At 38.8% G+C, this 125,774-nt stretch overlaps 2 protein-coding genes and 1 pseudogene across 7 annotated transcripts; 1 reads left to right on the top strand and 2 right to left on the bottom strand.

The window, feature by feature from the left end:
* The first annotated feature begins 11,403 nt into the window (after positions 1–11,403).
* Positions 11,404–58,500, top strand: Usp50 (ubiquitin specific peptidase 50). Its single transcript, XM_074065931.1, has 7 exons — positions 11,404–11,456; positions 13,402–13,596; positions 13,855–14,050; positions 16,188–16,394; positions 17,955–18,097; positions 22,559–22,691; positions 58,309–58,500. The coding sequence occupies exons 1-7, from the start codon at positions 11,404–11,406 to the stop codon at positions 58,498–58,500; spliced, it is 1,119 nt and encodes a 372-aa protein (XP_073922032.1).
* On the bottom strand, positions 50,500–123,532 carry Usp8 (ubiquitin specific peptidase 8). 6 transcript variants are annotated; one of them, XM_020185401.2, is made up of 20 exons: positions 123,376–123,532; positions 110,360–110,515; positions 108,718–108,862; positions 103,705–103,790; positions 97,769–97,931; positions 95,596–95,638; positions 93,408–93,552; positions 90,947–91,109; positions 88,721–88,865; positions 88,212–88,435; positions 83,543–84,124; positions 70,015–70,095; positions 69,302–69,564; positions 66,366–66,578; positions 65,444–65,654; positions 63,414–63,650; positions 62,524–62,666; positions 60,504–60,636; positions 52,519–52,678; positions 50,500–51,253 (listed from the first exon to the last, which is right to left on the bottom strand). In XM_020185401.2, exons 2-20 carry the CDS (start codon positions 110,461–110,463, stop codon positions 51,240–51,242), a joined length of 3,255 nt encoding a protein of 1,084 aa, XP_020040990.1. In that variant the 5' UTR covers positions 110,464–110,515; positions 123,376–123,532; the 3' UTR covers positions 50,500–51,239. The 6 variants fall into 6 exon arrangements, with proteins under 6 accessions (XP_020040990.1, XP_020040991.1, XP_073922030.1 ...); XM_074065929.1 differs by lacking the exons at positions 50,500–51,253; positions 52,519–52,678 and adding exons at positions 57,527–60,189; positions 115,065–116,637 and having other exon boundaries at positions 123,376–123,520; XM_020185402.2 differs by lacking the exon at positions 52,519–52,678.
* Positions 75,135–81,690, bottom strand: LOC141420807 (small ribosomal subunit protein uS13-like; annotated as a pseudogene).
* Positions 123,533–125,774: the final 2,242 nt, after the last annotated feature.

The following is a 125,774-nucleotide window of genomic DNA, read 5'->3' as shown; positions in this document are numbered from 1 at the left end:
TAACTCAAAATGGATCAAGGATCTTAATATCAGACCCCAAACTCTTAAGCTGATACAAGAAAGAGTAGGAAATACTCTGGAGTTAGTAGGTATAGGTAAGAACTTTCTCAATGAAACTCCAGCAGCACAGCAACTAAGAGATAGCATAGATAAATGGGACCTCATAAAACTAAAAAGCTTCTGTTCAAGAATAGAGGATCCAGATATGAAGCCACACAACTATAAGCAACTTATCTTTGACAAAGGAGCTAAAAATATACGATGGAGAAATAGCAGCCTCTTCAACAAAAACTGCTGGGAAAACTGGTTAGCAGTCTGCAAAAAACTGAAACTAGATCCATGTATATCACCCTATACCAAGATTAACTCAAAATGGATCAAGGATCTTAATATCAGACCCCAAACTCTTAAGTTGATACAAGAAAGAGTAGGAAATACTCTGGAGTTAGCAGGTATAGGTAAGAACTTTCTCAATGAAACCCCAGCAGCACAGCAACTAAGAGATAGCATAGATAAATGGGACCTCATAAAACTAAAAAGCTTCTGTTCATCAAAAGAAATGGTCTCTAAACTGAAGAGAACACCCACAGAGTGGGAGAAAATATTTGCCAACTATACATCAGACAAAGGACTGATAACCAGAATATACAGGGAACTTAAAAAACTAAATTCTCCCAAAACTAATGAACCAATAAAGAAATGGGCATGTGAACTAAACAGAACTTTCTCAAAAGAAGAAATTCAAATGGCCAGAAAACACATGAAAAAATGCTCACCATCTCTAGCAATAAAGGAAATGCAAATTAAAACCACACTAAGATTCCACCTCACCCCTGTTAGAATAGCCATCATCAGCAACACCACCAACAACAGGTGTTGGCGAGGATGCGGGGAAAAAGGAACCCTCTTACACTGTTGGTGGGAATGTAGACTAGTACAACCACTCTGGAAAAAAATTTGGAGGCTACTTAAAAAGCAGGACATCGATCTACCATTTGATCCAGCAATACCACTCTTGGGGATATACCCAAAAGACTGTTACTCCAGAGGCACCTGCACATCCATGTTTATTGCGGCACTATTCACAATAGCCAAGTTATGGAAACAGCCAAGATGCCCCACCACTGACGAATGGATTAAGAAAATGTGGTATCTATACACAATGGAATTTTATGCAGCCATGAAGAAGAACGAAATGTTATCATTCGCTGGTAAATGGATGGAATTGGAGAACATCATTCTGAGTGAGGTTAGCCTGGCTCAAAAGACCAAAAATCGTATGTTCTCCCTCATATGTGGACATTAGATCAAGGGCAAACACAACAAGGGGATTGGACTTTGAGCACATGATAAAAGCGAGAGCACACAAGGGAGGGGTGAGGATAGGTAAGACACCTAAAAAACTAGCTAGCATTTGTTGCCCTTAATGCAGAGAAACTAAAGCAGATACCTTAAAGCAACTGAGGCCAATAGGAAAAGGGGACCAGGAACTAGAGAAAAGGTGAGATCAAAAAGAATTAACCTAGAAGGTAACACCCACGCACAGGAAATCAATGTGAGTCAATGCCCTGTATAGCTATCCTTATCTCAACCAGCAAAACCTCTTGATCCTTCCTATTATTGCTTATACTCTCTCTACAACAAAATTAGAGATAAGGGCAAAATAGTTTCTGCTGGGTATTGAGGGGGGGAGTGGGAGGGGGTGGAGTGGGTGGTAAGGGAGGGGGTGGGGGCAGGGGGGAGAAATAAACCAAGCCTTGTATGCACATATGAATAATAAAAGAAAAATAAAAAAAAATATATAAAAACTAAAAATTAAGGAAACTAAAAGAATACTAAGTAAGAAGCCTTAAGAATCTTAAAAAAAAAAAAAAAAAAAAGCTTCTGTTCATCAAAAGAAATGGTCTCTAAACTGAAGAGAACACCCACAGAGTGGGAGAAAATATTTGCCAATTATACATCAAAGGACTGATAACCAGAATATACAGGAAACTTAAAAAACTAAATTCTCCTAAAACTAATGAACCAATAAAGAAATGGGCAAGTGAACTAAACAGAACTTTCTCAAAAGAAGAAATTCAAATGGCCAGAAAACACATGAAAAAATGCTCACCATCTCTAGCAATAAAGGAAATGCAAATTAAAACCACACTAAGATTCCACCTCACCCCTGTTAGAATAGCCATCATCAGCAACACCACCAACAACAGGTGTTGGCGAGGATGCGGGGAAAAAGGAACACTCTTACACTGTTGGTGGGAATGTAGACTAGTACAACCACTCTGGAAAAAAATTTGGAGGCTACTTAAAAAGCTGGACATCGATCTACCATTTGATCCAGCAATACCACTCTTGGGGATATACCCAAAAGACTGTTACTCCAGAGGCACCTGCACACCCATGCTTATTGCGGCACTATTCACAATAGCCAAGTTATGGAAACAGCCAAGATGCCCCAGCACTGACGAATGGATTAAGAAAATGTGGTATCTATACACAATGGAATTTTATGCAGCCATGAAGAAGAACGAAATGTTACCATTCGCTGGTAAATGGATGGAATTGGAGAACATCATTCTGAGTGAGGTTAGCCTGGCTCAAAAGACCAAAAATCGTATGTTCTCCCTCATATGTGGACATTAGATCAAGGGCAAACACAACAAGGGGATTGGACTATGAGCACATGATAAAAGCGAGAGCACACAAGGGAGGGGTGAAGATAGGTAAGACACCTAAAAAACTAGCTAGCATTTGTTGCCCTTAATGCAGAGAAACTAAAGCAGATACCTTAAAGCAACTGAGGCCAATAGGAAAAGGGGAACAGGAACTAGAGAAAAGGTGAGATCAAAAAGAATTAACCTAGAAGGTAACACCCACGCACAGGAAATCAATGTGAGTCAATGCCCTGTATAGCTATCCTTATCTCAACCAGCAAAACCCCTTGTTCCTTCCTATTATTGCTTATACTCTCTCTACAACAAAATTAGAGATAAGGGCAAAATAGTTTCTGCTGGGTATTGAGGGGGGGGAGAGGGAGGGGGCGGAGTGGGTGGTAAGGGAGGGGGTGGGGGCAGGGGGGAGAAATGAACCAAGCCTTGTATGCACATATGAATAATAAAAGAAAAATGAAAAAAAAAAAAAAACTGCACTCAGTATTAGGTACTTAGTCAATTCTTACATTAGGATAATTTACTGACTTTCTGATTTCTAAGGTATTAGATTTTTAAAATTCTTATTTTACTTTTGAATTATCAAAAATAAAATATAATTTTATTTTTATAAAAAAATTCAATATATTAATTTGTAATTAATCTTGACCCTTGACTATGTGTCTTTGTTATTGTTCTATGAAACAAAAAGAAGTGGCACAGGGCTGGTGACTCAAGTGGTAGAATTCCTGCCTAGCAAGCATGAGGCCCTGAGTTCAAACCCCAGTACTGCCAGAAAAAAAGATAAATGCATATAAAGCACTTGTGCTATATATCCAGATATTATCACAAGGAAAAGCATTTACACAGTGTAAGTTACAAGCATAGGTGATCACTTTTTTATGATCATGTCTTTTGTTTATTGTTTGGGGGTTTTGATGGTAGTTACTGATTTTTTTGTTTTTTGTGGTGCTGGGAATGGAACCCAGGTTCTCACACGTGAGGCAAGCCCTTTACCACTGAGCTACATCCCCAGCCCTGTGGATCATTTCCATTTGAAAAGGTGCCTAGCAGACAAACCTCACATGAGTATTCAGCAGAAGACTTCATAGTACCTGGGGCTAACACTCAAATTTGAGCCTCCAAGCAAAAACAAATTTTGGACAACTTGACTCTTAACACCAATAGCATGTTAGCACCCATTTTTATAATGAAATTAGTGGTGATATTAAAAACTGATTTTCTTGATAGTGTCCAGTTGAAAGGTCTGCACAATTAGCATTTTCCAAATGTATAATTTAACAATTGAAAAAGTGTGCTTATAGGATTTCAAATTCTACATGGAGTTGACCTTTAGGACACTACCATTTGTCTGATTTTGGCTCTTCTCAAGAATATTCACAACTATCTTAAAATGCTATTAAAATATTCCTTCCCTTACAAAACTATAGTAATCAAGATCTATGTTATAGTGATAGACATACACATCAGTAAAGTAGAAATAAGAGTACAGAAACATCCTCCTAATTAAAGTCATTGATTTTCAGTGAAGCTGAAACAATCAAGATGAGAACAATGAAGAAAGAATAGTTTTCTCAAACAACTCTGGGACAACAGGATAGCCACATGCAAAAGAATGAAATTGGAGCTTTTCACTGTATCTAAAAGTTAAAGTAGATTTTTTTAAACAACTAAATGTGAGAGCTAAAGTTACAAAAAGCTAATAAAAAAGCTAGAGTAAATCTTTTTGATCTTGGATTAGGAAATAGATTCTTTTAATGTGACACTAGCAGCACAAAAAGCCACAGGAAAAGATTGGCAACTCAAACTTCATCAGAATTGAAAGCATTTGTGCTTCAGAGTACACTCTTAGCAATGGAAAGATAACACATGAATGGGAGGAAGTTCAAATTCTTGGAAACAGTCTGTATGTGAAAAGACTTGGATAAAGAAATACGACTCGGTCAAAAGCCCCAATCTTAAGAACGGGCTAAGGATCTGAATGATCTTTTCATTTGTGTTGAACATGTGTAAATCCATCCACTGGACTGTGACAGCACTGATAACAATGGGGCTTTCAGTTCTGTAGCAGCTGTATTTTATAATACCCATATGCAGTGAATTGCAAAATGGAGGTGGATAGATTTGGGCTTTCATTCTTACTCTGCCACTTATTCCATGAGTGACTTTGGCTCATTAGGCAACTCTCTCTAACATTATTTATATTCTGGTGGTGGTGTGAAAGTGCCATGATTGAAGTACTGAGGATTCAATAGAGTTCCTCAACTATTAGGTTCTTTGGTAACATCTTTCCTTGGCCATTCCAGTGAAGACAGAAGGACATGGGGACTAGAAAACACTCTGAGAGTGAAGAAAAATAAGCAAATAGAAAAACAGAATTGTGAGTAGTAATAAATGCTTTGAAGAAAGTGTGATGAGGGCTAGATGGGAGACGGTATAGTGTGATTCAGACAGGGCTAGACAGAAAAGCCAGAGGAAGAAACTGAGTAAGACCTAAATACAGAGAAATGAACTATCAAAGATCTAGGAGTGTTACCAGCAGAGGGAAGATTCATAATACAGTAGATAATAAGCACACTTATTATCTATCATGAATTGAGCCTGCACCACCATGTTAACTATTTGACATGCATTTTCCCATTAAACTGTGGGTGATGCTAGGAATTGAAGCCAGGATCTCATGGATGCTAAGCTGGCACTCTACCACAGAGCTACACTCCCAGCCATCCCATTAAATTTTTGCAACAATTTTATTAAATCCCATTTTACAGAAAAGATGTCCAGTAGTTTAATTATTTTCCTATAGTAATATGTCAAAGGGGTGAGGTGCAGTGTGATGTAGAAAAAAATATATTTTTTCTACATCAATTGGTAGGTATACCTACCAATTGTGTCATATGTTCAGTGTGTGTATGTATATGTGGCATACATACTGACAGCATTAAAATACATTAAGAGCACATATTTATAATCAGATTTTTATCTACAAAAGAATTTTTATCTTGTAGCTTCATCCATGAGTGTACATCAAAGTGTGTAAGTCTACCACGTATTCATCTCAACATTAGAAGACACTTTTAGGTTATTCTTTAAGAGTCAAACTAAGAAACGGGATTAAGGATGTAGGTCAGTGGTAGAGCACTTGCCTAGCGTGTAGGAGGTCCTGGCTTCTATCTCTAGCTCTGAAAAAAAAAGAAAAACTATGATTATGGGTGTAAGAAGTAGCCACAAGCATCAAATGTGAAACAAGCATCAAAGAATCCATGCAGTCATGCAAGTGCTCAGTCATATACAAGTGCCTGGATAAGAGGTAGGAAGTACTGGAAGCACAGAATAGATCCAAGGAGTCAATACCTTGTAAACTGTATGGGAATAAAGACCTGTATTTTGTTGTTAATAAAGTTTGTATCATTATACACCTAGCACAATGACTGGCACAAAGTAGATACACAGTATTTTCTTGATCATAGAATAATAGAAGTTTCAGAATGAAAGAACCAGAAGGAAGGAAGGAAACAAAATTCATTGAATGCCACATTTTAGTGTGATAAAAAAGTGAGACTGGCATCAGAATTCTCACTTGTATACCATCTTGGAAGCAGCAAGAAAACAAAGGGAGGCGTTTGAACCCAGCTATTAGAAGGCTTTCTCAGGCATTTACTATTCAGGCTTGTTTTTGATTGTTTTTTGCAGAACTGGGGTTTGAACTCAGGCCCTTGCACTTTGTATGCAGGCGCTCTACCACTTGAGCCACACTCCCAGCTAGCCTCTTTTGCTTTAGGTATTTATCTGCTAGCTTCTTGCATTTTTGTCTGGTTGGGCCTGGACTGCAATCTTCCTATCTGCACTTCCTCCATAGCTGGAATAACAGGTGTGCACCACCACACCCAACTTCTTACTGGTTGAGATAGGGTCTAAGGAACTTTTTGCCTGGGCTAGCCTCAAACCATGATCCTCCCAATCTCTGCTCCTGAGTAGCTAGGATAACAGGCACAAGCCACCAATGCCCCGCCTCTTTTTTTTTTTTTTTTCTGTACTGAGGATTAAACTCAAAACCTCAAGCTTGCCCCATGCTTTTTGTTGGAAAACATTAAGGATATAGTCAAGCAAAAAGAAAAAAAGGAATATGAGATAGAAAATACACAGGTGTGCAACTGTTTGCAAAAAAAGTAAGGCAGAGTAAAATTTTTTTGGATTCAGGGAAAAGCACAGAGCTTAAAAAACAAATAGATTGGGAAAAACAATATCCCTTCAAACCTCAGACTCAAATAGATAACATGGGTTGCTTTTTAGATTTGTTGAAATACTTAAATGTAAACAGAAGAATATAAAGACGGTGACTCAGGAGGTAGAGTAGAGTACCTGCCTAGCAAGCATGAAGCCCTAGTTCAAACTCAAGCAATTCCCCACCTCAAAAAAATTAGCAATTTAGTCTAAAACCCATGAGGTGAGGCCATGTTGGGAGGCAGCAGTGATCTGGCATGGGGTGTCTGGGCAAAGCGGATAAGAAAGTTCAAGAGAGTTTCTGTGTGTTTGTGTGTAGGTGGTGGCCAGAGATAGCAGATCAGTGACATGCATGACATGGACCAAATAAGGAAGTATATTGAGGATAATGCAGTTCAGGTGTCTCACTGTTCGAGATGAGGTTGTAAACATGGAAAGGGAAAAACTGGAGTCAATTCTGAAAGGCTTAGAATTGGGATTCTTACTGTGGAATCATGATTCTCAAAATGCAGAGGTACACGTGGGTGTGGATGCTCTTTTTACGGAGACAGCCTGGGAGCCAGTAATGACACAAAGACACCCAGCAAACAGATCTTGGTTTCTAAATAGTGTTCATTAAGGGGAGCCAGGGCTGCTGGAGAACTGGCTGGCTTCAGAACTGGAGCAAGGGTGTTATAAGCTGTGTGTGGAACACCTTGCTGTGCCAAAAGGTAGGGAGTGGTCAGAATGATGGGGACCCGTCCAGTGAACACAGGCAGCCTGAAGGGTCTCCTGCAGGCTAATCTTGGGACAACTTGAATTCAAAAATTAATAATAGGGCTGGAGACATGGTTCCTGTGATAGAGTACCTGCCTAGCAAGCATGAAGCCAAGTTCAAACCCCAATTCTACCAAAAAAAAAAAAAAAAACTGACTTAATAACTGAGCCGGAAGAGATTTCATGAGTTCCTACTGATTAAAATAATAAATAAGGAAAGGAGAAAACTTCTGATGAGCACAGTCAGAGTAACGATATTAGAAAAATCCAGCCAAGAAACAACATTTAATGTTGAAAGAAGTATGTGAACGTTTAATGGGAACAGACCATTTATGTAGTCTCAAAGTCCTCCCTGCAAAATACTTATCGATTGCAAAAAGGAAGACTACAGTGAAGAGACCTGGCAACTCCACTTTATCCATTATCCTAGTTAAAATCACCAGTGTTAGGAAAAATTAAAATTATGTCCCACCCGATACAATGCAGTAGTGAAGAACACAGTATCACTTCTGTGATTTCTTTTTTGTTGGGACTAGAATTTGAACTCAAGGCTTCACACTTGCAAAGCAGGTGCTCTGCCATTTGAGCCCCGCCTCCAGTCCATTTTGCTCTGGTTATTTTGGAGATAAGATCTCTGGAACTAGTTGCCTAGGCTGGCCACAAACCTTGATCTTCCTGATGTCAGTCTCCCAAGTAGCTAGGATTACAGTTGTGAGCCATCTGGTGCCTGGCTACTTCTATGATATTCTTACTACAATGTACAATGTGAGTCTAATCCTGAGGAAACATCAGGCAAAATCAAACTGAGGGGTATTTTTCCAAATGATTAGCCAGTACTCTTCAAGAAAAGTGTCATTTTCATGAAAATCAAAGAAACACATAGAACTGTTCAGGTCAGAGCTTAAAGAGACATGAAAACTAAATGCAGCATGAAATCCCATGTGTGGGACTGGGGGTGTAGTGTAGCTCAGTGGTAGGTCCTTGCCTAGCATGTGCCAGGCCCTGGGTTCCATCCCAGCACTGCAGAAAGAAAGAAGAGAAAGGGGAGTGGTGGAATCTTGATTAGGAGAAACCAAAGGACAGGACAGCTTCACTGCAGAGCAGCAGTTAGAGGATTCAAGTCCAGCAGAACCTCCACAGAGGTGACTTCAAAAGACACCACTGCAAATACACCATAAATATCAGATTGCTGCAAGAGTCTATGGCCATCCTACCCTGAGCTCACCCAATCTACTCTGGTCTCAGAAGCTAAGCAAGGCCAGGCCTGGTTAGTGCTTGGATGGGAGATAGCTGCAAGAGGGCGTTTACTTCATCACTTCCCCTCCCTTCCTTCCTGCTGTCATCTGTGTTCTATGAAACAGTACAAAACAGGCTGTATCTACGATGGAAATATCAAATAGCTGCAAGAGAAGGTATGGCTGATGCCAAGATCCTTTATCCAATTCTTATTAGCAGCACTGGGGTTTGAAATAAGGCCCTCTGCTTGGGATTGCAGACATGAACCACCATGCCCAGCTCAAAGAACAATTATTCTTTGGCTTTGTATGAATGAGTATATGTATTGCCTGCCTGTCTGCCTGCCTGACTTCTTTCCTTCCTTCCTTCCTTTCTTCCTTCCTTCCTCCTCCCTCCTTCTTTCCTTCTGTCCTTCTTCCCTCCTTCTCTCCCTCACTCCTTCCTTCCATCCTTCTCTCCTATTTGGACTTAAGTGGAGGTGCATACCTGGGGTGTTTTGGGCTAACCAATAATATATCCTAGAGAATCCATACTAGCAAATATATCTACTACACTCTTAATATTTAAAGTTGTACACACTCTCAAGCTTACATAAGAGTTGCAAGAACAGTACAAGAACATACCTCCATTCAGATTCATCAATTGCTGACATCTGGTGGCATTTGCTTTATCTCTTCCCCTTCCCTTCCTTCCGTGCCTCTGCTTCCTGAACCACTAGGTTGCATATACCATGTACATTTACCCCCTAAAAACTGAAGTGTTTCCTAAGATGCTCAGTACAGTTTTATCAAATTCACAAGATTCAAATTTGAGATAAAATTACTCATCCGCCATCCATATTAATGGAGTCAAATTCCATACATTGTTCCAGCAATGTCTTTTGATGGAAAGTTTTTTTCTGATCCAGGATCCAATTCAGGATTGAGCATTGCATTCAATTGTTTTTCTTCTTTGGTAGGTTTTTTTTTTTAAATATGTATCTTTCCTGACATTTTTTTAGAAACATTTCAGTCTTTTATTGCCTCCTTCATTTTTTCAAGTGCAGAATTGAAACAAGGCAAATTGGACGGGCCCTAGAGCTCTTTGCCTGCTCCCCTCAGATGCTTAGCTGGCTCAGCAGATCTGAATTAGCTCAGAGGAAGAACAGATTTGGCACCAGCTTGGAGCTCCAGGGCTCAGTTTGATCTCCGGACCTTACATTGGCCAGGCAGGTGCTCTATAACTTAAGCCATGCCCCGGCCCTTTTTGCTTTAGTTATTTTTTCAGATAGAGTCTTGTGTTTTTTCCCAGGGTAACCTCAGACTGTGATCCTCCTACTTGTAGCCTCCAATGTATCTGGGATGACAGGCACATACCACCACACCTTGATCTTTGTTGATTGAGATGGGGTCTTGCTAACTTTTTGCTTGGGCTGGCCTGAAACCACGATCCACCTGATCTCTACCTCCTGAGTACCTGGGATTACAGGTGTGAGCCACCATGGCTAGCCATGCTAACTCAAGCACATGCTTTCACAAGCGTATGGTTTACATACTCTCTGGCCTCATTCTTGCATAGAGCTTTCTGAGGTGGGATTTCCAAGTGCTTTCTTGAGGGTTTGTTCGGAGGTTCTAGCTGGGGAGCACAGGCTGCTTATATACCCTTGACCAAAGAATGGTTCTCTATCAGGGAAGGTTGTTCTCTTCAACCAAGCATACAGCTTTGAGAGGGACATACATGGAACAGTGAGGGAGAAAGGAGACACCTGCCTAGCCAACTAGATCAGCCAAACCAACCCTGTGATCAGAGGGGTGACAGATGTCCCAGCCCAAATGCTGTCTTGTGCACAGGGCTCTGTGATGAATTTGAGAGCTCAGAAGATCACGTGTAATCAGCAACTTCTCACCTTGTAAATCCTTCTATAATAGACCTGTATGGCACTAGTAGTGTGTCCATGTCCCCTGTCCCCTCCCTGCTTGCTAATTGAAGACCAAAGAGGGAAATACTCCATGCTATCCCAGTGCAATGTGTTTGGGAAGCATCAAAATCCAACTGCCTCCCTCCCCAGAAGGGAAGAACATTCCCTGAGGGTTCCTGGGAGTGATACAGTCCCAGGATACTAACTCAGAGGCACAATGAGTGATACTGAGTGATACTAACTCACAGGCACAATGTGTGTGTGCATGAGTGTGAGTGTGTAATTACACATACACATGGGAAACTGAGTGATGGAGGAAGACGGGTTATATGTGCAGTTCCCTCTCTGAAATCTTTTAAAAGCGTTTCAAACAAGGAAGTAACAGTATCTCCTGGCAACGCACTAGAATCTTGAAAAGGATTATGACACAGGGAAAATCCAAGTTGGAATGGTGTCTCGAATCAAGTGATAATCAGTCTGCAGCTACGGAAAAGGGGGAAGAGCATACAAATTGTTTAAAACAAACAAAAAGGGCCAGCATAACAGTCTTGGAGAAATGAAGTTAAAAGAATTAGACATAGCTCCTGAATAGAAGCGAAAGTCACACGTAGTCCCGTTAAAATGACTTCTCATCGGACTTTCCCTGCAGACGACTTTGGTATCTACTATGTCCTGTGAGCCTCTATCTATTACCACTTTCTAGATAAGTTCAGGTGGGGGGTATCTTGGGGATCTCAGGAGAAATACAGACATGTCACATTTGGAAGGGATCCCCAAGATTTGACCCATGAGAGGTTCCCAAAGGGAAGATATTGCCTAACCTCTAAGCAGTAGATACATGTACTTCCTAAAGAGTGACAGCCCAGGGTCTCTATGACATAGGTAAGACTGAAAATGACCACCCGTGTGACAGCAAGCACTTTGCCAATGGGTATAACTGTGAGTAGAGGTACTGAGATGAGGTGGCTGTCACATGTCAACTTTACATATAGTACATGAGAGAAAGACCGTGAAGGACAAAGATGCAATCATACAGATTGTAAGGAACTGCTCCTTGTGGGATAGGAGGATCCTTGGGAGCCCTACGGGTTGGTTCTTCTCTGTGCAGTGACCCAGTCACACAAACACTCCAACTAGATATCCTAGATCAAGTGCTTTAAAAAAATTTAAATCTACCATTTGTTGGCTATGGAATCAGTGCCAAGTACCTTGCATGTTACCTGCATAACTCTCTATGAGACACTATGGAGGGTGGGATTGGACCCAGGAACTCATGTATGCAAAGCATGTACTCTACCACTAATCTCTACCCCTAGCTCATTATTTCTATTTTTATTTATTTATTTGTTTGTTTTTGGTGGTACTGGGGTTTGAACTCAGGGCCTCACACTTGCTAGGAAGGTACTCTACCATTTGAGCCACTCTGCCAGCCCTTTTCTGTGATGGGTTTTTTAAGATAGGATTTCGAGAAATATTTGCCCCAGCTGGCTTTGAACCATAATCCTCTTGATTTCTGCCTCCTGAGTAGCTAGGATTACAGCCATGAGCCACCAGCACCCAGCTCATTATTTTTATTTTAGAGATGAGAAGCAGGCATAAAAATCCCATATCATATGTACAGCTGGTAAGTGGCATAGCATTTAAACTCAGACCTTCATTTTAATGGTCTATACCTTTATGTGCATATGTATGTATGTATGTATGTATGTGCATCTTAGATATGTATAAAACATATGTATTTGCAGTCTTTCTACATGTATGTATATGTTTACATATGCTCTGTATATGTCATCTACGCATGGATATACATTATATACATTCTTAACATACGACATATTGATCCAAATAACTTGATGGATAGGTAATAGGTAGGTAGATAGTAGATAGACTTTTCTTTTTCTACATACCACACACCTCCTCCTTGGTATATTACTATGGGTAAAAGTAAACCACTGAAATGTGACATCTCGTCTGCAAGATGAAATTTTAAAGGAATTATTCCTACCCCATATAATTTTTTGCAAAAATTTAATGGGAAAATGCATGTTCAGTACTTAACATAGTGCCAGACTAAACACAGGATAGCTATTATCTAGTGCTATTCTTACTACCGATAGTAATTTAATTGCCCAGAAAAAAGGGAAAACTTTGGTTTTTAGTAAGAAAGTTTGAATTTTGGGGCCAACTAAGACTAGGACTCTGAAAGGCCAATATTCAGTTCTTCTTAGTTTTAGGAAGAAATTTTATCTGTCTTATTTGGCTTCAGATATTTATTCAGAATTATGGATCTAAGTAGTGCAATTTTAGTCTCCAAACTCAAGTCCTTTGTCTTTGGTAGGGATTATGTTTGAGGGAAAACCTGTGAGAACTCTTCTTGCCAGGCTTGGTGGTATGGGGCTGTAATCCCAGCACTCAGGAGGCTGAGGCAGGATTATAATTAGTTCAAGGAGACCCTGGGAGACCTTGCCTCAAAAGAACCACAAAAAAAAAAAAGACAAAAAGAAAGAAGAGAAAGATCTCTTTTTATTTCATGGGGCTGAGAGGAGCCTGCTGCCATTTGCATGTATTTTGTTCCCTCCAAATGCTTTCTTTCTCTCTGTCCCCATGGCACCAATACAGTGCAGAGTGCACAGATTACTATGACACCCTTCCAGCTACTGAGGCCAATAAGAGCCAGCCACACCCACAGGGTGTGACTGGTCTGCGGAACCTGGGCAACACGTGCTACATGAACGCCATCCTGCAGTGTCTCTGCAGCATCTCCCCACTGGTGGAGTACTTCCTCACTGGAAAGTACATCACCGCCCTTCAAAAGTAAGACCCCAAGCTTCCCTGAGCTCAGCCCCCACCCCAGGGTCCAGGTGAGGGAGGGAAGGAACCCTCTGGAGCCCCTGTGAGGGACTGACTGAGACCATAGAGGCCACAGCTGCCCAGCTCATCTGGGGTGAGTGCTGTGGGCTGGCCAAGCAAGGAATGGGCAAAGCGCTGTCTGGACTGGTTCTCCATGCCGGAGGCATCAGGTCCCTTCTTTCCACAAACCCAGCCACAAATGTGCACCTTCCTTCTTCCAAGGGACTGCAGCGAGGTGGCCACGACTTTTGCTTACCTGATGACAGACATGTGGCTTGGGGACTCAGACTGTGTCTCACCAGAAATATTTCGGTCAGCTCTTGGCAACCTCTACCCAATGTTTATGAAAAAGACACAGCAAGACGCCCAGGAATTCTTAATTTATGTCCTCAGTGAACTTCATGAAGCTCTGAAAAAGGTAAGGGGAATTCATGACCCTTGACATAGAGTACGTTCCGCTTGTCAGCGACTCCCGTGTTTCCTTTCATGAGTTTAGTCCATGTTGCCTGCCCTGTGCCAAACACTGGGCTCCCGGGCTGGGGTCCTGAGAACAACATTCACATTCCTGTGGGAAAGTGTAACTGCGTTTACCAGACCCCATCCACAGGCTAGCTTCAACAGGTCCTCGTGTTCAGTTAGTGTCTGGGACTGACTTCCAGAAAGCTCACTTGGCATTTCCAGTGGACAGCCAGGTGTGGAACCACTAATCTAGCTCTCTTTGCAAATGAAAGCTGCATAGACTAGCTTTTAAAAGTGGAAGTCATACCCCCTCCCCCTCATTCCTCATGGAAAATAATGTATATAACTTTGCAATTTTGAATTTTCATGGTGTCTACAAATCCATGAAAATATTAAGCTCAGAGACAAACCTGTACCCTGTAACGTTTAATCTTCCTACAAAACATGGCCTCCCTGAGCCCAATTGGATTCGGGGACACAGGATTACACTGTAGAGGTGGCCTTTGGCTGCCCCACACTCTCTGAAGACATGCCCTTGACTTGATGCCATGTCCTCATGCCAATGTTACCTCATCCACACACAATACCCAGGATGTCGATAGTACAAAGGTCACACACAGTAGCCATTAACTGTTCTCCCTGTGTCATCTTCAGTTCCATTTTTAGTAATAACCAACTCTTCCAGGCAGCACTTTCCTTACTCAGAGGAGAGGGCGGGGATCAGTAAAAATCACTCAGGTCCTCATCTGCAGTCAATCTGAAATTTGGGGCATTAAACTACCGTCAGGTGGAAGGCTTTACGGCAGAGTGTGATCAAGAAGCAAATGACTATGGAATGGAGAGCACGGCTGTTTAGAGCTAATGTGTCTTCACTGAGAACTCAGGTGCGCTCTGGAAATACAAGCTCTGAATAGGAGCAGAATTCAAACCAGGTAGCAAGACCCCTACGTCAGGCTGCCTTAGGAATTTAAGACTTGCTCTTTCTTCTCCTGCTCTTCCTCCTTCAGTATGGGGCTTGAACTCAGGGCTTTGTGCTTGCTAGGCAGGTGCTCTACCACTTGAACCATGCCCATAGCCCTTCTTTTCTTTTTATTTAGTGTCTCAAAAAACAAACTGTATTCACTTCCATTCTTTTGCCATTAATAGAAAACAAGAAAGCAAAAATATCTTTTATGTTTACAAAGATAAAGAGCCTCTACCCAGAGATCAAAACCGCTAATGACAACAGGAAAACAAAAGCACTCTCCTTCACATCTCAAGCTGACCCTTGTCACCTTAGACAAAGTCTTAGTCCAACACCCAGTCACCCTACACCAAGGGTCAAGTGCCCACATTCAACAGGACATGGGAGCCAGACACCTACTTATTAAAACCAAACCAAACCAAGATTCATTTCAGGTACAACATTGTAACTTTTCAAAAGTTTATCTCTTTTTAAAAAATATTTTCTATAAATCAAAGAAGGGCTTAGGAGGTGAGGAAAGATTGGCTCTCTTTATTTTACCTCTAGATGAGTTTTCCTGGCCTAATGTCGGACCGATAGCTGACTTACCCTTTTTTTCAGGAAAAGCGTAGCTCCCAGAGCTGGGTGTGGCAATTCATATCTGTAATCCCAGCTTCTTGGGAGGCAAATACAGGAGGATCTTGAGTTCAAGGCCAGCCTGGACAAAGGTAGCAGTAAGACCCTGTCTCAAAACAACAAAAAAAAGAAGGGCTGAGGATGAAGCTCAGCGGTAGAGAACTTGCCTACATGTACACAGCCCTGGGTCCAGTCCTTAAGCACTGGGAAAAGAAAAAAAAGCTCCAAGGCCTTATATCACATTGTCATAGTCTATCAGCCCATGGTCCATGGTTATGTGTTCCACCAGAGCCAGGGTGTCATCACTCCTCAGTTCTACCTGAAGGTGGAAATAACTGGATTATCAGAAATCATGCATGATATACACACTCAAGAAGATCTTAGTCTATTGTTTGAATGCAAAACTAAGTGGTTTTGGGTAGAAATGTATCATTCTGATAGAAAAAAGATGTCATTCTAATCAAAATGTTTCCTGATAAGCATTAGTTGATTTGGGGGAATTTGTTCTTCGACTCAGTACCTTCGAAGGTCGTATGAGAAAAGATCGACCCAAAGATGCTGCAGGAAGACTATTGCCAATGAGACGTCCATCATCACCCGGCTGTTCGAAGGGCAGCTCAACTATGGCATCATGTGCTTGAAGTGTGAGAACTGCACCTATAAGAACGAAGTTTTCACTGTCCTCTCCCTCTCCATTCCATCTAAATATGAATGCTCCCTTCAGGTAGGCATTCCTTACTGCTGGACTTTCCTTTTGAGTCAGGGCCTCACTGTACTGCCCAGGCTGGTCTGAGACACCTTAGCTCATGAGATCTTCCTGTCTCACCCTCCTGAGTAGCTGGAACTGTAGGTATGAACTACCCCACAGGGCCTACTCCTGGATACTTTTGTCTTGCTTTACTCTCAGTCCTGGATTTTTTTCAAGGCTGTTTCTTATATTTTTAGGAGAGGGCTGCTTTTTTACTTAAAAATAAATAAAGGAAGAAAGCCCATGATGACAGCATTTTTTTGAAAAAACAACATATTGATCAAAAGTTACTGGAAATTTAGTTGGATTTCTAAACATATTACAAACCCAGGCCTCACTATAAAATTACAAGTATGGATGGGTGTTCATCCAGTCTCTTGAGACAGTATGGTGCATACAGATAAGTTGTCACTTCTTACAAACACTTTATGACCTCTCATCCCAGTGGTCTGTAGCTTCAGATTGGAAACTAGATATAAAAGATTCTGGCTGGGTGCCCTTGGCTTGTACCTATAATCCTAGCTACACCAGAGGACAGAGATCAGGAGAACTGAGGTTCAAAGCCAGCCCAGACAAATAGTTCCTCAGACCCTATCTCATTACCTGTGGCTCACGCCTGGAATCCTAGCTACTCAGGAGGCAGAGGTCAGGAGGATCGTGGTTCAAAGTCAGCTCGGGCAAAAAGTTCTCAAGAACTTATCTCGAAAAAACCCATCACAAAAAAAAGGGTTAGTGTAGTGAAGTGGCTCAAGGTGTAGGCCCTAAGTGCAAACTCTAGTACCACCAAAAAGAGAAAATACCCAATGCAAGAAAGGGGTGGCTTGACAGGGTGGCTCAAGTGGTAAAATGCCTATCCTGAGTTCAAACCCCAGTATTGCCAGAAAAAAAAAAAAAACCCAATTCTGACTTTTACCCTTGGACGCCTAGATTGTGGACTAAAGCTGTAGAGTGTGTTGGGTAGAGAGAGAGAATCTAATGCCTCAGTTTATTTACTTCTCTAATTTCTTACCATGATGCTAAGAGTTCATCTGTAAGTGGGGACATGGGGTGGAGTGGGTGTTAGTAGACAGTAGGAAGCAGTGAGTTAGGAGCAAACAGGGTAGGGATCAACACATTCCCTTACAGAATTACATGCACTTACATTTTCTTCCTAAATTACTTCTCCTGCCAAAAGTTCTCCCATACTAGAGTTGGAGAACAGAATCTGATTACTTACTCAGAACTGGGGTTTGTCCTCAGATCAAAAGGCAAGTGATTGCCAACATGGTGGCTCAAGACTGTAATCCTAGCTACTTGGCAGGTGGAAATTGGGAAGATTGTGGTTTTAGGAGAGCCTGGGCAAAAAAATCGAGAACCTGTCCTAAAAATAATTAAAGCAAAAACAGCTGGGAGCATGACTCAAGTAGTAGAGCGCCTGCCTGGAAAGTGCAAGGCCTTGAGTTCAAACCCCAGTACTATCAGAGTTCTAATGTAAACAGGGACCCTAGGTTGTAGTTGATCTAGTTTGGTCACCAAATGCTTTTTCTTCCTCAACAGGACTGTCTCCAATGTTTCTTTCAACAAGACACATTGACCTGGAACAACCAAATCCATTGTTCTTTTTGTGCAACCAAGCAAGAAACGTCTGTGAGGGCCAGTATTTCCAAGGCACCCAAAATAATTATTTTTCACTTGAAAAGGTATGAATTTTGGCACTTTGTGAGTAGATATTTTTGAACAGCTTTATTGAGATGTAATTGATAGGCCAAGTCACCCACTTAAAGTGTGTGTGATTCTGGGGCTGTGGAGTAGACCCAGCTCAGTCACAGGACTTGCGTGAACCATGCCAGGGACCCTGGGTCTGATCATCAGCACCATATAAACAAAGTGAACAATTCACTGGTATTTGTGTTGTTTCCTTTGATGGTTCTGGGGTTGAACTCAGGACCTTGGGCTTGTTAGGCAAGCGCTCTACCACTTGAGCCACACTGCCAGTCCTTTTTGCTCGTGCTTTATGCCTGGGCTGGCTTAAAGCAGCCCACCTAGCTGGGTTGGCCTTGAACCACAATCCTCCTGATCGTCTCCTGAGTAGCTAGGATTATAGGCTGGAGCTACTTGGCCTGGCTCAATGGTATTTGGTATGTTATTAATTTTAAAAATTGTAATCAAAAATATCTCTCTATATATCTCATACTATTTGCCATTGGGGGCAATTGTTTGTGGTACTGGGATTTGAACTCAGGGCTTTGTATTTACTAGGTAGGCACTCTACTGCTCACACCCTTTTTGCTCTGGTTATTTGGGAAACAGGGTCTTGCTTTTTGCCCAGGCCATCCTGGACCACAATCCTATTTTAGGCTTCCTGACATCGCTAGGATGACAAGCAAATGGCAGCACCATGTCCAGCTTTTATCCATTGTGATGGAGTCTCACAAACTTTTTACTGGGAGTGGCCTGGAACCGCCATCGTCCCAATCTCAGCCTGCAGGGTAGCTTGGGATGGCAGGTGCACGCCACTACACCCAAGTCATTGTGGGCAATCCTAAGTGTATAATTCATTGGTATTATGTTCACAATGTTATCCAAAACCACCACACGTTTCCAAACTTTTTATCACTCCAAACAGAAACTCTAACCGTTAAGCGGTAACTCACATTTCTCATTCCCTAGTCCCAGGTCCCCCCAGTCTGCTGTTTTCTGAATTTGTCTGTTCTAGGACTTCACATAGGGGGAATCATTCAGTTCAGCCATATTTCATTGTACACAGTTTGCTGTCTGATGCGGGGTTATGGGGCTCTTTCCATAGCTTAGCTGCTGTGAATTGCTATGGTGAACACTGGCTTAAAAGTGGCACAGTCCTGCTTTCAGTCCTCTAGGTGTATCCCCGGTCACAGGGTAACTGCCATGGTTCACCAAAGTAACTGCACCATTTTATATTCCTGTGGGCAAACTATCAGGGTTTTCTTTTCTCTGTCTCCTCACCAACACTTGTTATTTTCCATTTTGTTGTTGTTTTTATGTAACAGCCATCCTAAAGAGAGGTCAGGGGTCTGTCATTGAGGTTTTGATCTGCACTTACCTAATGACTAATGGTGTTGGCAGCTTTTTACAAGCTTATGGTTCATTTGTCTATCTTGTGGAAAAGAGCGTTTATTGGAACCACATGTGGTGGGTAGATTGAAAAGGAGGAGACATGGTTTTACAAGACATATTTCCTGTCAATCTGGGGACAATGCAATGATTCTTAGAATGTATTTCAGTGAAGTTTCTTCAGAGAAACAAAAATAGATGACTAAATATCTAGTGAACTCTTCAGAGTAAGTTGGAATGAAAACTTTGCAGAAAAAGGAGCATGGAAGAATGAACGTTCAAGAATGAGTTTCTGGCAGAGAAGAGGGAGAGGGGATCACACATGCAAAGGCATGTTGGTGTGTGTGTCACATAAATGTGAGGCTGGCACAAGATGGGGGATGATGAGGCTCTGGGCAGGTACCAGTTCTGTCTACTTTGTTGGAGTCCTCAGGCTATAAAGTGGTTTTAAATTCCCAGTCTGAAAATTCCCACTTTGTCGATTTGGATGCTCTTCAAACTGTGTTATTTGCCTTTTTGTTTTTGTGTTTCTGGGGATCAAATTCAGGGTCTTGTGCATGGTAGGCAAGTGCTCTACCACTGAGCTGTACTCCCAGCCCCCTGGGTTTTGCCTTTTAGTATGCCTTGTTATTTTTTTCTTGGTAGTCAGTCATAATGTACCATGCAGAAGACACTTCTGGAAATAAATCTTGAGTGATGTAGTGCTCTGGGGAAAGAGGATGAAGTGGTTTCACCTCTGTAGGCCTGTGACTAGGTCATTTTCACTTAGTATGTCTGTGCCTCTGGGCTGTGAACTTCACAAGTGCCTCTCAGCTTTTTCTCCCCAGTAGGGGGCAGTATGACTCCAGTGCTCAGGAACTGGGTATTTCTCTCCCCAGGTCAGCCAGGCTCTGATAAAACCCTAACAGGGTAGTCTCTGGTTAACTGGTTTCTCCAGGAGCCACCCTCATTAAGGTAAGTGCTACTGGCACATTTAAAAATGGTTCCTTCCCCCTCTCACTGCTGGAAGGATGAGGAGATTTTCTTTGGTATTTACAGTGAGAACCAGCTTAGGCTTCTGGAGGGCAAAACTACAAAAGTAGGGGTCCCCCCCTGTGACAGGGCCCCCCCTGCGACTGTGTCCCTTGGAGATTTTAGTGCTCAGACGTGTCTACACTGAACCTCCAGCCTGGCTCCCTGAGGATTCTACCCAGCATTTCTGCTGTGGTAAATTGTGAGTCTCTGTATTTGCTGGTGTGTCTCTACTCTAGCGACAGCAACTGTCCTGTGACCTCACTCCTACAGAAGTTAAGAAGAATTGAGTTTTCAGCTTATTCAGAGTTCTTTGCATGTGGAATTATAAACCAGAAACCTCTCGTTGTTGCTTTTGGTATTCCAGTTGTTCAGAATTGGCCAATGGGAGCCCCTTAAGCCAGCTCCTATGACCCATTAGTCTGTTTGAACTTATTAAAATATACATACATACATAAAATGTGTTCTTTTAGGTGCACACATCTAGGATCTTTGACGGATGCATAGTGTCATGTACCCATTACAACAAACGTATAGACTATTCCATCACCCCAAAACTCTCTTATGATCCTTTATCATCACCTCCTTCCTCTACCCCACACCCAGGAAATGATTGATTTCCATCTCTATAGTTTTGCCTTTTCTAGAATGTTCTGAGCCATACCTCACGAGCCTTTTGAGTTTGGCTCCTTTCACTCAGCACTGTGCTTTTGAGATGAGCCCGTGTTGTTGCAAGTATTTGCAGACCCTTCATTTTTATGGCAGTGGATTATTTGCCTTTTTCCATTAAGCAGGTGATAAGTTAAGCAGGACAGTTAAGTTGTTCGCAGTTTTTGGCAGTTGTGAGTAAGGCTGGTATACACTGCAGCATACAGGGTTTTGTGGCCATAAATCTTCAGTTCTCTTGGGCGGACACCCACGTATGGGATGCCTTTCATTTTTGTGACTGTTTCTTGCTTTGGAGCACAAGAATGAGTGAGTTCATCTAGTCATTTCCCTGCCTCAGACCTAAACTGGCTATTTCTTCCTGAAATAAACATGATTATTGTTTTTAAAAAGTGATTCTGATATGAACCCAGATTTGGGAACTTCTGATGAGATAACAGTTCAGAATGTGAAAGATTTTGACAGACTTTTTTAATAGTAATTTTATTTTATCATTTTTACATTACTTAATGTGTATACATTATTGGGCTGCATTCCCCTCCCCCCCACCCCCGCTGCCCCCCACCCCCGCCGCCCCCCACCCCCACCCCTGCCTCCTCCAGGGAGAACTGTTGCACCCTCTTGTTCTCTGATTTTGTTGAAGAAAAAACATGTAAGATAAAAAGAAAAACACAGTGTTTTGCTAATTTGCAATGAGGATAGCTATGCAGGGAGATTCCTTGTGTTGTTTCCATGCATATGTATATTACAACCCACACTGGTTCACTCGACCTCAGAGCTTGAAGCCAGGGCACTGCCAAGATGGGCAGCAGCTGAGCCCACTTGGTCGGATGATTGGTCTCGGTGGAGCGCAGTCTGGGGCGTTCAGTGGGATTTCTATTCACCACCCCCACCAGCCTGCTCTTGCCCCTTTTTTTGTCCCCATTGGACTCAGTGTCTCCCCCTTTGACTCGTGCCCCTGACCCGTACCAGTCTCAGCTTAGCTGAGGCTTATGGGGGTGGCATTACTAAAGCCGGGTGTCAGTGGCTTGTGCCTGTAATCTTAGCTACTTGCAAAGCTGAGATCAGGAAGGTCACTGTTTGAGGCCAGCCCAGGCAAATAGTTCAAGAGACCCCACCTTGAAAATAAGCAGAGCAAAATGGACTGGAAGTGTGGCTCAAGCAGTAGCTCGCCTGCTTTTCAACCTCATAGTCATGAGTTCAAACCCCAGTCCTACCAAAAAATAAATGCTAAATAAATAAATATACTTCGATAAGAAGTCATTTATGCACAGGCCTGTACCAGGTCATTTTTCCAAGAAACTACTTCTAGCCATACTTGGAATTTGTCAAGGTAATGTGGACTTCATTCAGCAAAGCTTACTTCAAACATCATACATTTATTTTTTCTTCAGGTTCGACATTCAGGGTACAACGAAAAGGAAGCTGAGAACAGATATCCATTACCCACTCACTAACCTGGACCTCACTCCTTACATCTGTCCAATTTTCCGGAAACACCCTAAATACAACCTCTGTGCAGTGGTGGTGAGTAAAATGGCCAGACTACCAAGAGTAATGCAATTTTAAAGAAAGCTCTGGAATTACCTTCTGAATTTCCTACTCCTTTTGTCTCTCCCTGACTTCTCCTCCTTCTATACCTTCCTTTTTTTTGGGTGCTACTGGGATTTGAACTCAAGGCCTCGTGCTTGCTCAGCAGGTACTCTGCCACTTAACCCCCTCCCCCTTAAAAACCAAATGTACAACCTGGAAATGTCCTGTTTTGACTCAGAACAGTAAAGCAGTAAAAGAATAAAGTGTTCTGTTCACTGCATCCTCACCTTCCCTCCACTGTGGAGTAACTGGGTAGTTACTTCACATCTAGGGACACTGCAAATTGTGCTCCCAGAGGTAGATGTCAGTCAGTAGCTCTGTGATGCATGAGCACGAACCACTCTGAGGCCAAAATCCAAAAGCACTAGCTACCTCACCATCACAAGTCACCTTCATTTTTTTCACTTCAAGCCATAACGTTTTTCATTCCAATTTATCATGCCCTGCAATGCGGCAGGTTTTCCTTCTTGCTCCTATTTGGGGATCTGCAATGGCGTCTTCCTCTCCATCAATCCCAAATGTAGATTTAATGTGAATTTTAATAATGCAAGAACTACCTTCACCAGATTTTACTATTTTAACTGCTCACGAATAGGTGTTTCTGCTTTAAGAAAACTCAAATGACAAAAAAAAGAATTTATATTTAAAATGTAATTATGTGCATTAATGAAAAGCTGCATATTTGTATAAGAGGAGTTACCCCAAGCCTCTGATAAACTCTTAGTCCTTTTAGTATTTAAATTACTGTCACCTAACAGTTGATTTGGAAAGAGATGTACAAGCTGGGTGTAGTGACCCATGGCTGTGCTCTCAGCTACCTAAGAGACCACAGGTAAGAGGATTGTAATCTGAAGCTCCCAAAACACAATATCCTAACCTGAAAAATAACAAAAGCAAAAAAGGGCTGGGATGTGGCTAAAGTGGCAGAGCATTTGCCTAGCAAGTACAAGACCCTGAGTTCACGCCCTAGTACCACAAAAAAGATAAATGTTTAGAATCTGTGATTAGAATTAAACACCTGCTGGACACCCATGCCTCACAACAGTGATCTTAGCTACTTGGGAGGCTGAGATCAGGAAGATCGCTGTTCGAGGCCAGCAAATAGTTGTTCTTCTTTTTTTTTTAATTTGTATTTTATTCATATATGCATACAATGTTTGGGTCATTTCTTAGCAAACAGTTCTTGAGACCCCATCTCCAAAACAACCAGAGAAAAATGGACTGGAGGTGTGGCTCAAGCAGGAGAGTGCTTGGTTTGCAAGTGTAAAGTACTGAGTTCAAACCCCAGTCCCACAAAAAAGAAGAAGGAAAAAAGAAAGAACTAAACAGCTTTGAAACTAGGGTGCATGGCAAGAAGAACCACCTGGAGCTCTGGGACTGTGGGCGTGGAGCACAGGAAGGCCAGAGCAGCCATGCTTCCTGTTGGAAATCTAGGCTCTCGGGCCCTACACAGACCTGCTGCTGCCACATGCATTTCAGCCAGGTCCCCAGGTGACCCGTGTGATAGTCACTGAAGTCTCATTGAGACCAGGAGAGAAGGATTCCCTGCATGCTCTTAAAAAAGACTTATGCAGCCTTTCCCTGAACCCTTATTTTTTTTCTGTACTGGGATTTGAACTCGGGGCTGTGCACTTACCAGGCAGATGCTCTCCCTCTTGAGCTACTTCATCAGCTCCCCCTGAGTCCTTGAAGAGCATCCTGCCTTCCAGGGAGGCATTTGCAGATTCTTGTTTCATTTCACTCACAGATACAGCAAGTCGGTGCTTGCTGTGTGGAACCAACTGTTCTACACACTTCATAGGTAATCATTCACCCTGTAGTAGACACTGGGAGGAAAGGCCCTTCTTTTAAATCCGCATTTGACAGAATGGGGGACAGGCATGCACAAATGAAATGATTTGCCCCAAGTCATACCACATACAGAGTACGGATCTCAGATCCCACAGGCGGGCTCCAACTCAGTACTACGTCATGGTGTGACGTCGGTCCTGCACGCGGAGCCCACATCTGCTGTCCTCCTGGTAGTTTTTCTCATGTTTCTTCACTCCTCCCTCTGAAGCAGCAACGGTAATATGCACCCGTAGGGTTTTGTTTTTGTTTTGCAGTGCTGGGGATTGAACCAGGCCCTTGCGTGTGGTAGGCTAGTGCTCTACCACTGAGCTACACCGCACTCCTGCAGCAATAATATGTGACTCTATGACTAACGCTTGTCCATGTATGTAGCAGAGCAGACACCTTGTTTTCTTAAACAAACATTTGAAAATAGCTATCATACACTCACAATATTTTGTCCTTTCAACTCTCTTGAATGATCTATTTCTGGAAAGACTAAAATTATGGAATATTTCAGGCACAGCAAACTGGACAGAAGAATCACTTCCATCCTTTCACCCTATGTTAAGAACCAAAATTTTGTAGACAAATTGTGTATCTGTCTTTGTGTGCCTTTAATGACTCTCCTCTTCTTTTTCCCTTCCCAATGCTACCATTTACTGAATTCTGTATCTTTTGAACTTTTTTCCCCCTTTTTCGTGGTACTGGGATTTGAACTCAGGGCCTTGGACTTGCTAGGCAGGTGCCCAGCCTCTATTTTTAATTTTCTTGAGGAACCTCTGTACTGTTTTCCATAATAACTATATTAATTTGTATTCCAACCAAGTGTGTACAAGGGTCCCCTTTCCTACACATCCTCACTAACACTTTGATCTTTTTGACAACGTCCATTCTAACAATGAGGTGATAGTCGTGGATTTATTCCCATTTCTCTGATGTACCTACTGGTCTTCTTTTGAGAAATGTCTACTCATTTGAAAATTTATTATTTATTAACGTATTATTATTCATTTGTTTTCTTTCTTCAGAGTTGTGTTCCTTATATATTTTGGATATTAACCCTTTATCAGATACATGGTTTGCAAATATTTTCTCCCACGTGGTGTTTTGGGATTTTTTTGGGCACTACTGGGGTTTGAACTCAGGGCCTCATGCTTGCTAGGCAGGCACTCTACCACTTGAGCCACTCCACCAGCCCTTTTTGTGTTAGGTTTTTGCGAGATAGGGTCTCACAAATTATGTGCCTGGACTGGCCTCAAACTGAGATCCTCCTGATCTCTGCCTCCTGAGTAGCTAGGATTTCGGGTGTGAAACACTGGTGCCTGGCCAACACCTGATAGTTCTTTTGTTTACTTTGTTCATGGTTTTCTTTGCTGTGCACAACCTTCTAAGTTTGATGACATTCCCTTTAATTGTCTATTTTTGCTTTCGTTTCCTGTGCTTTCACAGTTACACCTGTAAAATCATTGCTTGGACTGATGCTGATCTTCTCCTGTGCTGTCTCTGGGAAGTTCTAGTTTGGGGTCTTCTATTTAACCCTTTAATCCGTTTCAAGTTGATTTGTGGACATAGTGTGAGATTTTTTAAAATCCCATTTAACTCTTCTGGGCGTGGGGACTCTGTTTCCCTAGCACCATTTGTTGAGGACATTGTCCTCTCCTCCTTGCTGGTCCCCCAAGGGATCACATACTGGAGACTTGGGCCCCAGTGGAAGGTTTTTTTTTTTTCAGTACTGGGGTTTGAACTCAGGGCCTTCACCTTGAGCCACTCCACCAGCCCTATTTTTGTGATGGGTTTTTTCAAAGATAGGTCTCCTAAACTATTTTCCTGGGCTGGCTTCGAACCGTGATCCTCCTGATCTCTGCCTCCTGAGTTGCTAGGATTACAGGCGATAGTCACCAGGGCCCAGCTATGAAAGAGTTTTGAGATGGTGGAAACTTTCAGAGGCAGGGCCTAGTGGGTGATGATTAGATCGTGGGGTACCACCTCCACCTCAGAAGGGGTGAATGCCCCTGTTGTGTCCTGTGGGAGCAATTTAGGGTCCATGTGACAATTAGTTCTCACGAGAATGGGTAGCTACAACCCAAGGCCACCCCATGCACTCGGCTCCCTCTGCATGTGGCCAGTTCCATTTCTGCTTCTCCACAATGCTGACACAGCCAAGAGACCCTCACCAGAATGAGGTGCCATACTGTTTGGATCCTCCAGTCACCAAAATTGTGAGCCGAATGAATGTTTTACTTTAGAAGTCACTCAGCCTCACTCAATCTCAGCTTCTTCATTACAGCTACACAAAAGCAGACTAAGACAGTGCTCTTGGCACTTTGTGTTGAACATCATTTGATTGTAGACACATGGATTTATTTCTTTCCGGCTCTATTCTGTTCCATTGCCTGACATGTCTGTTTTCTTGCCAGTACCATCCGTTTTTAAGCATTCTAATAGCTTTATGGTATGTTTTGAAATCAGGGAGTATGGTGTCTCCAGCTTTTTGCTCAAGATTGTTTTGGCCGTTCACAGTTTTTGTGGTTCCACATATGTACTTTGTAGTCTCTGTTTCATTTATTTCTGCTCTGCTCTTTACTTTCTTCTGCTAATTTTAGACTTAATTTGGTTTTTGTTTTTGCATTACTAGGATTTGAACTCAGGGCTTTGCACCAGGTGCTCTACTGGTTGAGCCATGTCTCCAGTCCTTTTCTCTCTGGTTAGTTTGGAGCTAGGGTCTCAAACCACAATCCTCCTAATCTCAGCCTCCCAAGTAGCTAGGATTATGGTGCCTGGTGCCTGGCTGTTGTTCTTTTTCTAGTTCATTGAGATGTCTTATTAGATTGAGAGTCTCCATTTTGACACAGGTGTTTATTGCTACAATTTTTTTCTCTTAGAACTGCTTTTGATGCTTCCCAACTTTGGATGTGCTGTGTTTTCATTTGTTTCCCTCAAGGTATTTTTTTGAATTCCTTTTTGATGTCTTCTTTGACTCATGATTATTCAAGAGCAAATAATTTAATTTCCATGTATTTGCAAATGTTCCAGATTTCTCATGCTTGTGATTTCTAGTTTCATGCCATTGTGATTGAAAACGAAGACACCTGATGTAATTTGAGGTGTGTTGTTTTGTAACCTGTCATGTAACCTGTCCTGGCAGATGCTTTGTGTGCTCTTCAGGAGAACGTGTGTTCTGCTGCTGTTGGATGGAATGTCCCGAATATGTCTGTTAGGTCCATGTGACCTGAAATATTGTTCAGGTGTCAGGTTTCTTTGATTCTTTTAAAATGTAAAAATGTGTTTATTCACAATCATTGAGAAGTTATCATTCCTTCAGAAAATTCTTTATGAACAAAATGTCATTACCCCAAATCAAAAATAGTCTTTACAAACACTGGCCAGGCACTATTCACAATAGCCAAGTTATGAAAACAGCCAAGATGCCCCACCACTGACGAATGGATTAAGAAAATGTGGTATCTATACACAATGGAATTTTATGAAGCCATGAAGAAGAATGAAATGTTATCATTCGCTGGTAAATGGATGGAATTGGAGAACATCATTCTGAGTGAGGTTAGCCTGGCCCAAAAGACCAAAAATTGTATGTTCTCCCTCATATGCGGACATTAGATCAAGGGCAAACACAACAAGGGGATTGGACTTTGAGCACATGATAAAAGTGAGAGCACACAAGGGAGGGGTGAGGATAGGTAAGACACCTAAAAAATTAGCTAGCATTTGTTGCCCTCAACGCAGAGAAACTAAAGCAGATACCTTAAAAGCAACTGAGGCCAATAGGAAAAGGGGACCAGGAACTAGAGAAAAGGTTAGATCAAAAAGAATTAACCTAGAAGGTAACACACAGACACAGGAAATTAATGTGAATCAACTCCCTGTATAGCTATCCTTATCTCAACCAGCAAAAAACCCTTGTTCCTTCCTATTATTGCTTATACTCTCTCTTCAACAAAATTAGAAATAAGGGCAAAATAGTTTCTGCTGGGTATTGAGGGGTTTGGGGGGAAAGGGAGGGGCGGAGTGGGTGGTAAGTGGGAGGTGGGGGCAGGGAGGAGAAATGACCTAAGCCTTGTATGCACATATCAATAATAAAACAATAAAAAAAAATTTAAAAAAAAATTAAAAAACACTGTCCAGGGCTGTATCTCAGTGGTAGAACACTTACCTAGCACATGGGAGCCTGTACACCCCCCCAAAAAAGACAAAACCATTCACACAAGCAATGCGAACATAGAGAACCCTTACGTAGTAGCTACAACTGAAATTGTATAAAGACAGACATAAATCATAACATTATCTAATGTATTGTATTTGTTAAATTACATAATTATATAAGTATAAATTATGTATGTACTATAATATATATTAAAGTGTCACATGTCTATGAGATAAAAAGGACACAAAATTACAGATGTCGCTGCTGAGTAATTGCAGTATTGAAAGGGCCACATGATATTTTTGGAAATAAAGCGAGAGCACAAATTACCAGTTATTGTGGACCTTCCTATATTTTTTTGAACATGTACTGTCACTGTTGCAAGAATCAGAAAAGAAAATCACACTAAAACCTATTTGCTTACTTAAAATCATACTCAATCCTCAGCAAAATGAAGGAAGAAATTTAGAGTGCTTTGTATCCCTGGATTTTTATATTGATAGAGAAACTTGAGAGAAAAGAAAAGGTAACTGTTGGCGGATGTGGTGTCACACCTGTGGTCCCAGCATGAACAGCCCTGGTAACATGGCAAGATCCCATCTCATCTCAAAAGGAGAGGGAGAGGGAGCTTGAAAGCAGTTCTCACAAAATATAGTTCTATATTGAGATTCTCAGTTCCATCCATCACAGCACCTTGTAGTACAAGGCCAAGGGAGGCATAGTGAAATCAACAGAGCCATTCATACAAGAAAAGTTTTTACTTGCTTTCTTGCTTTGAAATACCCATTACCTTTGTATTTTTTCCTTTCTTAAATCATTCGGAGAATATGCTTTGTGTAAAACCTTTATAAGATCGATCATTCATTGGAAATATAAAATTTAAAAAAACATTAGCTGGGGACAATGGCTTAAGCCTGTAATCCAGCTACTTTGAAGGTAGAGATGGAGATGGGTCTGGTTAAAGGCCTGGTAAAAATTTCACAAGAGCTCATCTTGACAATGGTTGGGCATGGTGTCACCCATCTCCTGTCATTCCCAGCTACATGGGGAAGCACAAATAGGAGACTCATAGTCCATGCCAGCCTGGGCAAAAAGCAAGACCCCCGTCTCCAAAAATGGCAGAGCAAAAAGTGCTGGAGATGTGGCTCAAGTGGTAGAGTGCCTGCCTAGCAAGTGTGAGGCCCTGAGTTCAAACCCCACCAAAATAATAATACTAATATTAATAGTAATTATGACACCTAAAGTTTAATGTATCAATTAAGTCAAGGTAGTGGCATAAAAAAAAAAGAAATGGAAAAACCTGAATATATATATTTTCTTAAATATTTTTAGTTATTACCAAAAGTGTCCAAAGGCTGCAGATGCAGTCCTCATCACACTAGGATATGCGCTAAGGGTAGAGAGAAAGTGACGCCTCAGCATTTCTTAGGCTCATCCACAGAAATCTATTGTACTTATTATTAGACAATAAAATTTAAAATGCCAAAAGTGTACGTAATGCTGAGAAAGGGAACAAGCCCGGCCGTCCTTCCTCTCATTCTCTTCATGTCTGCTGAGAAGCCACAAAACTTCCTTTTATATTTGCACAGTTAGATAATGCTGTGGGCTTAAAAAAAAGCATTCAAAGTAAAATTAAGTTTTTTAAATGTGAAAACCTAGAAGAGTAAACAGACATACAATAGAGAAGACTTAAAATGTTTAATCAATAAAATGACAACCACTACCTTGACCTTGAAAAGCAGAAGGCAGATGATAAAACTGCACTTAATTCTGAATTAATTCAGATGTAGGCTATCATTCCGACCCTTTTTTTCTCTTTTTTTCGTGGGACTGGAGTTTGAACTCAGTACTTCACACTTGCAGAGCTGACGCTCTACCACTTGAGCCACTCCTCCAGCGCGTTTTGCTCTGGTGGTTTTTGAGATGGGGGGCTGGCGAACTATTTGCCTGGGCTGGCCTTTCGATCCTCCTGAGCTCAGCCTCCCAAGTAGCTAGGACTACAGGTGGGAGCCATTGGCACCTGGCCCTGACTCCTTTCTAATGAAATAAGCACTTATGACACAGTTTCTCATCTCCCTAGCACACCATTTATATGTTCTAGTTGACTTTTAACATTTGGTCACAACCTACAAACGGGATCATACAGTTTTGCACTATTGATTCTGTGGATCTTGCAATCCAGGCAGTTCTGTGGAATGCCAGAATCAGGTAGTTGTAATACAGGATTCACAAACCCACAGTGCAGCCCAGAGAATGTCGTCCCTCCTCTGTTCTGGAACATTCTCTCACTGGAAGTATTCGATCATTTCTTCTCCATCTTCCCACTCTAGATCTAAAGATGTGCTGTTGTCATTTCCACTGGTTGATTTAGTTTGGGTCATGAGGCCACAGTATTTCTGTCTTTGGTGTCAGTATTGTGCATGAGATTCTACTTAGAAACACTTCCCACTGTGACTTTATATTTCCCCAACAAGATTCAAAGTTGTCTTCTGGGTCCTAATGTCTGGTATTGGCCGTTGCTGGAAGGAGGGTAGAGCGGTGCAATCTTGCCTTTATTGCTCCAAAAGCTTTTACTGCGTTGCACCCTGCAATATTTAACACTGCTGCTTCTGTCCTAACTTCTTTTATGAGTAACTATGAATTCTCTTATCAAGACCTGTCTTGCAGCAATAGAATCACAGAGCCTCCCTTGTAATTGAGCAGTTTTTCCTTCTGAGACATTGTGATGGCTCCGCCCCTTCATCACTCCTACTACATTCCCAAACTCTGCAGTTACAAGATCTTCTCTTGAACATGTTCTAAAACGTGATCCTCCACCATCTCCTGCTCATTAGCAGAGCCCAGCTGCAGTGCCCACTGCTTAGGAGCTCCAGGAGGGCCCACGTTAGCCAGGACTGGCCAGAACTCAGGGCCAAGGCAGCCATCACTCTAGTGGCCTGAGAGTTCATACCCAGGCTTCTCCTTGGCTTTGCAGTCTAGATGACCTATCTGCCCGTTGTTGAAAGTGGGGTAGTGGGGCACTGAAGTTCCTTACTATCATCATCATTGTGGTCCATTTCTCCCCTCGTATCATTTCATAATGGCTTTGTGCATTTCAGTGTTCCCATGTTAGATACATGTACATTTGTAAAAATTGTTACACCATAGCCAGGCGCTGGTGGCTCATGCCTGTAATTGTAGCTACTTGGGAGGCAGAGATCAGGAGCCAGCCCAAGCAAATAGCTTGTGAGATTCTACCTTGAAAATACCCAACACAAAAAGGGCTGGCAGAGTGGTTCAAGTGAACCACTTGAACCTAGCAAGCTGAAGCCCTGAGTTCAAACTCCGGTACTGTCAATCTTGACAATTGACTTTTACCTTTCTCTTTCCATCAGTGCTGGGATGGAACTCAGGGCCTAGCACTTGCAGGCCTGGCAAGTGCTCTACCATGGACCTACATCCCAGCCCTTGGTTTTTTGAGGCAAGGTCTTGCTATGTCACCCAGGCTGGCCTTGAACTCACTCTAGGCCACACTAGCATGGAACTCTTGATCCTCCTGCCTCAGCCCCCTGAGCATTGTGTACTCTGTCTTTTGACCAGAGAATTTAACACATTTATATTAACATATTTACATTAGTTATTGATATGTAAGGACCTGCTGTTATCTGGTTTTTTTTTTTGGCAGGGCTGAGGTTTCAACTCAGGGCTTCATGCTTGCTAGGTAGGGTCTCTCAAACTATTTGCCCAGGGCCGGCTTCAAGCCATGATTCTCCTGATAGATCTCTGCCTCCCACCCAGCTAGAAGTAGAGGCATGAGTCATTGGCATTCAGCTGCTGTTATCATTTTTATAGTTTGTTTTCTGGTTGTTTTGTGAATGTTTGTTTCTTCCTTTCTTGCAATCTTCCTTCTGGTTGATGGTTTTTCTGTGGTGGCCTGCTTTCAATCCTTTCTTTGTATGGTTGGTGTCCCTATGAGATGTTTTTCCTTTGTGGTTACCATGAGGCTTACATAGAATGTCTTTTATTTATATCAGGCGATTGAAAGCTGATAACAGCTTCACTTTAATTATACATAAAAACTACACTTTTATTCTTCCAACACACATTTTTTGATTTTGATGTCAAATTTATATCTTTTTGTAATTTGACACATTAGCATCAGTATATCCATTTTAACTGTGTCTAGAAATCCATTACATAGATATCTATGGGTTGCTAGGTTGTGTCAAATATTTTTCTTTTGTACAGTTTTGTACATTGTATTATTATGTGCTAACACATGACATTTGTTTTCGTAAATGTTAGTGTATGGGGGTGTGTCTCCTAGACCATAGTTAGGGAGAGATGGTCCTAAATCTCCCCTTTAATCTATTAATGTAGCAAATAACATCTATTGATATACTACTTGATATTTTTTAACACGTTTTAAAATTTTTTCTATCTAGTTTAATAATTAAGAGATTAACCTACAGTTTTCTTTCTCATACTGTCCTTTTCTGTTAGGGAATCAGCCTAATTCTAGCCTCAGAAATGAGTTGGCTATTTTATTCTCTGGCAGAGCTTGAATAAGATAAAATAATCTGTTTCTTGAAAGTCTAGTAGAATTAAACAGGAAAATCATCTGGCCCTGGAACTATTTTTTGTTGGTGGGTGGATTTAAAAATAATGACTGAAATTGAGCATAGTGGTATATGTCTGTAATCCTAGCTACTGGGGAGGGGAAGATTGGGACGATACATTGTTGGAGGCTGGCTTGGGCAAAAAAGTTAGCAAAAGCCCATCTCACCCACTAAGCCAGTGTGAGAGCATACTCCTGTCATCCCAGCTTCCTAGGAGGTGTAAGTAGGCCCTGCTTCCTACAGTTTTCAGAACCTTCCCAAATAGCACTACCAGCTGGGACCAAGCACTCAACACATGAGCCTATGGGGGATATTTCATATTTGGACCATAATATTGGTGAATAGAAAAGCTACTGGTTTTGTATGTTGATTTTGTGTGTGGGGTCGGGGTGGGGGGTACTGGAGTTTGAACTCAGGGCCTTGCACTTGCTAAACAGGCATTCTACCACTTGAGCCACTCCCCTGGCCTTGTATGTTGATTTTGTACCTTGCTACTTTGCTGATTTATCTGTCCTGTGAGTCTCTTGGTGGAGTTTTCAGGGTCTTCTAAGCATAGAATTACATCATCTGTAAGCAGGGATAATTTGTCTTCTTTCTTTCTTATTTGTATACCTTTTCTTTCTCTTGCCTGATTGCTTTGGCTAAAATTTCAAGCCCTGTATATTTGTGTGTGTGTGTGTGTAGTGCTGGGTTTTGAACTCAGGGCCTACACCTTGAGCCACTCCATCAGCCTTTTTTGTGAAGGATTTTTCAAGATAGGGTCTCACAAACTATTTGCCCGGGCTGGCTTTGAAATCCTCCTTATCTTTGCCTCCTGAGTAGCTAGGATTACAGGCGTGAGCCATCAGTGCCTGGCTTCAAGCACTGTATTGAATGAGAGTGGTGAGAGTAGACACCTTTGTTTTGTTCCTGATTTTAGAGGAAACACTTTCAATTTTTCCCCATTCAGTATGATGTTGGCTACAGGTTTGTCACACATGAACTTTATTACATTGAGTTTTGTCATGAAGGGTTGATATTTTATCAAAGGCTTTTTCAGCATCTGTTGAGATGATTTATGATTTTATCTTTGATTCTGTTTGTGAGTATATTACATTTATTGATTTGCATATGTTGAAACATCCTTGCATCACTGGCATGAAACTAACTTGCTATGGTTTATGATCTCTTTATTGTGTTGCTGAATTTGGTTTGCTAGTATTTTACTGACAATTTTTTTCATTGATGTTCATCAAGAATATGGTCTATAGTTTTTGGGGTTTTTTTGTAGCGTCCTTCCAGGTGTTAGTAACAGGATAATGTTGGCCTCAGAGACTAAATTTCTTCCCTTTCAGTTCTGAGAATCATTGCTGTTAGTTCTTTAAAAATTTGGAAAATATAGCAGTGAAGCCATGCTGTCGTGGGGCTTGTCTTCCTTGGGAGTCCTTTTTTTTTTTTTAAGAATATATTATTTTATTGTTTTAAATTGAATACATAGAATTTATAGGCTTTTAAAATTCTCGTGGATATGAACTACATTATTGTAAATTTTACTTTTATCATGTTTGCTGTTTCATTTTGCTAACTGTGATATAGATACTAATATAATACTACTACATCACCAATGACCACAGTGATTTTGTTTCAATTCTGTGTTCTTCCCCCTATAAAAGGATATCATAAAGAAATGCACACAAATTTGAATCTAATTTAAAAAAAAAAGCAAATCATTAGGAAATCTTGGGGAGGGAGTGTGGTTGGACATCTGGTACACCACAGGACTCAAGACTGGTATAGCAGGTCATTGTGTGCAAGAACTGCCTGCCAAGTTCTTGGGAGACTTTTGTTAGTGACTTAGTCTCATTACTTTCATTGGTTTATTCAGGTTTCTATATACTTTTGATTAAATTTTGGTGGGTCATTGGTCCAGAAATTTTTGTTTCTTCTAAATTTTCCAGTTTGTTAGTAAGTAGTTTTTCAAAATAATTTCCAATGATCCTTTGTATTTCTGTGGTATCAGTTGTATTACTGCCTTTTTCACCTCTAATTTTATCTGTTTGGATCTTCTCTCTCTTTTCTTGGTTAGTTTAAAGTTTTGTCAATTTTGTTGATCTTTTCAAAGGATGACCTCTTTGTTTTAGTGATCTTTGTATTTTGATTTTTTGTCTCCATTTCACTTACTGCTGTTCTGATCTTTTTGTTTCCTTCTACTAACCTCGGGCTTGGCTTATTATACTTTTGAAAGTCCTTAAGATGCATCATTAGTTGTTATTTGAAGTCTTTCCATTTTTTTTATGGTGCTGAGGTTTATACTCAGTACATGCTAGGCGTGTGCTCTATCACTTGACTCACACCTCCAGCCCTTTTGATTTTAGGTTATTTTTCAGAGGGTATCATGCTTTTAAATTTTTTTTTTTGCCTGATCTAGCCTTGGACTATGATTCTCCTGCCTATGCCCTCCACATGGCTGGGATTGTAGGTGTGTACAACCACACCTGGCTGTGTGAGGGTCTTACCAACTTTTTTCCTGGGCTGGCCTCAACCCACAATACTCCTGATCTCTACCTCCTAAGTAGCTGGGATTATAAATATGAGCCACCAACCAGGCTGTCTTTCTACTTTTTTTTTTAATGTAGACACTACTACAAATTTTCCTCTTAGTACTTCTTTTGCTGCCTCCCCTAGGTTTTGTAATACTGATTTTTCATTTCAAGAATTTAAAATTTTTCCCTTCTGACTTTCTCAGTGGCCCCACTGTTCATTCACAAGTATATTGTTCAGTCTCCATGTTTGTATGACTCCTTTTTTAATTCTTTTATATTATATTATTATTGTACTGGGGGTACACTGTAACATTTACAAAAGTTCTTACAATATATCATAGTCGAATTAAACTCCTCCATCATTCTCCTTTATCTTCCCTCCCTGTATGACTTCTAAAGTTTCTTTTTTCATTGACTACTAGTTTCATTCTACTGTGATCAGAAAAGATAGAAAATGTAATTTCAGTTGATTTAAGGTTTGTTTTGTGCCATAACATACACCGTATTCTAGAGAAACTTCCATGTGCCAATTAAAGGAATGTGATCTGTTGCTGTGGGTGAACTGTTCTGTAAATAGTCTGTTAAACCCACTTAATCTGTTGTGTGGTTTTAATTCTGATACTTTATTTTTCTTGTCTGGACAATCTGTAATTGAGAGTGGGATATTAAAATCCATCATTATTATTTTATTAATAATTTAATCATTGTTATTATTTCACCCTTTATATCTAATAGGAATTTAAGGTTTGTTTTATAAAATTGGGTGCTCCACACCTGGAGCACATAGATTTATAATTGCTATATCTTCTTGATGAATAGATACTTTGATCATTATGTAGTCACCTTTTTTGTCTCTTATGGTCTATTTTTTCAGGTATAAATTTAGTGATATTTGCTGTCTTTAGGATTCCATTCACTTGGAATATCATTTTCTATTTCATGTTCCATCTGTGTGTCTTTACAAGTGTGGTGAGTTTCTTGTAGACAGCATATCATTGGGTTTTTTTTTTTTTTTTTTAGATCCACTCAGCCAGTATGTGTATTTCAGTAGGAGGATTTAGTCCCTTTACATTCAAGGTTATTATCGAGGTGCAGACTTCTGCCTGTCATTTTGCAGGGTTTTTTTTCTGTTTTGTTTTGAATATTCTTTGATCTTTTCTATATCTCATTCATTTTTGTGGGTTGATGGTTTACTGTATTGATATTGTTTGATTCTTTTTAAAATAAAAATATCATTATTCATCTTTTTGCAGTACATGGGGTTTGAACTCAGGACCTCACTTTTTTTTATCACTTGATCCATTCTGGCAGCCCCATTGTTTGATGCTTTTAATTTTTATTAGTATATGTTAATTGTGCAAAGTGAGATGTTTTATTGTGATATTTTCATAAGTGCATATAATGTACTTTGATCATATTTACTCCTATATTATTTCCAAGCCCCCTTTGTTTTCTGTCTTGAAAAAATTTTAATGAATTTCATTATGACCTTTTTATATGTGCATACAATGTACTTCTATCATTTTCTCCTTTACCCTCTTTTCCCCTTCTCAGTTCCTCTGAATTTCCCCCATATTGTCCCACTTTTATGTTTGTCTTCTTTTTCAGATCTATATTCTGCATATGAGAGAAATGTATTTGTCTTTCTGAGTCTGGTTTATTTTCTTAACATGATAGTCTCCAGTTTCATCAATTTTCCTAAAAATGACATAATTTCATTCTTTTTTATGGCAGAATAATATCACTATCATTATATATAACCACATTTCCTTTATCCATTCATCTGTTGATGGGCACCTATGCTGATTCCATAATTTGGCTATTGTGAATAGTGCTGCAATAAACATGTGTGCAGATGTCTCCACTGTATGGTGACTTACATTCCTTTGGATATGTGCTCAGGAGTGGTATGGTGAGATTATATGGTAGCTCTATTTTTAGTTTTTTGAGGAACCTCCATACTGATTTCCATAGTGGTTTCACTAGTTTGCATTCCCACCAACAGTGTGTAAGGCCCACATCCTCACCAGCATTTTTAATTTTTTGTTTTCTTAATGATTACCATTCTGACTGGGGTGAGACAGAATCTCAATAATGTTTTGACTTGTATTTCCATTATGGCTAGGGATGTTAAACACTTCTTCTTATATTTACTAGCCATTTTTCTCCTTTAAAAAACTGTTCACCCATTTATTTTATTTTTTAATAGATCAAACCTCACCCAAGATTAAAAAAAAAACCTGGGCCCATCAAAAGACACTGTTAAGTATCTCCACAGGGGACTCTTGCTCAGCCATGAACAGGAGTGAGGCTCTGACAATGTGGAGGGACCCTGAGGACATTGTGCTTAGTGAGAGAGAATCAGACACAAAAAGCCCCATAGTCTGTGACTCCACTGATAGGAAATGTCCAGAACAGATGAATCCAGAGACAGGAAATAGACTCATGGGTGCTGGGTGGAATGAAGTATGACTGCCTAGGGAAAAGGGCTTTTGGGGGGAGTGATAGAAATATTCTGAAACTGGACTGTGGTGATACTGCACAACTTAGTAAATTTGTTAAAATCGACAAACATTAGTTCCCACTTACTCCTGTCTGCCCTTCCAGGGACATTCTTGCTACCAGGAGAAAATGTATCCTGTGTGTTAGCAAAAGATGAGAATAGTGAGTTCATGTGGGCAGCTGGGACCCTGGTGCACAGACAGAAGGTTGGGGGCCCAGAAATCCTGGTGAGGCCCACCTTGGTCACTAAGGGCCTAACAAGGGTAATTGACTACAGACTTCCTGAGCCTTGGGGCTCCCCAGAGGGGAAGCATCCCCACCTCTCTGGCTTCAGTGTTCACAGGATCTAGTGTTGGACTCAAGGCCTCTTTCTGGCTTCCACCCCAGCTCTCCTTGGGTCCTCTAGGCTGCCTTGCTTACTCAGAGTTGATGGGACTGAGTTCTCTTTTCTGAGCCCTACTCTAAGGAAATGATGCCCATCACCTCTGCAAGAAGCTTTTAGGCTGACTTATGTTCCCCAAAGTCTCATATTCAGGTGTTCACCCTGGCATCTCAGAATCTACTGTGTGGGTCTTTAAAGAAGACATTTAAGGTCCAATGAGGGCATTAGAAATAAGCCAGTCTCCCTGGTGTCCTGACAAGAAGAGAAGATCAGGTCCTCAGAGAAGCTCAGTCTCAGATAATTGTTCCCCTCTCAAGATACCACCTGGCTATAGTGCTCCTGAGATATAGGGAGCAATAAAATGGATTTCTTCTCCAATGCTGGCCTGTCATTCAGAAGGAGTTGCTCTCACACTGAATCTCTGCACAGGATTTACGACCTGTGGTAGATGTCAGTTTGTCCTGTGGCTGGGACTGTCAGAGCAGCCTGGCTTATCTTATGGATGTGGCTTTGGCTACCCTTCTTTTTCTACCTCTTTTGGAGCCAGGGATGGTGTGGGCTCTTTCCTGCTTCCTGCTGGGTGGCCTTTCTGTCCTCCCCCCCCCCCAGTCTTTCCAGCTGTCCTGTTGACTGTTTCATGATTCCCAATCCTTTCCCTCTGTCTTTGTTCATATCCTGCTTTGTCTTCCTAATTTCATTTAATCATGTATCTGTATTCTCTTGGATCTCATTGTGCTTTTTTAAAAAAAATACTCTTTTGCAGTCTTTTTCAGGCATTTTGCTACTCCAGTTTCCCCCCCCCTGGAATCTGTTACAAGAGAGTATGATTTTGGGAGCTGCCAAATTGCCTTTTTTGATGTTTCCTGTGTTCTTACATTGAGATTTGTCAATCTGATGGATTGTCTATCTCTATGACTTTTATGAGAAGAACTTTTAGCAAGGAGCTTTCTGCTGAAGATGTGTCTTGGGGTACCAGTTTGATATGCACTGTTGGCTTTATTTCTAGATGGGCACCATGGTGTGGACTCCCTATCACTTCTTTGGCTATGATTAGTGAGTGTGGGCACAGTGCACACCATTTCAGAAGTGGAGAGACCATGGTCTCTGCAGGTCATGGGAGAGTGGAGAGTTCAGGTGGCACAATGAAGACAGCAGAGTGTATGGGGTGCACACTGTATGACGACTCCTGCAATGGAGTGATGACCCGTCAGGTGATGGGAATCTTCTCACACCTGTTGATGTTGGCTCTGTTAGTCATAAGGTCCCTGCCATTAGTTGTACCAGGAGTGGTATGGAGCCTGGAGACCTTGTCCTCTGAACAGTGCTGTAGCCAAAGTGCTCCATGGGGAGAGGCAGAAGCAGGAAGCACAGAACTTCCTCTATGGCACTCACACCCAGTCCTGTCAGCATGAAAAGAGAAGGTGTGGGTTGGCCAGTGGTAAGAATTGCCTAGATATGACAGCAACTGGAGCATGCCCACCTGGAGAAGGGTACCTCAGGTCCCCCAGCTGAGCACACATGGGGATAGGGTACATGCGAGGTTTTTCTCCACCATCAGGGAGTAAGCAGGAATGTGTTGTGGCTGGGACCAGGAAAAAGTCCTGGAGGCCTGCCTCTCTTGGCCCAGACAGAAAGTGATGGCTGGGGCTCCAACCACATTTTGCCAAAGTGCCCCTGGAATGAGCAGGGGATGAAACAACAGCCAGATCAAGGTGCTGCTCAAGACCACTCCAGCACATTCCTGTGGGTGGGGCCACAGTGGAAAAAGAGTTTTTCTCCCCTCCCTGCCAGTGACAGGCACCTGTCCATGTGTACAGTACTGTGGTGGAAAGGTGACAGGAATGGTGTGGGTGCTACCTACCTTCAGTCCTGGCACCTGGTGAATCTGCAGGTGGAATGGCATGCTCCTGGTCTCAAAGGAAAGGCTCCCTGATCTCCCAGTTCTAAAGGTTGGCATCCTGTGTTCCCTTCTCTGTGTCACAACAGCCATTTCCTACTGTGCAGGGCACCCATAGAGTTTGAGTCTCAGTAACTTTACTGGGCCAACCTTGGTTCATGAGGCAACTAACCTGGTGAGCCAGTGCAGTGGAATGTCAATGGGGTCCCAGAGATGGGAATATTCAGGGGTCTGACCTCTAGAGCAGTTCAAATTCAGACAATAGGCCCCTTCTCAAGATGGCATCCTAGGGGTTCACTGAGAGATGAAGTGAATTCCTTTTCCAAATCTAGGATACTGGTGGAGATCAGGTTACTTATCTAGGAGTCTGAGGGTGAGACTTTCCATTAGCCAAGATTGCCAGCATCACACTCTCAATGGAATTTGCTAGAACTCTTTCACTCTTACGCTGCAGAGGGGAGACTCCCCCTCCCCACTGTGCAGCTGTGGTGGCAGATGCAGGACATTTTGTTTTTTCTTATGCTGTTGTCCAAAGTGTCTGATCTTACAAGATTTCTGTTTTTCTGCTGCTGATTCCCAGTGTTCTCCCATGGTCACTCACCTAAAAATGCAGCTGTTCACCTATTGCTTTGGTTCTTACTTGTGGAGGAGGAGGTGTGTGCTGGTGCTTCTGTTCCACCATCTTGAAAAAAAAAATCTTCATTTTTTTATAAAAATAATTAATTTTAGAGCTGTGGAGTGGATCAAATGGTAGAGTGCTTGTCTAGCAAGCACAAGGCCCTGAGTTCAATCCCCCATACTGCTCCCCCCCCAAACTGTTTTGAAACACAACATGGAAAATGCATAAACCATGAATATACAACTTGATGAATTTCAAGTGAACACACTCACAGAACCAGAACGGCATTCAAACAGGTTATCAGCACCCTTACAACTGCCCTTCTGCCTGCTTTGAGTCCAGAAAACTACCCACTTCTAACAGGATAGATTTGTCCCTGTTTTTGTGCTTTATATCCATGGAACCATACCGCATGTACTCTTTAGTGCCTGATCCTTTAACTCAAAATTATACAACACTTATGCATACTGTTGCATGTATTGTGGTTCATGCTCATCACTGTTTAGTAGACCATTGTGTGAAAATACCCCAATTTACTCTACTGTCCAGGGGCATTTGGGTAATTACCAACTTTTGACCACTGTAAAGAGGGCTGCAATGAACACTATTGTTTATTTTGGTGAAAAGACATACACAGATCTTTGGGATGTATATATCTAGGGGTGGAACTGCTAGTTCATTGGTATACATATGTCTAAGTTGAGTGAGTACACATGATAGTCTTCCAAAGTAATGTACCAATTCATACCCCACAGTAGTGACCAAAAGTCTGTTACCTTAAATCCTTGGTAGTTTTTTTGTTTTGGCCATTGTGTTTGCCTAGAGTTGGTATTGCATTGTGGTTTAAGTATCTATTTAAATTTGAATATTTTCCTTTGTGAAATGCCCAAACAAGTCTTTTGTCCATTTTCCTATTATGTGAGCTATTTTTTGTTTATTGAATGGTAATTCTTTATAAATCTTGGATATGTATATTTTAATTATCTTCTCACTTTCTTAGTGAACTGTTCTTGGACAGTTCAAAATTTTTGATTTAGTCCATTGATCAACATTGTTTTGTGGGATTTGTGTGTGTGGTGTGTGTGTGTGTGTGTGTGTGTGTATTCTGTTTAAGAAATCTTTGTCTACTCAAAGGTCATGAAGAAATTTAGCTTTTTTATATAGGCTTTGTTTTACCTTAAGGTAAATGGTGTTTAAATTATATTTTTAATTTGAAATTATCAATTTTTTACATTTTCAACTTTATTGGCATGTTAGTATTTAAAATCTCTCATTGTATATCCTTTATATTTGTTCTTAATATTGTCTAATCCTTTTTCTTGATTAATATTGCCAAGATTTATTTTATTAGTCATCTGCAAGGACTAGCTTGTGATCTTATTGTGTTTTATTTAATTAATTTCTATCCTTTACTTCCTTTTCTCTGATTTCTTTGAATGTATTGTTTGGATCCCTTGTTTCTTAAAGGTTCATCAAAAATTCCAGACATGGTTTTTCTGGTAGTCTTTGTTGCTCATTTCTACAGCTTAGTTGCATACTTTTTAGAATATATGGTTAGTGTTATTCACTTTTAGTGTTTTTAAATTGTACAATGGATTTACTGTGATATTTCTATGCATATAGATAATGTAATATGGGACATATTCACCCCCTCACTTCCTCTCTTATCCTGCCTCCCCCATTTTAAAGCAATTTTAATGTGTTTCATTATTCTATTTTCATACATCCACATAATGTACTTCAATCAAAATCATCCCCATATCACCCTCTCCTTTTGCCTTACCCTCTCCCTCAGGTTTCCCTCCAACAGTACCCCCTTTACAGTCATGTTTTTTTAATTTTTGTTTTGTTTTGAATTTTTAGGTCTGGATTCTTTATATGAGAAAAAACATGTGTCATGTGTCTTTCTGAGTCTGGCTTGTTTTGCTTTAATAAGATGACCTCCAGATCCATCAATTACCCTGTAAATGACGTACTTGCGTTCTTCTTTATGGCTGAATGATCTTTCCCATCCTCCCTCCCTTCCTTCCTTTCTTCATTCCTCCCTCATTCCTGTCCTTCTTCTCCTTTCTTCTTTCCTTCCCTCTCTCCCATCCATCTACCTAGTCAATCTGTTCATCTATCAATCCCAGTTCTCTTGGCAGTGCATGATCAGACAAGGTGTGGAAGTGGCCAGTGATGAGAACATACAGGTGTAATGGCATCAGGAATTGTGTTCCTCTGTGCTACTATTGTGGGCATGCCCACCTAGATTGGGGTACCTCAGCACCCCCCCAGTCATGCATACATGGGGATAAGAGTGACATTTGGGGCTTTTCTCCAAGACTCTTTCAGCTATGGTGCCCAACAGTGAGCAAGAAGGAGTGGGTTGTGGATGGAGCCAAGCACAATTCCTCTTGGAGGCCTCCTTTGGATGCACACACCCTGGCTCAGTGATGACTAGGACTCCTCCCCCCACCCCCATCTTTTGGCTGGAGTGCTCATGGGAATGAGTAGGGAAGTGGCCCCTATGCTTGAGAGCTGGGGATAGGGCAGCAGCCAGAGAAATGTGTGTGTATATAAAATATAAACATAAATTATTTTCTTTATCTATTCATTATCTGATAGTCACCTAGGCCGATTCCGTAACTTGGCTATTGTGATTAGTGCTGCTATAAACATAGGGTACAAGTATCTCTGTAGTATGCTGATTTACATTCTTTTGGATATATATACAGAAGTGGTATAGCAGGATAATACAAAAGTTTTTTTTTTTTTAGAAACCTTCATACTGATTTCCGTAGTGGCTGTGCTAACTTAAATTCCTACCAACAGACTATAAGGTTCCTTTCCTTCACTTGCAGTTCTTGTTTGTTTTCTTGATGATAGACATTCTGACTAGGGTGAAATGGAATGTCACTGTTGTTTTGATTGGCATTTCCTTTATGGTTGAGGATGTTAAATACTTCGTGTATTTATTGTGTATTTTTACTTCTGAGAATTAACTGTTCAATTAATTTATTAATTATTTATTAATTGACCTATTTGTTCTTTTGGTGTTTAATTTTTTGAGCTCTTTATATCTTCTGGATTTAATCCCTTGCCAGATGAATAGCTGCCAAAGATTTTTCTCCCATTTTATAGGCTGTTTAATCAATCTAGTAGTTTTTCATGTACAGAAGGTTTTTAATTTGATGCAGTTCCATTTTTCTATTCTTGCTCTTTTTTCCTGAGCTATTAGAGTTCTATTCATAAAATAGTGCATGTTTGTATCTTCATTTTTTCTGTTTTCCTAAGTAGTTCCAAAGTTTCAGATCTTACATTAAAGTCTTTGATCCATTTTTAATTGATTTAGAATGAGACAGGGAGCTACTCTCAGTCTTTTACACATAGGTATCCAGTTTTCTCAACACCGTTGTACTCTGGGGGTCTTTTCTCCAAAGGAGTGTTTTTGGCCCCTTTGTCAAAGGTCAGGTGGCTGTATGTTGTACGAGTTTATTTCTGGATTCTCTATTTTATTTGGTTGGCCTTTCTGTTTTTATGCCAGTACCATACTATTTTTCTTATTGTGGTTCTATATTATAATTTGAAGGCAGGTATTGTGATAACCTGCAGTATTGTTCTTTTTTGCTCACGATTACATTAGGTATTTGGGGGTCTGTTGTGCTTACATATGAATTTTAGGATTGATTTTTCTATTTCTGTGAAAAATGACATTGGAATTTTTATGGGGATCGGATTGCATTTAATCTTAGATTGCTTTTGGTAATACAGACAGTTCACAATACTAATTCTGCCAATCCACGAAAATGGGAAGAGTCTTTCTACCTTCTAGTATCTACATTTCTTTCTTAAGTGTTTTATAATTTTTATTGTAGAGGTCTTTCACCATCTTTGTAAAGTTTATTTCTAGGTATTATTTTGCCTATTTCCTGATTTCTTTCTCAGCTTCATTATGGTGTATTGAAAAGCTACAACATATAAAAGCATTAATCAGATATAAAAGTTTTTTGATTTAGTTCTTAGGCTATTTGAAGTATAGGATCATATCATCTGCAAATAGGGATAATTTGATGACTTCCTTTCCTATTTGTATCCTTTTCTTTCTCTTGCTTTATTGATGTGGCCAAGAATTTAAGCATGATATTGAGTAAGAGAGGAGTGAGTGAACACTCTTTTCTCATTCCTGACTTTAAGAGGAAATAGTTTCAGTTTTTCCCCATTTAGTACAATGTTGGCTACAGGCTTATCATTACAGCCTTTATTATGTTAAAGTGCATTACATTTTTAGGTTCTTCAGGATTTTTTTTTATCATGAAGGGATGTTGAATTTTGAATTTTGTCAAAGACTTTTTCTGCATCTACAGAGATAATCATATGCGTTTGCCCTTTACTCTGTCATACCATGTTTATCATGTTGAACCATCCTTGCATCCTTGGAATGAAATTAACTTGATTACTGTGTGTGATCTTGTTAATGTGTTGTTGAATTTGGTTGGCAAGTATTTTCTGAGAATTTTTGCATCTGTGTTCTCCAGGAAAATTAGTCTATAGTTATTTTTGTTATTGTGTCCTGATCTGATTTTGCTATCAGGGTAATACTGACTTCATGGAATGAGTTGGGTATCACTCCTTCCCTTTTTATTTTATCAAATAGTTTGAGGAGCATTGATGTTAGATCTTCTTTAAAGGTCTGGTAGAATTCAGCAGTGAATCTCTGCAGTCCTGGGCTTTTCTTTGTTACTTCCGTCTTATTGCTCACTTTAGATATGTTTAGGTGGTTTATATACTCTTGGTGATATATATATATAGTCTCTCTCTATAAAAAAAATATATATAAATATAAATAAATAAATAAATATATATATATATATATATATATAGTCTAGCAATTTATCTCTTCCAGATTTTCCAGTTGAATATTCATTTTCAAAATATCCCCTAATGATCCTCAGAATTTCATTGGCATTTGTTGTGATATTCCCTTTTTCATCTTTAATGTTGTTAATTTGGGTCTTCTCTTTCTTTTAGTTTGGCTAAGGGTTTGTGGATCCTGTTTCTTTTTTCAAAGAATGAACTCTTTATTTCATTTATCATTCTTTTAGTCTCTTTCATTAACTTCTTCCCCAATCTTTATTATTTCTATCCATTTACTGATGTTGGGTTTGACTTGTTCTTGTTTTTCTAAGACTTTGTGAGTCATTATTAGATTATTTATTTGAGACTCATAGCTATAAACTTTCCTCCTGTGTCCCAAAAGTTCTGAAGTTGTGTTTCATTTTCTTTTTGATGGGACTGGGATTTGAACTCAGGGCTTCAAGCTTACAAACCAGGTGCTATATTGCTTGAGTCATATTTCCAGTCCATTTTTGCTCTGGTTATTTTGGAGATTGGGTCTTTTGAACTAATTGCTGGGCTGGCCTAAAATTCTGATTGCAGCCTCCCAAGTAGCTTGGATTACAGGCATGAGCCACCAGTGCCTGGCTTTAAATAGTTTTTGGTTTCTTTTGACATTACTAGGATTAGAACTCCGGGGTTCATACTTGCAAGGCAGGCACTCTACTTTTTGAACTACAACTCCACCCCTGAGTTTTCATTTTTATTTTATTCTAGGAATTTTCTGATTTCCTCTCTTGTTTCTTCAACAACCTACTGATCATTCAAATGTATATTGTTTACTCTCCATCCCTTTGTATACTTCTTGTAGTTTCCATTGCTGTTAATTTTTAGTTTTAGTCCATTTGTGGTCTGATAAAACACATTATTTTGTCTTTATTTGTTAAGATTTATGTCCTAACATGTTGGTCTATTTTAGACAAAGTTCTATGGGCGACTGAGAAAAACGTGAATTCTGTGGCTGTTGGGTGGAATATTCTGTAGAGGCTGGTTTAGTCCATTTTATTTATAGTGTCATTTAATTCTTATGTTTCTTATGCTTTGATGAGAGTGGGTTATTGAAGTCATCCACCTTTTCGTGTTGGGGTCTATCTGTATTTTTGTGTCCAGTGGTGTTTGTTTTATGAAATTGTGTGTTGACATTTGGTACATGTATAAGTGCTCTTGATGGACTGTTTCCTTTATCAATATGAAGTCCTCTTTGTCTCTTCTAACTCTGGTGTGAAGTATTCTTTGTCAGATGAGTATAGCTATTCCTGCTTGCTTGTAGGCTTAATTTGCTTTGAGAATCTCTTTCCATTCTTTCACTGTAAGCCTGTGCTTGTCTTTGCCAGTGAGGGGCATTCTTGTAGGCAACAAATGGTTGGTCTTGTGTGTTCATCTAACTCATCATTTTGCATTTTTGATTAGAGAACTGAGGTCATTAACATTTAGTTATTATTGAAAAGTATATAGTAATTCCTGCCATTTTGTTATTTTGTAGTGTTTGATTCTTTCCTGATCATTGCCTTATATGCTCTTCTACTGAGATTTTTTTTTCCTGTGTTTTCATTGTTATAAACATTTATGTTTCTTTGTGTAGGATTCCTTCTTCTGCAGTGATGATTTAGTGGTTATGAATTCCTTTCTGTTTTATTTATCATGGAAGATTTTTATATCTCCTTCAATTATGAAGGGTAGTTTTTCTGGATATAGCAATCTAGGTTAGCAGTTATTTCCTTTCAGAGTGGGGTGCTCTGGCCACATGAATGTGCTGGGCAGCGGGTCTAGGACCAGGTCTCTCTCTGCAAAAGTTGTCCACTCCTGCAGGAGGCTCTGGGCTCCACCCTGTGAGGTTTTCCCTTTCTTTAATAGATCTAAAATTGGATATTTCTTGATTTTTCCCTGATCACTGTTCTTTTTACTGATGCGCTCCCCTGCCTTTTAAAATTTCCTTCCCTTCTTTGTCATCACTTACCCAAAATTTTGTTTTCTGGTTTGTAGAGATGCGGCAATGTGGTGGGTTCTGTAATCCACCTTGGAAAACTCATTTTTTAGTATGTGCTTTTTGGCTTAGTTCTATGTGTTTTGATAAGCATTTTAAAATTAGTTTTAGGTATCCATAACATATAATCTATTAATTGTTCAAATATTATGCTATTTTTGCTTGCTTTTAAAAAATTAATGTTAAAATGTTGTGATTGTCAAATTTCTAGCAATCATTTTTATTTACATAATTTGAAGCTATATGTGCAACTGTATATATCTTTCTCTGGTGAACTGTTCCTTTTCATAAATAAATTTTTATTAGGATATATTCATTATATGGAGGGGATTCATAGTGACAATTCTGATGAGACTTATATTGTATATTATTTACATTGCCCCCATTGTTTCTCCCCCTTAACCACCTCCCCATGAGTTGCTCCTTTTCTTATTATGGGAGAACCTTTTAAATTTTTTCAATTAAAGTCTAGATAAAGTCCAAGACTAGATATCTAGATAAGACTAGATCTTGATAAATCTACATCAGTTTTCTTTTGGATGATACTGTTTGCTCTTTTTCTACCTTTTAAATGTCATTTTGTGATACTGGACAACTATCAAAGAATATACTTGGCATATATGGATGCTTTCTTAGTTCTTTTGGGCTGCTTGTAACAAAACACCATAAACTAGATGGCTTAAACTCACTGTTCTGTGGGCTCAGCAGGTTGACATCAGCATATCACCCGACTCAGAAGTTGTCAGGGCTTCCTGATTGCTAGGTGGCTCTTTCTTGCTGTTTCCACACATGGTGGAAGGGGCTAGGCAGGACTCTGGACCCCTTTAAAAGAGCGCTAATGCCATTTCATCACCTCCCAAAGGTCTCGCCTCCTAATACTTTCACACTGGTGACTGGGTTTCCACGTGTGATTTGGGGAGAGTGAAGAGGAAACAAGTGTTCAGACCACAGCAGATGTCATGAGGCATAACAGTGAGTGACTGCTGCTTAGGAAGTAGACATCATGAATAGGACTGCATCGTCTATATGCTCCTTTCCAGTATCCCTTCACTTATACCTTTGAGGTTACACTGTCTGAAATTTAATGCTTATCATTCCCATGACTGTTTAATAAATTTTTGCTTATACTGCTAAGCAATGTAGTTTAGTTTCCTTTTAAGCTTCATAAAACTCCATTCTTGTTAGACTTTTGCAAGTTCTTCACTGAGTATCATTTGCAGTGTTAATCCACATTGTCATGCATTAATAATTTCACTAGCACATGATTTATGTCCTATTATAGTCAGTTGATGGGATCTACATTTTTGCTGTTATGAACAACACCGTGTGGACATTCTTAGGAAAAAAAGAACATATATGGTTATAGAAAGCCTTATGAAGTTCTTATGAAGAACTTGCAGGAGTTCTTCATATGTTCTAGATAGTTTCCTTGTAAGTTAGACAGCAGTTGCATCACTATGACAAAATACATGACACAGGGCACTGAGGGATAAAGAGAGGTTTATTTTGACCATGGTTCACTCCAAGATGGAGTGGTCTCAAGGTCTGGGCCCCAGTGAGGGCAGTAGCACAACATGGCAGGAGCACGTGTCAGATCAAGTGCTCACATCTGAGAGACACACTCCCAATGACCTAAGGACCTCCCAGAGGGTTTCATGTCTTAAGAGGTCTACCACTTCCCAGTGGTACCACTCTGGGGACCAATTTTTATATGTGGACCTTTTGGGGGGACTCCTCTCCAAATGACAATCTATATTTTATAGATAGCTTCTCTCAATTTTTGGTTTATTATACACTTTTTGTCTTCAAACTTAAAAATAATAAGTTTTCAATTAGATAAATCATACTATAAAATCATCTTTACTGTGTGAAATTCAGCAGATTTTTGTTTTTTGTAACTTTCTGGCAATTGAACTCAGGGCTTCAACTTGCTAAGCTGGTGCTCTACCACTTAAGCCACTCCACCAGCTCTGGTGCAGTGGTTTTTAGTGTATTTACAAAGTGGTGCGATCACCGCAACCCCACATTTCCTTAAGCCTCAGGAGAGGCCTGTTTCCTCATTTCTTCTCCCCAGCAGACCTTAGCAACGACTAATTCACTTTGTTTCAATGTTCTGAACATTTCATAGAAATGGATCCACACAACATAATGGGGGCTTTTTCTCTGTTTTCCTTCAGTACCAGGGCTTTGAACTCAGGGCCTCATGCTTGCAAATTCTCTACCACTTGAGCCACGCCCCAATCCCTTCACTTTTAATGATTTTTTTAGATAGGGTCTTGCACTTTTCCAGGGCTGATGTTGGACTGCAATCATCCTACCTTTGCCTCCAGAGTAGCTGGGATTATAAGTGTGTACCACCTCATTTAGCTTATTTTTAAGACAGGGTCTTGACTTTTTTTTTTTTTTTGGCCTGGGCTGGCCTTGAGGCATGAGCCTCCATCTCTGCCTCCCAAATAGCAGGGATGACAGGTGTGAGCCCCACACCTAACCCATGTGCTAGCATTTATTCTGCATGTTTTCAAGTTTTACCCATGCAGAGGTGTGTATCTTCATTTCTTTTTATTGCCAAGTATTTCATTTAGATGTACATTTCATTTACCCATTCATCAGTTGATGGACATTTGGACTGTTACCACTTTTTGACTGTTAACAATTACACTAGAAATGTTTGTGCACAGGTTTTTGGGTGGATGTTTTCATTTCTCTTGGGTATATACCTAGGAGTGAAACTGCTGGGTACACGGTAACTCTGTATTGAGCATTTGAGGAACTAGCACTGTTCCCACTAGCAATGTGGGAGGTTCCAGTTTCCCCACATCGTCATTCACACTTGACACGCTGTGGTTTTGAGTTGCATTTCCCCAAAGACTAATGGTGTTCAGCATCCTTTTATGTACTTTGTCCCAGGTTTTTTTTAAATAAAAATTTGCCACCAGTGGAAGAACTGTACAAAGGATGTTGGCACACACATCACCTGGATTCAATGCCCAACGCCTCAGCAATGTGTGCACGTGGATCTGTGAGTCCTCTTGCTTGGTCATGTTTCACTGGCTTACTTGAATGTTAGCATAGATCGTAACACTTCATAAGTCATTCAGTGTGCATCTTTTAGTCACATTCTCCTACAAGCCAAAAATACCAGTATATATGTAACAATTATATCACTATTCTCATAAAATTTTAAAGACCAGCATTTATTCAGGGGTCATGAATAAATTGTTTTATAATGACTTTTCTAGTTAGTCCTTTTCTGTGTTGAGAAATTCTTTCCAACCTGCATTTGCAAAGATTTTTACCTAAGTCTTCTAAATTCTTTTGTTTTGCACTTGTAATAAAATGTGGTAGGAAGTGGGAATTCAGTTTTACTTTCTTCCTTAAGAATAACTGAGTATCTTAGCATCCTCTTCTCCTCAGTCATTTACGCTATTTTTCCTGTTCAATTTACTTACTTATGCTCTAATTCCACACAGTCTTAAGTACTAAAGCTCTTGATACCTGGCAGAGCCTAAGTCATCATTATTTCCCTAAATCATTACATCACAACTGAATCTTTTTTATTTTGTGGTACTGGGGTTTGAAGTCGAGGCCTTCTACCACTTCAGTCATGCCTCCAGTTTTCTTTGCTTTAGGTTATTTTTCAGATATAGTCTCATTGCTTTTTCTGGGTCAGCCTCAGACCATGGTCTTTCTGTATATGTCTCCTACACAACTGGCATTACAGATGTGTAACACCATGCCTGGCTTGTCTGTTGAGATGGGGTCTTACAAGCTTTCTCAGACTGGCCTCAAACTGAGATCCTCTAACTTCTGCCTCCCAAATACCTGGGATTACAGTTATAAGCCACTGTGTCCACCTTCTTATTCTTCAGGCATATGTTGACTATTCTTGGTCCTAAATTGCCAATTTCCTTTTTTAAAACCTATTGCATTTTTTTCATTTAATTAGAGAAAAAGAATTTGGTCTCCCAATCCAGGAACAATGGTACATCTCTCCATTTATCTTGGATTTTCTTTAGTATCATGCAATGAGGCCTTTAAAATTTCTACCTAGAGGTCTTGCACATCTCTTTTTATAATTTATTCCTAAGCACCCTATCTTTTGTTGGTTTTGATCAGGAGGACAGAGGTTCAAGGTCACTCAGGGTAAATAGTTCATGATTCCCTCCAAAAATACTCAACACAAAAAAGGGCTGAGTAACACAGCTAAGTATGGTGATACATACCTGTAGTCCCAGCACTTGGGAAGTTGAGGCAGGAAGATTGTGAGTTTGAAGCCAGCCTGGACTATACAGCAAAACCTCATTTCAAAATATAACACATTTAAAAAATTACTTGTAGCCATAAGCATCTAAGTAAGTTTTTGTTTTTACCATATCCAGTCACTCACCTCCATTTTCTTTTGTGCCAACTTGCCACAGCTTTTTCATATAATAGGATTTTTTTTCATCTTTCCATATATATGTGGTTATTCCACATATATCCACTTCCACCCTGCTGGCCAGGATCTCCAATATATTTTGAATAGAAGACGGTAATATGCTCTTGCCCTTGTTTTAAAGGGAGTCATTAAGAATGATGTTAGCAGTAAGTTCTTATACATTATGGACACTTCCTTCTATTCAGGTCTTGCTAAGAGTTCTTATGTAGGTTTTCAAAGTGTTTTTTATTTGACTTTTTCCTAATAGTCAAGATGTTATAGCTTCCCAAACCCTTTTACTCTATTACAACAGTCAATTTAGACTTTCTAATTTTACTACCTTTGGGCTGCAAGAATAAATATAATTTGGTTGTTACCTATCTTAGCTACTATAGTTTACCTTATTTGGCTTACTAGACTTTAAGAGCTTTGCATCTGTCTTCTTGAAGGAGGGTGATCTGTGCTTTTCTTCTCAACACTATCTTTGTCTAGTTTTAGTATCAGTTACTGATGTCATCAAGTGAGGTGGGGAGCTTCCTCCCCTTCTCTAGTCTAGAAATGTGTACATGTCTGGAACAAAAAGTTGCTCAAAGGTTTGTAAAAATGTCTGGGCCTGGTGTTCTCTCCAAGAGAGATCTTTTTTTTTCTTTTATTCATATGTGCATACAATGTTTGGGTCATTTCTACCCCCACCCCCGCCCCCTCCTTCTCCGCCCCATCCCCTCGCTACCAGGCAGAACCTATTTTGCCCTTATCTCTAATTTTGTTGAAGAGAGAGTATAAGCAATAATAGGAAGGAGCAAGGATTTTTGCTGGTTGAGGTAAGGATAGCTGTACAGGGAGTTTACTCGCATTAATTTCCTGTGCATGTGTGTTACCTTCTAAATTAGTTCTTCTCAAACTAACCTCTTCTCAAGTTCCTGGTTCCAAGGGAGATCTTTACTGATTCAATTTCCTTAATGTTTATATGCCTATTCAGGCATGGCCTTTCTTGGTTTTTGCTAAGCATTTTCTGGACACTTATTTGTTTGGTAAGTTCTCAGTTTGCTGGTAAATTTTTCAGGGTATTAAAAATGATTTTTAAATTTCCTGCTGGGTCCATAGCTAAAACCTCTTTTTTTCATTTCTAATTTTATTTATCATTGTCTTTTCTCTTGATGAATCTTACTGTTGGTGTCCAAATTATTTAGGACCTCTCAAAAGACCAACAAGGCCTTGCCTTTCTTTGCTTTCTATTTTATTAACTATTCCTCTTATTATCACTCCAGTTTCTGTGAGTTTGTTTTGTTTTGATATTTTAAATTGCGTACTTAGTTCATTTAGTTTGTTCATTCAAATACAAGCATGTAAAGCTACATGTGTCTCTATAGACAGCACTTCTGCTGCCTACCACCTTTTTCATTACAAACATTCAAACACACAACAGAGGACAGAGTGATAAGCCCCCACACATCCATCACGTAGCACCAACAATCATCAGCCCATTGCTAATTACTGACCCACCACCCTTTCCACACCATATTCTCTTAAGCTTTCTTAGATAGCACTGCATCCCAGTGATACAGTATTTGCATTGGTTTGTTTCTAAGTATTTAAAATTTACGATATAATTTCTTGCAGTTTTATGTAAGAGTGCTTTTTAATGTCCAAAAGTGTGGGGATTGAGGAAGGAGTTGTACTGACTGCTACTTTTAGTACATTGTGCTAAAAAACTATTGTCTGTATTCACCTAACTTTTAACATTTGTTGAGACTTATGTTTCTATTTGAGGAGCCAGATTCTTTGTTATGTAATAAGTTTTGATAAAACTCTCAGAATTTCCTTATAGCTATCTACAAATCTATCAGGAGCATAGTAAGAATTATAACCTTTTGCTGACCTAAACCTTTTTCATTACAAAGCGACCCTTTCTAACGTCTTTATCTTAAAAGTCCATTTTAGTCGCCACTTTCTTCTGGTAGACACTACCTAATGCATTTCCCAATCCCTTTAAATATAGCCTTTTCCAAGCTTTAAACATCATTATTAGTGGCCAGAACTGAACTTTTAAAATCCAGTCAATCTTTGCTATGTTTAGTGTATTTCTATCTATTTCAACTACTAACAAAATCAGACTGATTTTTTTACTCTCTTGATTTTGAATCTTTAGCAATTACCCTAAAAACTAAGTTAATCAAGTTCTTATACCTCTCCCAAACAAATGGAAAGATCCTAGAACATTGTAATTCTGATCACTGAACTACAGTTGTTTTATAGCATTTTTAATCAGGTTGAAAAATAAACAGATTCTTATTGTCTAAAAATAAGACATATAAATATATTCCCATTTTCTCATTTCCCCACTTCAACACCTCTGTCACAATCAAGTTGACAACCAAATCTTTATAGTCTAGAAAGAGATATTTAACTATCTCCCAAGGTGGTGTTCTCTTATTTTCCCATCTTCAACACCTAACATAAAAGGACACTGTAGCTAAAATTCCACCCACATGTCCAGACTACACTCCCTCTATGTATTGTTCTGTATTTGCAAGCTGCACGTCCATATGCCCATCTACATGTGCCAGGCAGCCCTTGAACTCCACTCCCCACTTCCATCAGTGGACTCCGTTAGTCCACTGACCAAAGGTTTGAGATGGGGGGTGGGGAGCAGTAAATTCAACGTGAATTTACTGGAGAATGCTGTCTCCAGTCCCTCTGCATTTTGGTTCTAACTTGTTTCTCTACATAATTCCTTTTATCTTTTCTTTTTTCTTCCTGGCTCTGGGGTTTGAACTCAGGGCCTTAGGCTTGCTAGGAATGTGATCTTATCCTTTGAGCCATTCTACCAGCCCTCTACATACTTCCAAAAGAGACATTATCATGTTTTCGATGTTTAAAAATGGGGTCTTGCTATATAGCCCAGGCTGGCCTTGAACTTGTGATACGCCTGCCTCAGCCTCTGGAGTGCTGAGATTATAGGTGTACACCATGATGCCTACCAAAAAGTTCTTTTTCATTCTTGAAATAATTCAATCAGAATTAAATTCTAGATTTATTTTCATTTGTCATTTTGAAGCTATGTATTTTTTCTGGTTTCTATGACTACCACAGAGAACTTCTATCTACAGATTGTCATTTTTGTTTTCAGATGATCTTTCTTTCTTTTTGGCTGCCTTTAAGATTTCTCTTTGTTGTTGTGCAAAATATTTTTTTTTTTGATCCTTGGTTGATTGTTTCCTAAATGTGAAGATTCATGTCTTTCACTAACCATAGTCAGTCATTATCACTTTTAATAATGCCTTGCTCCTGTACTCTTATTTTTCCTTGTAGAACTAGATCTATACACCGGTGTTCTTTTCTTCAATTTGCCATGCCTGTAAGCCATGTTTTTCCATCACTACTCCATTCATGGTAATTTTCCCAGCAGCATTTTTATAATTTATTCTCTTTTTAATTCAATGTATTAGTCTCTCCACTTAATTTTTAAGTATTTTAATTTCTGTAAGTTCTGTTTTGAAGTTAGATTCCTTTGATGTCTTCAGTAACTTTTAAGTTTTCCTTTCTTTGGCTAAATACCCCAGAAATTCTTTACATTGTAAAGTCACAGGATTCCCAGCCCATAAAGGCAAATTTGAATCCTAAACTCAGGGAAGGGAGGAATGACTTTTGTTCTCTACATCCATGGTCCAAACTAACACAAGCATTAAGGGTGAATGCCCCTCTCCCCAGTTATCCTTTATTGGAGATGAATCTCCTTAAGGGTCCTAGTTTTGTGTGTAGGTATCTATCCATCATCTCATCTTGCAGGGCACTCTGGTCACAGATGCCAGGAACTGTCTTACTCCCAGGCAGTCCCATGGTGTGAATTACACATCTAATTTCATCTGTTTGGCCTCTGGGTATTACTCTAGTTTATCTCTCAAGTCAGCTAACGTTTCAAAGGCTGTGTACTACGTTTCATCCAGCATCCTTTATGTTTTCATAATAGTAAGACTTTCAGCTAGCTGTCTGCCCTAAGTGCTGGAAATGGAAATCGAGAAAAATGTTTCACTTCCCATCACTTTGGTTAAACAAAATGCAGCACAACTGCACAGAATTCTCCATTTGTGGCCTGATCATTTCAGAATATAGCTTCCTCACCTGAGAACTACATGTGTACCAGGTGTTTTGTTTTCCTCAAATTACATCATATTATCAGGGGCACCATTTTTTAGATAAGTGAGCTTGAAAGATGTCAGCTTTAGGTCACATGGCAAAGATCAGGACCAGAACTGGGTGTTTTCAGTGTCAACTTTGGGATATAGATAGATATTTTGCTGGGAAGAGGGGACTGAACTCAGGGCTTCACGGTTGCTAGGCAGGGGCTCTTCCACTTGAGCCATGCCTCCAGCCCTCTTTGCTCTGTTTAGGCCCAGGTCAGTGTGGAACCAAAATCCTCTTATTTATGCTTCCCACCTATAGCTGGGATAACAAGTATGCACCATCATGCTCAGCTTGTTATTGGTTGAGTTGTAGTTTTGCGAACTTTTCACCTGGGCTGCCCTTAAACCTTGATCCTCCCAATCTCTACCTCCCAAGTAACTAGGATTACAGGCTTCAGCCACCAGGCCCAGCTAAGCTTTGGGATAGTTTTTATGACACATGGGGGAGGTGGAGAAGATGAAGATATAAGGGAAGGTATAATTATCTCCTCTGTCCTGCTTCTGTAATACATAGGATACCTGGTAATAGCTGGAGAGGAACAGTGAAGCTTCATTGCCCCACGTTCACAGATTGCAGAACTAAAGCTTGGCAACGTCAAATAATTTCTCTAAGGTCACTGTACAGTAGTTCTTTTTCTCCCTCTACATCAGGGGTCAGCAAACAAACTCTGTAAAAGCCCAGACAGATAGTAAATATTTCAGGCCTTGCAGGCCACAGAGTTTCTGTTCCAATTACTCACTTTTACTTATAGCATTAAAGAACTACCGGGAAAACATAAACAAATGAGCATGGCTGTGTTCCCATAAAGCTTTATTTAAGAACATTGAGATTTAGATTTCATATAATTATTACATGTGACAAAATACTCTTCTTTGGATTTGTTAACCATATAAAAATATAAAATCTGTTCTTAATTAACGAGTGATGCAAAAACAGGCAGTGTGCTGGACTTGGCCATGGGCCACGGTTTGCTGACCCCTGTCCCACACCATGTTCTTGAATGAAGTTGCCCAATGTCTTTATTTCAAGCAAACCTTTCCTGGCTCAGGAAAGACAGGTAAAAGGATAGGTTCCTTTCTGGACCCTAGGTGACTGGCGGGGGTGGGGGGGAGTGTTGATGCACACCTCCCTCAAATTGTGCTATAGCAATATGCAAACATCATATTCCAATGTTAAATGTCTTAGCTCATCCTTAGAATTAAACTGTAAGTTTAGTTGGGAAAGCTTACTTACCTTACTTAAAATTTCCTACAATGTTTTAATAGTCAATATACAGTACGTGATCCCAAAGTATTAATTGATAAACATTAATCAAATGCTACCAAATATGGTCCTACTTCATTCACACATTCTGTTAAAATAGTCCATGGGCACAACATGTAAGTAGTTCCAATGAAACGAAAAATAAAACAGCAGTCAGGCCATATATATATATATAATGATTTAACAAAATCATTTCCTTTTAATGTAGCATAAGGGACAATTTTAAAAGCTGTCATCTTGGTCCTCTCTCTTATTCCAGTAGTTAGCGCATTCTCATGTGAGTGCTAAGTCTGACATTCCTTCCTCCCTTAGAACCACTTTGGTGATCTGGATGGTGGCCACTACACTGCTTTCTGCAAGAACTCTGTAACCCAGGCCTGGTACAGCTTTGATGACACACGAGTCAGTGAGATTCCAGACACTTCAGTTCAAACCTCTACAGCCTATCTCCTGTTCTATAGCTGCCAGTCCTTTTCTACACCGATACAGAAATGCAAGAGCTAGGAAAACTGTTGCCTGAAATTGCAAAACATGCAATCAGAAAGGTTTTGCTTTGTCATTAAACTCTTTACAACTTACTTGCATTGCTAATATTGTTACATCTTGTATATAAGAGATGATGGGTGATGGGTCATGGCTCATTTTGGAAAAGGCAGCATGAAAATAATACAGTGCCAATTGATGGAGGGCCTTCTACACACTGCAGATTGCAAAGAGTTCAGGTTTCAAAATCCAATGTTTATTAGGGTGGATTTCTATCATAATGAATCTCATAATTACATATAGTCAACAAATAATTTTCCAAAGATAATTCATGGAGCTAAAAATTTTTTTTCATAGTTGTGGGTGTATAGCTCAAGTGGTAAAGAGCTTCCTGAACATGTGTAAGGCCCTGAGTTCAATACCCAGCACTAAGGCGAAAAGTTCACATGGCTCCATTAGCTTAAGAATGTGATCTGAAAATATCTGACACAGCAATCTGTCTTTTTTGATTCATTACAGGACATGAACAGTAACCAATCCAAAACCCCATGCTTTCCTCTTCTCCTTGAGAGTTCACTAATGGTAATATCTTTAGGTAGTTTTAAGAATTCTTTATGATATGGCATAAGTCTGGGCATTATTTTGACTTTCAATCTTAAGAATCCTAAGTGGCTACATGCAGTTCTGGTGCTAAGGGAGAACTGGAAGTGAATCCTGATTCAACAGGGTAAGTAAAATAAGTATAGAATGAGTGGTGGTGAAATAAAGGTTGTATGCATGTATAAAATCTATGGTTCTACTATCTTGTATTGATTATATAGCATTAAAGACAGAACACTTACAGGGTTTTAAGTTATTTTTTCTCATTAAGATTTTAATGTAGATGTAAATGAAATTCTCATTTAAAAAATTAAAGAAAGTTTCTTTTTTTAGAATAAAGATTTAGTGCACAAAAACAGCCTAAAGCCAACAGAAAAATAGCTTTGCCCTGTCATTTCCCCATGAAAGCACTGCAGTTACTCAGAATAGGTCAAAAGGAAACAAAACAAAAGCAATCCTCTGAGTTCTAGGCTTCACAAAAGGACCACATGTTAAACTATGTACATCAATCTGATGTGCAAGTGTGCAATAAACATGTACACATACATTCTACCTGCTTTACGTCATCCTAGAGTATTCATAGATCAGGCTAGGATTAGAAATGTGAAAAGGCAAACGAAGGTTACCATGGTTTTCAGACCAGCAGAGTAATAAGGATTGATCTAGTTAATTATTTTTCCTTTGGAGCAGACTAAAAAAGTTGTTTTGACATAAATGGTACCTGTAAGGGATGCTTGCTGTGATACTTGTTAAATGCTGTCAGTTTTGTAGTAGCACTGACCTGAACTATATGGTGCTAACAACACAGCTCCACTGCCTTACAATTCCTCTGAGAGCCAGCACTGCTTCCCATCACCTCTGGAAGCATTTCAAGAGTTGTGCTGCTGAACGTTTAAACATAACTAGCTCACAGCCTACAGCTCTTTACGTGGCTACATCAGTTGCTCGTGGTCCCAGTGAAGTATAAAAGAGGATATAAGCTGCCGAGGACTTCACAGACGAAACAGAGATATCAGAAACTTCATGATCATCAAACTTAAACCACCGCTGTCTTGCTGCATTTTTACAGTAGGCAGTGTAGTGGCCTCCATCCAGCCCACCGTAGTGATTCTGTGCCAAACAAGATAGAACAGCACTGAAAACTAGATTGTTATTTAAAGTATGTCAATATTCGCCTATGAATGCCTGGAATCCTAGCTACTTGGGAGGCTGAGATTGGGAGAATTGCAGTTTAAGGCCAGCCCAGGCAAATAGTTCAAGACCCTATCTCCAAAATAACCAGAGCAAAACAAATTGGAGGTGGTTCAAGTAGTAAAGCACCTGCACTACAAGCATGAATACCTGAGTTAAAACCCCAGTACCACCAAAAAAAAAAAAAAAAAAAAAAAGCAACAAAAAAGCCTTCAGTTTGAAGAGATACTTACTGAAACAGAAAACAGATTATATTTCTTCAAACTGTTCTTTGGACCAATAACATACTGTGACAAGTCAAGATTTTCAAGTGGGAAGTCCACAGATGTCTGTAATTTTTGCTTCCATCTGCCATCATAGGAAAAACTGCAGAAGCAAACATCACAGGACTAACAGTCAGAGAAAGACAGCAGAATGAATACATACTCAACATTCAGATTTTTAGCCATGACCACAGTTTGCTTCAAATACAGAGACGTAGAGTTTTAGTAGTGCTGGATGGAAGACCTATCGAGACATTTGCTCTATGTTACAAGGAGAAGACTAGGGTGCAGACACTAAATGTATCCAAGGTCAAACATCTAGAATGACAGAGGTAGGTCTATACTCTGGTCCTGATCCCTTGGCCAGCAACAACTACTGGATGAGTCTTCTACGAAGACAAAACTCTCTTGTTAAGAACACTAATCAGCTGGGTGTGGTGGCTCATGCCTGTAATCCAGGTAGAGACTGCAGTTTGAGGCCAGCCCAGACAAAAATTAGTGAGACCTTATCTCATAAAAACAAGCTGGGTATGATGGTGCACATCTGTAATCCCAGTTACCAGGGAGGTAGTTGGATCATAGTCAGAGGCCTGCCTGGACAAAAGTACAAGACCCTATGTGAAAAACTAAAGCAAAAAGGGATCAGGGTGAGGCTCAACCAGTAGAGTACTTGCCTAGCAAGGGCGAGGCCCTGAGTTCAAACCCTAGTTAAAAACACAAAAGAATACTCATCACCACTGAGGAGAGGTGCTGTATATTTCAGTCTGTATTTCTAGGGAAACCAGAATCAGACACAGACTGCAGGAGAACCTGGGATCAATATAACAGTAGTCATTAATACCAACACTTTTTTGCAGCATTGGAAATAAAACCCAGGTCCTTGCCTAGAACTGAGGGGAGGGGGTAAAGGAGGGGGAGGGGGCAGGGTGGAGAAATGACCCAAACAACGTATGCACATGTGAATAAATGAACAACAACAAAAGATTCAGAAAAAACAAAAAACCCAGGTCCTCCCACCTACTAGGCAAGCACTCTACCATTCCCGGCCACACAATTATTTCTTAAAAACTGAATTCTGAAATATATTTTTGGATACCTTCCAAAACCAATGTTTAATATTGACTTTTAATAGAACAAATATATATTCACTTGTAGAATGTGTATGCCTCCACAATCCTCAAGAAAAAGGGACACCTTATAAAACACTTTTGTTAGAAAAATTTGTACAGGAAAAATCTGAACTGTCAATGTTAAAATTAACATAAGCAACCAAAAATCTCCAATAACACGTAGAAATGCTTTTTTGAAACAAAAATTATATTTAAGAAACTTCCTTTAAAAAAAATCAACTTGGGCCAGGTGGTAGGTATATGCTATAATTCCAGCTCTTAGGAGGCTGAGGCAGAAGGATCATGAACTATTGGTGAGCCTGGGCTACACAGTGAGACTGTCTTAAGAAAAAAAAAAAAGGTCTTGATGTTGTTACTCCACAGATGGATACATAAAGACTAAGAGCAAAAGACTTGGTATGTGTTTTAAAACTTTCACCATCATCCTTCTACTATCTATATAGGAACACATCTTTTTCATTGGTTAGAAAAATCTGGATAAAACTATTTGCACTTAGTAATGGGATCATCAACATTTTATCTTTAAAATTACACTTACAAATCATGTATTTCATTTTTAACACACAATTGTGGTCTGTTATAATATCATATGATATTTATTTTAGATATTTTCACTTGATGTAATTGAGTTTTTAATATCTGAAATAATTTAGTTTTTTTTTTTTTAGAACCCAAGTCACATGGAATTAAGTGAAATAGAGGTATTGTTATTCTGGTATATTTCTGCCTTATTTCCTCATCAGATGGCCTTCCTTTGTTCTGCTACCCTAGCAGGCAGCACAGTAAGTATAGACTACACAGGACTAAGAATTCCTCCATCTAAACTTTACTGAACAGGTAGAAAAAAATTTCTGCTTTACCGTTTCAGATGCACTAAAAGCACAGGTGGCAACTTCCAGATTTCTATTTTTTTTAGAGAATCCCGTCGAGCTCTGCAATGACTGCAGTAAAACCTGTTGTTATCTGTGAGTTTTTCTTCTTTGGAAAATAATCTAAGGCAATCCTGGAAGAAAAATAAGTAGCAAACACTCAGCAATTCATTTCTCCATAGTATCAGAGCACCTCCTCAATCAGAAGTAACTCTGTAGGCACCAGGCATACGTCAGTAACCTGGAACACAAGTTTGTGATCTAGCAAGGCATGTGGCTCAATGAACAGGATTCACAGCACAGTATGGGGAGGATGACCTACGGGAGAGGGGAAAAGTATGGTGAGTCATGAGAACAAATAGGTAGGCACGTTACCTTGCTGCAGGAAGCTACTAACACATTTATATGTTATCTCTAGGGAAAGCAAAAAAAGCCAACATCCAACTTTCCAAATGAACCTTTTGGGTTGGCAGAGCGGCTCAAGTGAAGAGTGCCTGCCTAGCAAGTGTGAGGCCCTGTACCTCCAAAACAGACAAACGACAATAGCCCTGATTTACCAGGCTGGATAGGAATATACCTTTAAAACAGGAAAACTGGTAGCTTGGCATGGTGCACACCTATAATCCCAGCATTTGAGAGGCAGGAGTTACATAGTGAGACCCTGTCTCAAAAATACCAAGGGCTGAGGATGCTTGTCAGTCACAGAGCACTTGCTTATTAGAATGTACAAAGCAGGGTTCAATGCCCAGCACTGCCAAAAAACAAAACAAAACTTCTAACTCTTTCCATAAAATGTTTATGAGTAGTGATCAGAAATAAACTGCATAAAGCACATTTCTAAATGCATATAAATAGTATTATTTTCTACATCTTAAACTTACCTGTAATGTACATTTACTTGTGGATGCTAGGGGTAGAGACAGATACATAAAGGCCTCAAATGTCCTAGACTTTTTGTGGCAGGTGAGGCACTGCACTGTGGATTTGAACTGACCCTGAAACAGTGCAACAATAATGGACTCGTTGAGCTGCTTATGTTTCTGCCACGCGTGTTCTGCAGCTTTAAAGTCATCAAGATGATCATTGTTTTCTTCTTTGTGTCTCTTCCGATTATCAGCCTGGAAATAAGATTATTTAAATTCTATATTAATACCTAAAAGATGACATTTAAGCATTTAACTAAAATAATAAAATTAAATACAAACACTTTGCAGATTTAAAAACACTTGGAGTTCTGACTTCATTAAAGCACTATACACAAATAGTTCTAGACAAAACCAAAACACCTACTTTATCAAAAGGATGTATCTTATTAAATTTAATATATTTTTATCTAAAAAGCTGCAAAGTCAGGGTGGGCATGGTGGCTCACACCTGTAATCCCAGCTATGCAGGAGGTGGAGGTAGAAGAATTGTGGTCTCAGGCTGGCCTGGGCAAAAGTGAGAGACCCTATCTGGAAAACAAACTAAAAAGGACTGAGGTGTGGCTCAAGTTGTAAAGCATTTGTCTTGCAAGTGCAAGGCCCTGAGTTCAATCCCAAAACAAAATCAAAGAAACTGAAAAATCTGGTTTTGAAAACAGCTAGGAATTAGTGATGCTGGAAAGATGTCATTGTTTCGGGCTTATGAATGGAGGTATATACACTATACCTTTTTTTTGAGACAGGGTCTCGCTATGCAGCCTCTAACTGGTGATCCTGCAGCTTCAGCCTCCCAAGTGCTAGGATTACAGGTGTACGCCACTACGTGCAGTTTGCATTTTTGAATGTATATGTATGTGTGTTACTGGCATGTGCATGACTGTATTATTAGAAGCTACAATCATTTTCCAGCTTTAAATAGAAATGTTTACTTATGAATTCTGCCTTGTAGTTTTTTTCACAAATAGTAAAATTTTAAAAATAAATTTATGTATGTCTGTGTGTGTGTGTGTGTGTGTGTGTGTGTGTGTGTGTTCAGTGGTAAGAATGGTGATCCCAAAGATAGCTGAAAAAAGTGCTGAAAAGAAGCTATTTCTACAAATAGAGACAGATGTGCTTCAGTTAAAAACTATGTGAATCAGCAATTCTTATTTTAGAAAATAAGTACACCAACAGCATAGTCCAGTAATACAGACACACAATAAATATGTTCAGACTATCTATAGCCAATTTTTTAACAAAATCATGTGATAGTTGGGTGCTGGTGGCCTGCACCTGCAACCCTAGCTACCCAGGAGGCTGAAAAATTTGTTAGATCATAGTTCCAAGGCCAGCCCAGAAAAACAGTTCAGGAGACCCATCTCCAAAATAACCAGAGCAAAATGGACTGCAGGTGTGGCTCAAGTGGTAGCATGTCTGCTTTGTAAACTCAAAGCCCTGAATTCAAACCCCTGTCCCACCAAAAAAAAAAGAATTTTAAAAAGTCATGGTCATGATTTTACTTTCATACATATGTGGGTCATAAGTATCTGAACACATGCAGATCACTCAGCAGTATCTATTAATGCTTAAGTAAGTAACTGCGTATGCTTCTTTTCAGTAAGGTTGAATATCTTTAATCTGAAAATCAAAATCAGAACTTTTTGAGTACTGATGTGACACCACAAGTGGAAAATGGCACATCATGAAATAAAATAAAAATTCTTTAAAATTACTCAAAATTAACTTGAGACTCTATGGATAAGATATATGTGAAACACAATCCCCTTCAAAATCTGAAACCCACACTTCTGGTCCACAAGCATTCAGATAAGGGGTACTCACCCTATACTTTTATTATAATTCCATGCCTTGATCCACAGTCACTATATTTGAATAAACTACCACTGAACAATCACCAAGGAGAATTTTAAATTGCTATAAAAGTGATACCAGTGCTACCAAGCAACCCTAACTTTTTTTGTGACTTAAAAAAAAAAAAAATCGCTTACTTTATTTAGATCTTCATGGAGACCATCCATGAGGAACAGAAGCAATTCTTGTGAATCTTGCTGGCTGTATCCTGCAAACTGGTCATTAATCTTTCCAATGGTGACTTTAAAGTCTTTTGGACTGATGTACCTGTACTGTCCTGTCCATAGAGCTTTCATGATTATACCGAATTCTTCTGCCACTTCACCTTTATGCCCCAGCAAATTTGACCTGTGCAAATGAAGTTACAAATAAAGAAAAAAATACTTCAAAGGTACAGAGGGTTCCTGATGTCAGCATTATTCACATACTATAGCCCTTACTAAGATTCTTATTTACTTGCAGGTTTATTATTAAATACTCATCTGAACCTTACTTTGCTTACAGTTCTCCATTGTGCTGCTTTATTTTTTTGGCTGTAGGTGCTTTACCACTTAAGCCACTCCACCAGCCCAGGTTCTGCCTTCTTGCACTACCCTCCTCCTGTCTGTCCTTTACTATCAGAGTTGACTTTTCTCAATATTATATTTTTATGAGTAGAAGTCCCCCTTCCTAATTTTACTTTTCTGGAGTGGAGCAGCAAGTGTTATGATTTGAATGTGTCCCCTCCAAACTTTGGTTTGTGTTGCTTTAAGATGTAATTTAAGTCATGAGGGCTCTGATCTCATGAATGGAATTAGATTCCATTAGAAAAGGGCATGATGGAGTTTATCCTCTCTTGCCCTTCACCTTCTGCTACATGAAGATGCAATGGAGAGGTCAGGACCACATGTTGTCAACTTCATCTTGGACTCCTGTCTCCATAACTATGATAAAATAAATTTCTGCTCTTTATAAATTAACCAGTCTCAGGTACTATGTTATAGCAGCACAAAATGGACTAAGATAGTATGTAGGGTTAGATTATCCTTTTAACAGTGTATTGCAAAAGACCTCTATTACCTGTTTATATCATCCTGGTAACAGTTCCTATTGAAGTAATCAGCCAAATGTGGAGCATTACATAGGCATTGTAGAATTGAGTTCATGTAACAAGTATTTCCTAAATTACGAAGACCAGTAAGAGCTGGTCCAGATCCTCCAAAAACAGGATTGAGGTTCCGAATCTGTGAAGCAGAAAGTCTGGAGATCTCAGCTTTGGGGTAGCATGTTGGCCTAAGGAAGAGAGAAGATGCAAGAGGTCTTAGAATGCAGAGTACCTGAAACTGAGGCTTACACTACAAATGGCAGCAAACTCTAGCATCTCCACCACAGGAATCTTGTGCACGGATAAAATATTGAAAAGGTGCTGGGTCTTACAGGACATGCAGCAAATTAGTTAGCACTGGGTGCTCCTATGACCTTTATCTTCCTATGTAGGGCCCTGGTTCTGGAAACAATCTGAGACAGAAGCTGTAGCTTCTCACAAACGAGGAGCTCAAGGGAAAGAAGGCACTTTCCAACTTCTATAAATGACCCCAGACTTGAACTCAGCCAAAAAATCAAAGAATCAAAAACAGGTATTACTGTGGAGCAGATATCAAAGAAGGCAGAGATTATTTGGGTATAATTACCTGTGCTCACTAAGACATAGGTGTGCTGGTCAAATTTAAGTGAATTAAAAATCAAAATTCAGTTCCTCAATTGCAATGACCACATTTCAAAATAACTACAAACCATGTTGGACAGCACTTATAAGAGAGAACATTTCCATAAACACAGAAGGATCTCCTGAACCAGACTGGATTAGAGAAACCTCCTATAGTTTTGTTATTTAGTGTATGTGATTTATATGTGGAACTACCAAACTACTGTAGCATTAAGGAAATTCTTAACTGATACATCTTTTTCTTTTCTTGTCGGTCCCTAGCATCCTTCTACTCCTAAGGGGAATGTCAACCACAGAGCAAACTATGATTGAGTTACTTTTCTTTACATGTGCTCAGGTGCACACATACATGCTCTTTCTCTTTTGAAAACATATTTAAAAACGTGAGACAGTCTCTAAAACACTGTTAATGTCAGACGCTGGTGGCTCATGCATGTACTCTTAGCTGATTGGGAGGTCTGAGGCGAGCCCAGGCAAATAGTTTGTGAGACTCCATCTCCAAAATAAACAGAGCAAAAATGGACTGAAAGTGTGGCTCAAGCAGCAGAGCACTTGCTTTGCAAGCATGAAGCTAAGTTCAAACCCCAGTTTCACAATAAAAGCCCTGCCAAATTAATAAACTTTAATGAGAATGATGATTCAAGAGGGAATTAAGTTCACCAGTGACTGTAATGAATTAACCTCTAACATCTGCAGCTATGTATCTAACAGAATTTTAAAAAGCTGTATTTGACAAGGCAAGTTCTCAGGAAGAAAAAAAATATCAACTACTTCCTTGGGATATGTTACTTTTTGTGTCCAAAAAGACGAGGCTAATTAAAATTCCTTAGTAATGAACAAAAGTGTATGTAGTAAATGGAAAAACAAACCATATATATATGTATATATATATATATATATATATATATATATACACACACACACACACACACATATGTATATATACATATATATATTTGACTCTCAATATCTAAGACTGCAGATACACCAATATTCAAGGATACTCAAGTCTTTATATAAAATGGCATCTTTCCATATAGCCAGTGCACATCCTCCTGTCCACTTTAAATCACCTCTAAATTATAATACCTAAGGCTAGAACAGGAGTTCTACCTAGGCATGATTCTGGAGGGTTCACCTTATCAGGCCCAGCTACTCCAAAGAAAGGTGAAAAGGCAAGAAAGAATTTAATTAACTCTTGCAACTAAGTACCTGTTATCATACAATGTAAATGATATGCAAATAGTTGTTATATTGTTTTAATACTGACAAAAGGTCTGTACATGTTCAGTATGAATACATTTTTTTCCCAAATATTTTTGATCCATGGTTGGTTGAGGTCCTAGATGCAGGACCTGAGAATATGAAAGTCCACTGTATTTTTATTTCCCTCTTCCTTCCAAAAATGTGAAAATCACAAGTGGTAGGTGGACTTCAAAAGCCAGAAATACTCAAAATGAGATACTACTTTGGAAAACTTAAATGAACCTGCTGATCATTACCTGTGAACAAAATAGCAGAAATACAAGGCATAGAGGAAGATACACTGTAGTGCTTATTTCAATGCAAGAAAAATTTGCTCTCACATAATTGGCTGAGGGGAAAAAAAAGATAGGAACTTCTATAAATTATGGTCCTCAAAGGGATCTAAGGGAAGTCTATGAAAAACTTGTGGATATAATTAATTAGGATAGAGCCAGACGTCGTGGCAAGCATCTGTAATCCCATCACTTGAGAGGTGAAGGCAGGAGGATTATGAGTTCAAGACCACCTTGGGCTATGAGATCCTGTCTCAAAAACCAAAACCAAAACACCTTGGGATAATCCTCTAATATATTAAGTTAGCATTTCAGGAAAAAACCAAAGATATTTTCTTATTTCTATTTTTCTCCATGGTAAATAATATGGCTGGTATAGATATCCATAGAAATTTCTAACTCTCTTAATGTTATTTTTAATGGTGGGACTAGGGTTCAAACTCAGGATTTCACATTTGTAAAGCAGGTGTTCTACCACTTGCACCACAACTCTAGTTCATTTTGCTCTGGTTATTTTGGAGATGGAGGGGTCTCAAGAACTACTTGCCTGGGGGCACAAGAAAAAAAACAAAAAACTACTTGCCTGTGTTGGCCTCGAACAGAGATCCTTCCAATCTCAGACTTCAAAGTAGTTAGTATTACAGGCATGAGCCATAGAAGCCCAGAACTGACTTTAATATGGTGGTATATTCAGACTACAGGTCTTAAAAGATAGCACATTATTCTATTTGTAGGAGTTTACATAAACTTACTTGTTTTCCCGATTAACTGCTGGAATTAGTGCTGGCTTCCTCTTCTCTTCCTCCTGAATGGCCTGGGTGATATCTGGGGAGGAGTAGGAGCGCTTCAGTTTGGATGGCTCCCGGTCTCGCTCAGCAGAAATCTGGGGCTTGGCTTTATGAGTCGGAGGGGTGGAAGGAGGTGCGGACGAAGGAGCCATTTCCGGTGGATACATATGAACAGTGTTGGTAGGTGAATGATAATAACGAAAAGTTCCAGTGATTGGATCAAGAAACTTAGATGAAAAAGAAGAAGAAAGAAGTCAAAGCCCAAAAATGACCATTATATAAACAAACAAACAAAAATTATTGGAAAGTATTCTACTGCTAAATTTGTTTTTGGAGTAAATTTTTTTTTGGTCCTAGGGATTGAGTCTAGGGCCTTTGAACATGCTAATCATGCACTTTACCAGTGAGTGACACACTGAGGCAAAAATAAATTGAATAAAATGGTGAAATGATGACAGTCACTTCTTTAATTAAATTTCCAAAGTAATATTTCTAAGTGACACTGCCAGAATGCCCAGCATAACCTAGGTTGGGGAGTGAGAATTTTAACCCTGTAGTAATTAGAGGACAGACCTATAATGAAACAGCAGCACTAGAGAAGATGTAGAATAATCAAAATAAGTATTTTTTTTAAGGAACACAGTAATTTTCTTTCACTCTCTAATTTTGACCTGTACCTTGGCCCAGCCTAATGGCAGTCCTGGTACAATCCTCCCCATTTCTTCACTTCGTGCTCTTGTCAAAGGTTCTCGTTGAGCCTAGTTTGAAAAAGAAAAAAATTTTTTGCCATATGAAAACTTAAGAGTACCTGTATCAGAGAATCAAAAAACCTTGTACTGGCTGTCCTTCATATTTTTTTTTAAAAACAGGTTCTAAGATGAAGAAAACTCTGTTTTTCTCTAGGTCTAACTATTTTGATATCAATGGGAAGAGAAGTATGAAAAGTAAAGGAAAAACATGAAAACACTGAAAGAGGTTGGCAAAATGGAGTGCACTCAGAGGCCATTAGAAGCAGGACATGGAACTCCAGCTGCTGCCTAGGAGCATCAATTCTGGTCGCCTTCTGACTGCAGACACATAGAATGGATAATTACTTACACTGTACCCAGAGACCCATGATGAACTCAAGAGGTTACCAGACTCTTGTTTTACAGACATTTTTAGCAAGTATACACAGACTTTATCTTCTGTTGGTCCCATGGTCCCTAACACAATACATAGTACCTGGACTCAATTCCAACAGAAGTTTTCCATAAGCTCCCACCTTCCTTGCCTTCTTCAAAACACTAACTATAGAGGCATCTGAATCTGTCTTTCCTGCATTGTAATTCCCTAAGACCCTAAATAAAATCATTTTTACTTTTGGAGTTTGAGTTTGAATGGTTGACAATCCCATGTACTCAAGTTTAGAACAATGGCAAGTGGCAGGGTGGAGGCGGATGGCCTTCTATGGTGACTCATGAGGAAGAGGACCATTGAATCCAAACAAACATGGAAGTCTACAAAATTACATCTCATGTTCAACTTTAAGTCATCATGCTCTCCTAACATACATTCTATATTTATTCATTCTACAAAATATTAAAGTATTACATAAGCAAATACAGATCAATATATTGAGACATCAATCTCTATTTATCAGATAACATATACTTTAAAGGTCTTCAGTGAAAAACTGTTAATAGAGAAAAAGTCCTGATAAAAGAGGCACCCAAGTTCTATCTTCATCTTCTTGTCTTAAATATAATTCAGTTGAACATAAACACATAACAGAATGATTATGGGGGAAAAAATTCTGTCAAAAGAAAATGAGGTGATTGAGTATTGCAAAAGATGAATTTAGATCTTTATCTCACACTACAACAGCACCTAAAACCCCAGATAGCACTGACACCTATATTTTCCTACTCATACGTACTTATGATAGTTTATTTATAAAGCAGGCACAGTCAGATTTAACAACAATATAGATTTATAATAATATACTCTAACTATTTCTCTTCTTTTGGCAGTTCTGGGGTGATCGTTTATTTCTGTAATTTTCCACTTAATACTCTCTAAGGTTGACTGTAACTGAAACCAAGGAAAGAGAAAGGGATAAAGGGGAACTACATTACATACAAAAATTATCTCAAAATGCACAAATAACTAACTGTAAGAACACTATAAAACATAAAGAAAAATTAAGAGAAACTCTTCATTATGACTTTTAGACAAAAAGTTCCTTAGATACAGTACCAACAGCATGAATCACATAAGAAAAAATTGACAAATTGGAATTATCCACTAAAAGTTTTGTTATTTTCAAAGACACCATTAAGAAAATGAAGAGTAGGAGAAATTTTCGCAAATCCTATTTCTCATAAGAGATTTGTTTACAGAATATCATAAACTCATATAAAAATCCATAAAATCTGGCAAAAATCCAACTTAAAAACTGCCAAAACAATTAAATACACATTTTACCAAATAAATAAATAAATGAAACATAAAACTTGCACTCATAGAGAACGTTCAACATCACTAGGGAAATGCAGACTAAAGAGCCAGAAGGCACAGCTTCATACTCATCAGAATGTTTACAATGAGAAAGCACTGACCAGGATGTAGAGAACTGGAAACCCTCATGTGCTCCTAGTGGGAATGTAAAATGGGGTAGCCATTTGGAAAACATTTTGACAAGTTTTTAAGTTTCTTCAAGACAAAACACAGCAGGAGAATTCCTCTAAGTAGCTATTTAAAATAAATTTAAACATTTTCATACAAAGAATTATATATAAATGTTCACAGTAGCATTATTCAAAGTAACCCCAAAGTAGAAACAATCTAATTATCAACTGAAGAATTAATAAATGAAGTATGTGTGCACACTGCATTAGTTAGCAATATAAAGGAACAAACTGCCAATGCATGCTACAACATGGATTCAACTCAAAAAAAATTATGCCAGGTGAAAAAAGCCAGATGAAATAGACAGTAAGCATCCATGAGAAGGCAGATGGGTAGAGACAGAGGAGATTCTTTAGACAGACCACATTCAAATTGCAAAATGTTTTATATCTTCTTGTAACACAGCTTCTTTAAAAGAATTTGGTCACATTTTATCTTATTTTTTAAATAACTAGTGAAACGTAAGAGTAGTGATAATTTCAACATAAGTTATCCTAGAATAAATTACATATTGCTTCTATTTTAAAAGCATAGAAGTAACGGAATCTTAACTTTTTTCAACGTGTTACAGGGAAAGTCAAAAACTATGTCATGATCTGAAGGCTATTTAGGTTTGTAGAGATATTTGTAGCACCTACATTAAATCCCACAAATCCGAATGCTAAAGTTCTTTTTTTTGCTTCTTTTATTCATATGTGCATACAATGTTTGGGTCATTTCTCGCTAAAGTTCTAAAGACTATCTGCTTTCTAGCAAAACAAAAATGAAGAGAAAATGGCTTTGGAACCTCAGGATGTAAGTAGTTTTAGGCAAATACTTAACCTCTAACCTTCAGCTTCACTTGTAAATTGAAAACCTTATTGGGTTACCATTATAAATAAGAACATGTTGGGAAAAAATGTGGCATACAGTAAGTAATTTGTGAGTCAGTCTAAACTGAACTTAAGAACTCACAAGTGCTTGACTCTCCTGTAACGTTAGTTTTAATACATAGGCTTCATTTCTCCAATTTTGGGAGTTTGGATAATTTTTGAATAGGAGCTATTTTGTTTTGTTGCTATGTTGCCCAAGTTGGACTGCAGGCATGCATCACTACACCTGGCTAGCAGGAGCTGTTGTGTTTCACAACAGAAGGTACCAGATAAGTATTCCCTGAGTAAGTGCAGCATTAATATGAGTTGTTAATTTTGGCAACATGCCTGAGCTACTGCTTGAGAAGTATAAAAACTGACATTCTACAAAGATGGAATTTTGCTTTCCACCAGAAGTCATTTTCATTCTACCAAAAAATGCTTTTCCATTTACATATATGTAAAAAGGGGCTATAATTGTTCCTGCTATTATAGAAAACTTACTTGGCGTTCAAAAGGGAAAGACATGACTTCTGGGGTAAGCTGGCAGAATAGAAGCCACCTTGTATGACTCCATAATGAGAAGAATCAGGGTAACAAATGACAGACTATATCCCAGAGAGGATGTTCATCAAGAATCATGAAAGGCAATAGGACAGCTAGAAGGGCACAGAGAAACAGAAAGGCAATGCAGACAAAAGTAGGAAACAGGATGTAGCTCCAAACCTGGCTTTGGGGTGTGGGGTAACCCACAAGGTAAGCCAGGTAGCCCTAGTGACAACAGACTAGTGGCAAGATAAGTCATAAATCCACTGTAGGGACTTTGTGTGACAGTGACTCCTGAGTGGCAGGCCAGCATTAGAGAAGAAATCCATTGTGTTTTTCCCCATACCTCAGAAACCTGCAGCCAGGCAACAACTTGAGAGAGGGCCTACTGCTTGAAACAGTGCTATTCTGGAGACTTGGAAACAAGGAACACTTCAAGTAGGAAAGCCAGGGACTTTGGGATGGTCCTACAGTGTCTTAAAGGGACACAGCCGCAAGGCGCAGTCATGAGGAGAGTGAGGGTTCAGACATGGACTCTTCAGGTTTGACAGTGCGGAGATTAGACTGTGAAGGGCTTAGTGATCACGGTCCTGCCACAAGTCCAAGCCCACAGCCAGCAGGCTACTCAGCCTCTGGAGCTGCCTCCCTGCTGAGTGTGGTTTGCTGCCAGGCTGGACTGAGAGCTCTGAAACCAGGCCCAGTGGATTGCTCTGTTTTCCCAGCTTCCTCCCTCCCAGAGAGCAATTTACCACTGGGCAGGGCCTGAAAGTTCCAAGACCATCACACAGAGTAATGGGTTCCCTCCATTGTCTCCTTCCAGCACAGATCTCAGTCCTGTCTGCTTTCTCCTCCTTTCCTATTCACTCAGGAGACACCCTTAGGCTTGGGTGTTTGCCAAGGGGTCTGGCGCAAGTGGGAAGGTGCCTGGCCTGCAGGATGCAAAACCGCTTGGGTCTACTGTGGCTCTGGGTACACGAAGAAGGGTAGTTTCTAAAGTGAATGCAGCCCTAACACTGACAACAGACCCATGACCATCATGGCCCTCAGACTGCTTATGGAACCACCGTGAACAGTGTTACTGTTTTAGCTATTTTTTCCCCCTCTTCTCTGACTGGTGCTGAGTAGAAGACCGGTCACTAAGAAGTCCCCCAAATAAAGCTGGAAGAGTTATCTTGTCTCCACAGATGTCCTTATCACCACAAAGAAACACAAGAAATATGAAACAGCAAGACTATGATTCCACATAACTCTTCAATAATGAAATCTAAAGAACTGAAAGCAGAAATGCCAGACATGGAATTTAAAGGTCTAATTTGGGTTTTGTTGTTTTTAGTTTTATTTTTCAGACAGGGTCCTATGCTTTTGCCTTAGCTGGCCTCAGAATGTAAGCCTTCTACCTCCCCCTGCCAAGTAGCGGGGATTATAGGCACGAGTACCACCACACCTGGTTTGTTTCTCAGATACAGTCTAGCTAACTTTTGCCCAGGCTGGCCTCAAACCCTGGTCCAATCTCTACCTCCTGAGTAGTTGGGACTGTAGTTGTGTGCTACCACACTCAACATCAAAAGTGTATTTTTTTTTTATTCCTTTATTCACATGTGCATACACTGTTTGGGAAATTTCTCCCCCCATCCCCTGCCTCCTCCCTCACCCCCCCCCCCGCCCCCTTCTTGCTTCCAGGCAGAATCTGTTCTGCCCTTATCTCTAATTTTGTTGAAGAGAAAACATAGCAATAAGGAAGATAAAGCGCTATTTGCTAGTTGAGATAAGGATAGCTATACTGACAGATTGCTAGCATTGCTTCCATGTACAAATGTGTTACAACGCAAGCTGATTCGCCTCTAACTGTCCTTTTCACTAGTTCCTGATCCCCTTCCCGTATCGACCTCTGTTGCTTTAAGGTTTCTGTATTAGTTCCTCTGCAGTGGGGACATCAAATACTTTCATGTTTTGGGTTTCTTAGCTATCCCCATACCTCCTGTATGTGCTCTCCCCTTATCATGTGACCCAAGTCCAATCACACTGCTGCATTTGCCCTAGATCTAAAGTCCGCATATGAGGGAGAACATATGATTTTTGGTCTTCTGAGCCTGGCTAACCTGCTCAGAATGATGTTCTCTAGTTCCACCTATTTACTTGCGAATGATAAGATTTCATTCTTCTTCATGGCTGCATAAAATTCCATTGTGTATAGATACCACATTTTCTTAATCCATTCGTCAGTGGTGGGGCATCTTGACTGTTTCCATAACTTGGCTATTGTGAATAGTGCTGCAATAAACATGGGTGTGCAGGTGCCTCTGGAGTAACCTGTGTCGCATTCCTTTGGGTGTATCTCCAGGAGTGGGATTGCTGGATCATATGGCAGATCTGTGTTTAGTTTGTTAAGAAGCCTCCATAATGTTTTCCAAAGTGGTTGACTAGCTTATATTTCCACCAGCAGTGTATGAGGGTTCCTTTCCCCCCACATACTCGCCAACATTTGTTGTTGGTGGTGTTTTTGATGGTAACTTTTCTAACAGAAGTGAAGTAGAATCATAGTGTGGTTTTGATTTGCATTTCCTTTATGGCTAGAGATGGTGAGCATTTTTTCATGTGTTTTTTGGCCATTTGAATTTCTTCTTTTGAGAAAGTTCTGTTTAGTTCAGTTGCCCATTTCTTTATTGGTTCATTGATTTTGGGAGTTTAGGTTGTTTTTTTTTCCCATATAAACTATTTATTAACAGAAAGGCCCAGACTTATTTCTTCTTGGACACCCCCACAGTGCGACTGTGACAGCCAGTGGTCTTGGTGTGTTAGCCTCTGACCCGAATGCCCAGAAGTGGCGCAGGCCTCTATGGGCCCTAATCTCCTTCAGTCGCTCCAGATCTTCACGGAGTTTGGTGTCCAGACCATTGGCCAGAACCTGGCTGTATTTTCCATCCTTTACATCCTCTTGTCTGTTCAAGAACCAATCTGGGATCTTGTACTGGCGTGGATTCTGCATAATGGTGATCACACGTTCCACCTCATCCTCAGTGAGTTCTCCAGCCCTCTTGGTGAGGTCAATGTCTGTTTTCCTCAACACCACATGAGCAAATCTTCACCCCACACCCTGAATGGCAGTGATGGCAAAGGCTGTTTTCCATCGCCCATCAATGTTGGTGTTGAGTACTCGCAAAATGTGCTAGAACTTCTCAGGGATCACTAGAGACATGGCGGTGGTAATGGCGGGGTAACAGTGGCGTGTAGGCCTCCAGTGGAAGAATGAGTTTAGTTTCTTAAGTTCTCTGTATATTCTGGTTATCAGACCTTTGTTTGATGTGTAGATGGCAAATATTTTCTCCCACTCTGTGGGTGGTCTCTTCAGTTTAGAGACCATTTCTTTTGTTGAGCAGAAGCTTTTTAGTTTTATGAAGTCCCATTTATCTATGCTATCACTTAGTTGCTGAGTTGCTGGGGTTCTACTGAGGAAGTCCTTGCCTATACCTATTACTTCCAAATGTTTCCTACTGTTTCCTGTGCCAACTTTAGTTTCAGGTCTGAGATTAAGGTCCTTGATCCATTTTGAGTAGATACTAGTACAGGGTGATGAATATGGGTCTAGTTTCAGTTTTTTGCAGACAGATAACCACTTTTCCCAACATTTGTTGAAGAGGCTATCTTCTTTCCATCATGTATTTTTAGCGCCTTTGTCAAAAATAAGTTGGGCATAGTTGTGTGGATTCATATCTGGGTCCTCTATTCTGTTCCACTGGTCTTCATGTCTGTTTTTGTGCCAGTACCATGCTGTTTTTATTACTATTGCTTTGTAATATAGTTTGAAGTTGGGTATTGTGATACCTCCAGCATTGCTCTTTTTGCTGAGTATTGCCTTGGCTATTCGCGGTCTCTTGTGATTCCGAATGAATTTTAGGGTAGATTTTTCAATCTCTGTGATGAATGTCATTGGGATTTTGATGGGAATTGCATTAAACATGCAGATTGCTTTTGGTAGTACAGCCATTTTTACTATGTTGATTCTACCAATCTATGAGCACAGGAGAACTCTTCACCTTCTGTAGTCTTCCTTGATCTCTTTCATCAGGGGTTTCTAATTCTCCTTGTAGAGGGCATTCACATCCTTGTTAAGTTTACGCCTAGGTATTTAATTTTTTTTGAGGCTATTGTAAATGGAATTGTTTCCATATATTCTTTCTCAGTTTGTTCACTGTTGGTGTACAGAAAGGCTAATGATTTTTATAAGTTGATTTTTGTATCCTGCCACCTTGTTGAAGCTGTTTATGGTGTCTAGGAGTGATTGGGTAGAGTATTTTGGGTCTTTAAGGTATAGGATCATATCACCTGCAAATAGGGATATTTTGACAGTTTCTTTACCTATTTGTATTCCTTTTATTCCTCCTTCTTGCCTAATTGTTCTGGTCAGGAAGTCCAGTACTATGTTGAATAGGAGTGGGGATAGTGGGCACCCTTGTCTCGTTCCTGATTTTAGGGGAAATGGTTTCAGGTTTTCACCATTAAGTATGATGTTGGCTGTAGGTTTGTCATATATAGCCTTTATAATGTTGAGGTACTTTCCTTCTATTCCTAGTTTTCTTAGAGCTTTTATCATGAAGTGGTGTTAGATCTTGTCAAAGGTTTTTTCTGCATCTGCTGAGATGATCAAATGGTTTATATCTTTGCTTCTATTAATGTGCTGTATTACATTTATAGATTTACATATGTTGAACCACCCCTGCATCACTGGGATGAAGCCGACTTGGTCATGGTGAATGAGTTTTCTCATGTGTTGTTGGATTTGGTTTGCCATTATTTTATTGAGGATTTTTGCATCGATATTCATTAAGGAGATTCGCCTATTGGTCTCCTTTTGGGAGGTATCTTTGTCTGGTTTTGTGATGAGTGTAATACTGGCTTGATAAAATGCGTTAGGCAGTTTTCCTTCTCTTTAAATTTTGTGGAACAGTTTAAGGAGGGTTGGTATTAGGTCTTCTTTGAAAGTCTGATAGAATTCAGCAGAGAATCCATCAGGTCCTGGACTTTTCTTTTTGGGGAGACTCTTTATTGCTGCTTCAGTTTCATTTTGTGTTATAGGTCTATTCAGGTGATTAATGTCATCTTGGTTCAATTTTGGATGGTCGTAAGTATCTAGAAATTTGTCCGTTTCTTTAAGATTTTCAAATTTATTAGAATGTAAGTTCTCAAAGTAGTCTCTGATGATTTTCTGGATTTCTGTGGTGTTTGTTGTTATCTACCCTTTTTGCATTTCTGATTTTACTAATTTGGGTTTTTTCTCTCTTCCTTTTAGTCAGGTTTGCCAGGGGTCTGTCAATTTTATTTATATTTTCAAAGAACCAACTTTTTGTTTTATTGATTCTTTGTATCTTTTGTTGTTGCTTGTTTCATTGGTTTCGGCCCTTATTTTTATTATTTCTCTCCTTCTGCTTATTTTGGGATTTGCTTGTTCTTGTTTTTCTAAGAGTTTGAGATGTAGCATTACGTCACTGATTTCAGATTCTTCTGTCCTTTTAATATATGCACTCATGGCTATAAACTTTCCTCTTTAGAATACCTTTGCTCTGTCCCATAGGTTCCAGTAGGTCATGTTTTCATTTTCTTTAACTTCCAGAAATCTTTTAATTTACTCTTTTATTTCATCAATGACCCACTGATATTTAAGCAATACATTGTTCAGCTTCCAATTGTTTGCATGTTTTTTACTGTTGTTTATGTTGCTGAGTTCTAGTTTTAATGTGTTGTCATCAGATTGAATGCATGGTATTATTTCTATTTTCTTATATTTGCTGAGGCTTGCTTTGTGCCTAAGATAGGATCAATTTTGGAGAAGGTTCCATGGACTGCTGAGAAGAATGTATTTTGTGCAGAAGTTGGGTGAAATATTCTGTAGACATCAGCTCGGTCCCTTTGATCTATGGTGTAATTTAGTTCTAGAATTTCTTCATTGATTTTTTTGTTTTGATGACCTATCTACTGGTGATAGGGGAGTATTAAAGTCTCCCACTACCACTGTGTTGGAGTCTATATATGCTTTTAGGTTCTTCAGAGTATGTCTGATGAAACTGGGTGCACTGATGTTGGGCATATAGATTGATAATTGTTATTTCCTTTTGGTGTATTTCCCCTTTTGTAAGTATGGAGTGTCCTTCTTTATCTTGTTTGATCAATGTAGGTTTTAAGTCTACTTTGTCTGAGAAAAGTATTGCTACTCCTGCCTGTTTTGGGGGGCCACTGGCTTGGTAAATCTTCTTCCAGCCTTTCACCCTAAGCCAGTGTTTGTTTCTGTCAATGAGATGGGTCTCCTGAAAGCAGCAGATTGTTGTATCTTCCTTTTTAATCCAGTTTGCCAAACAGTGTCTTCTGATGGGAGAATTAAGTCTGTTAACATTCAGTGTTAGTATTCATAGGTATGTGATGATCCCTGTCATTTAGTTGTCTTTGTTGCTTAAGGATTTGATTGTGTGCAGTTAAATCAATGTTACTGTCTACTTTCTTGCCTTTTCTTCTCCTGTGTTTTGGGCTGCCTGTTCTTTCATGGTTTTATATGCTTTCATTTTCTGTGTGTAGGATTCCTTGAAGACACTTTTGTAGTGGTGGCTTGGTGGGCATATATATTGTTTTAGCTTATGCTTATCATGGAAGACTTTTATTGCTCTATCTAGTTTGAATGATAGTTTTGCTGGGTAGAGTATCCTAGGGTTGAAATTATTTTCATTCAGTGCCCGGAATGCTTCACTCCATGCTCTTCTTGCTTTTAAGGTTTCCATTGAGGAGTCTGCTGTGATTTTGGTGGGTTTACTTTTGTATGTTATTTGTTTCTTCTCTCTTACAGCCTTCAATATTCTTTCTCTATTGTCTGTGCTTGTTGTTTTAATGATAATATGTCATGGGGTAGCTTTATTTTCGTCAAGTCTGTTTGATGTCCTGGAGGCTTCCTGTTTCTAAATGGGCATAGTTTTCTCTAGATTTGGGAAATTTTCTGTTAATATTTTGTTGAATATATTACAAAATCCTTTTGCTTGCAGTTCTTCTCCTTCTTCAATACCCGTGATTCTGAGGTTTGGTCTTCTGACTGAGTTGGTGAATTCTTGCATATTCCTTTCACAGGTTTTGAGTTGTTTAAGTAATAGTTCTTCAGTTTTTCCTTTTATTTCCATTTCATCTTCAAGTTCTGAGATTTTGTCTTCTGCTTGTTCTAGTTTGCTGGAGTGGCCTTCAATTGTGTTTTGTATTTGTTTCATTTTTTTTTTTCCCTGAGGTTTTCCATATCATGGGTTACTTCCTCTTTGACACTGTCAGTTTTCATCCTTAATTCATTTATCTCTCTATTTATGGTGTTCTCTGTTTCACTTTGGTATTTATTTAGGGCTCCTATGAGTTTACTTGTTGTGTTTCAAAAGTTCATTTTTAAAGATTATCAGTAACCTCAAAGAGGGTTCAAACAAACAGATGGAGTAAGGGAGTAAACTTAAGACCTAGAGGAAAAGTCAGAAATATGGATAGAAATTCAGCAAGGAAATTGAGATTCTGGGAAAAAAACAGATGGTAGGTAAATAAGGACCAATGGAACAGAAGAGAGGACCCAGAAACAAGCCCATGCAGCTCTATCCATCTGATTCTCAACAAAGATGCTAAAAATGTACCTTGGAGAAAAGACAGCCTCTTCAGCCAATGCCTTTGGGAAAACTGGATATCCACATTTAGATAACTGAAACTAGATCCCTATCTCTCACCCTGTATAAAAATCAATTTGAAATGGATCAAAGACCTTAATGTAAGACATAAAATTCTGAAACTAGTAGCAGAAAACAAAGTACTTCGAGGCATAGACACAGACAATGACTTTCTGAATCAGACTCCTGGTATTTCTGTCAAGAAATAATAGCAAGATTCTGAGTGAGGTTAGCCTGGCCCAAAAGACCAAAAATTGTATGTTCTCCCTCATATGCAGACATTAGATCAAGGGCAAACATAACAAGGGGACTGGACTCTGATCACATGATAAAGCAAGAGCACACAAGGGAGGTATGAGGATAGGTAAGACACCCAAAAAACTAGATAGCATTTGTTGCCCTCAACACAGAGAAACTAATGCAGATACTTTAAAGCGACAGAGGCCAATAGGAGAAGGGGACCAATAACTAGAGAAAAGGTTAGTTTGAGAAGAATTAATTTAGAAGGTAACACACATGTACAGGAAAGCAATGCAAGTCAACTCCCTGTATATCTATCCTTATCTCAACTAGCAAAACCCCATGGTTCTTCCTATTATTGCTTATATTCTCTCTTCAACAAAATAGACATAAGGGCAAAACAGTTTCTGCCTGGAAGTGAAGGGGTGGGGGGGAGAGGGAGGGGGAGCAAGGGGGGAAGAGATGATCCAAACATTGTATGTACATATGAGTAAAAAAATAAATAATAGCAAGAACTAACAAGTGGGATTGTATCAAATGAAAAAGCTTCTGCGCATCAAAGGATACAATTACCAGAGTGAGTAGACAGCTTATAGAAAGGGAGAAAGTATATGGCAGCCATTCATCTTTATATATCCAGGATATATAAAGAGCTCAAAAAAATTCAAGCGTTAAAAATAATCCAACCAATGCATGGAGAAATTAATTTAACAGTATAAGAAGTATAAATGGTCAATACATACATGAAATTTTCAATATTCTTAGCCGTAAAGGAGATGCAAATCAAAACAATACTGACTTTCCATCTTATTCCTATCAGAACGGCTACCAAGGAAACAACCTCAAATGCTTGTGAGGACATGGGGGAAAGCAACCCATTGTTGGTGGGAATATACATTAGTGCAGCCACTATGGAAATCAAAAAATCAGTATGGAGACTCCTCAAAAAACTAAAACTACAACTAACATATGATCCAGCTAACAGTTCTGGAAACACCTGAAGGAATATAAGTAAGCATACAGTAGAGATACCTGTACACCCATGTTCATCACAGCACTATTCACAATAACCAAGCTATGACATCAACCTAGGTATCTATTAACAGATGAAAAGATAAAGAAAATGTGGTATATATAAACAATGGAGTATTATTCAGCCATGTGGCAGAATGAAGTGATGTCATTTGCAGGAAAATGGATGGAAGTGGAGATCATCATGAGAAGCGAAGCCTGACTGAGAAAGACAGAACCTGCATGTTTTCTCTCAAATGTGGAATCTACATCTTTAAAAAACAAAACAAAACAAAAAAACCAAACATGAATGTAAAGTAAAAGGGACTATTTTGATGGCTGAGAACCAGTAGGAGAAGAGAGGGGGGAAAGAGCAAGTGATATTGGGGGATGAGGGGAAATATATTGCATGCACATATGAAATTGTTGTTAGAAAAGCTATTTAAAATTTTATTTTAAAAAAGAGGAAGTTTGGGGGTAAGAAAGTGACAGAAGGAGTGAATATGATAAAGTACATTACATGCATTATGGAAATGTCACAAAGTAAGGGCTTTCCCCTTTGTATAATTAATATACACTAACAGAAAAAAAAAAGGTAGCAATATTAATCGCATAATGGAGAAAAAAGTATGAGATTTTACAAAAATAAAACAAAAACATCCTGTAAAATTACGGGAATCAATTTTGAGTGTGTAGCCAAGGGCAGAAACAGGCAGTATAATTCAGTTATTGCCAATATTACTCAAATAGATAAAGCAAGAAGAAAATGGTAAGAAATTACCAAAAATATGAATAGTTGGGCTAGCTGATGCCAAAAATTTTACTCATATTTTGAGCAGATACAAATCTCAAATACTGGCACCAGACTCCCCATACTGAGAAAGTGTATTTCATTCTAGTCTTCTGATAATCATACATTAAACACAAAAATGAACAATGTGCTATTTATCTCAATTATTACATATATACTGCACTTCACAGAAGCGGGGGGGGGGGGACGGGGGGGACGGGACCCATTCCACTGCCAACCAATCAATTAACATTAAGTCATGGCCTTCAAAAGAGAGGTGAGCGAATGTGGATACATCACAGCGATACATCACCCTCTAGCAAACCACTCAAAATGGCTGCCCTGTTTATGGGATACCACTGGTGTCATCTTTATGCACACTCTGTATCACTCAGTTGGCAACTTACAAGCACACTGTTTCACTTACCTTGCCTGCACTTGCATCTGCTGTCACGGATGCAGGGAGCACATCTCCTGTTGACTTTTTCTGTACTTCTGGAGTTGGACATCTTTTTCCTCTATCTTCTACAGATTTCTTGGCATCAGAAGTTTCATGCTCACTTTTACTTTGTCTTTTTATTCCTGTTATTTCTTTGCTCCTTTTTGCTGAGGTTTCTTTATCTTCTTTCTTGGTTTGTTCACTCTCTCTCTTCTCTATTTCTTCTTTTGCTTTTTGTTGATTTTCTGTGATTTCATTTTCTTCAGGTTCTTGTTTCTTTCTGGCTTTTTGCTCTTGTTCTTCCCTTCTCAGCTTTTCTTTCTGTTCTTCTTGCTGCCTTTCCCGAAGTTCCTTCTCCTGTCTGTTTTTCTCCATTAGAAGCACAGTTTCTGCATGAATACGAGCTTTTTCTTCAGCAGTTAACATGACAGTTGGAGGGGGAAATGCTGGCTTGGTAGATCGATCAGGAAGAACTTTTCCACTCTGAGGTAACTGTTGCTCATGATCTGTTTCAGATTTTATCCTTTGATCCTCAGGCAATTTGACTGCTGGTTTTTTAGTACGATCAATCTGGATAAACAAAAACAGAGCAAAATATTGTTTTTGCTTGTTTGGTTTTGTTCATTTGTTTTTGTTATAATACAGGGCTTCACTGTGCTGTTGTGGCTGGCCTCACACTCACTATGTAGACCAGGCTATCCTCAAACTCATGATCCTCTTGCTTCATCCCACTGAAGCAAGTAAAATACTTTTGACAAGGTTCAGGAGTATAACCTCAGTTACATTTTCAATTCACCCAGAGGTGTTCTGTATACAAAAGAGTTACTTATGTCTTTATGCTAAAACATAAAGTCTAGACCAGACATAACCAGACTGAAGTTGCACTTCCATGTATCCAGCTGTCTATTATCTCTACGTAAGTGACATACACATAACTAAAACTGAATTCATGATTTCCTTCCACAAACATGGCCCTTATCTTGTGGATGTAACCACTCTCCAAATAGTTGTACAAACCAGAACTTGAGAGGTCGATGACATGTTCTTCCCATGCCCTTCCTCAGTCTGATGATTGTCCTCCTGCATCTATACTGCCCTGTGCTACCACCAGTCAAGTTCATGTAAACCAACTCTTTCTCTCAAGGATGACAGCACAGTTTCTAACTTGTTGTCCATCTCTTCTTTTGCTCCCCTTCTAATCTACTCCTCTACAGTGCAGCAAGACTAATCATTTTAAAACAAACTTGACCATGTTTCTCCCTTGCTTAAAATCCTATTTTATGGTGCATTCCTATAATCCCAGCTACTGGGAGACAGAGACAGGAGGATCTTGAGTTTGAGGCCAGCCTCTGCAAAGTTAGTGACACCCTACCTTAAGAAAATAAAAAAACAATATAAAAACAAAAGGGCTGGGGCATAGGTCAATGGTAGAGTACTTGCCAAGCAAGTGGGGAAGCCCAGGGTTCTACCACCATTATTGCAAACAAAACAAACACTTTTTAAATTGATACCTAAAATCCTTACAATGTATGGCCTACATATAAGGTCCTGTGTAATTACATCGGCCTACCTCTCCATTCTTGTATCTGACTAATCTATACTCCAGCCACACTTGCCTTAAAAAAAAAAAAAAAAAAACTTCAAAGCTACCATGTTCCTTCCCACCTCAAGCTTTTATAATTACCACTGCATTAGATCTTTGCTTAAATATCTGAAAAGATTTGCTTGATTCTTCAAACTAGCGAAGTCCCTGATATATGTGTTCTTATAATACCTGATTCTTTTCCCTCAGAGTACTCACTGGGATTTTGATTAAGTAACTGTGTTTAAAGTCTTTCTTCACTCCTGAATATAAGCTCTAAAAGAGTAGAAATGAGGGGCTGGAGGTAGGCTAAAGTGGTAGAGTGCTTACCTAGCAAAGTTTAAGACCTGGAGTTCAAACTTCAGGATTGCCAAAAAATAAAAAGGGCAGACAGTGCCGGCACATAAACAATAGATATATTGCTGAGGGAACAAACAAAACATTCCATAACTTTCATAAATGACAAAATACTAATTAGCTTCCTTCACATTAAGTTACAAACTAACTAAATTCCTGATTTAATGAGTTAAATGTTTGTTAGCTCAGTTTAATTATGATATTAATACATCATTGTGAGAAGTGACGCTAGCACAATTTCTTGAGAATACAGTGTACTGAAACAAAAATGAGAATTTTCATCAGTACCTATGTTACTATGTAGTAACAACTTATATAGTATTCTTATAAAATAAATTTTATATGCTTCCACTAGGAAACAAAGTAGAAATTAGGGAAGAAAAAGTTATTCCTAATTTCTCTTCACTTCTCTTTCTGCCTCTTCACTTTTTCTTTCTCTTCACTTCTCTTTCTGCCTCTTCACTTTTTCAGAGAAAAACAAACAAAAAGAGACAGCATATTCCAACTTACTCTTTTCTATATGTACTTGAGAACTGAGAGGTATACGAACTATCGGGGTGAAGTCAGCAGTAAATATGGAGCAGGAACCACAATACATGTTATTATTATCACATTTTGCTAGCCTAATTCATCATCCCAAATCTTAAATGCAGAGCTAGGATCATGTTACTTTCAAACTTAAAATTCTTCAACCATTCCCTTGTGCCTATAGAATAAAATTTAACTTTGACGCAAGTCACTCTGGATGACTCACTCATCTTTCCCAGTCTTATCTACTATCACACTGTCCTCTCTCCAGCTGGCCCCAGAGCAGACCTTGTGCCTTTAGTCATACAATTTTCTACTTGTCTCTTGAATCTTCAAATCCTACTGAACTCCAAAGGCCCAGGTAAAATACAACTTACTCCATGAAACCTCACTAGAAATTCTAGCACTCTGCTAGAGTTTTTCTCCTTGCTCTGTGCTCTAGTGACTAATAGAGCAATGATGATACTCTGTCTTATGCTGTGACTGGTTTTATATGTCTCTCTTTCTTAATATCAGATAGGATCCTTTTTACTCCTATTTGGAAACTTTCATGCTATCATATATTCAGAAGATTCTCAATCACTTCTTGATTTTTGGTTAAAGTCATATGTAGAAGATCTTCAAAATATGTGTGACAAATTGTACGTATCTCAGAGTCGTGCTGGGACACAAATATGTTGATCAACTTGAGCAAAAGTGTAATAAGTTCTTTTTAGAATTTCTTAAATTTACACTTTAAGAAAACTTGTTTAATCAAATTCTGTTTAGTCTTAGTGTAGTGTACATGTGAGTTCAGTACTGCAAAAAAAAAAAAAAAGAAAAAAACAAACAACCTCATTTCATAACAAAAAGATCACAAAGTTTTTTTTCTTGCCTTTTGAGACAGGATCTTGCTTTGTAGCCCACGTTGGCCTCAAAATCATGATCCTCCTGCCTCAGCCTCCCGGGTGTGGGGATTACAGTTGTGCACCACTACACTTGGCTCCAGGTTTTTCTATTTAGAGCCTGCTCTACAAATCAATGTGATCTACTTCAAATGTGAAATACTGTTCAGAAGTATTTTGAAAAAAATGAGAAACAAATGCTAAAAAAAAAAAAACCTTATTAGCATATACATAGGAAAGTATAAACTAATCTTTCTCCAAAAAGAACCCAAAAAGCTGTAATTTTTTATTCTTGGTTACATAAAAGTTTTAGTTAATTATTGTTAAACTGTCAAAATCAAAACTGAACTAAAAACTGTTTTAAAACTAAAATACTGACATCAAACATCTCTTGTATATATGCTAAACTATTTGAGAAAACAGCCCTCCATATCCATGGGTTCCACCTAGAAAATAGTTTAAAAATCTGTACTAAGCATGGAGACTTTTTGTTTCATTATTCCATAGGCAATATAGTACAGCAGCTATTTACATAGCAGTTACATTCCATTAGAAGTAATCTAGATATGATTTAAAGTATATGGCAGGATAGACTGCTATGGTGGCTCAAACCTATAATCCCAGCTACTCCACAGGCAGAAACTGGGAAGATCATGTTTCAAGGCCAGCCCAGGGAAAAAGTTTGCAAGATCCCATCTCAACCGATGGCTGGGCATGATGGTGCATATCTGTCTTCCCAGCTACATGAGGAAGTACAAACAGGGAGATTGCAGTCCAGGCTGGCCCAAATACAAAGCCAGACACTACCTCGAAAAGTAAGAAATGCAAAAAGGACTGTAGTTGTGGCTCAAGTGATAGAATGCCTGCCTGGCAAGTGTAAGGCCCTGAGTTCAATGCCGGTACTACCTAAAAAAAAAAAAAAAAGGGGAGGGGAGAAAAGGGAGAAAGAAAGGAGCCAATCCCCAGCAGACACAAAACGACAACTGTACAACTGGTCAAATTACAAGAAAACCCCCAAGAGAGTTGTTCCAGGTCAGTAAATTTTATTGGCACTACTTGTGGAAAATGGTTACAGCTAGGTTTGAAACTCTTTGAACTACCACATAGCTACGGTAATAGGCTAAATTATTAAGGAATTCTTTTATAAAAATAAGATGCCAAGATACACAGATTCTTCTGACACTTTTCTAATATACTGCAGATTATATATAAAACTATGTATACTATACTATATATACTATACTATGTATTTAATACAATGTTAAAACAAAAGAGAGAATAAAGTTTAAAAAAATCAAGACAATACCTGTGGGATATTCTTTGAAATATGCACTGGCTGAAGTGTGGATGAAACATCAGCTTTGGAAGCAGTAGTTGGTTCACCTGTTGCTGACATAGTCAGTGTTCCCATTCTCTCATCTTGATCACTTATCAAGTCTGTATTTTTATCTCCTTCTACAAGAGAAGGTGGCATCTGGGCAGGAGGCTTGGAAGGAACTGACTCTTCCAATGAAGGGTAAGTAAAATCCACTAAAATCCGCAAAGGAACAATATATTTTTTAAGAATAGCAAAGTGTATAAACAGTACTTACATTTGTCACATGTGTTATATGTGACAGTTAAATGTAAACTAAATGAAACAACAATCATGACAATTATTAAAGAAAATGTTAACTACCAGAGTGTATTTTTTTGTCTGAAAACAATTGCTTTCTCATAGGACAAATGCTTATATGATGAGGAATGTTACTCTGAAAACATAAATACTTTACATTTTACTGAAGCAATTTCAAACAAAAATGTTCACATACATACATGAGATAGACACCTCTTCATTCTTGCCTCGTGGGGGTGGAGTGACTTTAGCATTTGTTGTGTACTGCGGATAGCAAAGGAGCCAGTTTTCATAGCCTCCCTCTAAAACCAAAGGCTCATTGCGCAGAACACTTTTACTTTCCCACTATAAAATAAGGAAATAGTATTTAAAGTCTCTTAGCAGTGAAAAACAAAATGCGGATGCTCCCTTGAAGGCAAGATTTATTTTTTACATGATGAAAAAATGAGAAATGAATTCATAATTCAACATTAAATAAGAGATCAGGTTTTAAGAACCACATAGTAATCCACCATCTTAGAAGAAAAAAGAGAAAATAAAAAAATATAAAATAAAAATTACCTATAGCCATACCACCCAGAAATATTACTTTAACATTTTGAAGTTTATTCTTAACAGATAGATTTCTACTTAGATATACACTTCTTATTTATTTTTGTTTTTATAAAGCAATGAAACTCTTATGGCACTGCTTTTCTTTTATGAGTATTATTAATAGTAATATCATCATTTATAATGACTAGGAGCCACACACCTCAAAACTGAATCAATCATTTGAACACTTTTTCCCCTATTTAAGTACAAGCAATGCTGTATAAACACCAAAGATCCTTATACATGCACACAACCAATCACACCTGTTAGACAAAATCCCCAAAAGTAGAGTTGCTGAGCCAGGATACAAGAACCTTTAAGACTTTAACATATATTGCCAATCTTCAAAGTGATCACTTATGTATTTGTTTAGGATGATCTCCTAGGAGTAGAGTTGCTGGTTTAAAAGTTTGGTAGGTGATGCCAAACTGCCTTTCCAAAAGGCTTTACTAATCTACACACTACAAAAGCTAACAGTGCATGAGAATTCTCATTATAATCTTCATAATTTTTACCAAACTGGTGGATGTAAAATTGTATCCTGTTTTAATTAGCATTTCTCCACCAGTGAGGTTAAACATCTTTTCATATGCTATTAACCATTTACATTGGTCTATGACCTAACTGATCCCATTTTTCTATAGCGTTGCTTGCTGTTTTTTTTAGAGTGGATAAAGAAAAATAGATCTTTGTCACATATTTTTCCTGATTTTTTGTTCTTTATTTATAGTCTTGGTTTTGTTTGGGTTTTTGTTTTTTTTTTGAGAAAGTACTGCTATGTAGTTCAGGCTGGCCTAAAACTCGCAATCCTCGTCTCAGTATGATACAGTCCCAGGCATGTATTACCACACCTTGCTCCTGGTGTTTTTCACAGTTAAATGTATTGATCTTCCTGTACAGCATCTTGGTTTGGGATCAAAGTAATAAAAAAGTAAGTGTTTCTTCTGGTAGCTTACTGTTTCAATCTATCCATTTATACCTTTTGATACATTCGGAATCTAGTTTGGGCTAAGAAATAAGGAAGGGTGCTCTCCAACATTCACTGGACTTCTAAATATGTAGGCTGAACTTTATGAAACTGCCACTTTTGTTTGTCTCTGTATTCTGAACTATTTTAAAACGTGACCTGTTTTAAGACTGTCCTCCTGGCAGGCAATGCTCCATCAACTGACTGACTCTTATTCTCACAACATGTTGACCAGCATTCACTGCTATCACTATTTAGTAATATAACCAGTTAAACGGAACTTTTTTTTAACCTTTTAAAATCTGATCAGTAAAACTGGCACTCATTTTAACTTGTATTTATCGGATACTTATAAAGTTGACCATTTTTATGGTTAAGTCTACTCGCATTTCCTCTTCTGTTTATGACTACTGATGTCATCTTACTACTTTGTTTTTCTTATTTATTTGTAGAAACTCTTCAGATTTTAGGTGTTTTAAAACACTGTCACGTCCTGGTATGGTGGTACATGCCTATAATCTCAGCCCTCAAGAGGCTGAGAAAGGAGGATCTCAAGTTTGAGGCCAGCCTGGGTTACATGGGGGAGGAAAGGAAGGAAGGAGAAACTACCATATTTGTTATACAAATTTTTGTCTTCTGCCTTTTAATCTATCAGCTAATTTATATTTTTGAAATTTTTAATATATTTTATATAGGTCAATGTATTTTTACCTGGTGATTCAAAACAAATCTTTTAAATCTAAATTTTAAAAACTTCTATAATCAAAGCATGATGGATCTTTTAGTACTTGAGAACAATAGCCAATACACTTTACTAACAACCAGAGAAGGCTTGCAGTTATAGTAAACAAGGAAACTTGCTAACCTTGAAAAGTGCATCTTTCAGGCTCTGTAAAGTTGTTCCAAGATGTAAATCTTTTGCAGAACTAAACCAGTCAAGAAGTACCACATAATCCACATTCCCCCTCTTCTTCCATGTGTCTTTAGAATCATCTGGGAGGTTTGCTTCAATCCAACTAGCAGTGACTCTGAAATGTGTTAATATTTGTATTGGGAACAAGCTGACAAAAGATCCTAGCATATTAATATAAGACACTGAGTTTTGTTCCACAATCTGTACCATACCACAGCGAACTTTTTGTTGTTTTAAAAAAAAATTATTTAGTTTTTAAATTTTCTTTTTTTTTTACTGTGCTGAGGGTACATTATGGCATTTATAAAAGTTCTTACAATGTATCAACAATATATCAAATAAATCATACTTGAATTCACCCCCTTCATCATTCTCCCTTATGCTCCCTTCCCTTATTCCTGGAATAGTTTCAACAGGGCTCATTTTTTCATTTACATACATGTGTACAGAGTACTTGCCCTACATTCACCCTCCCACTTCCTTTCCCCATAACCGCCCCCCTCCGCCACTGGTACCAACCTCCAAGACAGGACCTGTTCTACTCTCCTATTTTCCGATTTTGTAGAAAAAAAAAATGACATTTTTGTTTGTTTAAGATAGCTATACAGGGTGTTTCCTTGTAACATTTCCATGTATGTATGTATAACCTGAATTGGTTCATCTTCTTTATTTTTCTCCTTTCTACCTTAGTCCCCTTCTTATGGTGATTTCAACAGGTTTAAAAATTCCATATGCATTCTTGTATAGAGAGTACATCAACCATATTCACCTTTTTAACTTCTTCTTTCATTCTCCCTCTCTCATATGTGGCCTCCCCTTAGTGTGACCTGTTTTTCATAATATTGCTGCATTTGTAGTAGGTCTATGTTCCACATATGAGAGAAAACATGCACCCTTGGCTTTCTGAACTTGCATAGCAAATTTTTAAGTAGACTCCTTTCTAAAGTTAGAGTGCATATTATGATACTGAATGGCCTAAGCAGTTAACCCTTTCACTACTGCATGTGGGAAAATGACCTTAATAATTATTAGCGACAGGAAGAAATGGACTCAATTCTGACCCCTTTAAAAAAAAAAAAAAGGTCGGGGGGCGGGGGGGCGGGAAGCCAAAACTGGAAAGAGAGGAAGTGGTCTGAACACCTCTCTCAGCCAATATGAATAACTGGGGCATCACCTGGGTGACATCATTCATATTTCAGTTCTCTTATGACTATGCAGATAATAATTAACTAGCAAAAATGTTTCTTTTAAAAAAGTTTCTTTAAAAAACACATACAACATTTGCTGTGCGCCAGATACTATTCTAAATTCTTTATTGTTGATCTTACTGAAACCTCACAATAGTTCTATCAGACACAATTTCCCACTTCATGTAGTAGAAACCACGGCACAAAGTTAAGTACTTTTGTCCGAGGTTCCAGTTGGTTAAAATTCAGGTAGTTTGGCTCACAGCCAAACTGCTCTGAATAATATCAACTCTACATTAACGCATGCTGGTCTCATGTTTTGTTCATACAGAAGCTAAAGTCCTTACAATGCTGCCCCATACTCAACCCTATTATTTCCATGTCCTCTTCTAACTACCTGCCCCTATACCACTCACTCCAGCCACTGGCTCCCTTATGATTCTTGGTTTATTCAGATGTGCTCCTGCCTAAGGCCTCTGCTCTTGCTGTCCCTCAGAATCCTTCCCTACCTCTCGTATCTAGGAACTCATTTCCCTGTCTTTTCAAGACTTGCTAATAAATCTTTGTGAGGCCCCCCTGGACTAAATCTTAAGACTCTCCCAATAAACAGTTGATACTCCATAGCACTCTTCAACATCAGACACACTACACAAAATTTTAAGTTTTATTGTCTGTCTTACCTATCCCATCTGCCTATTCAAATAAAAGCTTCACTAAGGCAACAACATGTTCACTACAACCACAGTAACTCAGCCCAAGTGCTCAGTTCCTATAATTTATGCAATTTAATAATTTATTCAATTTAAATGATCTTTTACTTAAATTTATTTTAATAACAAATTATTTTTAAAAATTGTCCTTGTACACGTGGAAAAATAGCATCATATCCAATAAAGCTAAGTCTAAAACTAAGATAATTGTGCTGTACTTGCACAACAGAACACCACCTAGCAATGAAAATAAACAAACTGCAATTACACACAATAATGGAACATAAAGCTAAATACAAGAACCCAGCTGTAAAAGTCTACATATTGTATGATTCCATTTATATAAAATACAAAAATAACCAGGCATGGTAGAACATGTCTGTAATTCCACCACTCTTCCTGCTGAGGCAGGAAGACTGCAAGTTCACAACCAGCCTGTTGGAGACCAGTCTGGGAAATATTTGGAAGACCCTATATCACAAAAAGAAAAAAGAAAAAAAAAAAAAAAAGACCCACCCTGGACTAATAGCTTCTTCAGGAACACTGAGAGAATTTGAAATGCAAGAATGCTGATAATCCTGCAGTCTTCGAGCATCCATTATAATCAAGCTGATGTTTTTATCCATCATCATTGTATACAGTTCCTTTGCTGTGACCACTCCTTGGAATTAAGAGAGACAGTGAAAGAGATGAGAAACACCGAGTCCCATGTGCCGGCACATTACTAAACACAGAAGAGAATAGCTTTTTCCAGAAGAGCAAAGTGTACTTGGTATATATCTTGCTATCCCATCATACCTTCACTGTTTTTTAAAGTAATATTAAATATAACTTGTGTTAACCTTTATTAAGAAACCACTTCAGTGCTCTGTTTATAGAGATTTACATATCAAAACATGGGCTGGAGGAAGAAGTTCAGTGGTAGAGTGCTTAAGTAGCATGCATAAGGCCCTGTGTTGAATACCCAGCACTAAGAGAAAAAAAAATGAAATGGCTATTGAAGTTACACCTATCTGGTGTTGGCTCTGTTACTGAAAAAAAAAGAAAAGAAATTAATACACACATCTTATGAAAATATTCTATTTTTAAAAATTAAGACAGTAGAAAAATGTTTGCCAGAAAATATATGGTTAAAAATTCTCAAAAGGTTCTAAATTTTTTAAAGAGTTTCTGATGGAGTGCTATGAGGACTACTGCTATGAGAGCTACTTGAACAACTTTTAGATTTCCAAGTGTTCCTAGAGTAACAACCACATGCTTGCTGTTGACAAAATATGGACACCCGTTCTATTGAAACAAGACCACACTTGTTTACACGAGGTCCCTGACTGCTTTCAGCTGCAACAGTGGTCAGACAACACAGAGTTCTGTGAGCCCCCTAGCTAAAATATTGGCTATCTAGTCCTTTAAGAAAAAGTTTGCAAGCCCTCATCCTACTTGATGCTTAGTTGGCTCCTTGTCAGAAAGGAAAAAAGATTTTATTTTTTCCAAGAAGGGTAACAAAAAAGACACTGAGTAAAGTTATTATACATGTGGTAGCAACCTACAAAGTAAATACTCCTTATGTCATTATTTTCTTCAGCTCTATCACCTGAAGTAAAAGATTAAAAAACACTACAAGGAACTTCAGATATATAAAGAACTATTTCTGCAATAGTCTCAGTTGCTCCTAAGCTAAAATACCTATAGTAGCTACTACTAAAAATCCTCCTTTGCTTTGAAAACATCAAGATCATTTTGACAAAAAAACAGACTAGACCGGCTGAGAACAACCACTGAGAAGGTAACATCTAAGCATGATGAGGTACAAAGGAACAAATGGAAAAAAACTAATTTTGGCACTGGGGTTTGAACTCAAGGCTACACCTTGAGCCACTCCACCAGCCCTTTGTCTTGCTAACTGTTTGCCCAGGCTGGCTTCGAACAGATTCTCCTGATCTCTGCCTCCTGATTAGCTAGGATTCTAGGCGTGAGCCACCAGCGCCTGGCAATTATTCTGTTTAATTTAAAAATTACTGCATAGCAATATATTCAGTACAGAATTTGAGTGTTATAAATAATATGTTTAGTTTAAACCTTTCCTCAGAGAGGAAAAAGGTCCTAAGTAGATGAAAGCAATTTCCTAAATCTGGGTTAGGTCATGTATTTGTGACTAGAACATCAATACCACTTATGGATAACATCCAAATTATTGATTTAGATTGTCTTAAAATTATGACTACAACCCAGTCACAAATAATAACAGTTAATACTTAAAGTGTACTATAGATTCTAAGAGTTTTATGTATATTAATTCAATCTTCACAATAACCCTATGAAATAGGTTTTATTATTATCCCACTTTACAGATGGGGAAACTGAGGTAAAGAAGTAACATGTTCAAGATCACATGGAAATTCAGAGGAACAGCTAGTATTAAAACTAAGGCGATCTGACTTCTGAGACCCCATGCTCCTAATCACTAAGCTAAATTGCACCTGGAAAAGACAAGTAAATTGCCTATTACCGTATTTTACCATGCCAGGCTGCAATTATTCATAAAATACTCCCTTTTGTATTGAGGCATTTCAATACAATGGTCCAGGCTAGGAAAAGTGGTAAAGCATACACACAGACTAGACACAGTGCTAAAAATTTCACAGTGTAACATCTGAAGTCTTTTCTGATTAAAGTTCTCAAGAACTTCCTCTTTCAGCACACTTACCTTTCTCCGCAGTTTCCTTTTTTTCACTCTTTTCACCATTGATCTATTTCATAGGGAAAAAAGTTTCAATTTTCATAGAAACAAAAGGTTTAATTTTAATATTTCACTGAAATGGAAAGCCTAAGAACTGCAATGTGCTAAGTAGTACTATTTTACAAAAATAGATGTCAGTAATAATGGCATTACCAGGTTTCTTTGGCAGTGGATGACAGCTAAAATAACTAGAAGCATATCAGAATCATAGGACAGTTCCTCAGAATTTTCTTTAATTAAATGCCAAATACAATTTAAAAGCACAAATTGTTATAGAAATTAAATATTTAACTAGAAAGTGTTTTTTACCATGAAACAATTCTAACTATCCCATTCAGTGTCCTTCACTCTTAAAGGAAAGTAAAGTAATAACAAATACTACTTATGAAATTTACATTTTCTAAGTAAAACAACATGGGATACTAACTCATTTCATAGACAGGAAAACCAAGGACCTACTTGGACCTATGGATCAATGCTAATATCACTAAAATTAGAAACATAAAATAATAAAAGATACACCACAATATGAAGTACACAGTAGCATCTGTGGAGCATTCTTGCCATGAAACAAAACTTGAACCTGACTCCACAGGAAATAAAATAAATATGAGAGATAGAAAAACAAGTAAAATGACACAAGGAGCAAGCAATCAGAAAAAATACAAAGTGTAGCTCATCTTCTAGTACTAAGTGCATGAAAAGAAAAATGAGAGGGAGAAGAATCTCAAATGACAATTATTTCAGAGACTTAAGGGACATAGCAGCCAAAAGGTATTAGCCCTGTTGTTTGGATCCTGATTCAACAAATCAACTCAAAAATGTCATTTTACAACAAGTAGGGAAATCTGAATATAGACTGAGTAGTAAATTACATTGGGAGGTTACTGTTAATTTTGTGAGGTGGGACAATAGGATTGTGATTATTAACAAAAGCTTCCCTATTTTGAGATGTATACTGCAATATTTAGAAATATTTAGGAGTAAAGTGGCATACTAGCTACTATTTGTTTTGAAATACCAAAGAAAAAGGGCAGGAGTCAGTTAGAAAAAAAGGATGATAAAATGTTAGTTGATGTATCTACAGTTGAGTGACGAGGCTTAAATGTATTCTCTTTCCAAAATAAACAGGCAAAACAAAGTGAAAGTAACAAAAAGTGACTGACCACTTTTGAAAAGGCAACCAAAGGAAAGAGATGGAAGACTTACAGTCCTTCTAAGTCTTGTTTTCTGGTTATATCAACGGTCTGACCTACGAATAAACATCTTCCTAGGGCAGTATTACTTACCTCACACTATGAGGTCCTAATATGAACACAAGACTTCTCCACTTCTTACACAGTGCCTAGCCCTAGATCAATACTTCTGAATGAAACTGATGATGTTCCACATACAAATGACAGCTGAAAGCTACAAAATGCTTAAGAAAAAAAATCAAAGCAGCAACCCTTCTAAGAGTTTCAACAAAGTAGAAGAAGTTATATTTTAGGAGGAATAGTTTCTGAGGTGGTAAAGGAATAGTCACAGTGACACCTGGCAGGTAAAGACTGAGACACTGGTGGCTTTTAGCAAACACAATATAGCTGAAAAGACTAGATGCAGTAGCAACACAAGATAGAAAGGGGGAAAGAAGAAGAAGGAGAGACTGGGACACAGAAAGGAAAAGGCAAAGGGGGGTAAGTAAGACTCCAGAATAAGTAAAACATTTGGCACCAAATAAAGTAGTATACCAAATCTTTCTCTTAATGTATATGATTACTAAAAACAAGAAACCTTAAAGATCATGTATTTCAAGATCTTCATTTGGCAAATGAGGAAAACTGAGTTCCAAAGTGGTTAAGTGAGACTGGACACAGGCCCAGAACTCAGATGTGGTGAATTATGGCTCAAATGCTCTTTCTACCACTCTCATCAAGCTTGTAGTGACGCTAAAAAGTAATTAATTGACATACTGCTGTAGAAGCTCACAGAAAAACCTGGAATCAACCAAAGCTAGAAATTTAATTCAATTTTTAATTCAAATACATTAAATTTTACCTTGTTGCCTAAAAGAACTTCACAGTGTTATCTCTGTTTCTCATAAGCAAATCATCTGACAAACAGAATCAATCTCTTATTTTACACAATAAATTTGAAATACCCTTTGGGTTTTGTTTTGGGAATCCAATACATTCTCCAAAGAACCTTTAGCCAATGCGCCACTATCCTCTCTTCCTGCTTCCTGCCTTTTCTGTTGTTGCAGCTGCTCTTCCTCCTGTCTGTCCTTTTCTTCAAGTTTTTTCCGAACTTCAGCTTCTTCATATCTAGTTGAAAAACGAAGTCAAGAAGTCTTTTATTGGCATAATAGTAGAAAGTAAAGGAGTTTATGTTTCAAAACCTTCGTATCCTGCCTTAAGGGTTGCACAGTTTCTCCCTCCAAATAAAATCTAATTCTGCTAAAGTTCCATCACAACGACAACTCACACACAGGCCTCAGAGGCCATCTGTACATTTACTTTAAACTGTCCCAAAATCTTGAAACTATAGCTCTCAAACTGAAGTTGTTAATGTTCTCTTTGGTCATTCTAATTTCAACCTTTTAATGATCCAAATCTGCTTCAATTTCCCTTTCAAAGGACTTAAAACTCCTACCTAATGCTCCCTGAAAAAAGAAACTGCCCACATAGGGTCTTACACCTATAATCCTAGGTACTTAAGAGTCCAAGAGCAGGCCAGACCAAGCTCAGCAAATTCCAAATGGGAAAAATACAAAGAAAACCATTTGTAGGCACATCACAGTCTAACCAAAGCTAAAGAGAAAAGGCTTGAGTCAGAGAAAAAATAATGCATGAAACCAATACTAGAAAGACTGATACAAATTTCCACATCAGAAACAATGGAGGCCAGAAGACAGTAGAATATTTTTTCAATGCTGTAACAGGGGAGACAAAGACCCTGTCAACCCAGAATCCTGTACTTTGTGAAAATTTCCTTGCAGAATGAAGATGAAATAAAGATATTTTAAGATAAATGAAAATCAAAAATTTGTTCCTAACTACCAGAAATGTTAAAGAAAGTTCTTCAGGCTAAAGGAACAACTCTAGACAGAAATTTATATCTGGAAGGAATAGAGTAACAAAATGTGAACTGTAAGGGTTGATATGTAAAAGGCTATTTTTCTCCCAATTTCTTTGAAACACATATGCCTAGTTAAAGCAAAACTTACAACCCTGTCTGTATTGGAGGACTGCTCTAATATATATAGAAATAACATATTTTTTAAAAAAGTAATATGACAACTAATGCATAAAGGATAGTAAATAAACTTACATGGTTATCAGGATTTTATATCTCTTCATCTATCAATAGTTACGGATAAAGGTAGGAAGTGAGAAGACAGAAAAGAGACAAATCTCTAGAGAATCTACTTTAAAAATTTTTAATATAGCTAAAAGCTAGCTGATAACCTAAAATTGAAAAAAGAGTAACTTTAAGGCAGGCAAGAAAATAAAAAATGAAAACCAGATGACACATGTCTCAAGTGCCTTCCTAGTAAGCATGAGGCCCTGGGATTAAACTCCAGTACCACCAAAAAAAACAAAAGGCTGATATAAATGTGAATAAATAGAACATATTAATAATGAGAAACTGTCAGGATAAATGAAAAGTAGGACCCAATTATGTAACTACATAATCCTACTGTGATATCTACATGAGACATACTTTCAGTACAGACATTGGATAAATTGAACGTTAATAGAGAAAAGATGTAAATGTAAGCCTAGGAAGACTGGAGTGGCCCTGATTATTCTTCAGGACACAGAATTTTCCCAGAGGTAAAGTGGGACACAGTGATTAAAAAGTCCAAATAGTCATAAATTTTATATGCCTAAAAACAGAATATACAAAACAAAAGCTGAAAGAATTAAAGGGAGAAACAGAGACTTTTAAACACCTTCTCTCAATAATTCTTGCAACTTAGCCCACAAAAACAAATTTAAAATAACCAAAAAACTCCAAGAGTTGAGACAAAGAAGATCTGAACAGTCAACTCTCTGACAAAAATGACACACAGTACTATAGTTTGAATAAAGATTTTGTACTAACATCTTTCTCCCACCCCCAAACTCATGCTGAAATTTTACCTCCACCATAAGGTAATAAGACAGCAGAAATTTCATGTGACTATGGTGCACCGAGTTGGGTCTTTGGGAGGTGATTAGGATTAGGTAAAGTCATGAGGGTGGAGCCAAGGGGGGCCTTGCACCTTGCTGGTTGGACTTTCAGCCTCTAAAACTATGAGCTAAGTAATTTACCTCTTTTGTTTACAAAGATAGCCTGCCTGATGTATTTCATTGTAGGGATGCTAAACAGACTAATAACACATAGAGAACACTATATTCAATGACTGTACTTTCTTTTCAAGTGTACACAGTATATTCACCTAGATAGACAAAATGTCAAGTCATAAAACAAGAGTACATTTTAATGGACTGAATTATCTGGCCACAATGAAATTAGAAATCATTAAGATACCTAGAAAAATTGCACATGGTTTAAAATTAAACAACACACTTCTAAACAATCATGAGTCCAAGGAGAAATCACCAAGGAAATTAGAAAATATTTCAAAAGCAATTTTAAATTGTACTGGAGGAACAATATACCGTTAGATTCAATCAATGTGTTAAAAATAAAATAAATGGAGACAAAAGTGAATGACAGTTTCATACAGGATCTTGCAAAAACAGGATTCACCTTATTACATCTGTTCAGGCAATATCCAGGGATAACTGGACTCTCAAGTAGAACCATGCTTACTGGTGTGCTCACGTCCCCTGATTCCCTGTCATTTCAATGGAAACATCAACTCTAGATTTTCTGCCTATCTTATGTGCCAGTATCTATCTATTTCATTATTTCAAAACAGAAACAAAAGGCTTGGAACAAGGAACAAAATTCCTCGACAGTTTTACCCAGACCCTTCAATACAAATCCTCAGAGAGCCAGAAAGAACATAGCGACCAAGAATGTTTCCACTGTGGATTAGAACAATAGCAGCAGATAAACACCTCGAGTATGTACTAAATGCAAGACACCAATCTAAGTGTTTGTGTGCAGGTTAATTTGTTTAATACATTAAAAATTAGTTAGGCTTATTCTTATGCCAATTACAGGTGAGGAAAGAGAGGCAGAGGGAAACTAAGTAACTTGCCCAAGATCACACAATTAGTAAGTGGAAGAGCTGATATTCAAACCCAAGGAGTCTAGCTCCACACACTTACTCATGGCTCTATTTCTCCTCTAGTGGTATTCTATGCTAGAATAGTAGGTGAACTGTTTGCCCTAAGAAGTAAGCACAGTCAGCTAGAATCCAGTTTGAGGGCAGATGAAGAAATAAGACACCCTTTTATCCCCTAACTGACATCTGCTCCAGGTCTACAATAGAGCTTTGCAGATCCACTTAAGCAGAGCTGCTCCTGTGCCCACACTGGAGTCTCTGCTGGTATCCTGGAAAGAGATCAAGGTTTGCTCTCCATTGGAAACACACCTGCGTCCTTTACTGCCTGTCTAACCCCTCTTACTAGGATTCTGATACCTCCAGATTTGGTCAGAATTAAATCTAAGACCATCCCCTACCATGTATATATAAAAGAAGTGGATAAATCAAAACATGGTTGACAGGAATTCCTTAATGGCAGGTGATACTGAAATCTGTTTTCCAGCCAATCATTAGTCTTTTTGCTAATGTGCTTTTTGGTATCTGGAACTATGTCTAACCTAGAGGTAGGAAGATACATACCACGGTACCAGATGACTGGGAAGTTTAACAGAAACTTTTATTTACACCAAAGTGTCCATGACCTTCACCTCCAAACTCTAGATAAACAGCATATCCCCAAGGTGCTTTCTCAGACTGCTCGTCCAACAAGAGAGAAATCCTAACCATGAACAGATTCCAGAGACTTAAAGAAGAAGAATTCAGTGGCTGACTTATCAGAGAATTAATAAGGATAGATGTGAAGACATGTTAACGCAGAGGCAGGGGAGGGTACACAGGAAGAAAAACTCAGGATGAAAAGGTTCTCCTCATTTGGTTGCAAAACAAGCTATACCACAGGAAAAATTCAGAATACATTTAAAATCTTTAGAACTCAGAAGGGCTTCATTACATTGAAAGATGGAATATTCTATTACTGCATAATAAATAGATATCTAAATATTACATTATTCTCATTGACTTCCTTTATAAGTGCACAGTTGTTTTGTTTTTTGTTTGTTTGTTTGTTTTTTGGTGGTACTGGGGTATGAACCCAGGGCCTCATGCTTGCTAGGCAGGTGCTCTATAGCTTGAGCCACTCTGCCAACCCAGTTATTTTCTTAAAGAAAAAATGTAAAGTCATCACAGGAAAGTATGTTTGCTTCAAGAGGCACTTGCCTTTGTCGATGTAATCTATATGTACTAAATGTTCTGATGCTATATACTACAAAAAAACTGCCTTGACGTGATTAGTGCACATTTGTTTAAAAGAACTACAGGTAGTAATGTGCATCTCACAGTCAAACTTCATTGTACTACAAGTTTTCAAAAACCTATCATCAAGGTCCCTTTGCCCAGTAACAAATTATAGTTATGGGGATTAAAAAGTGACATAAAGACCTTCCTTCACTTAGATAACAACATGTGAATAATCATGGATTTATCAATTTGCATTCCAAAGAATTCAGCAACCATAAGATTTCCCTCTCCTCTTTATAACAAACCCAACAGAGTATCAATGGTAAACAAACATTTTAAAACAGAAAAATCATTAATAATCCTACCACCTGTAAATTTTGCTGTCTTTTCCTGTAAAAATCCATGTTTCGGGGCTGGGTGTTGCTAAGTGGTGCAGCACTTACCTGGCATGCATGAGGCCTCGGATTTGATTCCCAAAGCCACAAAAGTGACAACAGAAATACATGTTTTAAACTTTATTTTAAAAAGAATGCTTTTAGCTATGTGTGCTGCACAAACCTGCATTGCCAGACTAGGGAAGTTGAGGCAAGAAGATCACAAGTTCAGGACAGCCTGAGCTACACAGACCCCCATCTCAAAAAACAAACAAATGAAAACAACCAACCAAATGCAGCTATAAACAAATTAACAAGTTAATCAGGACTTGTTTTCTCTCCTCTTAAATTTTAATTGATTCTTACCCCTAGGAAATCCATGTATGCTTGTTATTTTAGCTTTTTCCCTTTTTAGACATGAAACATACTGTTTTAAATTTATAACTGTTCTATAAACTTAGTAAGCCAGTCATGAAAAATTCCAGAATTGGAATTTTTTAAACATACTGAATTTTTGCAACTATGGACAGATCAAAAGTAAGAGTAAATTCTTTATTCCCATCAGACCAGTCTCTAGTAGCACAATATAACACAGGGAACAAGACAACTTGATCTTCCCTGGAGAAAACTGCCAGCACTTGACAAATACTGTAACTTATAAAAAATTGGACTTGAGTCCCAATCTAACATACCAGCACCTACCTTAACAATGCACCATTCTAAACACTTCAAATTTTTCAATGAAGACTATTAATATAGCAAAAGATTTTTTTTTTTTTTTTTTTGGTTGTACTGGGGTTTGAACTCAGGCTCTTGGGCTTGTTAGGCAGGTGCTATACCATGTGAGTCATGCCCCCAACCCTTTCTTGTTTTAGTTATTTTTTTGGATAGGGTCTCAAATTATTGCTTGGGAATGGTCCTGAACCTCAATCCTACTACCTCCGCCTCCCAAATAGCTGGGATTATATAGGCTTGTAACACATGCCCAGCTTATTTGTTGATATAGGGCCTCACTGCCTTTATGCCTGGACTGGCCTCAAACCATGATGCTCCCGATCTCTCTCTGCCTGCTCAGTGGATTACAAGCATGTACCACCACTACACCTGGCCAAAAGATTTTTAACTTTTGTGTTCCAGTTAACATAAGACTTACTTCTAAGAATTGGGGTATTATATGCACAATCAGATACAACTAAAGCCTAAGTATTATTCTTAGCTTCTAAATTTATATTTTTAAAAAAGATTTGATAATAATGCCTGTACCTCAGTTTAAGGCTTTCAGAGAGTCTTTCAGCTTCTTCGATGGCTTTTTTGATGTTTGTAGGTCCAAGCATTGAATGAAAGTAGTCCTACAATTAGAGGAAAACCATTGCGTGCTGTTAGTACTGGCATTACACAGAGACTCATGTTAAAAACATCAAAATCATGGTGCAGATGAAAACATTACTATAATTGAAGCATTTTTAAAAATTTTTAACCCCCATAAATGTACAATTAATCCTCCAAATATCTCAGTAGGTATTTATACCATTAATGTCTAAAAGAAAATCTACTAGATAATAAATTTTTACTTATTTGTAAGCCACAATTAAGAGGAATAAGTACTGTTCTTAAATAAGTGCTAAAGAGCAAAGCTTTTAAGACCAAAATACATTTTCTTATTACAACTAGGTACCAAGTTTTTTCTCTCTAGTCTCAGAAGCAATAAAGCAAATTACACAAAGCTACCCAACATGGGCTTTGATTACTTGATTTTTTTTTCTTTTTGGCAGTTCCAAGGTTTGAACTCAGGGCTTATGCACTTGCTAGACAGGCGCTCTTCCACTTCAGCCACATCTCCAGCACTTTTTGCTGTAGCTATTTTGAAGACAAGGTCTTGCTTTTTTTGTCCAGGCCATCCTGGATTGCAACCCTCCTATTTTATGCTTCCAGCTCTCACTGAGATGACAGACGTACTCCACTATGCTCAGTTTTTTCTGGTGAGATGAGTCCTTGCAAACTTTTTTGCCCAGCCTGACCTGTAACCATGATCCTCCTGATCTTAGCCTCCTGCGTAGCTAGGATTACAGTCATGAGCCTCCAGTGTCTGACTTGATTTTTGTTGTTGTTGCTGTTTAAATGAGACAAAGTGTCATTTTGTTGCCCAGGTTGGCCTCAAACTTGCTATGTAGCCCAAGCTAGCTTCAAAGTCAGGATCCTACTGCCTTGGCCTTCCTGATGCTGGGATTATATACGAGCACTGTCATATCTATCTTTGCTTACTTGTTTTAATCCGAGATGTTTTTGCTCCTACCTATGCTTTACAAAATCTACTCATATCTCAACTGTAGTCAATACCTTGAACACATAAAACAAGTTTTATACCTGAGGGAACCCTGAGTTCCTACACACCAAATGACAGACGACAAATCAACAGTATAATCTATGTATAAAACACAAAAGGTTTGTTTGACAAGTAAGTTACTAACACTAGAACGAAGGGTTTTTCAGTTTTTAAGTCACTACCTACACAGTTCACTCACTGTGACCAGGTTGGTCAGGAGTGACAGTAGGTAGCTGATTCAGATAAATGATGCTTGTATCTGATTTGCTATAGGTCAATATGACTGCAAACGGAGCAGGATGGTCACAAGTTCAAGGCAAGCCTGAGCTACATATTGAGACCCTATCTCAACTCCCTCTGCAAAAAAGCATAGTATGGTCAATACTGTAGCAACTGAATGGTAGAGTGACCTCAGTGTCATGACTACTAATGTTAATACTTTGTAATAGAAAAGACAATATAATGAATACTACACATTTCTGATAAAAAACAAAATACAAAGTAAAAACAAAAAATGCTTTGATTTGTTTTCCTCATTTTCACACATGAATTCATTTAAAAAGCCAGCCTGTGAGTACAGCTTGTACTTATTTAAATGTTGCCTTTTACAAATTATCAGGAAACATCCCCTAATATTAGTGAGGTTTCCTGTCCATGATTCTCTCTCTCTCTCCTCTTAAGAGACAGTTACAGTAAGTACAAACACTTTCAATTTTTTGGCAGCATGACAACTGGAGAATAAAAATATACACATAACACCCATACCACTAAAAATGTTTGCTTCTGGGGTTTGCTGAGTAGAACCTCCCTGTTCCTACACACAGAGACGTGGGCTACCAGTGAACATAAGGATAATGCAGAATACCATGAGGATCTTAAATGCAGTTCTCACGTCATGTAGTATTTGCTTTGCCAACATTTTAAATGCATTTCCCTTTACCTTTTCAGATATGCCTGGGAACACTGTTTATAAACTTGATTTTTTTCAGGCTAGAGGTGTGGCTCAAATGGTATTAACGCCTGCCTTGCAAGTACAAGGCCCCAAATTCAAACCCTAGTCTTCCAATAAATAAATAAAAATAAAATTTAACACTTGACTTTTTTCAATGAGTAGGCAATAAATGTACTGTGTCTTTCCCTACTGTAAGAGGCTGCTAATTAACAAGTTTTACCTAAATCCTAACTATTCTGCAGCAAAAAGAGGGAAAGATACAATTTCTGAGGAAATTCAATGACATATATTTCTACCTGATTAAAGGGTCATAATTAGAAAATATCCAGTTAGTAACTTTAATACCTCAGATACTTAAAGTCCACTAGAGAGGTTAGACTAAGTAAGATAAAACAAAAAACAGTTGTAAGACAAGCAGACGAGGTGCAAATGAAAACAACCCTTCTACTGAAAACCTGCAGCATAGGACAAGGCAGCCTGGGTCCGGCAGAAGAGTCAGGCAGCTTGGGTCAGCTGGGCCTCTGCAGGCAGCTTCCTGACCTGAGCTTGGCCACGCCCACACAGATACTCCTCTGAAATGCAATGCGCACTGGAAATGGAAAGATCTCTTACCATGAAAATTTACTCCAACCAGCCTGGCACCAGTGGCTGTAATCCTAGTTATTCAGGAGGCAGAGATCAGGAGGCAGAGATCAGGAGAATCATGGTTCAAAGCCAGCCCAGGCAAATAATTCATAGATCAAGAGACCCTATCTCAAAAAAACCCATCACAAAAAAGGGCTGGCAGGGTGGCTCAAGGTGTAGGCCCTGAGTTCAATCCCAGTACCACAAAAAAAAAAAAAAAAATATATATATATATATATATACATATATATATATATATTTTTTTTTTACTACAACCTACTCAAGGAAGAAAGAAGGTGTCTACAAAAATATCCCAACCTTGTCAAAACAATCACTAATAACTTCTGAAAATAAAGCAGAAAGTAAACAAGTACATCAAAAGTTAGCTCTACTAAAAAACAGCAAACACCAAAAGTACCAAAGTTAACCAGATCTCAAATATTCTAAAAATATTTACTAAACACTGTTCCCCCTTTTTTAAAAGCAGTTTTCTCATTAAAAGATTTTCAAGAATGTACAAAAAGTTGTCTGAAAGTAGGCAGGCCTCTGGTGCTCATCTCCAGGTGAGTACATCTACAAATATTAAAAAATGTTTCTTCCAGGGCAGGACCAGCACTGTCATTTGTAGATAGGAAGATGAATCTGCACATGCAAGGGCACCTCTCCAAAACTAATTTTAAAACTCAGTAACTATTATTAGCATAATCACCATTAAAGTCATCCCTTAAGGAACAATCAAAAGGAAATTTTACCAGTCACACTATTCTGGGAGGAAAAAAGGTAACTTAAATTTTGTTATTTTGCTAAGTCAATTTAAACCAGACAAGCCAATTCCCCCTCAGAGAAGAAAATCAAGTTTAAGTACCAATGTAAGAGTGGCTTCTCTGTGCTGGGCACTGTGGTATACTCTTGTAATCCCAGGACTGTGGGAAGCTGAGGCAGGAGGATTTCAATCTAGGATATAAAGTGAAGCCTTGTGTTCATGGCTTCTCTACCAGGTAAGAAATCTACAGGCAGTATTTTGAGACTACTGTGTGACGGCAAGATTATTTCTGAGTAAAGGTGGAACCACTGACACAACCTTCCTCCACCTCCTTAAGACAACTCCACATTCTTTTTTTGCCAATTTCAGTCAAAATGGAACCGTTTTCCCTACCAATGCTTATCCTAGCCATCAGCTTCAGCTTCTCTATTCATTTACACTGTGTCTACCCTCTCCCCTACCATGGCTTTGGCAAACTGAACAATATACGCTATTCAATGAATTAAGAGCAAAAAAACACACACAAAAAAACTTAAAATCAAAAGATTTTGAAAAAGAAAAAAAGATTCTGGAAGCATTCAGTATTAATACAAGCTGAGATCTTTCATATGGCTATGTCAGTAAAATAAAAAAAGCAAATACATAAGAACAAATAGTTTAATCTTAATAAACCAGTCTTATTTAATTATTTTATTTATTTACTGAAATGGGGTCTCACTCTGTTGTCCAGGCTGACTTGGAACTCCCTGGGCTCAAACAATCCTTGCAGCTCCGTCTCTTGAGTGGCTGAGACTATAGGCACAGCTGTGCATGGCTATTATTTTTCTTTTCTTTTCTTTTTTTTTTTTTTGGAGGTATTGGGGTTTAAACTCAGGGTTCTGTGCTTGCTTGGCAGGTGCCTTAACACCTGAGAACAACCCCCAGCCATTTTTTGCTTTAGTTATTTTTTTAATGGGGTCTCATGCTTTTGCTCAGGCCAGCCTCAGACCTTGGTACTTTCTACCTATGGACTTCCACATAGCTGGAATCAGAGATACAAACCAACCTGCCTGGTTTGTTGATTGAGATGGGGTACCACTAACTTTTCCCCTGTGCTGCCCTCAAACCTCAATCCTCCCTATTTCTACTTCCCAGGATATCTACCTCCCTAGTAGCTGGGATTGTAAGAGTGTACTAACACACCCAATCACAGCTATTATTTTTCTTACTCAGTTCATGAGTTAATTCAATCCTTCTACTTGACCCAGCAATAATCTATTACAACAGAAAGCAGATTATGAGTCTATATAGTGCTATAAATTTGTACTAATCCAAGGCAAAGAAAGAATGTGTATATACATGCACACATATATAATAATGAAACAAAATCTTTAGTTTGTCTTTCTCTTTTATGTAAGAGATTGAACTTGATGTTGTATAATGTGATTTAAATTTCTTTGTTAGGCTGGGGGAACAGCTCAGTGGTAGCGCTCCTCTTGGCATGAGCAGCCCTAAGTGGATCCACAGCCCCACCAAAACAAAAGTAAATTGCACCGTTAGTTGGATCTTTTAGAGGAAATCAATAGTTCTATTATTATGCAAAAAAAATGAATAAAATGCAAAAGTAAAAGGTACCTGCTGTTGCTTGAAATCAGGTCTCTTTTTGATAAGATTATAAACAGTCATAAATTTCATATATAGCACATAGGCCCTTTCCTCATCACGATCTAATCTGCATTCTTCCGCTGCCTTGAAGATCTTCAGAGCACTGTGTATATAACTTAAAATCAGAGAAAAAAAAGTAAAATACTTGGCATGTGGGGGAAAAATACAGGTCATTGATAAAAATCTACAGATAAAAGTAAATTTCATGATTTAGGACACACTACTTCATGCACTTTCTACCAATTCTTCTGGAAGACCCTGCTAAAAAGGAAAGGCCTATCTTAGGGCTGACCTAGAGACTCTTCATGTCCTTAAGTTTTGAAAAAACTTCCCCCTTGTTTTCCATCTGAAAAGTGTACAACAGGAATTACACAGTACTACTTCTTCCTCCATCGATACTACCAGCTTAGCCCAAGATGTAAGCCAATCCTCCTTGTTCTTCCCCCAAAATTTCTTTATATAAAAAAGCCATTTAGTCCTTAGTGATATTTAGAAATACCAGTTCATTTCAGGATTTTTCTTCCTAACCGTTTTTATTTAAAATTTTTGCCATTCTCTTGTCATTGATGAAGCTTTGTTTTCTTCCAATCTTTTATTTATTTCCTTTAGAAAATGATTCATTAAGATGTCCCTGTGCATTTAAAGGTTTTTTTAGATACCTCTTCATGGTTCATTTTTTGGAGCTTCCTATTTATCTCCAGTCACGAAACACATATTTCCCCCCTTGATCTCTAAAATCTACTTTTCCCAAGTCTGGGGAATATGGCTGGCCACGTCCACCTGTCTTTCTAAAACTTGATTTCCATCTCCATAGTTAAGGCGGTATTTATTTATATGCAAATCTCCTTTGCTAGTGAAAACATTATCAATTAAGTTCTTTTATTGTGTTCTGCTCATTAACAGAGATACAGCTAGCAACAGGTTAACAATTTTAGTGACACCCCATTTTTAGCAAGTATCAAAACAACTAAAACTCTCTATCACTCTTTTATTTTACCTCAGGATAGAAGTAATCTCTATAAGAAAGGCTTAATTTCTATCCCTGCCTCATCAGGTAAATACGTCCTCAAAAATAAAAATATATACAATAAATCATTAAGTTAAAAATGGATTTCAAATTGGCATAGAATACTTTACTGAATATTAAACAAAACATACCTATGCCTCCTATTTTAATGGAAGATTATGCTAGCATAACTTACATGTGTAAGACAGGAGAATGAGCATGAGCTTTATTTTTTGGTGGAACCGGGGTTTGAACTCAGGTCTTCATGCTTGCAAAGCAGGCACTCTACCGCTTGAGCCATGTCTCCAGACCTTTTATTTTTATATTGTTTTATGAAAACACAATGACTTGTGGCTGAATAAATTTTACAGAACCCTCATGCTGACTCTTAAAACTTATGATCCAGTATGCATACCATCTATAGCGCAGATAATTTGCATAGGAGCAGAACATACATGTATTCCGCCAAGACAAAGCTCAGAACTTGTCTAAGAAGGTCTTACTTTATTCATGTGACGGTATCATTTTTCAAATAAACTTTAACTGTTCATCAAATGTGAACAGGAAATGAACTAAAACTGATTCACACTAATGAAGGACACATACCTCTTGGTGCTTATTTTCTCTGGCTTAACTTCTGTCTTCTTGTTGAGGTCTTTCAGTGAAGAACTGAGGTAGAGTTCTTTAGGAACGGAGGCCACAGCAGGCATGATGAACAATTCTTTACTTTTCCACTTTCACAATGGATGGGATACGTCCTTCCTGAAAGAAGTAATTCCACTAATTTTCCTCATTAACAAAAAGCAAGTTACCATTAAAACATACACATACACCTCCATGGCTGAAAAATGTAACTGGGTAGTAAAGTGTTCATCTAGAATGCATGAGGCTCTGGGTTTGATTCCTATTAGCATGTCAAAAAAGAAAAAAAAAAAAATCAAAAAAAAATTCCTAAACTGCCATCTCTACATAGCAAAACCCTATCTCAAAAAATAAAACAAAACAAAACACTTCTACACTGTATTTTGCTAACAGGGTTAACTAACTTTAAATTATCTTGAATATCTATTTTGGGAGTTTAAGACGTATAAGGTATAAACAGTAATTTTTTCAAAAGTTCATTAACTAAATGAATTACTGTTTATACTATTTTTCCTTAAGTATTATGAATCTTATCTATAAAAAGAACCAGTAGTAATAATAGGAGCTTTTACATTTTTCTGATGTTAAAATTGTGTTAATGTACATAGTACAAGTAGAATTTTCATCTAGAAATATTTCTCTTTTCTCACAGATGTTATCACTTAATAAAAGAAAACAAGTTGTAGGAAGGGCCACATTATATGAAACTGGGAAAAAAAGAAGGTACTTTGGTTTTTGGTTTGTTTGTTTTTTTGAGATATGATTCACTACATAGCCCAGACTGGCCTCAAACTCTCAATCCTCCTTCACCCCTGTTAGAATAGCCATCATTATCAACACCACCACCAACAGGTTTTGGCAATGATGCAGGGGAAAAAGGAACCCTCTTACACTGCTGGTGGGAATGTAAACTAGTACAACCACTCTGGAAAAAAAATATGGAGGCTACTTAAAAAGCTAAACATTGGTCTACCATTTGATCCAGCAATACCACTCTTGGGGATATACCCAAAAGACTGTGACACAGGTTACTCCAGAGGCACCTGCACACCCATGAAAAGCAGCACTATTCATAATAGCCAAGTTATGGAAACAACCAAGATGCCCCACTACTGACGAATGGATCAAGAAAATGTGCCATCTATACACAATGGAATTTTATGCAGCCATGAAGAAGAACGAAATGTTATCATTCACTGGTAAATGGATGGAATTGGAGGACATCATTCTGAGTGAGGTTAGGCTGGCCCAAAAGACCAAAAATCGTATGTTCTCCCTCATATGTGGACATTAGATCAAGGGCAAACACAACAAGGGGATTGAACTTTGATCACAAGATAAAAGCGAGAGCACACAAGGGAGATATGAGGATAGGTAAGACACCTAAAAAATTAGCTAGCATTTGTTGCCCTCAACGCAGAGAAACTAAAGCAGATACCTTAAAAGCAACTGAGGCCAATAGGAGAAGGGGACCAGGAACTAGAGAAAAGGTTAGATCAAAAAGAATTAACCTACAAGGTAACACACATGCACAGAAAATCAATGTGAGTCAACTCCCTGTATAGCTATCCTTATCTCAACCAGCAAAAGCCCTCGTTCCTTCCCATTATTGCTTATACTCTCTCTTCAACAAAATTAGAGATAAGGGCAAAATAGTTTATGCGGGGTATGTAGGGGGTGGCGGGGAGATGGAGGGGGCAGAGTGGGTGGTAAGGGAGGGGGTGGGGACAGGGGAGAGAAATGACTCAAGTATTGTATGCACATATGAATAATAAAAAAATAAAAGTTAAAAAAAAAAAAAAGAAAAGAAAAAGAAAAAGCCCATCACAAAAAAAGGGCTGGTGGAGTGGCTCATGATGTAGGCCCTGAGGTCAAACCCCTGTACTGTAATTAAAAAAAAAAAAAAAAAAAAAAAAACCTAGGAGAGTTTCATGTAGAAGCTTCTGACTCCAGTACCAGACTTGTCTACACTTTTCCTTTACTCTCATTTTATTTTTATTTATTTTTTGGTGGCACCGAGGTTTGAACTCAGGGCCTCATACTTGCTAGGCAGGCACTCTACTACTACTTGAGCCACTTCACCAGCCCTTCTTTTACCCTCACAGAGAGTAACCACAATGCTCTCTGCGTGCCTAAGGTAACCAGTACCAGGGCTTTGTAGCTTTCTCCCTGGACAGCAGCCACTGGGGCTCAACACACAGGGAATCTACCATCCAGCTCCAGCAATGGCCTTTCAGGGATCAGGAGCACAGAGGGGAATGGATGAGGTGCATATAGCTCTGAGTTCCTGAAAACTTAGTTCTGGGGTCAGGAAGTACAACAGCAAGGCACCAGGGGTACTAGGTGTCCACTGAAGGCCTGTTCCTCATAAATGGCATTTTCCTGCAGTATCCTCACCTGGTAGAACAGTCACCAGGCACCCTCCAGGCTCTTTTAGAAAGGCACTACTCCCATTCACTTATTTTTTCTTTTCTTATCACTTAAACCACTCCACCAGCCCCTTCTTGTGATGGTTTTTTTTTGTTTTTGTTTTTTCAGATAGTGAGACGGCTAGGAGTTGGAAAAGTTTGGGGCTTGTGTAGGTTGCCCTGGGATGGCCCAGACCACCCAAACCTGGGTGGGAACTCCCGTGCCCCTTCCCAATTGTTCATTATTGGGTTGGAATCTCCTGGGTCTGCCCTCACCATGGGTTAGTGTAGATTTTAAAAGCACCTGAAAAAGAAAAGCACCGCTCTCTGCTGGTGGACTCTACCTGCGCCCACCATGCTCCCTTTGTATTTCCTTTCCTGACTTTTAAATAAACCCCATTTACATCCACAAAAAAAAACTCTCAATCCTCTTGACTCAGCCTCCTTAGTGCTCAAATTACAGGCACGTTGTCACCATGTCCAGCACAAAGAATGTATTTCTGTTTCTGCCAGAAAACACCAGTGCATTCAGTTTACTCTGAAAAGGTCTTTGATGTTTTATGATGTTGTTTCATTGTATGCTCTGACCAAGAAGATGGAGCAAGTAATAAACAAAATGAAGGCAAGAGGAAGATAGATATATGCCAGTAAAATCAGGTGTACGTGTATACTGGAGATGGAGCAGATCTGCAATGGGACAGATGAGGAGCACCCCAAGGGAGGAGTCTTGGCAAGATCCTAAGTGTCACCAAATGAAAACTTAATACAAAGTCTTCTTGCCACAAAGAACTAACTTGAATGTCACACTGTTTTCCAAAGGCAATGGAAAGCCATAGCAAGTTCTAAGAAGTTACGTGATACAATTTAACAAAAGTACAGAGCTGTACTTTAAGAGAATGGAGATAGGAAAAACACTGGTTATCTATGGTAATGATCCTAGGGGAGATGATGAAGGTCAGAACTAGGGCAGTACAGATGTAAAGGAGGCGGCAGATAAAAGAAACACCGCAAAGGTAGAATGACCGGACTTGGCAAAGATTAGACACAGGGAGGAAAGGTATGGAGATAACATTGTGATGTCACCAAAGTTTTAAGCAAGGGCTTCTGGAACAAAGATTATACACATACACACACACATATATGTATACATATTTACATTTTGAGACTGGATCTCACTATGTAGCACAAGCTGGCTTTGAACTTTCGAACCACCTGCCTCAGTCTCCTGAGTGCTAAGATTATAGAAGTACACAACCACGCTCAGCTGCTTTTCACTAGTGTTAAAAATACTTTTGGCATTTAGTCTTTTTTTTTTTTTTACTGTTGTTGCTGTTGTTGGCAGTACTGGATTTGAACTTAGGCTTCCTACTCACTAGACAGGCAATCTACCACCTGAGTTCTCTGCCATTCCCTTGTTATTAAGTGGCACAATCACACACATTTCTGAAGTCAAACGGAAAGTCAAGGGTTTATTGTTTTCCCTAATCAAATGAGAAAAGCAAAAAAAAAAAATACACATCCAACCTAAATGTGAAGTTTAATACGTTAAATCTTTCTAAGCTGTCCTGCTACATTTTGCCATTAAAAAAAAAAGGAAAAAAATCTCAGCATAAACTGACATGAAATAAATTCAAAATGAATTATTTCCTTACTGAAAAACAAAAGAAAAAGCAGCAGCAACAATAAACACATTGATTACACACACACACACACACACACACACACACACACACACACCCAGATATGGAATTCAATTTGTAGAACAGACTAAACCTAACTTATAACCCAGTAAAACTATGTTACGATTCAAGCAAGATTGTAAGTCTACAAAAGTAATTAAATAGCTGGGTGCAGGGATATACTCCTTTAGTCTCAACACTGGGGAAGCTGAGGCAGAAAGACCATGAGTTTGAGGACAACCTGGGCTATGCAGTGAGACCTCAAAACAAACAAACAAAAACTAAATATATTTAAGAAAAAATAAAGTGTTAGTTTTTAGAACTAAAAATTTCTAAAGACATGTAAATCTGACAAAGATTAAGAATTCCAGTGTTACCCAAACAGTAATGCTCCAAAAGATCCAGACAGTACTGAAGACGAGTTAACCTGAGGAGGAAACACTGGAAGTATTTGTCCCCCTTTTACTTTTTAATGTCCTTCTCATCTTTCCAGTGAATAAGAGGTTAGATGACTTGAACCACAGAGTGATGCCTAAAACATCCTGACAAAAAAGTGAAAGAGAAAATGAGGTTTTCACTCACTTAAACTGGTCCTGAGATCTTAACTAGGACTTCACACCAGCCAGTGCCAAGGTTCTTGGCTACACTGAAAGGAAAGCAAAGTCTGTCTCTGTCAGGCAGCCAACATCTCTCTCCATAGCCTTTCTTCAGGCAGCAGCAGTGCTCTTTACTGTATCTTCTGACTGTTTCTTAAATAGCATTCAACCACTCTACAGTCATTCTATGCAAAATGCCACACACAATTAAGTATTGATGAAATGTTTAAAAATAAATCCTAAAGTATTAAGAAGGCTCAACCTTCTTGACTTCATCATTGCTAACACTTCTGGTATTTTCTGAGTACCTTTCTTAGAAAGGTGTGAAATGCTTGAACACAGTGTTTTCAAAATCTACATGGTCACAATTTAGCATTTGAAAAAAACACACAAGGGCTGGAGGTGTGGCTCAAGTGGAAGAGTGTAGGTCCTGAGTTCAAAACCCCACTACCACCAAAAAAAAAAAAAACAAAACCAAAAAACCCACCACATAAAATGAAAAAGGAAATATCAAATTATGTCACATATAGTGACAGGTGGTGGTACACTTGAAAAGTGGGGCCTAGGAGGCAATGCCACTGGAAGCAGTAAAATAGTTTTTGTGGGGCCCCAACAGACCCTAGTCTCTCTATTTGGCTTTCTATTTTACCATGTGGTCTCTCCCTTTCAACATGAGCTCCTGTCACGATGACATAGCATGATGTGATGTAGTCAGAGAGGCTCTCGAAAGAGCTGGCACCATGCTATTTGGACTTTCCACTTTCAAAAATGTGAACGAAATAAGCCCATTTTTTCTATAAAGTACATGGCCTCAGTATCTCAGTAATGGAACAGGAACTAATATGGCATGTACTATATATATAACACTGGATCAAAATGTAAAATGTATTGCTATAGGTTTCAGGGAGGAGGGGAAGGTCAGGTGTGGTAGTGTGCCTGTAATCACAGAATTTGGGAGATGAAGGCTGGAGAATTGAGAGTTCAAGGCCAATCTGGACTACATAATGAGATCCTGTCTCAAAAAATCTGACTGTCTCCCATTACAGCAATGCTACTCCATGTCAATACTAGTCTGTGATAAAATAAGAAGCCTGTGATAGGATGTAAATCAATTAAGCACACTGACCTTTTTATACTAGCAAGACTCTCACCGAAGCAAGCAGTGCACTGATTTACATTCTAAAGTCAATTTTTACCTCATCACTGAAGGTAAGGAGGACCTTTAATGATTCAGATTAGCTACTATGAGAAGCACTGCTCTAGGGGATATAAGAGAATAGAGCTTCTGATCACAAATGCCAGTCTAGTTACCAAGAACAAGTTAATACTCATTAAATAATAAGGTGACAATGAACTGCTACACTATATATTAATATGACATAGTCACTGTGAAGTCATGAGGAAGGGAAAATTCAGTGCAGCTGGAAAAGACAAAACTTCATCCAGTCCAAAGGATACTCTTCCCTTTAGTGCTGGTCTTTTTTCCTTCAAGGGCCAACTTAAGTTTCACTTGGGGGAATGGCTCAAGTGGCATGAGGGCCTGAGTTCAAATAAGAGCACTGCAAAAAAAAAAAAAAAAAACATTCATCTCTGTCCCTGGTGGTTCCAGTTGTTGGAGTTCATTTCTTGGTCTGAATCCTCTACAGTGCCTGTTGTCTTTATGGTTCTTTTAGTACAGTATTTGGACCAAATAACAATTATGCTAAAATGAGGTAGAGACAGAAACTGCTCTAGGGAAAAGATTTAATTAAGAATATGGTGAGAAAGGACGGCATTTCAGAGAGAGAAACACCAAGAACAAAGACACAAATTGAGAAATCAGTGATAAAACAATGGAAAAAATACAGAATACTATAGGGATCATAAGCAAATAATCAACTGGATGTCTTTATATTCTTGCCACCTGCTCAGTAGTCCTCACAGTCCACACTTAACTAATAGCTAATAATAATAATTAAATTATATTAAGAAAGGAGACACAATCACATTATGGAGGACATTTGAAGCCATCCAGAATGGTTTATATTTGACTCAGCAAGTCAGTAAAAGCCAATTCTTGACAGAAAAACAGTTACTGTCTCTGGGAGGTCACATTGGAAATAAAACAACTTGAGTTTGAAAGAGATGGGGACTGTGAATTGACACCCTGTTGGGGAGGGATGAAAGACAGAAAGAGAGGGAGGGTGGGTGTGGGTGTGTGTACACGCAAATGTGTGTGTACGCAGAGGGGAAAAAAGAAGAGAGGAGGAAGAAAGAGAAATTATAGTATAGAAAAGAACTAGAACACTATTATAAAAAAAAGAACAAAAAGGCAAAACAGTGCTTACAGTCCCCTCTCTCACTCTCTCTCTCTGAATACTGGTGCTGTTAAGAAAAAAAAAAAGATGTTACAGAATAAAGCCCTGAAGTTTACTGCCAAAAAAAAGAGAAAAAAATGAATACTGTAGTTTAAAGCTGATCAGTTTATAGCAGCAATTTTCAATCTTGTCATTATTCACATTTTGGACCAGATAAAACTCTATTGTGGGAGCCTCTTCTACACAGTGTAGGGTGTTTAGCAGGATCCCTGGCCTCTACTGATTACAGTAGAGAAGGAGTAGTACTCATCCTTCTCCTCCAGTTGTGACAACCAAAAGTCTCCGGAGTTCCCTGGGAGGCAAAACTACCACCAAATAAGAACCACTGATTTATAGGAAAGTAGGTAATTCAATTTTGAACATGTTGAGTGTATGATAAAAATATCTAAAGAACTGTACCTTGGTAAGAAATGTAAATACGTAATTACAAAGTGGTAGACAGACCACACATAAATCTGTGCATTAACTCTGAAGCCATTAGTGTTAATTTTCATAAACTCTATGTTTGGGAGATAACGACATACCCACACTGAAATGATAGTACCAGGATTGGGTTTAGAATAATTCTATTTTATTTTTGTATATTATACTTCTATAACACTTACAGAAACATAGACATCAGCCTGCTGAAAGCAGCAGCAGTGCCTGTAGTCAGTCCGAGCTACCCAGGAGTTAGAGGTAGGATAATCTATTGAGCCTAAGAGTTGGAGGTCAGCCTGAGCAACAGAGCAAACCACCATTCTCAATAAAAAAATACGCACATTAAAAAAAAATGAAACAGTCATCATTTATAGTAACAAAAAATCGGGAGGACAAATCACCAAGGAAATAAGCTCTTGTTTTTTATAGCTGACAACTGACTTGAAAGGCCCAGAATTTGGGGGGGGGGGGTTTCTTAAAGGAGGAAAGATTCAGAAAAGGAAACAAGAGTCATTTACAATGAAGGAATAAAGGAAAGTGCAATATCATGGAAACCAAGGATAGAATTCCAAGGAACTTTTACAAAGACCTTAGACTACTAAAGGGGAAAAAAGAGTAAAGTAACTAGCCCTAGTTAAGAAAAGTAACTATATAGTCTAACTTCAATTTGATAAACATTTGCACTATTTACCATAAATGAGGTAGAATGTTGATAGCTATAATAGGAGACATAAAAAAAAATACTACCTCCTAACAAAGTTCCTGCCTATTAAAAAGAAAGATAAGTACATAATGGTAATTAAAAGTACACTCTGTATACTAGCAAACCATGCCAAAATCTATTCATTTTATTAAGAAGGGCCATTCTGACAAACAAAAGGTAACTTTTCTAGATTAGGTGTCTGTCTATACACAACTTTAATTCATTTCTTTTATCTTCTCCCTCATTATTTGCCCAGTTTTTCACACAGCTGCAAAATAGATAAGCAAAGAAACAGACCACATTTACCATGTGCCAAAAAAAAAAAAAAAAAAAGACATGGCTGGATCCTAGCTAAGTATAAGAATCACCTAGAGAACTTTTTAAAAAGTATTGATGCCCATCAAATTCCAGTACCACCAAAAAAACAAAAACAAAAACACCCAAAAAAATCCACCTTTCCTGGTTTTCTTACTACATGTCTGGAGGTAATCTTGGCTGGCAGAGTGGCTCAAGTAGTAGAGGTCCTGCCTACCAAGTACAAGGCTGGATTCAAATCCCCCAGTATGCTACAGAAAATGAACAAATAAATGATGCCCCCAGATGCCACTCCTCAACAATTAAGCTGGAACCTCGGGGAGGGGGCCTACACAGGTGATTTTTAAGAAGCTCCCCAGGTGAATTCTAAGAAAAGAAAATAAATAAAAAGAATAAACAAAACAAAAAGACTAAAAAGCCATGAACATGAAGAATGGTTATAAAAAATATGTTGCTAGATACCTTAAAAGCAACTGAGGCCAATAGGAAAAGGGGACCAGGAAGTAGAGAAAAGGTTAGATCAAAAAGAATTAACCTACAATGTAACACACATGCACAGGAAATTAATGTGAGTCAACTCCCTGTATAGCTATCCTTATCTCAACCAGCAAAAGCCCTCGTTCCTTCCTATTATTGCTTATACTCTCTCTACAACAAAATTAGAGATAAGGGCAAAAGAGTTTATGCGGGGTATGGAGGGGGTGGGGGGAGAGGGAGGGGGTGGAGTGGGTGATAAGGGAGGGGGTGGGGGCAGGGGGGAGAAATGACCCAAGCCTTGTATGCACATATGAATAATAAATCAGTATTTTAAGTCACATACTACGCAACCTACCAAAATTATGAGAACTCATTTTTAAAATGGAGAAATGAAAATACGACGTCAAAGATTTCCATGCCCATAACTTTACTCAGGACTAATTTATTTTGAAATTGGTATTAAAATGTGCTTTAATTTCATTTCACTATGTTAGAAAGGGCTGGTGGAGTGGCTCAAGTGGTAGAGCACATGCCTAGCAAGAGTGAGGCCCTGTGTTCAAACCCCAATACCACAAAAAGAGAGAAAAGAAAAAGATAAGCAGTTTTACATCATTATTGGTATGTTTCAGAGTTTAGTATTATGAAAGACTAAAATGTAATATGCTAAATAAGAGACAAGGCTGTTATCTCAACACTGCCTTTATTTATTGTGTACCAGTGATGTTTCACTTGAGTAAGTATGGTTATAAGTGTGCAATTCCAAGTTTAATGAGCCGGGCACTAGTGGCTCACGCTGATATACATCCTAGCTACTTGAGAGGCAGAGATCAGGAGGATCACAGTAATAGTTCAAGAGATACGATCTTGAACAAACCCATTTAAAAAAGGACTGATAGAGTGACTCAAAGTATAGGCCCTGAGTTCAAACCCTAGTACCCCAAAAATAAAAAAAGTTTAATGTAACATTTTATTGTTTACTACTAATACACTGGATATTATGGAAATGCTGTAGGTCCTAGTCTTATTTCTCACTTACTAAATATAGGATGTTAAGCAAATTCCTCAAATCCTCTCAATAACCATGCCACTGCCATTCCTCAAACAGGAATAATTTCTCTGCTTCTATAAGGTTACCATATATATCAAGTGAAAAAAAAAATCCAGAAAAATACTGTGAAAATTATAATATGCCATGAACATGCAAAGTACTATGACTAAAGAAACCAGAAGTATACCTTATTCTACATATGCTATATAAATCTAAACAATACAAGTCTGTCATTAAAATTATGGTGGGCTAAAGATGACCACAAATTTGTTTTTATTTTTCTTCAACAGCTAGCAGTAAGTAGTGTCTTGTGATCATATAAAGGTTAGTACTCTGGGTTGTGGCCACAGCAACCTTGGTTCAAATCTGAGTCACGACATTGTGGGAACAAAAGATAGGAGTCAGGCTGGGGATACACAGCTTAGTGGTAAAGGGCTTGCTTAGCATGTGCAAGGTCCTGGATGCCCCAACACCACACACACAATAGAAGTCGTCTATCATCTGAAAAAGGGAGGGCTCTTTGCTCTACAAATAGAGACTATGGTGGGGCTGATGGAATGGCTTAAGTGGTAAAGTGCCGGCCTAGCAAGTGTGAAGCCTTGAGTTCAGTAAACCCCAGTAATCACCAAAAGAAAAAAAAGCATGGTGGAAGGAATTTCTAGGTCCAGGTTTTTAAGAGATTGGCAGTTTCTATTTCTTATCTCTTTAAACATGTATACTTGGACCCCAGTAGCCATGCTTGAGAGCATACAAAGAGGCACTCCAGTTGTCATCCCCAGCTGAACTCCAAGCCATCGGTCAACTGCCATCCATGTGAGTGAGCTGACCAGGGAGTCCAGTTGGGCTTCAGATAACATTTGAATACAAATGCATGAGACCCCCAAGTAAGCTCCACCTGGCTATGTCCAGTAAGCCCAGAGAAACATGAGAGACACTAAATGGTAGTTTTAAGCTACTGTTTTTGAGTGATTTGTTATGCAGCAACAGATAAATGGAATAACAGTAATTCTTGTTTTTTTTTTTTTTTTTACAAGTCTTGCTATATTGGTCAGGCTAGCCTCCAACTCTTGATACTCCTGCATTCATCTGAGTAAAGATATAAGATACTTTTTAAAATGTTCCTTTAATTATATCTAATTTTATTAGCAACTAATATTTGAACTGTCACTTTTTTTTCCTTTGGACTTCTACAAAAATGTAGAAAACTTCAGGGTTGAGGCATAGCTCAAGTGGCAGACCACCTGCCTTGCAAGTGTAAGGCCCTGAGTTCAAACCCAGTACGGCCAAAGAAAAGAAAACTTGATTTATAAATGTTTCATTTTAAAAAAGACTCCTCTCTGCTTTCTGGCCACCAACAGGTAAACAGTTTCTGCCACTGAGCACCGTGACATTCTGTCTTGCCAAAGGCCCAAAGCAATGGATACACCCAATCGCAGAATGAAACCTCTGAAACCATGAGCAAAAATAAATCTTTCCTCCCTTAAAAACAAAACAGAACGCTAGACATTTTATGAAAAAAATTTGATGTACTAACTTTATTTTCCAAGTACCTTATTTACAAAGCCATTTTGATTCTATCCCATCAATAAATTCCCATAATGATTAATAAAGCTCAATAAAAGCTTTTAAAAATTAAATGCTAAAAAGACATCTTCAAAATACTTTTTTGGTGGCACTGACGTTTGAACTCAGGGCCTTGCACTTGCTAGGCAGGTGCTGCACCACATGAGCCACACCTCCAGTCTGTAACATTTTTGTTAGTGTTTTATGCACTGTTTTCTCAGAGAATACATGTTTATATGCAAAATGTCATTAATGACAGGTACGTGGGTTTGTTTTCTGGTTTGTTTTTTTAAACTATTGCAGAATCCTTAATACCTGATTTAAAAGATGCACCTAATATGTCACAAGAATAGGAATACACATTCGAAGCGGCCATACCAACACAACATAATTAAAACGTTGTATCTTAATTATTAGATATAATTAAGGAAGCATTAATACAACTGACTTCGCTTTACTGGCACAGTACTGTAAAGATGAGAAACTATCTACATCCAACATGAGTGGTATCAGTCAAAGAATCTTAAAACAGAATGAGTTGAAATGCAAAATCTGCTTATAAAGCAAAGCCGCAGAGCAAGCCTACAACAGGAACACTTCTTAGCAAATGTCACTTGGCATTTTTTATGCAGCGGAATATATACAAAACTAAGGATGCTCTGCGGGCTCAAAAAACCGTCACCTCCTTTAGTTAAGCATCCCTTTGATCTGAAACCCTGAGAGCTCTTAGCAAATATTAAGATTCCTTGGGCTCTGCAACACCTCTGAGTCAGGTGAATGCTTTGAGTGATTGACTTGTTCAAGGTCACAGGATTAAACGGGAGGCAAAAAGTAAACCCGGAGTGTGGTCTCCAGCTTTCTGTCTGAATACCCATCACTGCGATTTGGGGTTCTGACAATTCCCTCGGTACAGTGGAAGCGAAATTAACTTGTCCGTGCCACAACTCTAGGATAGGAGGCAAATTTTAGGTGAGAAAAGCTTCTATACGAGGAAGTTTTAACTCTGATGAATTTATTCAACTCACACTACACTAAAGGCAAGTGAGACTGGGACACAGGAGGAAATGGGAAACACTCCGAGGGGTTGAAAGGCCTGGGATTGTGAACAGATAGTAGAAAAGCAGAAAGGGAAGCAAGAGGAAGGAGGTCAAAGTCGGGTGAGTGTCCAGGAAAAAGGAGTAATGGTCAAGGCCTCCTCTAAGGTCGGGAAGCTACACACACCCGCTGAGCAGCGGTAAGCGGACAGCGGAGAAGACTCGAAGTCGAGCCCTTCCTCCACAAGCCAGTGGTGTTTGGGGGTGTCCCACCCCTCGGCGCGGACAGGGCTGGTCTCCCTCCCGGATGGCCGGTAGCTGTGGAAGCACAGGTTCGCTGCCGACGACTTCCCGGGGAACACAGATAGACTCGCACTCACCGTGGCGCCGGGCGCGCGTCACTAACGCTGGCCTCCTAGCCCAAGGCCCATCTCCCCGCGACCCGAGCGAGGATCAGCCTTCGCTACCCCAACGGAAGCCAGCCCAGCTCATCCCCTCTTCCCGGTTTGCATTGCGTGGCGCCGCGTCACGTCTCTACACGTCACTCGGGGGCGGGGCTTCGCGTGCGTGCTGTGACTCCGCCCTCCCTCTGCTGCCCTGCGCCTGCTGGTGCGGCTGCGCGGGAGGACGAAGGAAGCCCTGTTGTCGCTTACGCATCTTGGACCTTACCTGGAGGAAGTAGGGATGTTCCAGTTTTCCTTACTATGTATTTTTCTCCTCAAATTGAAAATTTACAAAAAGAACTAGAAAGGATAGTTACATCTTCTCCTATTGGCTGACCGGTTTCCGAAGCCAAGCCTTGGTCAAGAAACAGCTATGTACATTTCATATACGCATTTCGTGTCACCTAAAGGTGCAGTTTTACAGAAACAAAACGAGAGGTATGCAATTTCTCAGGAGCTGATCTATGTTAACAAAGGTATATAGGGGTGCTCCCATGAGCTGAGTCCCCAAGTGTCTCTGGATGAGAAATCTGCAGCAGAGGTCTAGTAAATGCTGCACGTGAAGGTGAATGTAGGTGTTGTTAATTTTAAATGAATGATAAAAGCGCCCACCCGAATGTAAATTAGTACAACCACTGTGGAAAACAATATCGAGGCTCCCCAAAAACTAAAAATAGAACTTCCGTATTATCCAGCAATACCACTCCCAGGGAAGTACCCAAAGGAATGTGAGTCAGGTTACAACAAAGGCATCCGTGCACCCATATTTATTGCAGCATTATTCACAACTGCTAAGCTATGAAAACAGCCAAGATGCCCCAGTACTGCTGACTAATGGGTTAAGAAAATGTGGTATTTATATACTATGGAATTTTATTCATCCATAAGGAAGAATGAACTTTTGTTGTTTGCAGGTAAACGGACGGAACTGGAGAACATCTTAAGTGACGTTAGCCAGGTTCAGAAGGCCAAAAGCCACATGTTTTGTGGAATATAAGGTCAATACAAATACAGAAACATTAGCAATCTTATGAAATACAATACAAGCAATATTATGAAAAACAGGTCACACTAAGGGAGGTCACTAACAGGAGAGGGAGGGTAAAAGAAGGAAGTTAAGAAGGTGAATATAGTTGATATACTTTCTATACAAAAGTGAATATAGATTTTGTAAACCTGTTGAAATCACAGTAAGAAGTGGACTAAGGTAAAAAGGAGAAAGAGGCGATGAACCAATTCGGGTTATAATAGGTAGATGCTATTTATAGATACTATCTTGGACAAAAATGTCTTTTTTCAAGAAGGTAAAACAGGTTCTGTCTGGGGGTTGGCACAGTGGGAGAGAAGAGTATATAAGGAAAGGGTGTAGGAGGTGAATGTGGTGGCAATACTATGTACTCATGGATGAAAATGGAAAAATGGGACCTGCTGAAACTATTCTAAGATTGGAGGGATAAAGGAGAATGATGGAAGGGGTGAATTCAACTATTGTAAGAACTTTTGTAAATGTCATAATGTACCCCCAATACAAGGATATATTTAAAAATTTAAAAATAAAAGTGCTCATGCCAACTGTGCATATAGTACTTTCTCAGTAAATGTTAATTTCCTTTCCATTACAATGAAATACATGCAAAAATACTGTATCTCTCTTTTTTAACCTAAGCTATATACTATTTATTTCTCCAGAAGACATGTAAAAAATATAATACCTGAATTTGAGTAAATGGCAAACCTTAGTAATAGTTCCATAACTAAGGAAAAAATTATGCTTGTCTTTTGAAAATAGGTCTTAATAAAGGGACTTTTCCTCTGCAGAGCAATTTTAAGAATTTAGGGAAAGCAAAGAAAAACCTAAAGCTGAGTTTGGGAGTAGGTACCAAAGAAAGACAGGAAAAAGAGTTTGGAGTGCTCTGACAGTCTGACAAAGAGGGAAGGAATGAATATGAAATGAAAAACAGAAGAGAGAAGCCACTAAAGTGAATTAACCAATCAAAAAAGTCTGATGATGGGGTCTCAGAAAGGTTTCAATAAATGGGACTCTTTAATATTCATCCATATTTGCTTTTTTTTTTTCCCCCAGCACTGGGGTTTGAACTCAGGACCTACATGCTAGGCAGACACTCTTACCACTTGAGCCACTCTGCCAGCCTACATTTGTTTTTAATTGCTTTGATGTAACTGCTGTAATCCATTCTCCACCCCCTCCCCAGCCCCCACTAAGTGGCATTTCCCCACTTCCCTAAAATTCCAGTCAAGTTTGCTAAAACTCAAACCATTTGCACAAGTTTTTGTGAAAACTTAGGAAAAGGTCCACATGTGGGCATGTGGGGTCA

The sequence above is a fragment of the Castor canadensis genome, chromosome 2 (assembly GCF_047511655.1).
Source record: "Castor canadensis chromosome 2, mCasCan1.hap1v2, whole genome shotgun sequence".
Classification (NCBI taxonomy): domain Eukaryota; kingdom Metazoa; phylum Chordata; class Mammalia; order Rodentia; family Castoridae; genus Castor; species Castor canadensis.
Note: the sequence above shows the minus strand (reverse complement) of the source record. Positions and strands in the feature narration are given on the sequence as shown.

Coding starts and splice junctions, on each gene's coding strand:
- Usp50 (XM_074065931.1), top strand. CDS start 11,404: ATGACTTCTCATCGGACTTTCCCTGCAGACGACTTTGGTATCTACTAT. Junction 13,597..13,854: donor TACATCACCGCCCTTCAAAA/GTAAGACCCCAA, acceptor CCTTCTTCCAAG/GGACTGCAGCGAGGTGGCCA. Junction 22,692..58,308: donor ACAACCTCTGTGCAGTGGTG/GTGAGTAAAATG, acceptor TTCCTCCCTTAG/AACCACTTTGGTGATCTGGA.
- Usp8 (XM_020185398.2), bottom strand. CDS start 110,463: ATGCCTGCTGTGGCCTCCGTTCCTAAAGAACTCTACCTCAGTTCTTCA. Junction 91,110..93,407: donor GAAGAAGCTATTAGTCCAGG/GTGGGTCTTTTT, acceptor AACACATTTCAG/AGTCACTGCTAGTTGGATTG. Junction 88,866..90,946: donor TGAAAGATGCACTTTTCAAG/GTTAGCAAGTTT, acceptor CTTATTTTATAG/TGGGAAAGTAAAAGTGTTCT.